This window comes from Sinohyriopsis cumingii, chromosome 8, assembly GCF_028554795.1.
Source record: "Sinohyriopsis cumingii isolate HCF-2022 chromosome 8, ASM2855479v2, whole genome shotgun sequence".
Taxonomy (NCBI): Eukaryota; Metazoa; Mollusca; class Bivalvia; order Unionida; family Unionidae; genus Sinohyriopsis; species Sinohyriopsis cumingii.
In genome coordinates this window covers 49,932,512-50,043,848 of record NC_142968.1, presented here as the reverse complement: position 1 = coordinate 50,043,848, position 111,337 = coordinate 49,932,512, and the positions used below count along the sequence as shown (strand labels likewise).

General features: G+C 34.6%; 5 protein-coding genes across 5 annotated transcripts in view; 4 read left to right on the top strand and 1 right to left on the bottom strand.

The window, feature by feature from the left end:
- Window positions 1-6,967, bottom strand: part of LOC149793484 (uncharacterized) — a 9,117-nt gene extending 2,150 nt beyond the window's left edge. The window contains exons 1-2 of the mRNA XM_089966389.1: window positions 6,827-6,967; window positions 1-94 (exon numbers count right to left, since the gene is read on the bottom strand). The exon at window positions 1-94 is cut by the window's left edge and continues 120 nt beyond it. Coding sequence (XP_089822515.1) covers window positions 1-54 — 54 coding nt within the window. The 5' untranslated portion in view covers window positions 55-94; window positions 6,827-6,967. The remainder of the gene's footprint in view (window positions 95-6,826) is intronic.
- Window positions 6,968-15,474: 8,507 nt separating this feature from the next.
- Window positions 15,475-18,181, top strand: LOC149793483 (cell adhesion molecule CEACAM5-like). The gene is made up of 4 exons (XM_089966387.1): window positions 15,475-15,564; window positions 15,744-16,061; window positions 17,024-17,293; window positions 17,749-18,181. The coding sequence occupies exons 1-4, from the start codon at window positions 15,489-15,491 to the stop codon at window positions 18,030-18,032; spliced, it is 948 nt and encodes a 315-aa protein (XP_089822513.1). The 5' UTR covers window positions 15,475-15,488; the 3' UTR covers window positions 18,033-18,181.
- Window positions 18,182-18,281: 100 nt separating this feature from the next.
- Window positions 18,282-23,121, top strand: LOC149793482 (uncharacterized). Its single transcript, XM_089966388.1, has 4 exons — window positions 18,282-18,429; window positions 19,115-19,228; window positions 20,405-20,628; window positions 22,344-23,121. The coding sequence occupies exons 1-4, from the start codon at window positions 18,369-18,371 to the stop codon at window positions 22,686-22,688; spliced, it is 744 nt and encodes a 247-aa protein (XP_089822514.1). The 5' UTR covers window positions 18,282-18,368; the 3' UTR covers window positions 22,689-23,121.
- Window positions 23,122-43,262: 20,141 nt separating this feature from the next.
- LOC149793481 (uncharacterized) lies at window positions 43,263-66,379 on the top strand. Its single transcript, XM_089967471.1, has 7 exons — window positions 43,263-43,415; window positions 49,287-49,373; window positions 51,729-51,796; window positions 59,824-60,144; window positions 60,692-60,789; window positions 63,058-63,220; window positions 65,400-66,379. The coding sequence occupies exons 1-7, from the start codon at window positions 43,315-43,317 to the stop codon at window positions 65,531-65,533; spliced, it is 972 nt and encodes a 323-aa protein (XP_089823597.1). The 5' UTR covers window positions 43,263-43,314; the 3' UTR covers window positions 65,534-66,379.
- A 15,120-nt stretch (window positions 66,380-81,499) lies between these two features.
- Window positions 81,500-103,431, top strand: LOC149793480 (uncharacterized). Its single transcript, XM_089967470.1, has 8 exons — window positions 81,500-81,626; window positions 82,974-83,282; window positions 89,189-89,485; window positions 94,043-94,303; window positions 98,370-98,396; window positions 99,013-99,126; window positions 101,178-101,698; window positions 102,674-103,431. Exons 1-8 carry the CDS (start codon window positions 81,551-81,553, stop codon window positions 103,034-103,036), a joined length of 1,968 nt encoding a protein of 655 aa, XP_089823596.1. The 5' UTR covers window positions 81,500-81,550; the 3' UTR covers window positions 103,037-103,431.
- Window positions 103,432-111,337: the final 7,906 nt, after the last annotated feature.

The window sequence follows — 111,337 nt, the reverse complement described above, 5'->3', positions numbered from 1 at the left end:
GTCAACGTTTGGAGACTGTCTTACAAAAGTGACCTTTCTTGCAGACGCTCCCATCTTACCACCCTAACACATGATCTTCTGTAATTTTCTGAATCTGCAACAAAGTGAGACACAAGAGGCAAAAAGACTACAATGATATCTTTTTTTTCCTTGATGTATATAAGGGGAATTATTCTTACGTTCAAATATATCACTATTTGTCTTAGTAGTGCTATGTGATTATTGGGTTCAAGATGTCGAAATTATTTTAAACACCTGTAGCAACTTAAATTCATTTTACATGCACATGATCATTTAAAATAATATTTTCATAATTTAAAATATACATTGAAAAGACATAAACACGCCATTAATAGTGCGATGTGAGCCAAATTGCTTTTCAGGTCATAAGGGTAATTAAATCAGAGCAAATAAAAATAGCGATGCAAGTAAAAACGCAAAACTAGGTAATAAGTAACTCTCTCTCTCTCTCTCTCTCTCTCTCTCTCAGGAATTCGAGGACCAAATATAAATGTAACTACCACCTGTCATTTCAGTTATCATAGTGAAATAAAATGTTTGTCATCAGTTCACATTCCGTATAATTATCTGGTGACTGTACTTTTTGTACCATTATATAGATACAAACTTAACAATCGAGTACATTTATGGTAAACTACCTTATACGCGTTAGAAAGTTTAATATTGTTACACAATTTATGTTGCTTTTTTTGTCAGTTTACTCAAAACATATATCACTATTGACATGTTACGTTTTCTGTGTCTAAATGTTGTACATCAGTAAAACAATGATGTATTGTTACTTTCAAAGTTTTAACTAGAAGCTTCACTTTTAGCAGCATATCGAGTTTATAATTATATACTGACGTTCTGTTCTCAATCCAACCAGTACTTGATCATGGAAGGTTAGGAATGGAAGGTATATATTTGTTCGTGTTCAATATTTATGCTTACAGCAAACTAATGTAAGTCTTATTCATAGTGTGTAATACTACGTATCAATAGAACGTGCAGTACTAACCAGTATTGTGTACAACATATAATGCTACTGAGGAAAATATTAAGCAATATGCTATAAACTGTACAATAATATTGTGAAACAAGCCTAGTAAAAGTGTGTAAATTGAAAAACAAACATATATTTCCTTGTTAATCTTTCAGAAAGAATGCTTGTGTGTTCGAAGTCGTGAAAATACTGTTCCTTTGTTAGTCAGATGTATTAAAAAATGTTAATTTCCTATAGAGAGTTCAAAGTCACTGTTAGTATCGGCTAATATATATTTTCTCAGACTATACCCATTTAGTATGAAATAGTTATTGTTTAACAAAAGAATTTGACTTTTACAAAATGTCTTTGAAAATTGTTAAATGTCCTACATCTGAATATTGGAGGATGTTGTAAATTAATTATATGGTTTGGAACGGTTATTCTTAATGGAAAGTGAATACATCTAATTTGTGATGAATACATTAATTTCTCTGGGTTTATGAAAACTTGGGAATACGTTTCCCAATAAGTATGGCAAAAATAATAACGATTTCTCTAGATGCACTTTTACGCCAAAGTGTGATAAATGCAACAAATCCAACAATGAAGAGGAAGACAGAAACAATGATTGGCCCCGTCCAATAGTGTTCTGGTCGGAGAACTTAAAAGAAGAAAAATGTTCTGTTTTAATGTTTTGTTAGGAAATTATATGAAAAGGTTGAAACAATAGTGCATTATTAGTCAGACAATATTTGTGGCATTGAAACCAAAAGAAGAGTTAGATAAAAGCGAACGATAAAACAAAAACAAGATAGCGATATAGCATATTATTTCAGCTCCATGTTATTTGTAATGTAATGAACCAATAATAATAATAATAATAATAATAATAACAATAATAATAACAATAATGAGGACTTTGTATAGCTCCTAATCTTTAGAAGCTCTAAGCGCTTTACAACATTAGACAACACCTATAAGATAAAAAATATAATTATATGATTACAAAAACAAACATCATGAAATTAGAAAACATTAAAAAACATGCTGAGAATAAAGGTAGGAATCATTATTAGGTCTTTAACTTTGTTCTTGCAGTCGAAATAAGTGAGTTTTGAGAGCCCTCTTGAATGTGATCACTGTGTCTTTGTGTCTAAGTTTAGTGGGCAATTCATTCCACGTTGCTGGGCCCTGGTATGCAAAAGAACGCTGTCCATATAATCTTGTTTTCATACTTGGAATGATGAGTATACGATTGTCAGAAGAGGAGCGTAAGTATCGTGCTGGTGTGTACACATGGGTGAGGCCGGATAGGTATGTTGACTAGAGCCCGACAGTTAAAAGTAGCACAGAGAAAAAAAATTGTGTGTTTGATTCTGGATCGAATGGATAGCCAGTGTAGGGTACAGAGCAGCGGCGAGGTGTGCTCTGATTGTGGTACTCTAAGTGTGATCCGAGCAGCTGTGTTTTGAACTTTTTTTAAGTTTCTCGAGCAGATATTGAGATGAACCAGACATAATTGAGTTACAATAGTCCAGTCTTGAAAGTACTAATGATCACACAAGTGTTATAGTGGTATCATCTGAAAGATATTTGCGAATTTCACTGAAACGTCTCAGCTCAAGATATCCAGCCTTGCATATGTTCATAACATTTTGGTGCAATGTGAGAGAAGTGTCCAGAGTAGCACCTATGTTTCGTACTGATTGTGTGAATTTAATGTTGGTGTTGCTGATTTTTATTGTTTGAGGTAAAGGATGTGAATGAGAAAGTCTTTGTATTGTGATCAAAATGGCTTCAGTTTTATCATCATTCATCTGCAGCTTGTTACATATCATTAATGGTTTCAATTAATGCACCTCTCTACACCTTGGATGGTAGCATCAACTTCAGTTGGGTGGCTAGATTTGTATATTTGGGTGTCATCAGCATACAATTGGCGAAACACTGGATGATGATTCATGACACTTGAGAGCGACGGAGTGTATAGAATGAAGAGAACACGTCCAGGAATAGACCCCTGTGGAACACCACAACATAGATCAACTGAGCTGGACCGTAATCCATTTGCAGAAACAGTTTGTGTCCTGTTGACCAATTAGGACTTGAACCACAGTAAGGCTGTATCATGAATGCCAAATACATGCTGGAGACGGTGAAGTAATATATCATGGTCTATTGTGTCACATGCTGCAGACAAATCAAGGAGGGTGAGAACTGTAATCTTTCCGCTATCCAACGCAAAGAGAATGTCATTAACTACTTTAAGAAGAGTAGTTTAAGTACTGAGGCAAGGGCGATATGCAAATTGTACATTGCTAAAAAAAGACTGTTTGAATTTAGTTGAGATACAAGCTGGGATAGAACAAACGTTTCTAAGAATTTTTATTTGAATGGGAGATTAGAAACTGGGCGGTAGTTCTTTAAATCGTTATGGTCTAGTGTTGGTTTCTTCAGCAGAGGCTTTACAATGGCAGTTTTGAAAAATGATGGGAATTCCCCAGATGAGAGAGAGGTATTAATAACATAAGTTAGTGAAGGCAATACTGGATCTAAGCACTCAAGCAGCAGTGATGTTGGAATTTGATCAAGTTCACATGACTTTGGTGCACTCTTCATCAGGATTGTACGTACAAAATCCATAGAGATTGGTTCACATGCTGCTAATGGTTGCCGCTGAAATTCTGTATCCCAACTGTATGGTGACGACAAGTCAATTGAAATTGTGGTGTCAAGCTTAACTCTAATGGTTTGTACTTTGTCACGGAAGAAATTTGCAAACGTGTCTGGAAGGTCGACTGGAGAGAATGTAGTTGGAAGTGGTGCAGATTTGTTCCTTGACATTAGCTTGTTAGTAATCTCGAAGAGCTCTTTTCAGCTGGAACTTTCTATGATCATCGTAGTATAGTGGGATGATTTTGCTGCATGGGCTATATTTTTGACTTTCTTCTTAGGGACTTCATATATTTGCTGATGAATATTGAGTCTGCTGGAAAGCCAAAACCTCTCAGCTTTACGGCGATCTCTTTTAGCCGTCGTAAGCTGGTCCCTAATACTGCTATACCATGGAGAACACTTTTGAATTCATACTCTGCACTTTCTAGCTGGGGCATGTTTGTCAAGCAATTAACGCAGACAGTTATCAAGTTGTTCTCCGGTAGGAGGTAAGATTTCTCTTAGTATCAGATAAAGTGGATGGTTAAGGGCTGATACATCAAGATGGCATATAATGCAGAATTCATCTGATGCAAGGTCAAGGGATACCAGGGAGGACCGTAGAATATTATCATCAGGTCTATGAAGAATCCAGTCTAAAATGTGACCATGTTTATACGTGGGTTGGTTAACTGATTGTTTGAGGTTGAACAAATTAATGGAATCTTTGAGTTTTGATGTATTTAAGTTTCCGGGACAGTCAAAGTGAAAGTTGAAATCTCCAAGAATAATCAGGTTGCCACCTATCGAATTTCCGTAGCCCAGGAGATTCGGAAACTGATCCAAAAAGAGAGAGTCAGCCAGCTTATTTTTTCTACTAGGAGGAGGGCAGAAAAAATGGACTGAACTTTGCTCCAGTGTGAGTGTGGTTCGGACTAGTTCAAACGATGTGTTGTGGAAATTGAATGTTGAGGTGTGCATAATACATTTTATCATGGAGTTCTTTGTAATGACAGCAATTCCACCTCCGCGAGAATTACGGGGGAACGACTTTATGGAGTAATCAGTGGGTGTTAGATCCAATCACTTGGGCTCATCGCCTGATGTTTGTAACCATGTTTCTGTTTCTGTTTTTAGCCATATATATATTGCAGAGCAACGGTCAAACAACAGTGCAAAAACTGGTGTGAAATCAGCCATTGGGCTTTCGAAATCTACCAATTGCACAAAGTCGCCAATAATATTTACACAAACGATAACATAGCAAAACACAAACAAAAAATAACGATTATAATGCAAAGTCTACACTGTGTTCGCGGTAGATATTAAAATTAAATACGCAATAAAGTGGAACGATTTTGAGTGTTTTTACGCATTAGTGCAAGAAAGGCAGGAATGGATAACAACTGACCCCAATCGTCTACTTTACTATTTCAGCTATGAAATGTTTGCGCCGTCAAAACTTTTTCTATCTTGTTTATAATATCCTGATCAGCTGGTTGTGTGTTAAAATGTGCATGATGTTATGTTCAGAAGCTATTCCAATAAATGTATAGGTGCATTTTTTCACATCATCAGTGAAACTGACCCACTGGTATGGTTATGGCTAACAGAGTCAAGAAATTGGCTTTATAATCTGCCCATAATGGATATTTGCATGGGGGTGGGGATGGCATTCGTAGTTCCCAAGACTGTTCCGTTTATCTGGATGTAATTCTTGCCATTAAACTCAGAATTGTTCAATTTAAGAACTCCGTGGGTCTTCACAGGTCTTGTTTCCCAGGCTTCTTTTACATTATGCGGACTGTTGGTGTAGCGAGATTTTACGTCTAGTGATACTAGAATTGTGTCAGGTGGTAATGGTTCACTGACTTTACTTTTCACGAGATAGTCCGTTGCATCTTAAATGTAAGAGAGTAGTGTATGGACACCGGGCGTTATAAAATAGTATAAATGTTCTGAGATTGTTTTGCTTGGGTGACCGTTACCAGAAATAATAGTAATACCTGGATTTCTTGGTTTGTGATAATATTTGCTGCCACACCAGTCTCTGGGTTTCTTGCAGAACAGGTGTATGTTCCAGACAGTCTTTCATTGAAGCTGTTAATTACGAGTTCCTCATAACTGATATTGATATAATAACTCTCCCATCGAAAAGTGCAAGCTGGATAGCAAATGGCCGAGTACTTCACTTTAAATGTCGCATTTTCTTGAAGATAAATATCACTTTTGTTAAGAGACACAGACACCTGCATTGATAATACATGGAACTGAAAGTAATATCAATTGTGTAATATCATTTCAGAATTGAGAGATTTTGGAAAGAATTTACATTTTCAAGAATATTTTATGTATCTCTCAAAGGAGGATTAAATCAGGTAAGGATTCGTACAGAACTGGCTTACAAACATTCCATTATTTGTGTTTTATCTGGAAAGGGCAACATATTGTGCTGAAATATGGCGTTTCGCACTTTGAAACAATTTGATTGTTTCCTTCCGTTTCATTACTCGTCTGTCATTTTTATTATCATAACATTTACATAATCATTTTAAAGACCTGAAACAAAACTTCAGTCAATACTCTTGAAGTGTTTATATATGAACCCTTTATGTTATGTATGGTCTCGGCTTTTAACGCAATATCACATGAAACATGTAAAAATATATGTCGGCAGCCATTATTGTTTCTTTACTATGGTTTGGATCACTATTATATTCCTACGTATCTGCGCATTAATGTTATCATTATGGCTAGCGTTAGTATCATGAAATTAAGCATGTTGGTACGCATCGTGATTCCTTTAAATTTTAGTTTTCAAACGAGCACGGTCGATTGCTTATTTTTTTTTTTTTTTTTTTTTTGGGTATTAAAATGGCTTTATTCAAACACGCTGCCAGTTAATTCCATTGTCATTTTCGTGCCTGGTAAAACAACGGAAATTAAGAATCAAACCTATATTTCAATTGATAAGGATGTCCTTTATTAGTTTTATCTTTTCTAGTTGTTACATAACAAAATGTATTAAATTTTCATGGGACACTTTCCACATTTCCATAATATAAACATTCGATGTATTTTTCTAGCATTATATATTACATTTGCGATATATTTTATTACTTGCAGAAATATCTGACCTCCACATAATTCCTGACACGAATCATTCGTTATTTTTAAACCTACCTATTACAATCAATGGCTAGTCTTATTTTCAATATGTAGTTCTTCTTTGATCCATGCCGTATAATTTCCAGTATGCTTTGTCGTGATGTTCATTAAGGCTAACACAATGATCCAGTCTTCATGTTTTTGAGATATCACACAACTCACGGACAAATTGTTTAGAATTATACACTGGTTATTTTCTTTTGAAGCAAGTACATCTCCAGCGTTATCAATGATACGAAAGTCAGTTCTTTCTTGCCTGTTGCTGCTATTGCCTAAATTCCACTCCAAAGTAGCAATGCGTCCTTTAAATGCAAAGAGTGCATCCTCTGTAGAAAAATACATTATAAATTAGAGTTTAATTAAGGTATTTTAATAATGGATAAAATAAAAATGATGTCAGAGATACAATCTGAGAGTCTAGATATTTTAACTTTTAATTGATAATGATAGATCTCATGTCATCTACTCTATGGCTTCGTTATGTATTCCTCTGGTAATAAGTATTCATTGTTTCCGTACCAAACAGTATGTATGTATGTATGTATGTATGTATGTATGTGTATATGTGTGTGTGTTTTATTGTGTGTATACGTATACTTACTATTGTAAACAATGAAGAAGATCAATAAATTAATGTAAATGAAAATTGTAACAATGCTGAAGTTAGTCATCCTTACAACATAGAGAATGAAAAGAAATTTCCGGTTGCATGGCCTTATGTATACATAAACCCTTTAGATCCTACAGACATTGCTTGCTCATTACATGTGCTCATTAATCAAGGATATTGTAGGCAAGTATATACACTAAGTCTCTCCGTCCTATGTGTACTCCGATTGATAAATTGTAAGTGGTCATAATAACAGCTTTTTATTCAACATAGATAATGAAAATCATTGAAAGAGAACAAGGGATTTCATCCTCAATATGTACGTATGTGTTAATACAATTTTTATTCCGACATACCAACGTCATAGATAAAAAGCAAGGAAATACAACTGTTTTCCGGCATAACATGTATTGTGCTTCTTTCAAATAACTTATCATATATCGACACAATTATTGTTTCTTTATACTCGCTACAGCTAATTTCTTAGTAGTGAACTTTTCACTGTATCCAAATCCTAATACTCTAAGCTACCATTAAAGACGAACTCACGATGAAGTTCGTATCACAGGTTTTTCGGCATGGGACTGTAATCAAATCACCGTGCAATAGGTCACATATATCATTTTCCACTCTTCAATAATGCTGCATTACTCACTACGCACTGTCGCCGAAAAACACACAGACAACCACACCATAATGTTCATACTATAAAGAATAATTAATTACCTTTAAAGCAATACTAAGAATTCCTAAATTTAACGCTTGTCACCCTATCAATGGGAGAGGAAAAAATGATATAAAAATAGACTGGGACAACATTCATGGGTACTAAACTGACTGTAATATTTGCGATCCGAGTCCATATGACATTGATGATTTACTTCTTTTTAACTACCCTTGTTTACTGTAGTTATTTGCAACTGCTCGATAATTTCAACAAAACCCGCATACACTGATGAGCACGACATTCCTGTTCTATATTTATGTTGGTCTGAATATGTGGTTCTTCTTTGGTCCACTCAGTATAATTTCCGCCATGACTTGTTGTGATGTTCATTAAGGCATGAACACTGGTTAAATGTTCTGATAAAATGGTAACCAATGAAAACGAACGAAGTCATTGACAAAATATATGAACTGCTCAAGATCCAGTTCGTAGACCTTCGGCAAACTCTATATGGGACAGGCATCTCGATTATCAATATGACATTCTCACGATTTAAAATAATTAACCTAGCATGGAATTAAAAATATCAGAAAGACAGGAACCAGCTATTTGTATGTCTTTTTGTAAAATAAAAGACAGTTCTGTCGATAATTTATTGAATACACACATTTCAAAATAATTATAAATTTAAAGGGGACAAAAACCCCGACCTGCAGAATTTTATTGTTAATATAAAGATATTTAGTAGCTTGTGTATATAATCTATCCCGACTACTTTTTTCTTTGCATCTATTTTATTTGCACAAACATTTCATACACAATATTGTCGTGCATTCCGAGATCAAACGGAAAGAACCTTCCCGGAATTTGTTAACTCTCTTACATACAAACAGGATCTCACTTCATTTGAGACGATTAACGTATAAGAGTTGTATTCAATGTATGCAGCGAAGTGTCAAGTAGAAACAAGATGATTCAATGCGCAGCTCTAAATTGCGTGAAAAATGGCAGTTCTGGAACAATCCTCAATTATTTTACTCTTTTTTTTTTCTTTCTCTCTTTGAAAAGTAAGAAATTATCTACCAACTGAAATAGCATTACAGAAATGTTTACGCTATTTCATGAATGTTTCCAACATCAACTTACTATGGACGTTTGATTTTGTATGTAACTGCATCGGACGAATATGCATTTTTCTTGCAAACTAACCTTCAAGACTGTTTTCCACTCGTTGTATAATAAACCCCTCCTTCCCATTCTGCATTCATCTTGTTTGTGTAATGTCGATAATAGAAAAATAAATCACTTATAATTGGAAATCTGTGGGTTCATATAAACTCGTAAGATTTCTTATAATTACACACACCGAAACACCACGATACTATTTCTTAAACAAATGTTACTGTTAACTTTCTATCTTTGATACATCTATTATAGTAACGTTATTCATTAATGTGGTAATTACTCTCAAACTCGGACCAGGTTGATTCGGTACAAATTGCTGACTGATTCGGCCCATATATCTGGCTGATTCTCCAAACTTCCAAGCTGATTCGGACCATGTAAAATGTTATTCAGTTTTGTCCAGGATTTAAATGTGACATTAAAATTTGTTTTAAAGATGATCTTCTCTTTATGTCCCAAGTACGTTGAGCAGTTCAAATATGCATTTAAAGTAACAAAATCCCGTTAGTATGCGTGATCATGGTATTGTTATATATAATCAAATAACGAAATTGTGTTTATTGTTCATCGGCAATTTAAGAGTGAAATATTTTTTAAACTTATCGTTCAAATTTAAATAGTTTATTTTATTGAAAAGATGGGCGTAGTACAAGATAACTTTCAGAAACCGTCCGAATTCTGTGCATTAGCCATGATGTTGAACTCAATAGCGACCGGATTTAATAAGTAGGCGTCAATGATGCTTTTTATCGAGTTCAAATATCATTCGTCAATGTTAGTAAATCTCAATGAAAAATCAGATTAAATTGTTCAGCTAGAGAGATGATACTTTAACCTTTTGGATTATTGACGGCAATAATTCAGTCGATTTTGGGTTATAGAGGTCCATGCCATAAAGTCGTCTCATGATGACTTTAGTTATTAGTTTGGAGCCCTTGCATGTATAAAACTGCAGATGTCACATCATGCTTACACCCGCTCTATTTTTCCAATTAAAATGCATTTAATGATTTGAAGAGCATAGCAAAAGGGATAGATACCACTTCTTAAGTACAGAAGCGGAGTTGATCAAGTGGAAAAGTTGAAAAGTTGCAAATTGTATAGATTTAATAAGTTATTAAGTTAAAGAAAAAAGAAAACCCTTCAATATATACAGATGTTTCTTGTATTTCGCTATCAATCTAAGAAACGAGCTGTTAAAATACTTATTACCAACTGTATGTGTCTCCGGGCTTGGAGGTGCCAGAGTGGATGGCATAGAAAATATGGATGCCTCGAACATTCTTGAATTCTCCTCGGATATGGTAGTTGTTCAGATTGGTATAAATGACCTGTGTAATACTTTTCTCGTACTACGCGATGGGCAGCGGAAACGTTTGGAGTTAATCTTGTGATTTCGTTACAGTTTCAATATTTTTAGAGTTGCAGTGCTACAAAATTTGCACAGACGCCAGCATCTCGACGAATACTTCATGCTGTCGACACGGATTGGTTCAGCATCTGCATGTATAGGCTAAATTGTCTCATTAAAGAGTATTGCCCGCATATATACGATGTGGTTTATTTATAGGCATAGGGGATATTCGTCACAAGCAAGTCAGGGGTCGTTTTCTTAGCCGATGGAAAGCATTAAAATATAAGTTAAATACTTTAATAGCGTGCGGCGTATTCGTGTGATGCTAAAGAAATGTTTTACCACGGCTAGTACGAACTCACTACAGTGATGACTGCCTTTGCACAGACCTGCCTTGAAAGTCACACATACGTGACAATAAGCTACTAATATTTTTTCAGTTTATCAAACTGGAGGAAATTGTGCGTGATTGAGGGTCGGGTATGAGTTGGTACCTATATGACCTGCAGGTGCGACGTGACATGGAAGCCACATACATTCTTTGGAAATAGTTGCAGCATGAATATTGGGTTCTGGCTTTGCTCAGAGCCACTCCTTTCGTGGATTTTCGGTCTCGGGACGCTCAGACTGGAAAGGTAGAAAACTGGGAAGACATGTTCCAGCGAGGTTTATGGTATGGTTTCAACCGCTCTGGAAATTCTTCAACCCAAAGATGTCCCCACAAACATGAATGTGTCACGTGTGGTGGTCAGCATCCAAGCATTACTTACCCTAGCTACCCTGACGCTGACACCAGACCAAACAACGGAGATAAAGTTTTAAAAATGATGTTATATCCATCCGTTTGCCTATTAACACTAAAGCCCCCATTTACTACATGAAGGATACTCTGAGCCTCGTAACTCATTCTTACTCGCGGGTTTCGAATATGGTCTTAGACTTGGCTCTTTTGGAACGTGGGCGCTTCTACGCTTCATCAAATTTGATTTCCGCCTATAATGCACAAACGGTTCAGTATAATCTTAGGTCAAATAGCTGATCCTTTTCCCATTATCGCTTTCCAAAATTTTCAACTGTCACGCATGTTCCTATGAAAGAACCAAATGTATACAGACTTATTCAACGCCTATCTTTTCCACACAATTCGACCAATGTGTACGCTGCAGATTCACTCTCCTCTGTTTCTTGTATTATGCTTGACGTAGCTATACAACCGATACTGAATTAGGTAGATGCTCATTGATGACAAACACGGATATTGGTAGTGCTTTTCGGTTAATTTATGTTCACCCGTTGGATCGAGAGTTGCTTTGTTTCTCCTGGAAAGGCCATTATTACTTTAATAAATGTTTGCCAATGGACTGACCGAGCCTGTGTGCATGCAGATTTGAGGCATTTAGTGCCGCGTCACATTGGACAATATAGTCAATGCTTGACATTCCTCACATGGTCCACATTATGGATGACCGCCTTGTTGTACACCATCCCACTTCCTTTGTTTGGAAAAGAGCTTTGAACCAATTTCTTCATTTGTGCTGACTTCTGAGGGTTCCAATTAAGCGGAGAACACTGTACTTCCCAAGACAAATAAAGTTTTTCTTGCCATTGAATTGGATTCAATGACATTCGAACTGGTCTCCAACTGGAAAATCCTACAAAATGTCCAATGTGCGTCAACTGTAAATACACAAAAAAATAAATTGGTGGAATTAGAGTCAATAATTTGTCTCCTTGATATTTGATTGAATTACATCCATTTAAGGATGCTTCCGGTTCTCTTGGATTTGTGTAGCTTTTTGGTGGCACGTGGTGTGTTTGGAGCATAACTCGTACTACCTTATCTAACAAACATTATCTTTTAGTTTCTTTGGTATCAACCCATAGCATTGTAAGATGAATTGTATGGGATATAATGTAGAGGATTTCAAAAATAATGAGATGAAGTTAAATGTCTGTGTTTAGTAAATTCAAAGTTTGATATAGTGTTGCGCCTGTTGGTTTGTAAATATCATCAGCTTATTTAAACTACAAGTACCTTTTAGGGTTGTACGGTAATATGCATTAAACCTTGATATAACCAACACCCCGGGTGGTCTACAGCGAGCACTGATGTGTAAACGGAATACTTCTTTATAGTGAATGCCTCTTTTACAAAACCTACGATTAGAAAGGTGAATGAAAATAAATATGTATTGCAAACATGTCATTTCAAATGAGGATACAAAGGAAATAAAAAAATAAAAACGTGACAATTGAAAAAAAAATCAGTTATAAACCAAATATCTGCAAGAAACTATAACTAACCCTTTTTGTCTTGTCCATGGAGAACTTATACTTACTCAACTGCGACCACAGCTTATGACGATACTGCATAAAACAAAGGAAAGTCTTCTATTCAAGGGTTTGTATAAACTGAGTTTTTTTAATTTTATACATGTCTGGCATCACCACCAAAGAGAAGCGACGTAGTCACATTGTATAAACATACTCATGTAAGACATGTTAAAGACAGCACTACAGTACGATGGAAAATACAGCAATAATGAAGGATTAATTAAAATAGAATCATGCAGTTAAACATTCCAAGTTATTATCTCTGTATTATTGATCTCAGAATAGTCAGTGTCCTTAATTCATCAAATTCTTGATATTCACTAGCCAATACATATGTAGTCAGTTTGCATGCATTACACAGATAGATTAGGTCAAGGACAAATTTAAATGATTTCAAAAAAGTAACATGGAGCAAACGGTATACAAATGTAACATAAATTAGATTATAAGAACACACGTTTTTACTGGCCTTGATAACATTAGGTCATAAAATAAACTGGATACAAGATTTGTTATTTTAGGTGAATTACAATAAAATAATTATATAGTCCTGGTCTTCCATGCGGATGTAGGTAATTTGTTCAACCTTGCAAAGTACTTTTCTTCATTATTGTGTTATGTATGCGCCTGGGATTTAGGAAGAGACAAATGTAGTAAGAACAATTTCTTTAATAAATGTGATCACGATTATCTTTGGCGATCGAGAAGGTAAATTAAATAAAGTAATGCTGGCAGTCAGCGCTGTTATTTCAATGCTAATTAATTTCTATATAAAACGCCAGACCTTATTTAAATCAATCGTCTAATAACATTTTACTTTTTTCTGATCTTATTAACTTTGCTTTTTCAGATAATTCATTTCTTCATTCATTTTAGTGTATTTTGTTTAGGATCTGAATAAAATCAATTTACAAGTCTCGTTTACCGATGTATGACTGCACACAAAGTCAATTTGTATCACTGATATGAAATGCCTATCTCATCATGCAATCGGAACAATTAGTCTTTGATGTAAAAACAAGAACACAAAACGATCATATCAATTAAAAACGCCCTGCAGTAGCAGTATTAAAGGAATAATAGCAGCAATAGCAGTTGGAGAGCTGGGTGGCACTATTGCATCATAACTAGTGTAAACATTCTAAGTTTTTACTTATTTAACAAAAGGACGTATATGAGCAGGCAAACTGTATCATGCAGCTCATTCCTGACTAGGTTAGCTTTCAAACCTAAACCATTTGTGAGCTTTTAACACCAGTGAAGAGAAACGTTAATTACTTTTGCGCTGCACCAATACAAATCACATAGCTTCTTATATCAACACCGAGGAATAAGCTGATGGTGCATCGATCAGCATGAAAGATGTTGCTGCCACTACAATGCCGACTTTTTATTTAAACTCATTCTAGGCAGTGGGTTCTGCAAAAGACAAAAAGATAAACATAAAAAATCCCCTAATAAGCGATTATTTAACAAATGATTTTGATTTGTTTTGGTTTGTTTGTTTTGTATAGTTTTGATTTGTATTTCGATGACTGCTTTCACAGTGTTTGGTGGCTCAAGACACTGAACATGATTTGACCTTCTCGCCGTGTAATCTCAGTTTGGGTACACACACTTTGTGTGGATGGTTTCCTTTACGCTAAGGGGTGCGTTGGATTTCCGTTATGTTTTTGCCGGAATGCTTAGCCCTTTCTAATCCATTCCCGCGTTGGTTCTCCTTACTGAGCGTCCATTAAGGACATCATTTCGAACGGAATATATTTTGTCTCGTACAATTCACGCAAGGTTCTTTAATGTGCAGAAAGATCCATCGTGACACCATTGCTCTTGTATGGACAGACTGGTTTTGCGGCGCGATTGTTCTTACATGACCGCCCATCCTGATCCCTCACCACTCTTCCCAATTACTTTGCCAATGCCTGCAATTATCGCACCAATATTTCTCTACCACTACCTCCAACATGGCGTTCGTGTGTTTGTAAATACCTTTTACGAACTCAGTCTCAAACAAATTGAATAATTGAAAAAGTATATACTACGTTCAGAACGTGGATGAGAAAGAAAAGTCGACATTCGCTTCGACACATTTGCGTATCTTTGGTACAAGCTAAACCCGCGAACATGTCGAAGTGAGTAGTAGCAAACTGGTGTGGGTAATGGTAATCAGCATGACGTAAAGAGATGTCAGCTGCACTGGCATCGTAGGCTTTACATTATTCTCCCTGTCAAACTTCGTCAAACCTCCTGTTGTCGTGGGATTTTATCTTTCCAGGCCGGATTTCAGACAATAACTATCGTATATTTTATGTACTAACTGTATTCTGTATAAATCTTGTGTAAAATATAATATAATAATGACACATCGGAAGAAGAAAAAACAATCTTGTATCTGATTCAGTTATAATAATGGTCGGAAGTGTAACGTTTTGTCTCGATATCAAGTCATGGACAACTATTCTCACACCACCAACATTTCACGCTACAAAAGACATCAATGACAACATAAAATTCCTTTCATTTATCTATGAAAATGGGTCGCATGTGGGTAGTGATCGTATGGTTAAGCATGGACCTCATACTGGGCAAAGCTAAAGCTAGAGGTATGTATTATGAATAATTTATATTTATTGTAGAACATATTTAAATTTTAAAGATATTAAGAACTTGTTATTTCGTAATTCTAAATTCGGATTCAGCCAATTTAAATCTTACATGTCGAAGCTTTACATCCCTCTTCAAGGTATTTGTGATATTATACTGCATATCATGTTTTCTGCAGAAAATGAAGTTGTAGCCATCTCTGGATGTAATGCAACATTAGAATGGATATTAGGAGTAACATATTTGGAATCATTCGCTCATTCGGTTAATGTTATCAACGCAAATGGACTTAAAATTGCGGAGAAGACTGCCATGAGATGCAAAGATGGGACAGACTCTTCAATATATTGTGAAGTACGGAAAACCAGTAACAAGGAATGGCGATTCGTTGTGATTTTGTTCAACGTAACCCAATCCAGCAGTGGGAAATACACGGGTCAACTAAAGTATGGGTTAAGTAAGGAAATAAATATTACGACAGAGCTAACAGTTATAGGTAGGTTATTACAAACTGTAAGTATATTTTCTTTATTAGTAACATCCTTTCAAACGTGCATTCACATACTAATAGGCCCATTTAACTTCAAGTGCAATAGCACGCGTGACAGTCTCACGTCTTGTAGTCAATTTGAAAAACATGTTAATAGGAGATGTTTTTTTTATGTCTCACAATTCTCAGTCCATTTTGTCATATGCAACGAAAAAAATCATAATTTAGATTTTAAAAATTTAAGATAGCTTAGATGCATATATGCCATAAATAGAAATTTAGAGAAGTAAATTATTTGTATCACTTTTATATAATTTTTATATTTATTTAATGCTAAAAATCCAAGATGCCATACTACATTTTATAATCCAAAAATATTTGGATATTTTAAAAAAGCACCAGGTCTTCTGTCTTTAAAAAATGCGTTGGAAATGGGTATTTACCCCTGCTAAAACCTTATGTCAGTGAAATCGGATTTTCTTAAGTTTCCTACTTTAAATTGTAGCGTACGGTCATGCATTATGTAAATATATTACATACAGAGAGGATCAAAACATTTCAGTTGTGGAACAGAATCCTCATAAGAAGAAAATATTTATAAACGAAAACCGAAAAGTTCGATTTTGCTATCATCGTCAAAAGCTGCATGTGTATAAATATTTTGGTACAAAGACTTTGAAAAAAACATTTAGTAAATATTTAAATTTTAGACCCAGCTTTAGCTACATGCTGTTTATGTCGAATGTAAGTATCGAACATCTGTGTTATATTTGAGAATTTTGCCATTAGATATTTTCACAGAAACATTTACACAAAAATGTAAAATGTAAGGTTTATCTGGTCATGAACTTATAGTTATGAATGTTTAATTATAAATTTAAATTATCCCAATATGGAAATTATTTGTGCCCTCCAGGTAAAGGAATTAAATGTTTCGATGACGATGTTATTCTATTTAAATTTAACAGGTAAGCCGCAAATTAAGGAAGCCCGAACGTCCATCCTTCATAAACCGTTACAGATAACATGCAGTGTTGACGGCGAATTGGAGGATCCGATCTACTATTGGAAATTAAACGGGACATATTTAAATTCTACAGAACGCATCTGGACAGAATCATTTCAATTGACATATGAAAATGTAACACTGGTAGACACATTTACCCTTTTTTCGTGCATTGTATGCTCCGGTATAAACTGTTGTATAGAAAGTGATACTTATGTACCGGACCCATATTGTAAGTAGACTTAACGCTTTTCAATTATATTTGTTACACCATCCATATGTACATCCTATATACAGGTACCGTTTTAAAAACATAGATGAATGGAAGGGCAAAGTAATCAACCATACATTAAAACCAACAGATATACAGACATAGAGATCTACAGACAGGCACATATAAAACTAAAGCCAAGCAATATCTCTCTCTCTCTCTCTCTCTCTCTCTCTCTCTCTTTCTTTGTGCGGTGATCTAGCTTAACGTCTTCTGGTACATTTTGGAGATTCCAATCATTACTCTCTATTCCTTTATTCCTCTATCTACCTCACTTGGGGCTGGATCGTTCATATCTTGCAACCAATAAGCTTTCCAAGCTCATCAAACACTATTATCCTTCCGTTATGCTACACATGTTAAGGATTTTATTTCCTACTATAAACGTTACGATTATGTTCTCTTTTAACATTTAGATGGACCCGATAAAGTGACTTTGAACCTCAACCGCACTGATATTTACTTAAGGGTATATGAAACTTTTATGGTTATGTGCTCGGCCAAATGCAACCCAATTTGTGTTTTTCGGTGGGATGGTTATATCAGCAGTAAGAATGAGGAACTCTTAATCAAAAGCTTCGATTCAAGAATGGCTGGAGTTTACACCTGCATTGCAACGAATAACGCAACGAGCGTAACGATAAAATCTGATTCAATTGTCTTGCATCTTGTGCAAGGTAATAGTGCCAGCTTTACATGAATATAAAGAGATACACATACAATGTCGGTTCTTCATGTAATGCCTTCCTTAATTCAAAACTATACATAACGTTACATGTTGAAATTGTGTCAAACGAATAAGATATCTAACCTCAACGTATACAACTATGACAAACAAAGATACGTGAGCCTGGACATTTAAGACAGTAAATCTGCTTCTTCATCATTGACTTTTAATCATTGAAGTGTATGCAAGAGATAACTTCACAGCAATATATATTTTCAAACAATTGATTACATATATGTGTTTTGTCTTGTTCGACCGTACTTTCAAAACAGCTTGATAGGAAAATGACCAATTCGATATAATCTTAACATGCCGCTTCATTTTAATTCAGATATTTGTAAATATGCATCCAGTCCAGAAAGCAACGGAGGTAGAATATTTTTATTAATTAGCAAGCTTTATGGTTTCTTACCTTCTTTTAAATTATATTAATAAAGGTGTAACTGCATAATTTATATTTCAAGTAATATGTGGTAATCATGGTAGGAAAAATGAAATAGTCATAAATGTTTCTCCCCACCATATAGAAACTAAATATAGATGTGTTCAACTATTAATTAAGACACGTTTTACTTGAAACATCCGTTCTTGCAGCGTTAGATTAATAGCACTAAACGTATCGAAATTGCAGAATTACTACAAGAAAGTTTAACTTTATCCTCATTAGTGTGCTCCAAAAAGTGCAAAAGATTGAGAGACATTAAAGAAGCACGTAAAAGAAGCAAGGTAAAAAGAAGATAAAACCAAACATGCTTTGATTGTGTGATTGTGTGAATGTCTTCCATAATACATCGCTACTAACGCATAACACTATAGGTATTTTTTTATATTTCATCCTAGATGCTGAATTATTAGTGGGTGATAAATTGTGTATTAGATTACCAAAAAATATCGAGAGAAAACAACATACATAATAATATTATAATTTATTTTAACATTTAACATATTTGGTTTATATAATGATCGATATATTGTTTCACAATGCACCATTGTTTTAACCGTTTGGATAATTATTTACCTAAAAATCAAACAGCGGCTTTTATTTCCTCTTTCAGATCTCCGATTCACACAATACTGGATTGGAATAGTCATCGTTTCCGTCTTCCTCCTCATTGTTGGATCTCTAATATTTGTCACGCACTGGCGTAAAGGTTTAGCAAGAGAACTTGGTATTATATGTTTGCTGTATTAAACAAAATAGTATATTTGTTTAGAATGGTCAACGTTTCGTTCAGAAGTGTTGATACTTAAACATCTTTTAGTTTACTTGCGGATAAGAATAATATTTCCAGATAGCAAAACGTATTCCTTATCATAAATGACCTGAAAATGTTACCCTGTAAATAGTTTCAAATAAATACATTTCTTAAGCATGAATAATCACTCATGAAATGTATAATTCTGACCATAAAAAACAAAAACAAACTGATTTCAACATTATCCTAAATTATTGCATGCGCTTGAAAGTTTCGATCCATCCGAATCCAAAATGCTTATTAGTTTATATAACTTTAAACGACAAAGCATGCATAACCACAAATAAAAAACCAAATGCATATTCTGATATTGAATTTTTATACACTATTGCTCGGTAGCAGATTAAGACAAAGTATGTTTACAAAAGACTATTATGTAAATTTAGTATACACTGGGATTTCAATCAAAACCTCAAATGATCAAGTTTTGCTTGGCGTTAAAAATGGAAAGTTATGAGGGAATGCTGCGTAAAAATGAAGGTATGGATTTAAAATCGCCAACTATAATATATCACTGTTTTGCTTATATTATGTTCATTTTTTTGCTTACATTTATCTTTATTACATTTGAGTTTGGTTTAGGTACCCGTAGGTTGTGAATCATGTCAGGCTAACTTCAAACTATGGACAATGATTGCTATTTGCTTTGTACAACATTTAAATATATAATATTAACTATTGTAAATCCATGTTTGGATCCTGTGAATAAAATTCAGCTGCTGTTGTTCTTGTAACTTTGTGCTTGTGTGGATTTAGTACTATTTCGCAGCATATCATAGGCTATAAACAGCAGTCAGCAGTCAGATCAAACCGACCAACGGGAAGCTAATGGCAAACTTTCTCATAAATCGGCATTGGCCTAGCCCCAGGCTCTAGCCCACACGGGCAAAAGTGAGATGGCACTTACTGGTAAAGGCGAAAGCTTTATACCATTCGGCCAACCGGGGCCCATCAAATGCTAATGGAGTTTAAATATCATGTAATAATTATTCACATTTTATTTTGAAAACGAATAAATACATAAGAAACAAAGAACAATATAATCTAAATGCATAAACTTTAATATGACGTTTCTTAAAATTGCTACAGACTCTAACATATTACGTGACGCTGAAAACTACAGAAGGTCATGCAGTATGGAGGTGTCTGCGAAGAGAAACAGGCTAATGAAACTGTTGACAACAGTAAACAAGGGAAACAAAATTGATAATGAAGATTGTAATACATGCACACAGCCACAAGACCTAAACAACTCAAGAAAAGAAAATGCTGAACCAAAACTAAAAGAAGATATGTACAGAATTATTGATCAGGTAATATTTAACGAATGATGATCGTTCTCTTCCTTCCATTCCAGCCATTACGGGTGTACAATATTATTCAAATATTTGTTAATTAATTTATGTGATCTACTTCTTTTGGGTATTAGTATGTATTTCTTGACATGCTCGACTATACCACTCGTGCAACCAATTGCACACACACACACACACACACACACACACACACACACATATATATATATATATATATATATATATATATATATATATATATATATATATATATATATATATATATATGACTCTTTAACACAAAAAAACAACAGAAAACGGTTATGTTTGCTAAACTTTACATGGCTTTTTCAACAGGAATTCAACATTTTAACTTTGTTATATTTCAACTAGTTTATTTCAGCTTGTTGTTGATACTAGAAAATATTTGTATTGACCTAGAAATTGATAAGCCATAACGAGATCTGTTACTTTATGTAAAATTATGTAAATGCAAATTATATCCTGGATATTTCATTGTTATAGTAGTCATAGGCTATTAAGCAAATTTCGAGAATTATTTAAAAGAAAATGTGTCGGCTGCAAAAGATAATTTTATTTCTGTATGGTCGTCTATATATATATATATATATATATATATATATATATATATATATATATATATATATATATATATATGGTTAAATGAAATTTCAAATCAGGAGTATAAAGCCGCATATAGCTTTTAAGCTGAGTCAAAAATTATTATTGGCTCTCTCAACGGCTCCTTCAGACTAGATCTATTGAAGTCTTTTTTCGTTTTTACTTTGATTATTATATTGATTGAATTTAATAAGGCACTGGAACTTACTCAAATATTTCTCAGGTGTATGAAGTATAATTGCATAATAATTGATGTCGAGTAATCTAGTAAATCCGAGTAAAATCGTACAATATTGATAGAAGAAGCCATTGTATGGGGACAATAACACGATTTATATCGTGAAACATAAGGACGAAACGGTGGCAGTGATTGTAATACAACACTGCATGTTTCACCACAACAAGATGTCACACCTTCCAATAACGTTCGTGTTACTTGACTTAAGCTAACTCGTTTGAAGATTCACTTGCAATCTATTTTGTGTAATTTTCCTAGCATTCTAATATTTTTCCACCGGCTTTTTCAGGTCATTTGAATGGTCTAGACATGTGATTATATATGTTAAAGAAAAGATGCTTATTCATTCATTTGCCCTTTACCACCTTTGAGAAACAAAAATTCATTCTTTGGCTATCTTAACACGAAGAAGTAAAAGACAATTTTGAACATTGGTAAATAATGGATATAATGTTGCTCCAAAAAACAGCGGGTAAGCGATGACTTAATCTGTCTCAAACCAAAATCATGCCTTAGGAGACCGGCTGAGAATAATGATCATTTATTGTACATTATAGTTACTATGTTTGAAATTTAATATTGAAGTGTAATATGCACATTATTGTTCTTATATTAGTCTATTAATTTCCTGACTCTCCGTCACTTATAATCAGTCTATTTTAGTTCATGTACCACCCAACACTCAGTACACAAATATTGATTAATAATCTCTACCGTGTTTGGTAACATCTATTTCATTTTTCATGTAAACACAGAAGCAAAGAAAGTTTTTTTTTCTAGTCCCTATTGTTTTCATTTGTTGTTCAAAGTGCTACAATTATTTAGAAACATTCGTATTTATTCTATTTTTCAGGCTGTTTCCTCATTTTACGATTATGCCACAAGCACTGTAATGGAGGGAAACACCCATGCAACAGAGAGCAGTACTAAGCATGGACACTACGATTATGTCGCTTCTGCAGCAATGTGTCATGTTGAGACAGCCGACGTGCACGTAACATATGAGGACTATATAACCCCAATCAATGATCCTGACTGTCATTTTGAACTTTGCGAGAATGGGGCAACAGACGTACTTGGAAGAGATCACGATTATATAACCCCAATATGTGATACAGCCTGTCCCATTAAAATGTGTCATGATGTGGAAACCGACGTGCTTCAAACCAATGGTACCTACACAACTCCAATTACTTAATGATCATCGGCTCCATCTCTAGAAATTATAAGATGAGTTCAAAGACACATATGAATTGATTAATGCTGAAATATGAATATTCCTATTCGTTTTGAATGGGAGATCACGTCATATTCTTCAAAAGACAAACTTAAATCCAAAGTTTAAAATACTGGGGTTGAGACTGATTACAACCGTATAAAGTATAATACAACGAATGACTAATAGCATGTAAAAAAAAACAACTTCCATCACAAATTTAATTCAGTTTCTAAATTTTACTTATTTACTTATTTTATGGTGTCATATACTCACACTTTTAGCTAACTTCCTAGGTTTTGAATTTTGTACTGTGACCGTACATCTTATGACCTGAACAAAGAATCAATAAAGTATAATTTATCATACTCTATCTACACAATATTTACTAAATAAATATCTATTAACAAAAATACATCTATGTGTATGTTTTAGAACCAATCACTTTGACCTCCAACATCTGAAGGAACATTCTGCTGTCAAAAACCTAATTGACAATGAGCTTCTGGATGGTGTGAATCAATCCGGAAATGTAATTTTCCAAGACATGTCTTATGAACAAATTCTTTTCTAAGATATGTTCTTAATATAAACCATGTCTGGATATAATATTATTATTTGAATCAGATGTCATAGGCACATAAAGTTCACGTATGCAAAAGCTATATTTTAATAATATTAATACAATTATTACTATTATATGGGTTAGATGATTATTTTAATTCGTAACCTGCAGAGTAGGCACACATTTCCAAAACATTACACCACAAGTCGCTGATATATTGGATAGTGCGATGGGTGCAGTTTAACCGCTGACCAGGGTTCGAATCTCCATTTTACTAGGTTTCCACGTGAATATGCCTTCTACGTACGAGTTCATACAACACCGACTTTGAACGGTGATGTGTGCTTAGTCGTGATTGCATGTGGTGGACAGACGTATATACAGACAGACAGACAGACATACATGCATGCACGCACACACACACACACACACACGCGCGCATATATATATATATATATATATATATATATATATATATATATATATATAGAGAGAGAGAGAGAGAGAGAGAGAGAGAGAGATTTAAAGATGATTTTCGTTACGAACTATGAATATCTTGGAGTGAAATTTACTGTTTAGAACGTATTGAGTACAAACAATACCTTCCCTCTATCCAAGTAATACAAGGGACTGCGTTATCTATTTCGTCTGTCTGTGCATAAGTGTTATTCAAAGTGCAGATGTTATGCTGAGTGTGCAACCACTCATACAATATTTTGAAAGGAGAGTTCAAGCCTTAAGATGTGATTTGAGGTGAACTTACCAATAAGGCCCCAGAAAATTGTATCAACAGCTAGTAGTTGAAGCTATTATAACGTGAATGAGTGCTGAAAATGTCGAAATGAGTAACTAAGAAGCGATTAGAGATATTATCCAGGAAATTGTGTAAAATCAGAATTTCCTTTAGGAAATGGTGATATATCCATCAGAGTATGTGATTAAAAATTGAACCGAAGATGCAAATAATTTTGATGAATGTGAATCCAATGCAAGGGTCTTTGGTTGCTATATTTGGTAACTAGTGGTATACATCATCTGATACGTCCAATAACGGCATAACATGTGAGAATGAGTGGTTCTCATTTTAACGGCCTCTGCTGAACCAGCCTTCATTCCATTAGTCTTCCTTTATTCTACTTACCTAATATACGCAACACCAACAAAATGAACCATCAAGAATCAATAAATAGTCTTCATTTGTGGAGCACAAAACGAGTAACCCAGTGCCCGTCAAAAATTACACATTTTTAATACATAGATAGGAACTGCAATATCATGACCCAAGGTGTTCCACAGTTATGATATAAATATATACTATATTGCGGAAACACTATTCACATAATATTAAGAAGCTCACTTTAACCGCAACAATGCTATTTAAAGTAGTAGCATTAATAGTTCTAGCAATAATAATAATAATAATAAGATCATGATTAGAATCGTATGATGCTGAGCTATGTATAGCATGTATCATGGTCACGAAAAGACAAAGAAAATAATATTATAATAAACAGGTGGTTAATTGAGTATATAAAGAGGGAAAAAACCTCTTTTTAATATTTTAATTCCTCAGATACGTACTTAATTTTACAGCAGTAAAGATGAATTCAGCATATCCAATTTGTATAAAAAAAAAGATGCCTACCAGCTTTTCGACCGAAATGGTTATATTATCTCATCGAGTTTTATTTCCTAGATTTTAGAGCTTTCTATAAGAATACGTATATAAGGAATGTATTTTACAGCAAAAGACTGAGTGTTTAAAATGCATAATCTGTCTTCTCAATATGAGGAGAGTATATTTAGGAGCTCTGTCATCCATCTTCACTAAGTTAAATAGCTGTTGCTGCATCGATACACTGGCTCAGAAGAATCAGACTTGCTGATCAAACTTAGACGACAGCATGGGGAGATAATTCGTGTTGTACTGTGCTACGGACCTTTGACTAAGCGTGTATACATAAAGAAAACTTAGGAACACTTGTTGTTGACTGTAATGACTATACACCGTTTAATAATCTTTGTTGCAGTAGTGATATCTAAAGTATTTCCTATATATGCCTTACAAACACTAGAGAAAATCTGGTTACCACTGGCGCCAGGAGAAATAAAATTATAGCATAGACAGATACTACTATTTGTATGTCGGTCTGACCGACATTTTGTGTTAAAAGCGGGGTTGTGTGTTTGGGGACTCTTTAAAATGCTGGGCTTTTACTGCTTCGTTTTTCTTTCCTATTTTTTTTTTCTTTCTTCTGGTGAAAGCAGTGAATGTTCATCAGACTATGGCAGGTTTCAGATGAATGTGAATAATTCTGCTTTACAGATACAAATATTATCAGCTGAGAACTTTTTCTGGAAAGCTTGCTGGTAATATTGGGGTTAATTCAAAATACAGTTGATGATATGTACAGTGACTGGCATTACCTTCAACCATTTTTGTGCATTGTTTACTTCCTGGAATTGATAGCGCTATATTTCACTGTGACAAGGCACTTGATCTTTTCTTCTACTGTAACTGTGAGATAGAGCAATGTAGCAAACTAGTCCATTTTCAGTCCTTGCTCGGAGAAAAAATACCAAATTAGAGATGTAGTCTCTATTTGAATGTATAAGCACATGGTTTGTATTTATTCTACTCTTGCCATCTACCTTGAAAATTATCCGCTGACAAAATATGCAACCATCTAGCACCAGATTACGGAACAATTTTGAATGTTCAAACTAGCATGCTTTCTTGATTTGATGATAAGTTTCACCCAACAACTTTATACTTTTGAAGCTATGGTAAGGCTTAGCAACAATCGATGATTTAATAGTAATTTTCAAATGAGCCACTCAGATATGGTTAAAATAGTTATAGCATTGTCGACTTAGCACATGTTCAGATCTGCAAATTTTATATTTCTCTTTTAACTCTCCTGACCCCCACCACCACCACCACCATACACCATTTTTCAAATCATTCCAGTTATTATTTTTTTGTATTTTATTTTTGTTTGTATAATTTCTTTTGATTATTTTTGGGGAGGGAAGAGATTTCTTTGCTTTGTCCAAAGCATGCTTGTAAGGTTTTAAGTAATTTCAAGTAAAACTGAAACACATAAGCTGGCTGACATAGGCTGTGAGTGATGAAGTCATTGTCTGACAATAGCAGAGATCGACCGACACTGTTAATTGCTAAAAATAGCACGCCTATTTATAGCTCGCACACTCAGCTGCATCTTGTAGGAAAAATAAACCGGCTTTTCTACTACATTGGCTGAACACACTGAAGAGGTTACATCTATCCGCGAAAAGCGAAAAAATCGCGGTGCTTCAAGACATTGTTGCTTTGGACTTTGTACCAGCGATAGTAGATATTCAGATCGTGAACATATGCCATTCCCTTCCCCAGGAACAACTAACAGGTTGCGGTGCAGTCAGAAAAAAGTGGCACATGCACAAGTGTGCGCACGGAACTATAATTAAACTCAACAACAACAAAATATGACGTGTGTATATTAAATTCTATTTCAAAAGCCGATTTTCATGGGTGTGAATAGACCGAAAAAAGAACATCCCGATCCTATACCAGCAACACTTACACCAAATCAGGTTCGTCATTTACATCTATTTGGAAACTAGAACATGTTCCATTAACATCGGGGTGGGGGATGTTTTTAATCAATATGCCTCCTCACTCATTTGTATACTTAAGAATTATATATAGGCCTGCTCATTGCAAGAGATCGGGGGGGGGGGCGCAATCAACTCAGATATCAGAACAAGAAAACTATTTTAACAATAAATTTTCAAATGTTTTCCTTGCAGGTGTCTAAATAATGGTATATTACTACACGCTTGATATACAAAAGTGTACAAAGATGTTTATATACAAAACAATTAGTAGTGAGACCCATGGGGCATAATTTATGTATTACCAAAATTTGCAGTTTATATATTACATAGTAAGACAATGTTACTGTTCAAATGGCAGCTTATTTAATATATAGGAACCTTTATTCGGATATTTCTTTTTAAGTGTAAAAATAAAAACAGGAGTAAACAAACTTACATTCAAAATTCAACTGTGATATATAACATAATTAATTATGTCTTCTGATTCGTTTTGTAGATACCAGAAGAGGCCATCATGTATAAAACAACCTGTCTGTCATACTGGGACACAAACTACATGCTATAGCAGTGTTGTGGTTGCCAATAAAAATAAGAGGAAACAATGATTCCAAAAAGGTGGAAACTTCCTTTTAAAAAGACAAAAGTTGCATCGCCAATAGATTTTATTTTTATAATATTTCTAAAAGTAAAATGATTCATGAATATGTATGGCATGTTATTTACTAAATGATAAACATTTCTACATTGTCATCAGTTTTAAAACTTATTGTGTGTACAAGTGTATTATCACTAAAAGAACATAGAACTTTATTATTTTGAAATCATACATGTAGATTAACTCTTCAAAATGTTCTAAAAATATGAAATAAAACGATCTTCAATATAGACTAAATCAAAACAGACAATCGTGTCAATTACTTCATTATATTTATATCTTTCTATCATATATATATATATATATATGCTGTGGATATGAATGTTCCATTGTTGAAGGCTATAAGATAAAAGCAACAATAAAACTGCAGTTCCATACGATTGTTTTGTATTTCATTATACATTCTATATTATCATCCGCTGTCATTGTTTGTCCTACACTGTAACGTTTGTGTATCACGTGATACGCAAAACAAATTTACATGACGCGTGGACGATCTCGACTACAGAAAATGTGCATGCCGTATTGTTGTGGCAAGAAACATATTACACTCCCGATAACGGAAATTGTCAGTTCATTGATAGTTAGAATGAACACTTCCGTAGCCTGTATACACAATTTGTTTAAATGTAAATCTTTATACTGCATTGTGCCTCATTAGATCCCCAAGGTATATGATTGGAAGCAATACATTTGATTATTTTATTGATGGTTACATCCTTCAGACCCAAAGATTAAATATATCCTGGTATGGACAGAGTAGACAATATATGAACTACTGACACAACGGTTAGAGTCACTGGATATTGAACAGTTAACAATACGCATAATGATATGCATATTATAGTACACTGGTGGAAGTAGAGAATATAGACAAGGACCATGTTTTTGCCGCAATCTATAATAATCTTTTCTTGATGTAATCGTAGTCAATAAATATGTTGTGTTCTTTTAAATGTCCTCGAACCCAGTTTAGCAGCTGGTTATTTAACAAAAGACAACAAGCTGGTTATTTGATATTCACCATTGTAAACGCCCTACTGTACGAATACTCCATTCAGTCACGGGAAAATGGCTGAATATATACATAATATAATCTTCTATTTCCTGCTATTGTATTCAATGTACCTATATAGTGTGACTCACTCATGTAGATACAAAACAAAAATTGTACTGTGAGATTAAACTGCATTTAAATAAATTCAACTAAATATATATTTAAATATATGTTGTTGTTGTTGTTGTGGGGTTTAACGCCATGTTGCAGCACATGACAGGCTATGCATGGTGGCCAGTATTAATGTTGGAGGAATAACCCGTGAAAACCCCGGGAAGAACCACCGACCCACGAGAAGCTACTGACGAGCTTTCTCACGTATCCACATTGGCCAAATCCTAGGCTCGAACCCACGCAGACAGAGGTGAGATGGCAGTGATCCGTAACGGAGAGCGTTTTAAACCACTCGGCCACTCGGGGCCCCTATTTAAATATATAATGTAATCATAACCAAAGCACGAGAATAATGTATGGCTACCTAATGTTGTGCACCTCGTATGATAACGGCACAAAAGTGTAACAACTTATCGTTAGCAAATATTACAAACTTTAATTTATTCAGATACTACCAAGATCAACAAGAGAGGGGTGGGGGACCGGGATATAAACCCGGGGACCGGGCCATTAAGGTGCCCCGGGCCGAACAACACTTGTTAATTTTATAAAAAGAAAATTTTGTTGTTTGAACAGGAACTAGGAGAGGCCCAGGTGTTTTTTACCCCAAGGCCCATGATCGCTCTCTACGGCCTTGGATACTACTAATGTATATTTAGACCAGCGTAACATTATAGATAGATTTCGCTCCTAAATTCTCTGTCCTTATTTATTAAATTTCTCGTTCAAAAATATGTATTTCATTTTATCACCCTAAGCCAATTTACCACTAAAATAACGTATTCAGTGACTGCGATGTGATTATGACCTTTGTACATGTTTTTTTACCAATAAATGCTGGAGACTGTATATTTTTTATATACAGTGACTTACACGAACGTTCTCGGAATTTTTGCACCCATCCAAAAAGATATCAATTTTTTATAGAACATTTGCTTGGCAATTTTTTATGGTTCATAACACGCTCTTTGTGAAGTGAAAAAGTGTGTTCAATTATATAAGTTTTACTCCAGCAAATGACCTTGGTCTAGTTCGAATGTGTAATACCGCACGCGTACCTGAATTCAACGAGAACTGGTCGCTACTGATCGTAATAGTTGAGTCATATCTTGCTGAATTTACTGTGAAACCTGATAACTGGGGCTTCCAAAGGGAATTAAAATTATCATTTGTAAGCAAACTGCGTATTACGTGACTGAAAATAAAACATTACCATCAAGTAGAATGCTTTTATTGCAAATATTCTGAAACATAATAATATGATATCTTGCAAACCTTTATTACTTGTTTTACTTACATTCAGGGTTGAAAAAAAATATATTTCATATCCAACAAATCAATTATAACAGTTGTTATATTTTTTTCTGGTTTAGATATTAGCATAAATCGTGTATAAAGCAAAAACACTGGTATCACGCGTCTGTTGCAGCTCGTTCAGTCTTCTTATTGTACTTGTGAAGCTAAATTATTGTCTTAGGCATCTTTCTAACTCTGCAAAGGTCAAAGGTAACTTTTACTTTCATTCGAATTTAAAGAAGTCGGCGCATATCCTTTATTATTTGCATGAGGTCATATGAATATCGATTTCATAGTGTTTTTGCAGGATTCATATGCTTTTGAGGATGGCGCGTATTCATTTTGGATTCTCTAAAATTTAAAAATATTAGTTTTGCAATGATAAATTTATGTTTCATTCCTGTTATGAATCTGTAGGAATCATATTAAAAGGCAATACTAATAATTTGTCTTATCATAATGAACTGGCGTTTATGAGAGGTAATTAAATAAAATGAATAAATGTTTGAAAATATACTTGATTTTTAAAATAACCATAGCTGGAACACAAGCGATATTTAAACAATTGTGAATGCGAATGTAAGCATCGTATTCACTCTTGAGTCAATGAGTTTTCAATAATAGTGCTGTTTAACTCATGCAAGTCATAATGAGTGATTTTGGTATTCAAGTAAGGCAAAAACAAATCACATTTATATTTAATCGTTCGTGCCCGAGTTAATTTACAAACTATACTATATACCGTCTCCCCGTGAGACGTAAGACCAGGCAATTTGTAACTAACTACACAGTCGGTTACTAATTTTAGACCGATCCTTGATTTATTCTACCAGTTATGGAAGTTCCTCTCAACGGAATGTGCATTTTTAATGGAAAATCATTGTTTCTATCTATATTATTCAGTTTAATGGATTTTTGGAACAACGTCAGATGAATGAAGTGCACGATGTACAGGTCCGTATATTGTGAGTAAAAACGCAAAAGTACATTCCACTATCCCATTCGCCATTGAAGATGTACCTGAATGAACCACAATGTTCAAATAATAATAATTTACTACACCGGCTTAGGAATGCACTTATATTGATACATGTACAATTTATGTTCAATGGCTACCCGCTGGTCTTTTTGCGGACTGAAGCATATAAATCTTAGAGAGGAAACAACGTTGGATATTATATCATTGCAATTAGTGATAATTCCTTATTATATTAGCACTTTTTAGACTGAATACGTGTACCAAACATTACAGCCTCACATAACTAGAGATACATCTAAGTCTGTATTGGGTTATGTATATTAAACCACGCCCCGGATATTTTAGGGTATTTAATGGAAATGATAATAATAATAATAATAATAATAATAATAATTTTCATTATTATTATTATTATTATTATTATTATTATTATAACAATGAACCAATATGTAGATTATTGTAACCAGTCTAAATTTGATTATGCATTATTGACATGGATTTGAGCTGGGTTTTTTTTCCTTGTTTATCGTTGTACAGACGAAATTCTCTGTAGAAAGAGACTGTGTCTATAAGACTAACACACATGTTGTATTGGGTTTAACGCCATTTGTCAGTGCATGATAGGCTATACATGGCGGCCAGTTTAACTGATGGAGAAAGAACCCAGGAAGACCCAGGTGAGAACCACAGACTTCTCTAAGTTTTTCTTTTGTTTCCATTTGATCGATGAATTTACTAGTTTGCGAAAACGAACCAGCAGAATGGGAAATGTTTTTATTAGGGTTAGAAAATCATTGCTGGAGAAGTTTGACTTGTTTCAATTAGCTGAACCTTCCTTTGTAAAACTTAGTTAAAGATTTCGTCAGACATGTTTCTTGGTAGTTCTAAAGCCATTATTTTATGAAGATAATCAGTATCAAAGAGTCCCTTCAGCTGAAACATAAATTATTATTCAATCTATATCCATGAGTATAGTTTACTCAGATTTTATTGTCCTAGGTCAGTTTTCAGAAAAATTGAATCTCCGACATAGCACTATTTTATTCTAACCCGCTCTTAAAATTAGTATTTATAATCACCGTCGGGGGTCGACTGAGGTTTATCTTCCCCTATATTCTACATGTAATTAGTCGATTTAAGGATCTCAGGTGTGTCGACGGAATAATAAATATTGACATAGTACGAATTGTGAATTAGTCATTTTAGCTGGCTGAAGTGAAATGTAATTTGGCACTGATTGGTTTTCCATTACAACAAACAACTACATTTGAAAGTCACATGTGAAGTAAACTGTTTGTTGATTCATAGGTCATACAAACTGCATTCTTAATATGGATATATTATAACAGAGAAGGAGACAAACACATATGTGCCGTGTAGCTGATACCTTTGTGAATTTCAGCGATAAGGAAATGACAGATAATGATTGGGATCGCTCATATCACCAAAGGCGATATAATTATTAAACCCTATTTTCCTACTGAAAATAAAATAAAGCTTAGGATGTAACATTTCCAGTATTCTCCCTCTGTCAAACATAAAATAGTTCAGTCATGCAACGCCCCTGCCGATAGCTAGTGTAACGTATTCTCGATGTCGTATCGAATCTGTAAGGGACTAAATGTTTTGAGAAAACACCTTGCACATATCCACAAATTGCCATTAAACTAAAAACATTTTACGCGCAGCATGAAACGATATGTGAAAGGGAGGATGATTGGAATTATGAAAAGCAAAAATAGATCATCGTGGATTTTTGGCACAGTATTTCAAGTGAATGGAATTAAATTAGTAAGATTGCACAATATTTCATCAATTTGATTTCAATGTCGCTGATACCTGAATAATATATTACATTATTCAACATATTTTGACTACAACTTATTTAGATGTCAGTAAAAAAAAAAATATGTCTATCTGCTTTAAAAAAATATGTTTATTTGTTTTGAAACAACATGGATGGTCGAGAATATCAAGAAATTTTAATTGTCTTAATTGTTTGCAAAAGATCATCCTGGTAACAGAGGTGGTAGGCCTTGCTGAATTTTTGTTTCCCTTCAGTCGGACACATAAGAGAATCACAACAATCAGTTGGCACCTGAGATACTAGGGTGAACGACTCTAGAGGCGGACTCATCCGTGACATTCTCAATACCCGGTGACCATGGCGGTTATATCCACAATGGTGAATCCAAGACAAAAAATCCAGAATAACGTTGTTCTTTTTTTAAATTATTTAGCAACAGTTTATCCTGATAGATTTGTTGTTGTTATAGGGTTTAACTCCATTTTTCAGCACAAGATAGGCTATATATGGCGGCCAGTATAAATGGTGGAGGAAAAACCCGGGAAAACACCTGAAAGAACCACCTACCCACGAGAAGCTATTGGCAAGCTTTCTTACATAACCACATTGGTCCGAGACTCGAACCCACGCATACATAGATAGATAGTTAGATAGATAGTACATGTTATAAATTAAAGTTGTAATTACATACATACATACAGTTACGGAATATTTGACTGTTAAAGTATGTTGAAACTTACGGAAAAGTACTGTACTATTATTATACAGTACATTTTCGTGACTGGGTCAACTAGCACTAGATGAAAATGCAATACGAATAGCAATGGATAATATGACTATATGCGTTTATCAGATACTTAAATACATATTTAAATCAAAATTGTACAAATGTTGCATGAATAAGAGATTTGAATTTATTTCATTTTTTAACCATTAACTATTCTTGGAGACAGGACAGAGAGTATATTTGTTTTAAAACAACATGGATGGTCGAGAATATCAAGAAATTTCTCGAGGTATTTTAAGTTTAAGTGCTTGCTTTCGACCACGATGAAAAGATCGTACTATCATTTTAGTAATTATCATTCATATATTTGCTTTATATTCATCAATATGATCATGATTTAGAAAGTATGGAAAACGTATAGATTTTTATGAATCATAAATTGATGTCAAGTATGAATATGTTTTATCTCCATTTCTTATGCATGTATGTTTACCAGATAAGAAATAAAGCTGCTTATTTTGTTCTATGTAGATGTTGTACTATAGGGGGAGAGAGGAAGGCGGATGGAAATTAAGGTGTCATATAGCTTGGAAATATTTGCACCAAATGACCGTATATGTGTGTGTGTGTGTGTGTGTGTGTGTGTGTGTGTGTGTGTGTGTGTGTGCGTGCATGTGTGTGTGTGTGCGTGCATGTGTGTGTGCGTGTGTGTGTGTACATACATACATATACACATAACGTATGAAAAGAAAAATTCTCCAAGCACGTGACATTGTATCACTCCCATCAAGTCCATCCTTATTCGCAAGGATAGATTGTTCATAACCTTCAGTTACTGAGGTTCGCAACCAGTAAATACCCTGTGTTACATTCTTTAACATATTTATCATTTTCTCTTCCCTTTCTTATATTGTTTGTGATACATTTTATTTATTCTAGCCCCTACAGATGTTGCCGTTGTTTTTAACTTGCCTTACATTTTTCTCTATATGCTAGTTTATCTTGTTTAAATAAGAGACTGATCGCGTGCGACATTGAGTTAGGTTATATTCTGGATGTGTTCATACCATTGTTTTAGAAAGTTGTGATGCATTATTCACCTGTCTTTAAATTCTAACTATGAATTTTATATCAAACTAGATAGGCCTAAACTGCTTTGTTCCCATTATTTTCTTTCTAAGTACAGTCCAGTTGTAAACTGTAAGAGCACAATAGAAATCTTTCCTGGACTGAACTGACAAATTACCACTTGCATAATGAAACTAACTTCAGTATTGCACACAAATAGAGTTATATTATACAATCTGCAGGAAACTTAAAATAATTCAAGTCCACATTTTCATCGGATAATAGTTGGTGGGTGGGTGTTGATAAATGATAACACAAAATCTACATCATAAGTAAGTGTCCATTCATAAAATGTGTACCTGAATCAAAAGATGTGTTGTACGTTTTCCTAGCTGAGAAACACTCTGCATGCAAGTTCTAGATTCTGAAAAAATACATATACTTTAGCGGTGTCATAACACAATCAATCTGCAACATTATGATTCCCTCTTTCTTATGAAAGAATCTTTGGATTAGAAGTGTAATTTCTGATATCAGCATCTGTCCTGCGTAGGAGAGCCATCCTCTCCGGTGGCCTAGTGGTTAGAGCGTCCGTCTTGAATGCGGGAGGTCGTGGGTTCGATCACCGGCTGAGTCATTCCAAAGACTTACAAAAATGATACTTAACAGCTGCCTCGCTTGGTGCTCATCATTAAGAGGTTAGTGATAGGACTGGTCGGCCTGGTTTCAGGATAATGTGACTGGGTGGGACATCATGATACATGTCTGCGGCATGATGCCCCTGTGCTAGACTATAAACTGTCACACTGCAGATATCGTAGCGATATGACTGAACAATTGTTAAAAATCCACATCACACACACACACACACACACACAACCGCTATGAAATTATAAATTACCAGCTGCACCTTCCTTTACAGTCACAAGATTATAATTTCTGACGAGTTATTAGTTTCCGTATTTCCGTTTGTATGCAACTCATCCGCCAGGGAATTGAAAGTTCCTCCTCCATGTCAAAGCAGTTTAGCATCAGCTCTAAGTTTCCTAAAGTAATGTGGAGCAGGTTTTGTTGACATACTATCCATCCCTGAAGATGAAGCTTCTGCAAATGAAATATGACACTTGTCAGTATGCGATATATAATATATAGCATTTGAGGCTTTGTATGAGGTTTGTCTGCAGCACCTCATACTCATCATATTGCAAACAAGAAAGACAGTCTTCAAAAAGAAGTGTTGAAATCGTTGGCAGTAAACTTTGTTCTATCCCCATGTGACCAAATTAAGTGGTTGAGTTCGAATCTCCGTAGAGTAAGGTTAAACATTTTCTAATGTGCATGATAATATTACTTATTCATATATGTAACTATTATGTTTGTATTATCAAGCATTCTGCTGTAATGATGTATACATTGTCTCCCTTTTTGTAAATATTGATGGAGTGACTGGTGCATTCACTTGTTCAGAGTAACATCTAAATTCACTGATATTGGTCTACGAATTTGAAAGTAAGTTGTACCATGTCCATCTCCATATATAACAGGTCATCATTACCGCTATTGTCATTGTCATCATCATGAAAACCATCATCTACATTCACTTTGTCAGACATGGTTCGATGTTACTAGTAATGTTTGTTATTTGTTTTAGACATACAATAGATTATTTCATGTGGAACATTTCAAAATACGGATGTTCAAGAAAACTGATCAGCAGCACTGAGATGTCCGTAGTGCAAAGATTTAAATTCTTTCACCATTATGCCATCTACAGATGTCAGACAATCTCGTATAACACCAAACTGCACAGGAAAGGTTGTATTTGTTTAAATCGAATGCATCAGGACTGATTTTTGTGAATTGTACGTGCAAACGCCAACTTCACTCTTTTGTCTACTGTGCACTTCATATGAGGGTCAAATGTAGAAATAGTAAATACTTAACATTTTAGTGTTTTGTTCTTCATCCACACAGTAAATAATCCAGAGGTACTGTTAATTTTGTAAACAGTACCAATTTTATCATTGACTAGTTCATTGCGTATTGATGTTAACAACAATTCATGAGATCTAGTTTTGGTCCATTTAGTTTATTTTTCAGGAAAGGGAGAGGACGGAGGAGGAGGGGGCGGGGTGAGTAAACATTAATCAAGGTAAACTATGTTATCCTCATCTTAAGATGTAATAACAATTTACCTGCAAAAAGCAGAAGCTGCATTGTAATTATTTATTTCTGTGCTGCGAGCGAAAAGGTCAAATCATTGTGCATCCATTCAGATGCAAATAATAGTCATAAAGGCTATTGGAGACGGAGATTGGTTACCATGTGGAAGTGCATTTAATGTCATTGATAGGCAATATGTATGTTTGTGAATGGTACTAAGATTCATTTCATAAGCAGTCTTTATTAAAAACATTAATATCCATGATTGCCATCTAACTCATTCCAAATAGTCGTGGATGAAAGACGTCATCTGCCAGTGCTGCTTGTGTAACTTAAAAATAATGATGGTTCCCTCTACGTTGTCGACAAATGACTCGACATGTTTCAGAATCTAGCATTTATCGTATATACCTCATCCCTATTCAATCAGCCAGTATTATGTTGTGCTACACTTACTGAACCTCTCATCCATCATTACAGTAACTCGCCATTTGTGTCCATTCCATCTTCCTTTTCTGCCCAGTTATGTATCGTACCAAAATATCGTATACAGAATCCAGCTTAGCAAGTCAGGTATGCTCGACTAGATGCATTAAAACGTTTGCATGATTTGTGTTAATCAGCCGTCAAATACAAAAGGAAAATACAATGATGGAAATTTATACATATAAGCTTTGGAATGGAAGAGACCAAATTCAACCGAAGATATTGGACATATATGGAAAAGCCATTTTTATAACACACTTTAATGATTCAGATGAAATGCAAATTAAAATGGATGTTAATTTATTTGTAATTATGATTTATTTTTAAGTGAAAAGTTGTGTATGTTTCTATTGTGCATTACATTAGTTCGAAATTGCTGCGAAGCAGAGATATTCTGACCTTTTATATTTACACTGTTGCTGGGAATAGTCGAACCCCCCGGCCGAGTCATACTTACAAAAAGCTTATAAAATGGTGCTATCAGCTGCCTCGCTTGGCACTCAGCATTAAGAGGTTAATATTAGGACTGGTTGGCCTGGTGACAGGATAATGTGACTAGGTGGGACATGATGCTACGTGTCTGCGACATGATGCCCGAGTACTAGACATCACTATAAACTGTCACACTGCCGACATCAAAGCGATATGACTGAAAAAGTTTTAAAGCTACGTTAAAAATTCAACACGCACACACACACACACACACACACACACAGAGGAATCAACATTATGTGCAACTCTTATGCATATTTATTTTGTGTTGTTTGTTGTCTATTCTCCATACTTATGTATATCTGCATTTTGTGATTAACCTTTGTCCAAAAATTTAGACTAATGGAGTTCAGGATCTACCTGACATCTGTCCTGTAAACAACATAATAACATCTAGTATTTCTTTATGATTATAAATTAAATATTCAGATCACTATTAATTGAGGAAACCAAGTGCACTTATATCTGAGTTGGGACATTGGTTTATCACTTGGAAGTTCCTGATATTGTTGAAAATTGTGAATGTTTTCGAAATTTAACCAATGCAGTCCTCTCATTTTTGGAATGGATAGGGATCCAAATCTTCAGATAAGGCAGTAATTAACAGAGCAAATTATTTACACTTTATGGATACTAATCAAAGCTATTAGTCATCATATTTTTTCTGTCCTCCATTATTTTTATTTGTTTCATATTTGAAAATGTTTGTCCGAAAATAGAAGTCGTCGTATTACTGATATAGACAACACTGAATTTTGTACTGCTTTAGACTGAAAGCTTGTATCCTCGTGTATTTTCTTTACAAAAGTAAATCATCATCATCATCATCTTTATTTCCTTCCATGGAAGATTACATGATATAAGAATAAATCATCTGAATACAATCAATAAATATTTTATAAAAAAAATAAAAAATAAAAATAATAAAAAAATTAATAAATAAATAAACAATTACATATTAGAATACAAATTCTCACACAATATCAATCAACAAAGTGTTCGTCAACTCATAAGTTGCAAGTTTCAGTACCTTATTTACAGAAGATAGCTGCACACTGCATGACAAAGTATGCTGCATACAGGACGAATAGCTTGGAGTTTTCTTTGTCGATTACTCCTGATGGTAACCTTTTACCTAAAAGATATTGTAGTTGCAGCTCATCTTCTGCATTAAATAACGTAATGTGCAGGCTCAGGGGAAATTTATCAGTAACGAAATCCCAGAAAGAATTTCTAAAGTTCGACATATAAGGACAACTAACACAACAATGAAGTATCAAGTCTGAATAAACATTCCCACATCTAATACACATATCAAGCGGAAATCATTTTGTTTCTTTGCGTGTATTTCAGGTAAATCATAAAGGGCAGATGCAACACGAGAGCCTAGTCGCAAGAAAGAGTAACAATAATTAACGATTGCAGGTCTTCTGAAAAGTAACAAAAGACGATGATAGGCCTGAAGTTTACTATTTAGAGAGAATTAGCATAGAATGAAAGCAGTGTTGGAAAGTTACCAGCCTTCTCTTGGACCCAGAATACATAGTGCTGAAATAACGAATATTATTGCAAAAATAAATGTATCTACGATCTAGAGCCAGTGAATAATAATGTTACTACAGACTGGTGTCTGCAACTTACTGGTAGAAACGCATGCGTTTATTGTATATTTGTTCTTGAGAGACGCTAAATATAATGAAACATTCAAACTGTAAGCTGTGAGTTAGCCGTTCTAGCGCTCTTGTTCTTAATGTTTCATCTTTTTCGCCAACATTTAATGCAAGAAATGCCTAATAACAATCCAGAAGGAGGCTGACATGGGAATTATATGGATTCTGTCGACATTGGCGTTATTTTTCTACGTCATTGGACATCAGCTGGACTTACTGTCTCAATTTTTTTAACGGAAAAGATCGAGGACGCTCCGATTGTTTATCGCCTGGGTGATTTAGGTGTATTAACCATGTCCCGCAATATGTAACATGGTCACATGCTTGTCATTCAGAACTGACATTAGGTATTGACTCAATCTAGACAAAAGTTTGTATTGCTAAAATTGATCACAATCTATGAAATTTTGTTTTGCAGAGAACTTAAATAACGCTTGGACATTCTTATATTACAGAATAATATTCGATGCGTGAAAATGTGTTGAGTTTGTGAATTTCTGAGCTCTAATCATCACTGTTTTTTGCACTTCCTATATCTGTTTTTGTCCGCTGGGGTAGCTCTGTTACGTCATTTAGGTAATTTATTCCGCAATGTAATGTATCACTTTACCAAACAGCGCCGATGTAAGGCAAACGTTAATATCAATAGGACGTGAAAGAGAATTCATGATGAAAGACTGACATACACTTGAGTGACTTTTGATAATGAACATCTCTATCCAAATAAAACAAGAAACTGGCTAAAGTAACCTATATCCACTGTAATGGTGTTTTGCGTGATAATAAAGCAGCCACTCTCATCCATTCTGAATAAAGCTGCTCGGGTCTCTACATTCCCGTCCATTATTAAATTTGATTTGTCATTGCAAAATGCGTTGTATCTCTAAAAACCGACAATATATAAAACATAAAGCAATATCGCACTGCAAACAAATCTACTTCTGGACCCTTAGTGTTGCATTTACAATTATATCTGAAAGTAAACTGGATGTTATTTGTAGTCACTGTTATATTTCTAACTGGTACAAAATTAAATATCCGTTGCATGCCCCGTGGATTTCTAACAAGGTATTCAATGATACATAGCTGTCCAACATCAGCACTCAGGTGGCAGGGTCCAGTTTCGTAAATTGGCCCCTGGCAAATTTCTTAACTTAAGGCTATGGTGTGACTTTTTTTTCAGCTATTATTGTTTAGTATTTATAGATATGGATATATTTGTGAACTAGGTGTTTTGGGCTTGTGTTGTTCTTGAAATTGATGTCAGGCACGTACACCTTCCATAGTTGCTCTGCAGTATGTTGATAGTGAAATACCAATAGTTGGCTAGGAAGAAGAGCTAGCCTCCCATAGCAGCAGACGCGTGGGTTCAAGGCAACTAGAGTATCTCAAAAACGGCTTGGATGACAACTATTCTGAACTGCATCAAACTATTTAGTAGACAATGTTTTTCAAAATTTTCATCCAGGGAAAGGGCTTGCGTTTGCACTGTGAGCACCACATGTTGTCAAAAATGGCATGTGAATGTGAAAAATGCAGGTATTAAATAGAGGTTGGGGTGCATAAACCTCTTCTGCTGTGAACTGCCATTGGCTTCTCTGGTAAAGTGAATACTATTCTTATGCTTTGTTTTAATATAGGTATCAAAAAATATGGACCTTTTTGACCTCACTTGTGTATTTGATTTTTTATGATTTTTTATACTAGGTCGCTGATTGCGGCATTAAATTTGTACATAAAACTGGACCCTGCCCCCTCAGGGTTATCATAAATACGGTACTACATAGTAAACCCAATGTGGCGCAGAACTGTCATTGGTTTTTTAATTATCGTGGCAGTGTGCGCACTGGCTATATTGCTGAAATATTTACACAGTTCGAAAGTTTTAACATTTATATAAGCAAACCATTGCATAAAACTATCAGACAGGTTAAAATATAATTTATAAACCCATATAAATGTTCCAAAGATCACTCCCGCTTTTCTCGACAACTTACAACCACTTTATGCTTAGATACTTTTTCTGCCCCAACAAAAATCACATAAATAATCTCAGCATTATAGTCGTTAATGGTATTCACCATTATAAAGAAGTATCCACTTGACACCTAATTAATACCAGAAATGAGATGTCCGATTGACGGTGTGGGTCATATGGCTTATACATGGTTATTCTGTGTATGCTTGAGACAACCTATCATAATGAGCCTTCTTTTCTTTTTAATTTGATTACCTATCGGAAAGTTAGTTTACACCACAAAAATAAGAATATTGAGACAATGAAGCACACTTGTCAACCCATTTTTCAGTCCTTCTGTACTAATGTTGGATGTACAAGGTCGAGTTACAATTCACGGCAAATACGTGAACAAAATACACCAGACTTCCTTAATCTAGATAACATATATTTTATTTGAGATAATTATGCTTTATAACTCATGAATAAGCCAAGCACTTTATTAGCACCTGCGCAAGAAAGATTCATTAATTGGTTTCCGTTTTGAACGATCCAGATGACTGAGTCAGAATCTTGTGACAAATTATACTTTCATCATTTGTTTGTCTTACTGTTACTCTTTGTATCTTTATGTCAATTTTTGTGTGATGGATAGAAAAGACCATACTTAATCAGCACTTATCACTAGCCAGACCACATTGTAAATTAAAGAAAAATAAAATCACATTAAATATTTTGCATGAATTTAATTTTCAAAGCCCTAAATATTTTAAATATACTACAAAGATAGTTGAGATGGAGGCCTTAATTTGAGCTCAGATAAAGCATAAATTAAGTCACTTTGTTGAAATTTCAAATAATGTGTTTACCAGAATCAGGAGTGGTATTTGACATTCAACGTAATGTTTGCACGTACAGACACTTTCGCTGCTAAGACTCTTATAATAAAACATTTTATTTTTTCTATAAATCCTGGAGTAATTCAGTTGTATTCTTCTCGAAAAGTTACTATTTAAACAAAAGCAAAATGTACTTTGGTGAAAGCTTAATTTTTAAGCAATATTCCTATTTGACAATACATTTAACTTTGCAATTACATACACAAAAAACAGAGAACGCTAACCTGAAGCTTTCGTCCTTGCGCTTAGGTCTTCATCACCATATCTGGGACAATCTGCTAACATGGCTCACCGTTTGATCCAGCGATGTTGACAGTCAGTAGAGATCACATCAGTCTGCTGATGAAGTCCTTAACGTAAGGATGAAAGCTTCAGTTTAGATTTCTCTATGTTTTTGTGTATGAAATGGAAACGTTAAATACATAGTCCAAAAAGCAAACTGTGATTGGAAACTTTGGCGAATTATTAACATTCATTCACTCCCCCACGTTTTCAGATTAGCACATTGGATATCATTAACACAATGGACAACATGTCAGACATGAAGTTTAAATCCAAGTGAAATGTAGCTTTTCTAATTTATGTTTAACTTGCCACAATAAACTTTTTTTTTATAAAAAAAAATAAAAGCATACGGTACTATTCTGGTAATTTGATTTTACGATTTTAACCAAACTATACAGATGACGCCGCACATGGTCTAGTGGTCATTTTATCTTACTGTCTGAAAATGCAGTATATGTGCGACTTTATTACATACTTTCAAGTAATAACAAACTCGTGTCAACATGACTTCATATCCACAAGATAGTTCATGTATTGAGTTAGCTCATGCGACCAATCGTGTGAAGGCCTGCAACATAACGAATGCTCTATCAACTTTAAAATTAACACTGTGAAAAACTCGCACAGTTCACAAGACGAATTTTTTGGGATCCCTGGTCCTTTTAAACGTATGCATAACACCACTCCTTTAAATCACGCCAGTGTATACTGCAGCCCTACGCCTCATTACAAACTGTGACCGCTCCCATATAAAAATCACACGAACTATGGGACACTATGAAATGGCTAGCATACACAAAAGGCTTGTTTCAATACGTCCAAAACGAATATCTTGGATGCACGCGCTCGTTTCGTCTCATCCGTCGATGTAAGTATTACTAATTTTTTTTTACATGTTTATTAAATGCTAATACAATTATATTTATACCAGCAGCGCAGTAAACACAATATCCATCAGCTGCTTCAATGTTTCGTCCCATTGGAAATATCCAAATCAATACATTGGTAGCAATTTGAGCCCACGTCGAATCTGGTGGGTATTGTGTCAGTATAGCAAGTGTGTTCAGAATTTCGAAGTTTACATAACCAAATATATTTGTGAAAGAGATACACGACATAACAATAGAAAATATCGAAACTGGCATATACTGATATTTCATTTACTAGTCCATATTCAGTTACATACCTTGATATATCATGGAATGACCTATCTTTTGAGAATTTGAAAGTCGTTATTATTTATACCTGAGGGAAAAGGTTCTGTTCCGTTACACTTAAAGGTGTGTATGTATTCCGATATTTAGCATGCATACATACATACATACATACATACATACGTGTGTACGTACATAATCACGCATGCGCGCGCACACACACAACACAAACGCATACATACATACATACATACGGATTTTCTGACCAGCGACAGCTTTTTATTCATCTATTTTTATTTGGAAAGTCCCTCTATTTTTAACTCATGTAAAAGTCAGTGGGTTTCATTGGTATTGTTAAAGAGGTTTCACTGCACACATTTGCAAATATTTTACTTTGCATTCATTTGCCGTTTTATCAAAAATCTTGAAAACAAATTAAATTAAGTTATTTTTAATATAATAAGGCTGCAAATCACATTTAAAGACTACAACACGTTGCCAGGCGGGGGATTTCCTCGTCTAAAAATAGATCACGTGACAATTCAAAATAGCAATGTAAGGCGCCAATGGCGCGAGAGTGGCTGTTGATTTCACACACCTTTATTTGATTATTAAAGAATATGTACTGTTGTCACCGATGGAATGACATAATTTTAATACATAATAATGTACTCTCCTTGCAGTAAAGCAGTCTTAATACACGGTTTGAGAGCATAAACCGTGGATAAAGCAATTAATTTACTTTGTAATGGGGTCCTCTCAAAGGGTAATCGATTGGAAGTTCACGTTATAATCTCTCTCACCCTCACTCTTAAAATAATATATTAAAATAATGAGACCTCAATCTGTTATTTATATCACACACACACGCACACACACATGCACACACACACACACACACACACACACATATATATAGTATAGTTTTGTTATGAATAAATAAGACGGATCCATAGACAGAAATGAACAAAGTATATCATATATACCCACCAACTTATTCCCATAATTTTATAAACGGAACTATTTTGAACTGGTTCTAACTCTTGACAAGATTTTGAAAATAAAGTGAATAATCCAGGGGTAAACGAGCATACTGTAAAATAACCAGGATAGCCCAATAGTCTTAAACTGAATTAAATGTAAAGAGAAATAGTAATGTGCATGTTAAACTTGTTTCAGAGATTGTTCTCCTGATTGCATTGCACTGGAGAACTGCTCATATAAATTTCGGAGGGGGGTGGGGCTGAAGTATTTAAACACCAAAAACTATACATTTTCAGTCTTCATTGAGCGTTTAATACACTCTCGCTCTAATTTGTTGAATTTAAAAATGTTATATCCAGTTATATTAGTTGTAAAGAATTATATATCTTGAGGTAATAAAGAAAACATGGATGGTTTGAAAATAAATCTAAGGTCTTCCTCCCCCACTGAAAAAAAGAATTGGCTGGTTCCTTAGCAGACAGTTGCTTGCTCTGGATACATACAGGAATTGTAGAAACTGTAAAATATTTCTCTTTGTTTTTTAAAGTTTGACTTTAATTACTATTATAGATTTTAAAAATATTAAAAGCAAGTTTCTATCTGGCTGATGTTAAATATGCTTGATTCTTGGATGTTTGACGGCCTTAAATGAAGTGGTTTTGAAGACGGTGTGAAAATTACGTTTTTCAGATAGTTGTCGTGAGGGCCAAGGATACAGATACTTGTTATAAATTATGACACGCGTTTCATCCAATAATCTGATAAACACGTTACCAGTTTATTTTTGGTGCAGATATGAAAACCCAAAACCGGTATTTTCTACATGGTTGCTATGGAGTTTTGATGGTTGCTATGGATGCTGTTAATTGTCAACAAATACTAGTATGTAAAACAAATAGGTCTTTTCGTTCGATATTAATGTGCATTTTTGATTCGATTGTTAAGGGAACTCTAACTTCATAAGTTCATGCAGGACAGATGATAAACGAAGTTCATGATAGTGTATGTAATGCCTCACTCTGACTCCAGTACCTGGAACACTCATATTCAAAGCCTATTTCATAAAAATGTGCTTGTGAGGAGTTCATTGGTACCAGCATTTGTGTCATAATGGAATGAATGGAGAGTATTTTTAGGAAAGAAATCTTCAGAAAAGCAGCATATCTTTATAATATTCCATTAATGCATTATTAACACTACTAGGTTTATTGCCCGTCCTAGAATGGAAATAACAAAGGTAAAAAAAAAGAAATTAAAATTGGGATGAGCTAGTTTTAAAAAGTTAGATTGGGATACCACCGCGGAAACTAGAAACCTCTTCTTTGGCCACCGGGACACACAGACAAACGTAGGTATATTTATACAAGATATTGATATAGCTGCACGCACAGAAAGTTGATAATTCCATGTCAAAAATGGTTAAGTTTTACATACTCAAAACACCCATGATCTCACAATAGCATAATATGGGTCGATGATAAAAGCATGTAGAGAAACCCTCTCAACGTTTAAAACTTGAAACAACTATGTGTAACACAACCCCCAAGGGTACAAGTAACAAAAGTATCGTACAGAACATTGTAATGCCATCTCGTGAACCTTTCCTTACACATCGCATTGACCATAGAACTTCGAATATGTCAGCTGTATCATAAAGTGTACTGGTTCAAGTTTCATTCAAGTATCTTAAGTAGTTTAAAAGCTATCTTCTAGAAAATGCATACAAATCACATAATTACAATTTATCCTGCCTTGCTGCGAACATGACGCTGTGGCAAACGTGGGAGTATATGGTATGTGACACACTGTCTAATAATGGTTTCGTGAAATCTTTCCAGTTATCACAGAGTTATGGGCTAAACAAGCAGATGTAAAGAGAATGATTCAGTGACAATGTGTTTATATAATATGCCTAATTTAAGATGATTGGAAGCATATGTGTTTATATAATATGCCTAATTAAAGATGATTGGAAGCATATGTGTTAATATTATATGCCTAATTTAAGATGTTTGGAAGCATATGTTTTAACGTAATATGCCTAATTTAAGATGATTGGAAGCATATGTGTTAACATAATATGCCTAATTTAAGATGATTGGAAACATATGTGTTTACATGCTATGCCTAATTTAAGATGATCGGAAGCAAAATCATCAATTGTCGTATAGTAATTTAACATGACACCACAAGTGTTATGGGTTTAACCGTGACCTTGAGAAATAACAGGACGTGTTATGCAACACAATCTCTCTATTAGATGCACAACTCCTTCATAATATCTTAAACCCCTTCTGAGAAAAATCCTGTATAAAAAAGTAAACGTGTTTACATTTAAGATAGAACCATGAAAATGGCATATGAAACAGTCAGATTATCCTGGATATAAACATATTTCAGTTTCATCTCTCTAAATATGGGTTATAGTTCAAGACTTGACAAGTAATCTATGCATATTAGCATGTAACGATGTTTTGGCTAAGAGTCTTAAAATCTTATAAAGTCAGTATGTAAAACTGTAGAGTGTTGGATAATGTTACTTTTAATGGCTTCAAATTACAGCTAAGACATCACAAGAAAGTAACTTTGAGATGACTGTTACCATAACTTTCCAAATGGCATCTTGATAGTGGCAAAAGATACACCGAGCAAAACATTTTCCGTTACTTTAAAAGTTTACGATCTACAGCCCATATATGAGAAATAACATTGATCTTTTAAATCGGTAAATCGGACCACATAAGTGTTATATAACATGATCTCAGGCCATGATGGATGAATACTATTTAGTAAATGAAAATAAAGTATAGATTCAGAAATTAGGATTAAAACATTCATTTAATTAAGCTACCTCCAATGACTTTAACGTTACAGTCAACGGTACAAATAGTGAGAAAACTTCACACAGAACTTTGATATTGCTGATATGTCACTTCTGTTAATACATATGATGGGTACATGATGCACCCTAAAGTTATGAATGTTGCTAGAGAAAACATATAATAACACTCAAAATTGATATTGACCTGAGAACTGAGTCCTGACCTTACAGATCATTCCACGAAAATGCAGATGTACAGAAATACCAATATTTATGTATATAGCTTTATTTAAACGTTTTCAAGTTGCAGTTAAAACTAAGTCCACCTTTGACATTCAAACTGGAGCAAGGAAAGTAACATTTATACTCTTGTCGTTCATATATGTAAAATCAATTTTCAAGTATAGAAAATAAAAGCAAAGTTACATTTTGCAAATGTATTCAGTAGAGTGTCTTTAAATAACCGTACGTTGCATGTGCAGTTTGCGTTAGTTAACTGGGATGGCATGGTGACCCTTATTACTTAAACAAATTAATTTATGCGCGTGAATATACCCCGGCTCCTAAACCGCTCCGGTGGCCTAGTGGTTAGAGCGTCCGCCTTGGATGCGGGAGGTGGTGGGTTCGATCCCCGGCCGAGTCATACCAGAGACTTAAAAAATGGTACTAACAGCTGCCTCGCTTGGCGCTCAGCATTAAGAGGTCAGTGTTGGGACTGGTCGGCCCGGTGTCAGGATAATGTGACTGGGTGGGACATCATGCTAGATGTATGCGACATGATGCCCCAGTGCTAGACATCACTATAAACTGCCACATTGCAGACATCGTAGCGTTATGACTGAAAAATTGTTAAAGCTACGTTAAAAATCAAAATCACACATCACATCCCGGCCCGTAATAGCACAAGCGTCTCACTCCATCAAGTATTGCGGTGATACGTGCATTGCATGGAAATGCTGACGGCGCACTTATTATTTTGGCCAGTTTTTATATGTGTGAATTGTGGGTTAAATTATGAAAGGTCAAAATCATTATGACTCAAAGAAAAATTGGTGTTGCTGAATCACGTTTCTTCTTAAACAAGCCCTTTAACAGAAGTTTGTGCTGACTGGCACTTAACCTAGATGATGTGGACAAATGGTCGGACGTTAGGTCATGTGTAAGTCTTGCAAGAAAGATAATAGTATCTGTAAATAAGTTATGTTCAAGACCGATAACCTGACAATTAAAATGTTCCTGCAGCGTTATGAGATGTATAGTGCCAGCTGAGACTGCAATACAAAGGTAAACCCTTCTTCAAACCTCTCTTCCGCCATCAAATTTAGCGAAATCGTAACCTCAGGTACGAATGAGGCCACCTTTAGTGTATTCTGGAGCATGCACTCAATTTCATTCAGCCTGTTACTGTGCAGCGATCTAGTTCTTAACCATGAATTTAGAGCGTTTAGAGTCAGTCATGCTCTGGTAGAACCTACAAAGAGGAATTATAAATACAAGTAGACGTACACTATATGCCGTTGACGGTATTTTCTTGAAACAAATTTAACCACTTTTTTACAGTCGTTGTGTCCAAATAACCACTTCTGAAATTGTGGTGAACAATGGGTTTTTTATGAAGCTGTATCGTACGATATTAATATGCACGATATTTCAAAGTAGACACTAAAATAAATCAACTCCTTCGAAACAAGCTATATTTATGCTAAAGTTTATTTCTCTGAAGTGAATGTAAACCTCAGGCTGAAGAATATCTTTAACATTGTAGCAACTTTGATTTCAGAATAAACCCTTGGATGCTAAATACCAAAAACATACAGAAACATCATTTTTTGGATTACGGTGACAACATTGTTGCACAGACATACAGGTTTGTAATTTTTAATTGTATTGGTCATAAACCAGAATGGTTTTTGCAAAGGCCTTTCATCTGTCATTCGTCCGATGTCCGTCGTCCGCTAGAACATGATTGTTTTCATTACTCCTCCTAAACTACTGGGAATCTTGCTACAAAACATTTCGAAAACATTAATTCAAAGGCCTAGTTTGTCCTAAATGAAAATGTTCCTATCGGACATCTAACATGGCTGCCACTGTAGCCAGATTGAAACGCTTGTTATTGCTCGTACTTCTAAATTCTAGCATGTATGTTTCACTAAAAGACTTAATATTATGTGTAGTTGCTACTAAATGAAAATTGTGCCCTTCAGACATCAGTTAGAGCTGCCACAGAGACTGTGTATCTTGAAAACTATTCTGTCATTGCTCCTCCATAAGGAAAAAATCATGGCTACCCGCGGTTTTCAATGAAAACCCTTGTTTGACGTTTATATGTTACCAAAGGAAAATGGCGCTGATCTGGCCTTCAATATAGCTTTCATATATTATCATCACTATTTCTCATAATCGGATGGCCATCGTCGCGTGTACTTTTGGTTCTAAATGGAAATGATACTAAATTGATCTTCAATATGGTCGGCATGGCGGCCATGGTTAAAATATCCTTATGGCTGTTTCTCACCAACAGTCTAACACAGCGACGTTGGGTTTAAATTGAAAGGATTCTTGATATTCTAGATGGTCCTAAATTAAAACGATGCTGACCTGACATCCAGATATAGCCCTTTTGATGTCCAGGTAAACCATTTGTTATAGCAACTTCTACTGAATGAAAAGTCATATTGATATGAGGTTTACACAGAAATATTTCATATTTTATCTACTTGGTCCTAAATAAAAATGGTGCCATTCAGACATCAATATGACTGCTACTCCAGCCATCTTGATAATCTTTTTAAGCTATTAACTCATAGCAGATGCTCTTATTGACATTAGATTTTCACTAAAGACTTTGTATGGTACCTGATTCGGTCATATAAGAAAACCTTGAGACAGCCTATTTGATGACCATGATGGAAATCTTTAAAAATTAGTTATAGCTTTTTCCACTCTTCCACACATTACGACACGTGTTTCTCCATACAAGGCACAAAAATGGCCCGATATGTAAAACGGAGCCAGTCTGACCTCTACAATGGCTTGAGCGATAACAATCTTGAAAATCTTGTAAAAACTGCTTATTATAAATAAATAGTCATTTAATCATTGGGGATTTCCTTTAGAGCTTATAAGGTTTACTACTTGGTCCTTTATATATATTGCTGATCAGACCACCACCATTAGGGCTATAGTGGCGATCCACTAGTTGTCTCTGCGAGATGGTGATATTGGAATATGGTTTTCGCTAATACACTTCTAGCCATATGTAGTTGGTCGTATACGAAGCTAATGCCAGTTTAACCTCCCAGTCTTGTAACAGCCACTTCTCCTGGAAGGATGGCTTCCGACATTTTCTGCGAAATCAGCGCAGCATGTTGTTCTTTTCTGAGGCAGTCTGAGAGAAGCTCTACGATATTCTATCCATAATATCGGGTTCAAGGTCAAAGTCCAAATATTTCATCTGTACTTATGTTATTTTGTGAACATTTTCACTCAAAAATGGCAAATAGTTATCTCGCAAAATCTGGAATGTTAGAGTTTCTCAATAAAATCCAAGATGGTTTCGATACACAGTAGTTTAAAATAAGAAAAGGGCTTATATTAGATTCCTAGAGTTTGTTTCGGACATTAGAGCCTTGGCCGATAATTTATTTAGGACAGTAGAGCCTTGGCCTCATTGATGAATTATTGTTAAAAAATGAATTTGCTGTAATGTTAAATTACAACGTGCATTTTCAATGTTGTCCACTTCCAATCTGAATTGTATCAAGGTAGGTCATGGAAAATTGTTTTTGAAACCTGTAGGCCATATTTTACAAAATATTATATCTTGGTAACAATTTACAAAATATCATTTGTTCATATCCTATCTGAATGTAAATATAGAAAGGATTGAATTTATTCAATAATTAATTGTGTCTTTGTTTCATATACCCTTTCGATATTGCTATTACTACATTATTTGGAAACAGGGACTAAGCCAGTTAGATAACATTCTTAAATTTGTATATGCATCTCTTTTATTTTTTTGTCTATCATTTCAAAGTATATCTTTGAAGAACAGAAAGTTGCCCTGCACTCTTTCGATTAACAAAATGCATCAAAATAAAAAGCAACATTAAATAAATATAATTGTTCTTTTATGTGGATTAGACTGTTTCAAAAAATGATTGTAACTAGGAATATTAAGTGCCAGGTACAAATAGAAGCTCATTTTTCTTTTCAGAATTACGCGATATCATTTATATTTTCTTCTGATTCTAATCCTGACTCGTTGCATCGATTATACTGAAGGTAAGTCTGTTGATTTCTCTTTCTTGACTTATAAATGGACCGAACTTATACAACGATGCGATAAGGCTGATGAAGAGAATGTAATAACTTTATTTGAAAAACTTTAATTGAAAAGAAATGATTGTGGTGCAACATTTTAAGGACAGTTGCCTGAAATATAAAAGCAGGTGAATTTTTAAAAATTAATTTTAATCATTTTTTTTTTTGTTTGAATGAAAATATGTTCCTCAGATATGGATATGGATAATGTATTTGTTTACGAACTATTGCATATTAAACCACACATTCATTATATGTAAACCATGCATACCTTCAGTAGATTTTTGTAAGTATCTAAAATAATCTGTCTGAAGTACAAATAGTGAATATAAGAACTAAAGTTTCTGTTTAATCTTTACAAGAGTCGCGACCAGAATGGTGCGGGTTCAAGCAATACATTGGGCGACTGAACGTTTTCGCAGTGGGAAAGAAGAAGAATTACCCTACAAATTTATTTTTAGAAAATGAATTTTACCTCGCATCGCGTCAAAAATATGCGTGCAAAACGAGGAAAGTTAGTATTACAAAATATCTATGAAATAGCAATTTGTTTTAATTCTGTGCTTATTGCGAACTTTTTGTCAGAATTGTTTCATGTTTTTCATCATAGATTGTTACCACCGACCTTTTTTTGCATACTGCATATTTAACGTTAACGCCTATTCCGCATCTTCAACAGGTAATTGGGCCACCACCGCGACGAATACGATCTGCTTTCACCCAGCAGTATTCATTTATACATCGTCCATCAGACTGAGAAATCTTCCCCATGAAAAGCCGCTTCAATTTATTTTGATCGATTATTATATAACTTGCAAATATATAATTGTTTACTTTTTTACATTAGAAATATCTAACACCTATGTATATATCACAGTGGTAAAGTTTCTTGATAAGGGTAGACGACTACGTAAACAATACTTTTTACTTAATGAAATAAATTCACCTCATCGACGATCACATATTATGATAAGTGAACTTCTTTCCGAGGTTGTTACAATTCTGTACACAGAGAGTTGCATAGTCATGCCGAGATTGGAGTTCCAATACCGTATAATCCTTCCACGAAATATTTCACACAAATTACGAGAATATTCATGGATGCTTGATACTGATTTCTTGCCGACAACGCTGTTCATTTTTTTCCGCGTGGCAAATCAAACAAGAAGATTTTAACAATGCGGTTCGTGCATATGCATTAGTAGCGATACGAAAATATAAAATGTTTCGGTGGAAGGTTAGTGTTCCACAGAGTGTTGTAACTCTCGCAGACGTACCTGCCATTAAACGGCCAATTATTATCAACACTATCAATGGAACATCTTATACAATTCTAATAAATATTGATACGACTCTGTATTACACTAAATATAAGAACGAATCGAAACAAACTAGTTTAGTAAAATCAACAAATAAATTTATTTCTCTTAGTTAAAAAAAATTGTTCTAAGAGGAGCTTAGAACATTGTGAATTAAATCCCAAATAATCCTAAAAGGCCTAGTATAAATCCAAGATTATCGAGTGTTCTCAATTGGTCCCAGTATTGAAATACATGTGTTGATATGCAAGTAAACTTGTATGATCTGACATACCAAAATTCTTGATGTATCCCAATGATATACTCCAGAATATCTTTGAATGTATTCATAATAATCCAACACTAGTGATATAGTCCAAAATGTCAATGAACACTTTCTAATTCCAATTAATAATTTTAAATCAAAGATTCCTCTCAAATTATCTCTGAACAGAAAGTAAATAGATCCAGTGACTGAACTTAGAGAAGGAATGAGATAATTCTATCAAAACTTTCTAAGGTCAAAAGGCCATGTCGGCATGTTTATAAATATTATCTTAAAGTGCAATCCACAATCATGGACACAAGATTGATATCCCAACATTTGTTTGCAAATTACCATTAGCTTAAACTAAAACCTACAATGATAGACAAAACGTAAGCACGCAGTGTAGATACACATTAAAATATCACGATTCTAGACGAATGAATGCTATTGAACATAACGGGCATGCTTGGTCACTTGATCTATAATGTTCAGTAAAACGCACAATAAGATTTTACAGCGATGATGCTGTTCGCGCAATAGCAGAAGTTATTAAAACCGTTATGCGTCTTTGTCGTTATTCTGCAGTGATGTTCTTCTGATAAATTTGATCAGCTTGTATTACCTTTTGGTGCTCTATGTCGCAACCAATATTTACACAATCGATTACTAAAGGAAGTACAAAGAAATTATCAGAATTACGACATTTATAAAATTGTAAGCAAATGTTTTACAGTTACGTTTGATACGGCATATTTACACGACAAATATATAATTGGAAGCCAGTTCCAAACTGTTTTGTTGTCGACATTCAACGATCTTTTGTTGATTATGAGTATGCAGTCTTTGGATACTAATTATAACACCGATAGTTTATCATAGTCGATATGGTCGTGTGTTATTCTGCACGTTAATGAAAATGTCAACCCTATATTGCACGATTTGGTCATTCTACCCTCAAGTTAATACCTCTCAAGGGTCATTTTCCCAACGTTGTTCTTACTAGATTTGCGGAGACAGTAGGGTTTGAGGTTTGTGGTGTTATGTTTAACACCATTTTCAGCACAAGATAGGCAATACATAGCCGCCATTAGATCTGGTGGAGAAAGAACTCAGGAAAAATCCCGAGAAGAACCACCAGCACACGGGGAGCTGCTGGCATGTTTTATTACATACACACGTTGGTCGAGCCCAAGGCTCGAACCCACTCAGACAGACGTGAGATGTCAGTGCGGTGTAAAGACTAGCGCCTTAAACCACTCGACTCTCCGGGGACCCCCGAGATAATGTCGTTTACATTTTCTCGAGACGTTCAGCCGGTTATTCCTGCGTTGCTTTAAGGCATTTTAATCCGCCACGTGTAAAATAAGATGGTACGGTTCTATTGCCCAGTAATGTTCATGCATGGGCTCCAGTTGTACTGTGCGTTTTATGCTAATAAAAAAACATTTTAACAGATTAAACTGTCGCTGAGCTATTATAACTTATGAACTTCAGAAGAAACAAATGTGCTTCCTAAACCACATCTGGATGTAAATGCATATGCAGTTTGACAAGTAATGAATATTAACTGAGAGGTAATCTTTAGATTTATTGCAGAAGCGCCTAATGATTGAACTCGTTTATGTCAACGTCTAGTTATTGATCTGGCCGATTGGATTTTCTCGCCTAGAATTATGTACGCATGGGCACATTTATTTCTAAAAAATTTGTAAATATATCAAAAACTAGTAAATCTTTCGGACATATCATTAATTATTACGACGGATAATCGCAGAAATACACTCATCTAGCTCCTGTCTTAGCCGATATCAGTACCAATTTAACTGATTTTCCACCGAAGCACCAAGATTAGCAATTATTAGTTTTGCATTACCGCGCAGCAACTTCATAGACTGGTAAGCATTCATTTGTTTATAGAGACGACTAAACGGTGTTGTTATGCGTGTTACACTGTGGAAGCCACAATGTCGTCATTAGTTAGTAAAACAAGAAAATCTCCATGCCAGACCTAAATCCGCAGATTATACCACGCCTCAAGCATGTCACAAAATATAATTCTCGCAAAATTATAAAATGCGCCGTCGGTGAACGACCCACTTGTACTACATAAACTCTGTTATGTTAACGGTAGAAAAGATCTGGTAAAACCACAAGGACAATTAATTTCTTTCGTACACACGTACACGACTGTGACGTAATAGTGTTAACACTAACTCATAGACTTGTCGCGGAAATGAAAACCAGACATGTTAAAGCAGATTATATCATAGAGTCTTCATTTTGGAAAGTTGACACATGGACAACTAAACGTATGGGACAAAATATATATTCTACTTGTAATAATCTGCGGTGAAATTTGTACTGTACCAAAATATACAATGGAAACGTTTCTTACATGTCTGTTATAAAACTACGTTGAACTTATCACCTGTGTTGATCAAGGACAGTCTACGACAATGGCATGTGATTCCCTTCATGATTCATTACGTGTTGCTTATTACGAACAATACCACGACGACTACTGTACCAAAGACGAGATAATAAATGCATAAACGGTCAAATCAAGTTCATTGTACGGTGATGAGTAAATATATCAAAGAAACGTTCATGAAAACTTCTTATCAACATGGACTCCACGTGATTTTATCGTCGCATCACGAGATACTCATCAACAAGAATTATTCAAAATGCATCATAGATAATTCCCAACATGTCGTATCCGGTTGTTGTATCACTCTGAAGATAGTCGCTGACGAAATATATCTATGGCAATGCCAGGTTTTAATCAGGTGCACATTATTGTGCTAAACACTTGTACAAGTTGACGTTACAGCTGTTAAATTCGCGTTTACATATTGTGTCTCGGTTATGCAATTACGTTATATATCGCACAAAGATTAACTATCCCTTGTCAGAAGCGTATTTGGATCGTTGATGATCTCAACGAGTATACACCTGTAACATAGCTCGCTGTTTCCAGGGTCGAATATATGTCACAGTTGTCCAGAATATTAAGCTGTGTGAAAATAAATTATCACACAACAAATTTGTACATTAAACGCCAAAAATAGCCTGGTATAAATGCAGTGACTAGCAACATAAACGCAAATGTGATCCTACCGTCAATGATGTTCTTGCGTTAATGGTTGCAAGCTGTTGACGTTAAAGATGTTCTCTTTCTTTTACAAGTTAGCATTCATAAATGTTATTAACGCGATGTGAGGTAAAAATGATCTGAACATTATTTGATTTCTTTTTCGCGTTGCGGAAAGGTCCATTTGCGCAATGTGCCACTGTTTGAATCATGCCATCGGATGAGTCCGATGAGTCCAGGCGAAGGTACGTTACAATTGCCTTGGTACGATATAAAAAATTTATTTTACTGTACAATAAAATACCGAAGCCATAAATATACATGATCGTCTGGAGACTTCTTTTTAATCAAATGTTTCAAAAGCGATAATGAAACTACAAATGAATATTAATATTTCTTTATCTGTAGATATATCTGACTTGGATTATGGATTAAATTAACTTGCAAGATGTCTCTGCTTTTCGACATTTATCAACCTTTAGGTCTTATGTTACGTGTTTAGGCTCTAATAAAGAGCAACTAAAGAAACAGTGAAACCATCAAGCTTTGAAAAATATAACAAATAATTTTTTTCACTGGAAAAACACAGTGAAAGTGAAAATATAAGAACTTACGGTTTTAAGAATCAATTCCAAAAATAATCTAAGACTAATCCACGAATTAAATTTTGAAAGTCCTAGTAATGACTTGTTCTAATGAATTCAAGTATATGTCTCGATGAAAAATCCAAGATGGGAGGCGATGACATATACTGTAGATTTTATTGTACAGATGTGCAGTTTTGGTTATTATTATTTTATTTTTTTGTTATTCCACAGACAATAATATTCCGTTGTTTGAATTTCCGAATAAATTCAAATAAAAGTCTTTGTCCAAGAATTCTGTATGAGTACTCAAATAAATCCAGGAAAAAGAATTAATCTTTTGGAATCCAAATAATTTGAATAAAAATTAAAATATAACTCCAAATGTCTATAGACATCGGTATAAAACCCGAATACTGCGCAATTTCGGAAAACCCAGAATTGTGAAATAGAGGCTTTTTACATATAAAATTGCGTACTCCCAGTATGATCTTGATAAAAACCAATCATTTTACTTCAAGAATAGAATAAAAATAAAATGTTGTTTACTTGTCTCAGTGATTTCTGAATCAAGGTCGGGAACTAAGTCAAAAATAGAAACAGTGTTTCTATTATTTGGTGTTTAGTTAAAGAATCTGGTCAAACTGAATTTTCGCGAAAATATCAAATTCGTAATAAACAAATTACATTACTTTGACATGTAATGAAATCAAAATAAGAAGATTTTTACAAATTACAAACAATTAAATTAAATCAAATATAAATTAAATCAAATATACATAACATAGGACATTCATTAAACACAGGAAAACCTTATTGTGAGAATTAATCACAAACACTTGAAAGAAATTTAAAAAAAGGAAAACAAATGCTATACACTGATTTAAAATGTCTTACGTCATATTTCTGATTTGGCCGAGTTTAGCCATTAGTCTGGATGCCCATCATGTATAGAATGTACAAAATACACCTAGTAAAATATATTTTTATATTAAATGAATTTGTGCTCTTGTACAAAACGTCGTCATGGATGTGTTAATGTATGTGTGTGGTTAAAGCATTAATGAGAGCGAGAGGTTATACGACTAGGTTTAAAAATATACCTTATGTCAGATAGGAATCCCCTATATCAATGTGAGTAATATTTTTAATTTACCTCACATTAGATAAATCTACAAGTCCTTATCATAAGTATATTTAGGGAGTATGTTCATTGCAATCCTGATATAGAGAGATACTTTATACTCGAGCATAGTTGTGACTGAAACAGGTTTTAGGTGTATTAAATCTTATGTTTATAATAATTCAAAATGTATTGTTTATTTAATTTTGTAACTTGAAATCAAATAATGGAAACTACTGTCTGTCAAAAGCGAAGTATATATATTATTTTTATCACAATGATATTAATATAAATACTTGGCATGTTTATATAATCTATCCATTTTTAGAACCTATGGGTAATAAATTAGGCACATTGGTCAGTTAAGAGCATATTTCAATGAACGTTGCTTATATTTCTTATTATAAGTTGTATAGTCAAAACGTTTAATTGTCGTAGACTCTACACCTCTGTTTTAAGCACTACTCTACCATGCATACTCTTGTCGGTATTGATCTAAAACCCATTAATATTGCTTAGACTGATTCAACAATGAGTCTTACTGAATTGTTTTCTCCACCGCCATGGATTATAATATGATATAATATGCGATGTATTTATGTAAATATTATTGTGGTAACAATATATTATTATTATTATTATTATTATTATTATTATTATTATTAATTTTAAATGAGAGCAATTTGTAATATTTTATTTAAGTGTCACCGATCGCTTCTTTATCGCAAATGTAAAGGTCTTAGCAAATATGCGAAATCCTTTATGTTTTTAAAAAAATAACTAACACGTTCCCTGTTTACATGTAAGATGCACAAAGCCCCATTTGTTGTTTTTATAATGCAGATTTATATCACAAATATATGCCTCAGAAAGACGATTGTGAAAATAAATGTTTCAGGCACAAATGAAAACGTTATTTAGCACACAATAACTATCTGTAGGTACCAGATTGCTAGGATAATTTGCACTTGGAGAAAAGGACGAAACACGTACATTATAGGGTAAACGGGTCTAATTTCAAGGCGAAAAAATAATGTGTTCAACTGCCAAAAATCGTCACCTTCTACAGTTACTAGAGAGTTTCCGAACAAGACCTTTTGTTTTAAATCACATACATAAGCCAATCCTTACCAACGAGTTGTTTTTTTATCTTCGCGTCAAAAGGTCAAAGGTCAAAAGAATAAAATAGCTTTTAAGCAAAAATAGTTTTGGCCATGTGTCAGAATTTGTTGATGAGTTACTAGTTGAGTTAAAGATTTGAGAGTCAAAGGGTCAATGATCAAGGTCAATAGGATTAAAATAAGAACAACTTTATTTACATAATGACCTCACTTCCACCACACATACCTAAAGCATTCTGAAGTAATGGTGGCTTGCACTCTACGTAATTGACCTAACGGAACATGGAATGGGTCTATATTGTGCTATTTATGGTAATCAAGGTGGAATTTAGGGTGAATTCGAGTTTAATTGCTTTTCTTCATCCAAATTTAATTGACTGGGATATGTGTGACAACAGTGGGTCATTAGATCTGTGTATATGTATAATCGTTCCTTATTGTTGTTGTAACAATGGCAAAATAAAACTATTATTATCAAAGCATAAAACTATTTTCTGCAGGAATAAAATGGACCGCTATGCCGTCACAAATTAATAAGTGCACAGGCCAGACAGCAATTTTGCATTGGGATTTTAGGACCGATCCGGATGAAGAAATAAAGCAGCTCCAGTGGCTCATTAACAGCACAATAGCGATTGCCTATAGCTCTGTTAAACAGGGCTTCCACGTATCTCCTCAATACAAGGGGAGAGTGGAACCAAATGGTACCACTGGCATCTTGATCCATAATGTGTCTATTAAAGATATAGGAAACTATACATTGTATCCAAAGATTGCGTGGAAAACTCCAAACATACAATCAGTTTGGCTGAATGTCATAGGTATGTATACTATATTTCCTTATTATGCTTAATATGCTTTATTTCTCTCATTCTGAGTATTCTCTTGCTAAAAGTCGTCATTTATTCAAAAGGAAAATATATTTCAGCGATATGTTTACTTTTTAACATTTCCTGGCTTAAGAATAGGAGCTATCACGTTCATAATAACAAAACTAATAACGAACTAGCTGCATTGTAATATGGCTCTCACTATTTTTAAGATCATCAAAGTAAGTGAGTGACTACTATTTACAGATGTGCGTAAACCAATCTTACATTTATCATATTTATCTTGCATAATAGCCGTGTTACACGCATAACACCATGTGGAAAAATACGCAAATATTTCTATGATATTTAACAGCAAATTTATATTCAAATCTCATAAGGATTCAAACACTTTGAATGTTTTTGTGGGTTGTATACTGTTTAATGTTATGGTCTCGCCACAGCACAGTCAACATACTATGCATGCTATTACAGCCTATAACATTCGATTAGTACTTATGATTATAGTTGTATTCTCTTCAAATTTTCGTTTCTCAAGAACCAATGACGGAGAATTTCTGTACGTGTGAACGATTTCAAGCATCACTACTGTCCTTTACACAAGACTTGGCAAGTGGGAAATCGGTTAGCATACAGGTATAATGAAAAGGAATGTTGTTTATAACAGATTTGTGTTGCTCAGGCATCCAATACGGATGTTTAGTCAACTACGTCTTATCGCACACAATAACTGGAACTTTAACAACACACACACACACACACACACACACACACACACACACACATATATATATATATATATATATATATATATATATATATATATATATATATATATATATATATATAGCGAGAGAGAGAGAGAAAGAGAGAGAGAGAGAGAATTTATGATTCTTTGCAACACCTATCAAAAATGTCACCTGCGTGCATGGTGCATCGTGCGCCATTTACAATTTCTATTCTAAACTTCTTCAAAAATTAAGGGGTCCAATATTTTATAATATAAAAATTAAAAATGAGCATAATGATCTTTCCAATTTATGCAGATAACACATTGATCCCTAGGTCATGTCAGTTCTTAATATAAATAGAAAGAATTTTTTTTAAGCCACTTGATTTAAATTTGGCAAGGAGCACTCTGGTATGAAAACCTTTCAAATTTATACAAGCGATGATGATCGAATTTTAAATACGGTAGCCATTCCTGAGCATGAATAAATCTATCCCTCGTCCATCATTAGATGCTAGTGTCATCAGTTCCAAAACCCGCAAAACCAATTTCAACTAAACTTGCCACAAAGCATTCTGGCTCAAAAGCATATTACGTTTACACAAATAATGAAGATACGCTATCAAATATGACTGTCATTGACAGCACTGATATAGTCTTTAAACGACTTCTCTCGACATGCCTAAATAATTTGGCTTTTGAAGGAAAGTATGCCGTCAGATGTGGCCGCACATTCTAAAGTACAAGAACTTTAAATGACTTATTCTCCATAATTTCTAAAAAGAATTTGACTGAACATGACATAAGTCATCTTGGCATAACAACCTTTAACTTTTATATAAACGATGCTGAATCGCCATCAAATATGATTGATGTTACTAAAATTAGAAACATATTTAAACTTCATTTCTTCAAAGCCCCTGAATATAATTTGAAAGAACTTGATAGATGAAAATCCTGGCATGAATACCTTTCTAATTCAAATGATTAAAAATGGTACCATAAATGTCAGACATTGGTTGCAGTTAATAATATAGATAAATATGCAAATGATCTCTGCTTAAACCCTCTCAATAGAACATCATCCAAGCTATGGGGACTTTAAACTCTACACAAATGCTACTGATCTGCTCTCAAATATATTCGCAGTCGCTGCAACAGAGTCATAATTAAGCGAATTATATTTCTAAACACTGATCAGTAGAAATGAATCAAAGTTCACATAATGATCGTGTCGTAATGGGCTTTTATTTGTAGAAGTGATGTAAATCCACCAACAGATAGAGCTGTGTTCTTGCAATATTAGAAGTAAATATTACACGACTGTTTTTTAACCTGCTCAGAAGAAACTGACCATATTTTGTAAAAAGCATTCTGTTTTTTAGGGTGCTAACATACTCGGTAACAACAATATCAATTAACAGTCAAACATGGTTATATTTATTAAAATGATCAATAACCTATGATGAAAGTTTACAGCACAGATTGTTCCATGAACGGATTTTATGTTTTGTTACATGTTGCTATCAAATATAAAAAGGGAAAATGAAACCTTTGATTAGCTTGGAGGTAGTTTCCTCCATCGATTATGGATGCCGTTACTAATAGACTAAATAATTTACACATTTTAACCTAACATACAATGCTAAAGAGAACTTGGCCAACATTGACACAAATTATCCTGTCATATGGACCTTTATCAATGGATCAAATTATGCTGTACTAGCAAATGTGGATGAGGATACAAAATCCAGAGATACCTTGGAACGGTGAGGGGTGTTTGTCTTATAACAGATGTTCTTGTTGTTGTGGGGTTTTCTCAGCACACGATAGGCTATGCGTGGCGGCTAGTATTAATGGTGGAGGAAGAACCCGGGAAAACCTCGGGAAGAACCTCCGACCCACGATAAGCTACTGGCAAGCTTTCTCACATGCCCACATTGGCCGAATCCTGGACTCGAACCCACACAGACAGAGGTAAGATGGCAGTGATCCGTAACGGAGAGCGCATTAGAGCACTCTACCACTCGAGGCCCCTATATAAATATATATATATATATATATATATATATATATATATATATATATATATATATATATATGTGTGTGTGTGTGTGTGTGTGTGTGATGCAGTAGTACTCTGTGGTGAGTCTAACTGTATTCCTATGTTTCAGGTCGGTGGTTGTAGTATACAAATAAACTCGTCATTTTGCTGTGTGGTATGGCCGACGATACAATATTGTGAAGACAATCCTAAGATGGTCTGTGTCCCCACCGGCATCCAGTTCTTTATGCCAACAAGCACTTCTCGAACCAGAATTGTGATTCAACATACAGGTATATAATTTAATAGACACAAAGCAGTATAGTATATACTCTGAAATCGTCTTGCTTTCCAGCATCATTACAGGTTAACGTAGCATGGTTGTAAATTCACTAAACTTTCCGTTATATTGCAAAATGGTGTCCTACACCCGTTACCAGATAGTTCTGAGATATCACGTGGACTTCAATTGGATGCATAGGTTGACAACCTTGTAAAAATCCACTCGCCCATCCAGGCAAGTACGAAACAAATTTACGCGGAATAAACACTTACTCAACCAGCTATTATTGAAATATTAAAGCTGTAGATGTAGACAACATAAATTCGACTGGACGAAATGTTGTTTTCCACAACATATTCTTTGGTCCTTTTGACATCTTTTCGAAGTAAGATAATATCAATGCATGTCTGATAATCCTCTGATGAGCGTTTGTTAGTGCTGGATAGCCACAGTCTTGCGCTTGTATGAGCTAGATCGAATCAGATAGAAAACATACTTTTAGTAGAATATTGAACTTTTGCTAAAACAATCGATAATATTCTGAACGGAACATCCATGTCATTAAAAAGAAATAATGTTCAGGCCTAAATCAGAATTGACTTGAATGCCTGAGATTTTCACTCTCTATTTCGAGGTGGGCGAAATGCGTTTCAATTTTTGCAGAGGCTGAATGATTGGAATGTAAGACTTGCATCTAGAAGGGCATTAGTTTGAATGATTCCTTGACCAGACCAGGTATGCCGTTGTGCTGTTTCGTTTGAAAAGGCGCGTCCCTGCAATTACTTACGCACTACATACCTGTGCAATCATAGTTTTAGAGCATTTAAATGACTCCTCATATATTTGACCATGGGCGTTAAAACAAACTTAAGCAAACTAGGTTAGCGAAGATCTAGTTACTTGGAATATCTTTCTTAACAATCATGACGATCACTCTGTTTTGTCAAACTATCGGTTCCTTCTGGTAACATCAGTATTACAGAGATCCGGCCAAAAGTCTAGGTTATGCTGCAGTGATAAGTCACTAGGGTGTGTAATTCAGATATAAAGACTACAGTATATATATATATATATATATATATATATATATATATATATATATATATATATATATATATATATATAATTACACCCAACAGTCTTCATTATTGTACCCATTATTGGCTGTATCTTTAGCGCTTCGATCCTCTTGCCCCTTATGACAGTCTTGAACCAAGGCCAATATAACCTTAGCCCTGGTTACCAGAAATCATCAAATGATAGTTTCGTTATTTGAAAATCCATTAACGTTATGTGAGTGATTACAATTGTAGCTTGACCCATCACGCACTTGTGCTGCAGAAATGAATATAAATATGTAACTGCCTGTAATCAACATGCATTTCGCCCCATTGTTGGCACATCTGATATATATATATATATATATATATATATATATATATATATATATATATATATATATATATATATATATATATATATAAAGTCTTATTACGATCTTGAGTTTCCTTACATTTGTTTTGCATCGGGTCATCTTCACAACCTAATTTGCAGATCCCACTCCATCCTTCATAAAACCAACCTAATAGAAGATATTGATTGCCTTTAGATAAGTGCTTCTTGTCCAATTTAGCATCGATATTGCCAAAAAAGATGCTTTGCTCCTTTCAGGTCCCTCTTTAAAGCTGTGTTTTGTCTTGCCTTTCCATGCAATTCTGCTAATGTTTGAAATAACGGTTTAAGGGCGACATTTTAAATCCTCCGCTATTACAGCTACGTCATATCCACTTGATCAGTACCTCCTTCATCACAGTAGCTTATATGACTAAAATCAAATTCAGGTATAACTTTTTAGTCTGACTCAAGATGCGTGTCAATCATGTCTTACATACCTACCATTATATAATCTAAGTCATCTATTCATTTGTTCTATCCTGGTACCCTTTATAAGGTCTGAAAAAATATGCTATGATCAACACCACCCTGATATTTCTTGTCTCTCTATCCCAATTATTATACGTTCCAGTTTCTGAAATCAAAGTCTACCTGGCCACACAATTCAATACCCTAGTCGCTGGAAATTAGATGTTTTTAAAAGTAGGTTAGGTTAGCATAGCGAAATTCGTATCTCTTGCCATCTTTTATGGTCATTTGATATAAGTTGTTGTACTCCCTCTTTTTCCTTATAGGTCCAGATGTCGTGAGCTCACAAATCACAAAAGAAGACCAGAATAAGGTTTCCTGCTCCCTGGCTAGTGGACTCAGATCCTGGATGCAATTGAACTTTAGCGTGGCGGTCGCTGTGATTCTTATGAAAGTTTGACATGGATTCTGACTAGATTCTGACATGTTTATTCATCTCATTCATGTTTTATTTCCTCTTTTTCTATTCTGCACATAAAGCTGGATTAGATACTGCAGTGCTCCACTTTGACGGTTGCGCCACCTTTCTCATTGTACGTTATGCATATTTCATCGGCCTGTCCAAAATCGTATTTTTCAGCACTGAATTAAGCTTCTACACACTTACATTTTGTATAAATGACAGCTTGGTAAGTAAGAAATATCAAACGCTATTACTTGCTTTGCCAATTTATAACTTTAGAGAAACCACATGACAACAATTTACCGATCATAACCAGACTTCCATGCACAAATGAAGTACAAATAAACCGCAGTTGTGGTGGCCACAAAATGTTATGCTGGACACAGCATTTTTGTAGGTAATGAATATCGAATTAAAGAATGGTTTTCTGTCATAAATTTTGTACCTTTAGTTCTATATAAGGTTTTCGTTTCACCAAAACAAGCTGGTGTATCTTTACAGTTTTTGTGAAAAATGTAATTAAGATTTAGAAATGTATCTAGTTTCTTCTGTGAAGGTGACACAGTATATCTGATGCTAACTGATAAGCTTTGTCTTAGTCATATAAGTATTATGGTATCTTTAAATTTAACTTCGAGGATAAAGCCTGTAAACTCTTTACCAGACCGCTTTTGCAAAGTTTTGTTTCTATCACTTTCTTAATTTTTCCATATTGGCGCAGAATCCCCCCATGCAAATTAGAGCTGCAACAATGAATACCAAACTTTCATACAAAAATTTCGTTGAATATACCCTGACATAATTCAGATCTACTTTGACTTTAATAAACCTTTTAAAACTTCATTTTTGTCTAGTTTGTTATACAATGACATTCATTCCGACCCATCCCCTGCCCACACTATTAAACACAAAACTGAACTGAAAACACTAAACTAAGACATCTCAGTCTAATTATATGACAATGTTAGAGGTCATAGGTAAACTGTTTGGATTAAGGCAAATGATAAAATGAATATAAATGTCATTATGCCTATTTACATTCAAATTCAGTAAACCAGAACAACAATTTTCAAATGTTCAGTTGAATGCTCGGTTTATCCAGATAATTACAACGAACTTAACATATTCACAATAAAATGCACACAAATATAAATTTGTTATAACATGACCAGAGTGCCAAAATTTGAAAACAATTTATTCACACAATTGAAGACTAAATAAATCTTTTAAGTTAATAATTACGTGGTTTTATTTTTATGTAATAGTAAATCCAGTGCATAAAACAGCGGGATTATATTTGGAAACGTTCTTTGATATAAAAAGACTTAGTTGAATTTGATGTTGACCATACGCTATACCATTCTATTTACCAACTTGTTGTACAACAAGTTAACTTTTCAGACGTACCTAAATCAACATGAATATTAATAACACTATTGTGAGCAATGTGACTATTCTGAACTGAAACATTAGCATTACTGTTTTGGATGTCGCTGGATTTACCAGGTTTGAAGTTTGTTCATTTTTACGTTAATTCATTATTGTAATGTTTACCTTTAGCCCTGTTTGTTTCCTTACAAACTGGAACGGCGGTCTATTGTCAGAGCTATAGTCTTCCGAGTCTGATTTAAGTCTTCGTAAGTGTTTGTACTCGAGCAAAATGATTCTGATTCTAATTTTAGATCATTCCTTTCAGCTGAAATTAACCTTATGTAGGAATACAATAAATGAACTTGACCTTATCATGCTCAAAAACATTTCTAACTATGCTTGTCAGAGATATTTGTGATTTGTTTTATCATATCATTCTACATCTCCTCTGTACTCCAGATGAAATCATTTAGAAACATATCGTATTCTGTCATCAATTATAATTCCACGTTGCCCATCTTTAAACTTGCATAAGAAGTCAAGCCTAGGGAGCAGAAAGCCAAGCTGGATCTGATGCCGTTTGGCATTTATAAGGTACTATGTCTATGAGGTCTAACGTTTTAATGTATACTAGGAGGTTGTGTTTCTGATGTCATAAATTAAACATAGTATGTCAATATATATATATATATATATATATATATATATATATATATATATATATATATATATATATATATATATATATATATATATATATATATATAGTCATGTGACGTATTTCTGTGACCAATCATTGCTTCTCCGAGAACAGGTGAATCTGAGCATTGCAGTGTGATTATAGATATATAGATTATGACTGATACTGAAAACAGTATGAAATCATTCATATGAGATTGCCGGTCATTTGGTAACCACAGTACTGTCATCAAGTTCAATTTTGCGTATCGTTAAACACTCAAAAATTCATTTAGAATCGTACTTTATCTGAATTCATCAAACCCCAAAAATATTTTTATCACACTTAAATTCCCCTCCAAATCATCATTTGAATAGTACTAAGCTCAATGACTTCATCAGCTGACATACGAAAATCCGTCTGCAGCCAAGATGGCCGGCAGTTAATTTGACAAGTTTCAGATTTTTATAAATTTTCACATGTTCTTTATAAATTCTGGCCTTCGTTCATACAGGTATAAGAAAGAATGTTTTGAATATGTAACACTGTATTCTTCATGTGTATTCTCTTCAACGGATCTTCAATGTTGTCAGCATTCATTGGTACCTCGTTACTCCTCATCCGTGTCTAGCAGTCTTATTTATGACTTACAAGGCTTTGACGTTTGACGTACTGGATATAATACATAATACTAACACTAGTATCAAAAATGTTATCTTCTAATCTTTTTCTACTGATTATTTTTTCAATGAAATTGAGATGCACCGTGAATTCTTCAATATTATATTCATCTACTTACAAGAGCCACACATCAGGATTAGGGACTGCAGTGGAAGGAGCACTGTGCTCAAAGTCTAAAATTTGTCAAAATATATCACACCGATGAACCCGCTGCTACCCCGAACGTCTGTTGATAACATTCTTCCTGATGAACAAAATAAACAGTGTTTAAAACCAATTTCAGACGAGTAATTGTCTGCTCTACAAAGTAATGCGTTTGCTTCATTCTACATCTTTCGAGATTATATTTTAGATGACTAGCAAGACCTTGTCAAAGATATGCTGTTACAAAATGGCACTCAAATCATATGGTATTACTTTTTTTCCATGTATGACTTCCAGATCTTTCATTTTCTTGACAAAATATGCACAGTTTTTATATCCGATATACCCTGACCAAATAATGGTCCCAACACTTCTTATAGTTATTTCGATGCTGAATAGATAAAATAACTAACATTCGAGCAAAAGGACGCAAGGGTATGTTTATATTATGTACCTTGGGAAGTCCATACAACCTTGGTACCTCCTCACTAGTGGGATAAATATGGCTGTGCACGTCTTTTTCCGATGTATTTAGAGTGTCAATGAAATTACTTTTGTATTTGCTAGTGGGACCTTTTTAATTTTACATATGTCTTTCCATTCATGAAAAGCGTCAACAGTTTTAGTCATGGTCTCCCCTATTCATACTGACAGTTGCTTAACCTTTGTCCGCAGGGAGAATCAGACACGAACCGTCGCTTTTGAGTTTGATGAGTGGTTTACTTTCTCGGTTTCTGACACTCAGCTCCAATTTGTTTAGCTCGCCAGGGCATAAAGTTTAACTGTACTAGTTGCGTAAGAGCAGAGGGTGGAACAGATATGATGGAAGGATTGAATTCGGAAATAAACATGGGTCAGATGTGTTTTGCTCATTATGCAACAATTGCAGTTTACATATGACTCCGAAAGGTTTCTTTGATACACGTGAGATTAAATTATTTTCTATCTAGAACAAAATTTGTCTGTTTTGATTTTTTTTTAATGTAGCATATATCAATCAGATCGATCTCTTGTGTCACGAAATATATTATACGTAGCAACTTGACTGTTTGATTATCTCTGATAGAAAATGTAAGTCATAATTGTCTATGTTGTGTATAAAATCCTGAAACATAGATTCTCATTATATCAGTGATTATTTTGTTTATTTGTTTTGCCGTTCTTTTTCATTCCAAACGCATGGGGGCTATTTATTTTTAAATGCGCTGATCCAGTTTTTCATTAACCAATCTTTGTTGCATAGAAAAGCTGTCAAAGAAACCAAATAATACACCTCTAGTTATTTTACTGAGAAAACTCAATAACATTATGACACGATATTTCAAGAATTTAAAACAAATAGTTTCAGTGTTATTTATTTTGTCATGTTTTATAGAGATTAACCTATGTAGCGAAACCAGGTATAATGCAAGTAGCATTCAATTTTCCAACATGTGAATTTATTTCCCTATACTATAAAATCAAAGAATGTGAAAAAATTACTAATAACGTACAGTATGTGTAAATCATATTTCCTAAATGTACTATCGCTTTCAACGTAATTTCGTACCGATCCAAACGTATTCCGAATGAAGTTTCTAATGTGCTTACATGTTAGCACCACACAGAATAATTATTATAAATCCAAAAGTTTTGCTTCAAGGTTAATCTAATCAAAGTTGGATGTAACATATCGTAGAATGTTTCACGTCATCCAAATAAATGACGAAATACTTTCACAATAATCCAGCAAGTTATTGTCTGTTTGGAAAAAATGGTTTTGCACTCTGCAATTTCAATTTTATCAATACAAATAAATCACAATGTCATCTTCTACCCTTACAATGGTGAATATGGCTAAAAATGAGATATGTTATTGATATGACCTCTATACATTTATTTCGTCTAATTACCTTGACCTAATTAGCTGCTGACATGAACATAGCAACAGCCATGATTTATGAATCGAAATTTCACAATGCATTGTACATGTATTCTACACACACTACGTGGCCTTGCCTCTAACGTGGATTCTATTGCGTCATACTACCAATCGTAATACCATTGTCAGATCGAACTGGTTAATAGTTTATCACAGAAAAGGTTAAGTATTTAAACAAATAAGACAGATTTTCCCCAACGTAAGGTGATTGTGCTTAATGCCATGTGCGGGACCAATATAAATTACACGCATGTTTTTGATTTAAATTGTTTACCCAAATGCAAATAGTTGCAGAGGATATAGTTTTGCAGGTACTGCTTATGATTCTACTTGAACTGATGAGACGCTGCCTTCGCGTATTTATCTAATATACAAACTGTAAACATTTTTTTCTGAATTATTTTATTTTATTGCTGGTGCCTCAATTTAATTCATTATAATAAGATGCATATTTCTTCTGGAAGAACGTTTTGAACTCCCTTTGCAGTGTTCTATTTGTTTACCTTTACTTTGATTCTACATTTCTTTCCAAACACATTCACCCAGCTCCAAAGTAAAAGATTAAATCTACCGGATTCATTGACAAAGTGATTTACTTTTATTCACTGCTACATATACAAGGACAATGCGTTTCGTTCATGTTACAGTGAGCGTGGGGACAAGGAGGACGACTATCCTCTATGTGAGGACTTAAAGTAAAGACCTTATGCATCAGGTTGAGGAATGTACACCTGTTCCAGTTGTTAATTCATGTTTTTACTAAACAAGTATCAAACTGTTTCTACAAGATGACATCTCGTTTTAGAAGTAGAAGAGGTGCAAAGTTAATAACCGTATCACCTCTTGACTTGGTTATTAGATAATATGGCATCAATTAATTTATCACGTGTCACTATAATGAAGTAATATTGATCTTTACAAGTGAGACTAATATATATGTGTGTGTGTGTGTGTGTGTGTGTGTGTGTGTGTGTCCATCCACTATATTTTCATGACGTAACTGATCCTCAACACTAAAATAAAATTTATTCGAACGCATCCTTGTGATCCAGATATCTGGATAAGTAAACTGAAGAACAGTATAAAAAACAAATGTGACAAATAACCATCTAGGCTGATGTGAAGTTTATAATTTAATTACATTTATAAGAATAGCGTATCGAATAAAACTGTGTTAGATGGAGGGACACTAACTTTGGTTAGTATAATAGAGTGACTCGGCTGCCGCATTGTGGCCTTAAGCAAGGCTCTCCTTGCTCAAAATAAAATAAGAACACCAGACAATAGACACTAAAGACGAACCCATTCTAACCTTACTGGAAACAATGATGTGCGTATTGGATACAAACAAATACTTGCTTTACCAGGGACCTAAGACCGTTTATGATTCAGACCAATGAATATATCTAAGTTTCAGAATCTTTCAACTTAATTACCTGAAGTGCAAGAAGAGCATTTTGCTTTCAAAGGAGATTGTTCCTATTTGGCTTTAAAAATATTACATTTTATAAACTTGTTTGCATTGTTAGCTCTGGTATTGTTCATTACTGTAAGGCATGTCTTATATTCTGCGCCATTAGTCACAATCTTTTTTAAACGTGATTTTGTATTATCAGAGCTCTTAATAAAAGAATATAATAACTCGATGTTTTCCACCTGAATCACATCCAAACTGAATTCCTAGTTGCAAAGAATCACGTGACCATAAAATACTTTATACGTTAAATACGCGACACAGGCTAATCAGAATTTGGGATTCGAACGTCAATTATCTGGTCATATTTCAAATTCCTGAAAATGTGAGCCATCACATCACCTTGCTTGCAGATGTCAGTGGTTGACAAGTCAACACTCCATTGGCAGACCAGATCCAGGTATCCATTCAGACTGCATAATTTAGTTTTCCTTGTAATGCCAAAATAACTGTATAATTTAAGACTTGGACTATGAAATGTTCCTATGTTATGAATATAGTTATGTCCTTGGATCTTAGAGTGATCAAGGGGAAATTATTTGCTGTATATATTACTTGTCCTTATTTATTATAGTATGTGTTCTTATATACATAGTCTAGGAAAGGAGATAAATAACACCAACAATAATATTTGATATAGCCATTATCAGCTACAAACTTTACTTTTCCTCTATGCATTTTCGATACGTGTGTTTATTTGCATCCACAAATTCATGTATGTCACCTATCCAGGAGGACGATATCATAACCATATGGTCCTCTTATAGATGGATACCAAGAAACCAGGTGTATTATGGTCATAAAATGAAGATGCGCAGATCACAAAGTCGAATAATTCCACCATTTTGTATCATGTTTATTAATCGAATGTATGAAACAATTGTTATATTAATGGAATGTGTGAAACAATCTCTTGAAATTTGTTTTCCTTTCTTCATATCGATCTTTTTGAAATTTGGTAAATATTATGGTCATCATCTAAGAATACACATATTGAAAAATATATCTGGCCCGATGCCGTTTGTAGGAGTTATTTCTTTCTGATAGATAAAGCAATGCCTGAGACAATTTTTATACATGTATCCACTATTGCGATATTTAGTGAATTGTTGTGGAATTATACGCGGATAATGATCATCAGTGTAGACACTATTTTAAGAAGAGTTTGAGTGTTTTTATTCATCTTCATTTGTCCATCATGTGGTAAGGTTGGAAAGCTTGAAAGTTCGGACAAATGTTCATTGACAAATTGCTGCCTGTTATTCTAGTTTTGTATTCTTTTCTGAAATTAAATTTTTTTTCTTAATGTAGATGCACTGAAACTTCTTTATCATATTTCCATAGTCAGATGTAAATAATTGACTTTTTAACTTAATTAACACGCAGCTTTGATTATATTTACAAACAGTTTACCTTTTGGATATGCTGTCTTTCTTTATTGTACCATTTTATCTAATGTCATTTGGATTCGCATTTCCATTATTGATCATACCATTGCTGTACTCCACGAGGAATATTTCCATTTATTATAAATGGCATCATTTTATTTAACTTGTTTTTCGCACAATGATTAATGTGTAATATCCATCTAAGACTATCCTGCGGTTTCTTTTTGTTTTCTTAAATTTTGTGTTTGTTTTCTCACTTGCCAATGATGTGTTATTCTTCATGTTTGTAGATTTATTAACAACCTACTTGTTACGATATCGAACTACATTTTATCAGTTACACTAATAATATATTGAATAAAGACAATTGTTAATTGTTAACAATGATCTAAGCAAAGGTAACACTTGTTTCGTTGACAAGGTAATACAATGAAGACATTTTGTCAATGCCAACAAACATTTTCTAATTTTTGTTCGATACCAAAATTGTTTCATCCCATAAAACTTCAAAATTTTGTGTATGCTTCTAAGTGATTTTTTTTTCTTTCTGATCTATCGCGTTGCTGTGTGTTAAATGAGCTGTCTGTAATATTAAGTTTATTCTCATACACATCACTAGTTCCATTCAGTTATGAAGGAAAAATTTAAATTCATGACATCAATCATTTACTTGAGGTGTAATCATTATTCCCATAAAAAATTCGTTCTGATTTGGTTTTTGCTGATTCCTTGTATCGCTGGGTTTAATGAAAACACTGTCTCAAAACGATTCATATTTTATTTTGTAGATTTAAGATATGCTATAAATTAAGTTAGCAACCAACTTGACTATACTCAAACTGATAATTTTTGTGATTATGTTTAATTCTACCGGAATTCTAATAATTAAAGTAGTAATATTTCATGTTAATTTCATTTTCGAAGCAATGTAGTCACCATTAATATCTGATTATTTAGCGTTTGCTCTCTTCGTGGCTTTTGTGATGTCTCAATTGTTATATCCGGAAGCTAAGTAGAAAAGGTTTCGCTTTCATATCTTTAGGATGAATGATTTTGTTATTGAAGTGGAAATTTATATACCAATCTGGTATCTCCATTTTCTAGTCAGGTTAGTAGCCAAAGCCAACTACAAAATAATTAGATATGTTGTATCTCCTTCTTGATCTACAGTGCCATCACATTCACTAAAATTGCATACCTCTAGCAATCATCATCGACGTAGTTTCCATATTCCCAATCACTTTGTTTTCTAAAAGTCCCACCAGTGAAAATAATTACCTTATTGTATTTTATTTCTTTCATTTCGTCGTACATTGATTCTTCTCGTTCATTTTCTTAGCTTTTGGCATTTTCCTTTCTTTGCACAAGTCGTCTTGTTTTTCAAACAGTTACACCATTTGTCTTCATTTTTCATATTTTACAATTTGCAAACCAGCGTATTACCTAAGATAACAATTTTTGATTCAAACAGATCTTCTCAGTAAATTTTGAAAGTCACGCTTACTAATACATTTGTGCTTTATATTTCTGAGATGCATTAGTTTCTAAGTTCATAAACTATGCATTGATTTTTGGCAAGGTACTATCCACTTGTGAATTGTACAGTGATTAATTGATATATGACTAAAATAATCAGCTGCAACTTATCCCGACCAACCTTTAGGAGACGAATTTTTTATTGAAATAATTGAAATTGATTATAATCTTTATCATGAAATAGAAGAAGAAACTGATGTCATTTAGGAAACCGATCGTAGTATAACACATATTTCATATACTGACAGAAGTTAAATTAGTACAATTACAATACACGTCATCAAATAATTCCATTAAAAATTCTGAGGAAAATGTGTAGAGTTTGCTTGAAACACTTTCATAAACATAAGGCATAGATAATGTAATCAAAACAATATTGTATACTTCAATCCGATCTTTGTAAAAAGATCGTCATACATCTGTAAAATGAGTTGTTAATGTCGCTGATGAAGCAAGTTTAGCGTTTTACTCAGTAATTTATCTGATGGGTTGAACAAGTGAACATAATTCGATACATTCAGGAGCAAACTTAGCAAGCTTTTGTTACATGGCACTTTGCTTTAAGATAGTGATAAGCTCTAGCTTTCTATAAATTAAATACAATTGATATTCTCTAAATTAGACCCAATAATGAATCAAAAGATAAATATTGCACAACGAAATGCCGATAGTGTCAAGATTGTGGTAAGAAGATGCTCTCTCTCTTTAGTAGTTTCATGGGAAATTATAAATATTAGTGCATATAACTACATAGGTTGATATATGAATGCGGAAAGAAAATTCGCAAAAGACTCTATGCGAAACAAACCTAAATCACAAACCGTAAAAATGCATTTATTAATGTAAACTGCACTATAAAATGCAAAACTATAATGGACGTTCTAATATAGCGAAACTAAATTAGATTTAGGGGGTGTGCGAGGCCTGGGCCTGACGTCCCGCTTGCCAAAGGAAAGTGAAGCGTCTCTCATAGCATCTCCTTCCCAGGTGTAGTGAACGTCGCAGGACCACTGGCTATAACTGCGGGGCAGGAGGTTACTTGTATATGGCTTCTCCTACATTATTGTGTCCACAGCAGTACCTTCACGCGGGGCCCCCTGTTTTAACAGAGCCTGCTGTGTGGCGCGACCGAGTGCCCGGCCGTATAACTGGATGGGCAGACTGGGTTCGTTAGCCAAGGCTTGTTCGCCTTGTCAGGCAGTTCATCAAAAGAAGGTAAATCTGATTCAAAACCCACCAAGTCCCATCCATTGGATGATGGCTCCACTGCCTTGTGGATATCTTTGGGGGAAGGAAAGGCTACGGGAGTAATCCCAGGCAGAAAATCCGGAGTGGAGCCTCCAAGGCGACTGGGTGTTGACTGCGACGTCCTTCCGTCAGCTCCTGCATCCAAACTGGTACCGAATGTCATGCTCAGCATTCCTTTGCACCCCTCCAACAAATACGAGAGGGGGATCCTAACGTCTGGGCAGCCCAGGATCTCCATACTCCACGCCCAGGCTTCCGCCATGGAGAGGACACTCCAGTCTCGCAACTGAGTGAGGAAACGACACGGAAGCTGACAGTTATGGGTTGTAAGTCCCACCCGATTTGCGTAGGGAAGGGGCGCCACGGGTCAGTTTTGACGGTAGGAGGGATCATCGTGTCCCACTGGCCAACTATCGCCCGCCTCAAGCCGGGCAGCCCCCGGTCAATAAGGTGTTGACCCGCCATCGTCTGTATGCTCCAGTGGGTGTCTGGAGCTCAGTGTGTTGTTCAGCATGACAAGCAGACGGTAATTCCACACACGACAAAAGAAACAAGAAACCAATAAAGAAGACTCCTGCTCTTCGATTTGCAAGCTGGAATGTGCGCACCATGTGTACAGGCATCTCCGACGACTTCAGAGAAGTGGATGACACCAAAAAGACGGCTATCATCGATAGAGAACTCGCCAGACTAAATAGCAGCATAGCTGCCCTCCAGGAAACCAGGCTCTCCTCTAGTGCATGGACGCTTGCTGCTCTCAGAAGTGCCCGAAGTAACACCCAACGCATCGCTAGACAGTGTGCGAACGAGTACTGGCAACAACTGTGTGAAGGGATCCAGCGCAGTGCCGAGACCGGACACACCCAAGGTATGTACAGTGGCATCAAGAAGGCTCTAGGTCCTACAGTGAAAGGGTTAGCTCCCCTGAAATCTCTGATGGGAGAGAAGATCACAGACCGTGGGTAACTGATGGCCAGATGGGTGAAGCACTACTCAGAGCTATACTCCCGAGAAACATCAGTCACCGATGCAGCCATTAGCAGCATAACGAATCTGCCCACCACAGAAGAGCTCGACAAAGTGCCAACGTTGGAGGAGCTCAGCAAAGCAATCGACTCCGTCCCAAACGAAAAAGCACCAGGTAGTGACGGCATCCCGCCCGAAGCTATCAAACGTGGAAAACCAACATTGATTAAAACACTGCATTAGCTACTTTGTCTCTGCTGGGAGGAAGGAGTAGTCCCCCAAGACATGCGCGATGCCACAATTGTGATTCTTTACAAAAAGCAAGGGCAACCACAATGACTGTAATAATTACAGAGGGATCTCGCTCTTGAGTATCATTGGTAAAGTGTACGCCGCATCATACTCAACAGGAAGCAGTTGCTTGCGGACCGTGTGTACCCGGAATCCCAGAGCGGCTTCAGAGCAGGCAGGTCGACGACAGATATGATCTTGTCCCTACGACAACTCCAAGAAAAGAGCAGAGAGCAAAGTCAACCACTTTACATGATGTTCATCGACCTCACCAAGGCCTTTGACTTGGTCTACAGGAAGGGCCTTTTTGAACATCTGAATATGATCGGTTGCCCCCCAAAACCCCATCAGCATGATAATCTCTTTCCATGCGGATATGAAGGGAACAGTCTTGTATGATCGATCCTCCTCAACCTCCTTCCTAATTAACAGCGGCGTAAAACAGGGCTACGTGCTGGCACCAACACTATTTGGGATCTTCTTCTCCATGCTCCTGTCCTACGCCTTCGACTCGCCCATGGATGGCATATATCTACACACCAGGTCCGACGGGAGGCTGTTCAAATTGGCACGACTGCGCTCAAAGACCAAAGTGAGAGCTGTGCTCATCAGGGAGATGCTTTATGCAGATGACGCAGCTCTTATGACCCACACTGAGGAAGCCCTCTAGAGACTGGGAGACCGTTTTGCTGATGCCTGCGTGCAGTTTGGTCTCACCATCAGCTTGGAAAAAACAAATGTGAGCGTGCAAGATACCACCATTGCCCCTTCCATCAAAATCAACGGTGTCACCCTGGAAGCAGTCAACAACTTTACCTACCTGGGGTCAACCATCAGCAACACTCTCTCACTTGATATGGATCTGGACAGAAGGCTTGGAAAGGCAAACACCATCATGGCTCTATTAACGAAGAGGGTGTGGGAAAACAATCTTTTGTGAAAAAACTCATGCTGCCTATCACTTTCACATATATTTTGTGAATACAAACAGCCTATATCTAACCTGTTTCCTAAAGATATTTGACGGTGCCGGATATATAGATTACTTCTCTCATTTTTATGCTTGCAATGCAAATTATCACAAGTATGGAATGAAGATTTGTTAATATTCTCACAATTAGATAAATGCAATGGAAGGAAACACATCTGTACAAATGATTAAATTAATTTAATAATACTAAACTTTCATTAAATCAAAAGAATGGAATTTTGTATACTATTTGATATACATAACGACAATAAATGATTCCGTTTTTGAATACAATAATTATCAACATCAGTTTAACGAATTTTACTTAGTATATTTGAATTTGAAATGTTACATTAGCAAATGTACTCATGTCAACAACACGATACGATACATGAAATATGTAAACAGATTCAAATGAGCAATATGAATTTTAAGATGTATGCAAAACAAGTTATATTTTACTGAGGAAAATGAAATATATCTCAAATGAACAAATATTTGTCACGGCTGAGAAAACAAATGAGGATATGACGTATATTTGCTTCTAGTCTGATAAAGCAGACCCCCAAATCTGTGCCAATACTGATGGATGATTTATTGGTCTGATCTAAGCTGTTTATTAAAATGTGCAATTTGGATGCAGACAGATTTTTTTCTGGAACACTCCCACGTAAAGTTTAGGCATTTACCGGCAGTTGGTAACAGCTATATCTATCACAAAATTAAAATTGGCTGCATGACATACAGTTGTGTTATTTAACGTGAATTGCAAGTCGCCAAACCTTATAAGTGATCCAAAAGTTTCCTGAAACTAAGATAGTCCCTGGGACGCGTAAATGTTCGATAAATGTTTGAAATGTACTCCAGTATTTTGCGACAGGTTTGTCTGCAAGCTTTTCCTCATTTTTATGAATTGGTTATATCAGACTATACTATAAACTGTCATACTGCATACATCGTAGCGATATGACTGAAAAATTGTTAAAGCTACGTTAGAAAATCTAAATCACATACACACATTAACATTAGCATATGTTACATGAACTGCAGTGTAAATGTAGCTTGAAGACTATATTATTTTATTATGCACCTAAATTAATTCAATAACAAACTATCATTTATCAACTCTTTCACACTTAGACTGATTGTTTTGCGTCTGATCTGTATTGCATTTTTTCTGTCGGTAAGTCGCACTGATCTTTTAAGGTTCTAGACTCTTGATTGCATATTCCGGTACATATAGCCGTAACGAAACGTATTATTTTTATATACAATGTATTAAATTAAACGAAATGCACAACAGTAATTGCAATGAGCTACTTATTCAAGTGGAATATTGCATTATTCAAGATATTACAAAAATTACAGGTGAAAGGAACACAGTTTTAAAACTTTATTTTTTACATGACCTCTAAAGCTTTTTAATGGAACTTGGTCAATGTAATTAATAGGTATTGCTCGATAGCGTTGATAGCGATTTTACGATTTGTCGTCACCACTTTAATAAAGGCAAGAGTTCATTCATTGGTCATATAGATATATAGATTAACTGCAAAGATGTGAACCAGTACTTAATATCGTGAGACATACCGTTTCTCTGCCATAACGACTTAATTCATTCATCTCCACCCATTATCTGTAATTGTATCACACGACAAAAACCAGAACTGCCAAAACATATGCTCTGAACAATATTAAACTGGGCAACACTAAAGGCTATAATAATCTGAGACCAAATATGCATTTTTAATGATATATCATTTAAAAAATAAGAAAGATAGTCTTTAATTTCTGTGAAATGCCTCTAACAGAAGGAGACCTTCACATTTTAGAAGTCCTTTCATTGAACACTGCAACAAATAAATGGATTGTCATAGCACTATAATCATGAACAGTATATTTTGTTTTCGTGTATTCAATATAGATGTCAAATTAACAGAATCTTCTCTTAGGACGAATCCACTACTGGGTCAGTCGTTTGTTTCAGATACCATGCTGTATTGCGACCGACGTAAATGTATGATCCCAACGGTAAGAACCGATGCATACTGAGGGGTTATTATTTTCACATAATATGGTCCAAGACCTGAATTATCAACAAGATGGTGTGCGATAGACGTCGATATAGCAACGAAAGGAAACCGTATCCAATGTATCTTCTTTGGACATTATTACAGAGCCAGGAAAATCTGTCTTACACTAAAGAAAATTCGTCAATTCGATTAAACCATAACTATAGAATGATTCTTAAATTAAACTAAACAAATAAAAGACGGTTGTGATGAGTAGGGTGTGATGTCGTCACACAAACGAGTCAGAGAACGGATGCGTTAATGAAAACGCTATTATGGCGTGTGTTGTATGATCATAACAGTCACGTGAGGTAGAATGCCGCTTGTACATTGGTGTAGCAAGAATGCTTCACCACTGTGTAAAACGTTTACGTCAGACAGGATGCTAAATTCTGATCCTAAGGTTATGATTTTTCTTTCAAACTCTGGTGTATTCATGACAAAAGTACATTTCCATTATTTAATCAGAAAAATTGAGGATTGGAGTCAAATACGTTATTGTAAATAATGGTGGAATTTTCAACCCATGAAAATTGCAACACCATAAATAGACAAATGTAAGCTTTGCCCTTAAAATTACAGTGACAGCAAGGATATACATCAGTAGTTTTGTTTTAGGAGGCAGTCAAGCCATACGTTTATCTTAAAGACAAGCTGTGGATATTAACATCCGTTTAATTGATATTAATAATGTATTGTAAAGTTATGCAGTCGTGAACTAATCTTTTTGGACTATTATCGATAACTATACAATGTGCCAACGATTGTTGTTAAGCTTCGGTTCCATTCAGAACGATATCGGTTCGATTACATGGCTGATAACATGAAACATCTAAAGTGTTATGAGACAGCATGCAAATTTCATGTCATAAACAATATTTATAGTTCTAAGATTCAGTTATCCTGGCGTTTTATCCAATACTTAAGGGAATCTTTTAACTATGGTTGTACCATCTAATGTAAAGGTATGGACCCTGAAATCGGACATTGTGAAATATTTCATTGCAACGGCTGAACATTATATAAAATATCTTTAGTGGGATGTTTTTCTTCTGATCATATTCCTGTCCTTATCATGAACCGAACATGGCACGAGTGTGAACGGAAGCTCGTTCGCCATATTAGAACGGATACATGTGACCCTTTAGACGTAAAGATGACATAGATTTCCCCAACTGGATTTGAAGTCGGATATATGGACGAGAAAGCCATGATTCATTCATAAGATATGAGCACACAAACAATGTGAATCTGGAGTTTCTAGCCGATAAAGATGGATTTCATTGGTGTTGCAATGTTACTGCCTGTTGTGCTGTGTGTGGATAAAGGTCTTGATCGTGAATGCAATAGTAAGTAAAAAGTATATGTTTTGTTTATTTTTCCTGCGACTCAGTCAATATCTTGTTACAAATACTTCATACTCATTTGTTTCGTGCAACAACGGCAGCATATAAATCTTTCCACTGACTGGTCATTGGTTGTTGATAGGCTATACATTTTGGCCAGTATCATCGGTGGAGGAAGAACCCGGGAAAACTCCCGAAAGAATCACCGACCCACGAGAAGATACTGGCAAGCTTTCCCACGACCCACATTGGCCGATCCCGAGACTCGAATACATGCAGACAGAGGTGAGATGGCAGTGACGGTGAGCGCTTTAGACCACTCGGCCACTCGGGCCTCCTGGTCATTGGTAAATTGCATTTAAACATTGAAAGTATTTAACATGCTCTGTGTATGAAAAAGATCTGTTGGCGAAGAAGAAAAAAAGAAGATATCGCGAAATTTGCATTTACATTCACAACTACCCTTTCTAATTTGCATGGTCAGTATGTTGTACGATATATTGATTCAGCCACATAGAACTTTAAGACGTTCCCTACGTTGCCTTTTCTTACAATAAACGTTGCCAAACAGACGTATTCGGAATAATATATAATTAAGAAGAAAAAACGAGCAATTATATGTAATTACAGTAAGTATTTATAGTTTATTTAATAAACAATATAGCCATGAATCTTACGAAGAGTACTAACCACTATTCCTATCTAAGCTTGGCTCCAGACAGTTTAATATTTTCCTGTGATAGTTACAGCCAATTTGTTGTGAATGGAAAGCATTATCCTGATAGTATGTTGCGTCCATATCGGAAGAAAAGAAAAAAACATCACTCATAAATAAAAATAGGGAAGCTTATTCTGTGATATAATCTTGTAAGAGTGTCACATAAGGAAATAAATGGCCTGTCTGAATTCTTTCCTGTTGCAACTATACATAGCAAGGGAGAAAATATAAAATTATATTCTGACATGTATAAACTGTTTTATTACATATTCTAGATAACGGCATACTCAGCTTCATAACAGATTACAAATGAGTGTTATGGTTTAATTAGAAGGAAAAGTCAATGTAACCTAGCAATTGATTACATGCACAAGGACGGATGCATTATGCCTATTAGCGTTGATAAATATTTTTATGAACAAGAAATTGGATTCTCGATGAAGCCTATGGATACAAAATCAAAGGATAATCATTAACATGGTACTGTCCATTATTTAATTTTAGTACTGTAGTTTTATTTTAAGAAACCACTATTCTACTTCATTTCCCAATCATTGTTGTTTCCTTGACAGCGAATACAAATAACATTTTCTTGGTTTATGTTTTGCTTTGCTTTGTTTATTTATTTTCAGATGACGATATATTTGCTCTGTGCGAAAGCAATGTTTCACTTGAATGGACGGTAAGGAATTTAACAATGGAAGTCGTTTCAGCCACAATTTTAAATTCGTCTGGAAACATAACTGCAGAACTCGTGGCTCTCGATTGCAATGTTTTGGACGATTCATCAAGGTATTGCAGCTTATATCCCCGTAATGAGGAATGGATCTTATCCCTGACTTTATTCAATGTAACCGAAAGAGAAAGTGGCAACTATACACTTCGACTGTTTCAAGGTTTGGAAGAAAAGGATGTTAGTTCTAAATCGCTGATAGTTATAGGTGAGACTAGATCAAATGATAACCTTTACTAATTTCTAGTATTAGCAACTTCCAAAAGATTTTGCCCAGTATGGTCATTAGCACGATACGATTAATGGTACCGTCAAAATTTCTTAAATTAGCAAATGCTTTACATTTACGATATATATATATATATATATATATATATATATATATATATATATATATATATATATATATATACACACACACACACACACAAAAGTGATCCATCTCCGGTGTGAACTTACATACCTTGGATGGAATCATTAACCAAAACGGGAATGAGGAATTATCGACCTATGAAATAAATGGTTTTTTTTAATGACGCCACGTGACCTGTAATTATATAAAATTAAACTAAAGGTTGGTACGTGTTAATGGTGTCTCAAACAAGCTAAGTAGCAAGGTACACCATTCATATCATTGTTTTCTAGGAAATTCTAAAACAAAAATAGAAAAATGTCATGATAAACTTTGGATTTCAAATATGTTGTTGGTTTAATTTTTATTATTTTATTATGTATTTTGTGTGTGGGTGTCCTTTGTTTGGGGGATCTTTTATTTTCTGTTTTATTTATTTCTTTCGTTCTTGCTCTTCTCCTTATTTTCTACTATGACAAATATTTAGTAAACATTTTTATGGACGTTACCGAAATAAACACTAATATTTTTATGTTTTTTGAAACTTCTGTGTCACTCAGACACTGAATATTGAGCTTAATGGGTCTGAATAAGAACACTGGGCTTAAAATAAACATTACTGAAAACCAATGTACGAACATAAAACCTATACTCTGTAAGGCTGAATCGCTATAGGAATAATGAATCAAGCAATCAATCCAATCGATCAATATGTTCCATTCTAACTTATCTTGTAAATTTAACTCTCCTTTTTGAGGATTACGTATGTCATAATGAGTGCAAAATATGATTTCCAAAATATGCATTCATAATCCGATAATAATTTTTTTATATATTTGTCTTTGAATAGAATGAGTCTTGTTCTCGTGCACACTGGCAAGTAAATATTTTTATAATAATGAAAATAAGTGTTGTTTTTTTAATTCAGGGAAGCCAGTATTAATAGGAGGCAAACCTGTTCCGCATCAACCTTTTCAACGGACCTGCAACACTCTCCGTCCGCTCTAATTTTAATATTTATGTGGAAAATAAATGGTACATGGATAGCACCCTCCAGTCACATAAACAATGTCTAGGATTAACATCTTTCAAGATTGAGCATTTTTCAGGTCTTTATCCTTGGCTTTTACGGATTATTCATTTATGTCGGGGCAGAAAATGACATAGTTAGTAAAACGATATCAGTTTAAGTTCAATATACTATAACGGGAGAAACATGAGCAGGGAAGAAGATTCGTTCAGGTAGCGAGCTCTGTAGATAACGGGTACATGTAAAACATATACCGGTCAGATATAGGGTTAACAATATTAACGTTGATATGATGACCAACAACCAGGGTTCAGAAAGAAAAGATCCTTTGATACCCAGTTAATTAGCACTATTCACGACATTTCAGTCGGATTGTACAATAAATCACAGATAGATGCCATCTTGCTTGACTTCAGCAAAGCGTTCGATAAAGCGCAGCATCAATATCTTGCAATCTACCATAACACAATGGTGTCAGAGATCGGACGCTAGCATAGATACAGAGCCTCCCTGCAGTCCCTCGTGGAACAGTGCAAGGACCTTCCTGTTCCTTGTATACTTCAACGATCTGCAATTATGTGTCCCCTTTACAGTTAGACTCTTCGCTGATGATTGTATACTTGATAGAGCGATGAATTCCCAGCAACATGCAGCTAATACAAACAGAGCTCAACACGTTACAGGAGTGGGACAGAAAATGGCCAATCAACAATTGATTTCAACCAGTCCACGTGCGAACAAATACACATAACCAGCAAGCGTAAGATCATTAACACCTTCTATTGTATCCACGAGCCAATCGTAAGCAAAAGCAATAAAGCCAAGTAATATGGTGTTATCTTGAAGGCGAAAATAATCTTGGAACTCCCCCACGGACTCGGTAACCAAAGACGGCAATCAAACGGTATCTTTTCTACAAAGAAACCGGTAGTTTTGATCAAAACACTTCAAGGCTTCTGAAACAAGGCGCTAGTACGCCAAAAGCTCGAATATGCTTCTACAGTATGGAACCCACACTTCAAACTCAATGCAGCCAAACTAGAAAGAGTCAAGAAGCGCACAGCAAGATTTTGTCACTGTGACTATCGATGAACCAATAGCGTCACAACCATGCTGAAGGATCTTCAGTGGGAATACTTGCAAAACCGAAGTAAACAGAACAAGGCCATTTTGATGTAATGGATCACTAATAAACTGGTTGAAATATCAACAGTAAGGCAAGTGAACTCTGCAGAATCATCAATCAGAGGCCATGTCAACGTACGTAAGGTAACCATACGGTTCCGTGGATTTTTTCCCCACAGGCTTCCATCCTTGGAACTGAATGTCAGCGACAACTATTACAGCGCCTTCCATTGAAACCTTTAAGGTCTACATATCTTAGCATGTACACCGTGTGTTTATTTTTAACCTGTACGTGGTACAGTAGTACATAGAGTCTCCGCTATTTTAATATTTGGGTTTGTCTGGTCCATTGAAGAAAAGAACGAAACTAGGCCACAGTTTATCACATATTTTCTTCACCATGGAAATGAGTCACCGCTACAAATCTCAGTCAATGTTGTGTGATTTTATTTTAAATTCATTTACAATCAGAATTGCCTCCAGCTCAAGAACATTACAATATATATAGGTAGAACATGCGCAAGAATGATGATGCATCTCCATGACGTCAATAGTTGTCAGTCTGAATACACAGTCCATCAAGCTTCGCTTACTGATAGGTTTAACATATTACATGTTGTTTATATTGTAATTTCATTGATATCAGGCTGAAATTAGGTTATAGTTTTTCAAATATTCTATTTGCAACGAATGAGCATCGATCGAATCGTGCGACATTGTGAAGTATCTTTATAATTGCCTATGTATCTCTCTAAAAAGGTTGAATATATTCAACTCGTTTCGGGAAGAGACGAAGATAATCGACTTTTCCAACTTTGCTCGCCAAGAAGAGCAAAAGCTAGAAATCATTAAAATAATTGAACAATTTAATGTTCAATGAGCCTTCGTGTATACATTTCAACCACGCTTTTATTGAGTCCTTAGTAGTATGGGGGGTTGGGCTGATGGTATACAGTTTGCATAGGGGTGCAACCCCTAGCCTTCCGAATAAAGGTGCCAATCATATACTAATGTCATTGTACATTACCACATTATTTATGTACAGTAGTTTTTATATGCACTAATCAAAACTAGCTGGGCATATAGCATTCACTTTATTGCAAAACATAAATCCGTGTCAAGGAAATGCTCATTTGTCTTTTCCTGACCTGAGGTTTATTGTGATCCCAAATTAGATAGCGGAAATCCTGTGTAGTCAAATATTGATGTATTCATGATATTTAAAAACAGAATAAATAAATGAATGAAGAGTGTCGAAACGTGTTTTAAATTTTTTTATGTCCGTAAATGATGGATCAGGCGACACAAATCATATGTATCCATAATGTTGCAACTCTAGGTGTTAAAACATGGAACAGAAAGAAACTGAAACCAACAATATAAGTTCAATCAACAAACAATTATTTTTCCTACAACGCAAAGTGACAATTCAAGAGGCACTTGCCATATTGTGAGTTAAGTACCAAATAATCCAATATATCCTTTCACAAGTGCAAACGCTATGAAATAAATGTTTCTATAAACGACGCCTCGTGACCTGTGATGATTTAAAATTAAATCAAAGCTTATTAGGTTTGAATGCTGCCTCAAACAAGTTAATTAGCACAATACAACATTTATATTATAGTGTTCCGGGACATTCTATAACATAAACAAAAAAAAATTGTCATCACGAACTCTGCATTTCGAATATGCTGTTTGGTTTAATTTTTATTATTTTATTTCTTTGTGTGGGGGTCTTTTGCTTGGGGGATCTTTGTCGTTTTTAATTAATTCTTTGATTTCCTATGTTAATGAATTTTTCCTTGCTTTTCCATTTACACTTTAACAAATATAATGTACCCTTGAAGTCCAAAGAGACGGAACAAGGTCTATTAGAAATTAAGCTGCGGATAATGTTAATCGCTATTTAAGTTTGATCCGAATAATTCTGAAAGCGGATATGTTTTAGAGCTGGTCTAGTTTCGAGTAATAATATATACAGACGAAGTAAAATGGTTTCTTTTAATGGAACATTACTTATAGCGAGATAAAGATATGTTGTTACGTTTGACTATGCATTGAGTGTAGATTCGTTAGTTCTATTTTAATTTAAACGGGATTTTAAAAATACCTGTATCGCACGTGGTTTGGAATGTTATTGTGTTTTTTTATTAAAACTGTTGGCTGAATTGACATTTTTTCTTGCATTCCTTTCACACTGGAAATAAACAGTCATAACAATTAACGAAAGATTAAACAATTCAACGATTTATCTTTAGAATACTATTAACAGTCTCCATCAAATTTGTAGAGTAGCATATCAGCAGATTTTCAAATACACAACTACTACAGACTACTGCTAACATTTATAGGCCTATCGGAAACGAACAGTTATTTATGGGTGTGTGTGTGATATGGATTTTTAACGTAACTATAACACTTTTGCAGTCGTATTGCTAATATGTCTGCATTTTTGCAGTTTATAGTTTCTATAGTATTGGGGCATCAGGCCGCAGACATGTAGCATGATGTCCCACCCAGTCACGTTATCCTGACACCAGGTCGACCAGTCCTAACACTAACTTCTTAATGCCAAGCGCATAGCAAGGCAGCTGTTACTACCATTCTATAAGTCTTTGGTATGACTCGGCTGGGGTTGGTAACCATAACACTCCGCATCCGAGGCGGACTCTCTTACCACTAGGCCAACGAAACGGTTCAAACACTTATTTCAACTTTCCAGGGCTATAAATAGCCAATAATATCATTATAGTATTGTTATGTCAGCTACATTTAACAGCAAATGCTTAATAAGTCCTAAAAAGCTGAGGGGATTCAAAACAAATGGCAAAGTATCAGTGACGTGTCAGCTTACATTTTATTCTCCTTATTTTTTTATATGAAAAATATGTGGTAAATATATTTTGTATGTTATTGAACTAAGGATTAATATTTGTTATCCTTTCATCAGGGAACTTTTGTGTCGCTCAGACACTAAGTTTGAGCAGAGTGTGTCTGAATAACAATAATGAGCTTAAGATAAACAAAACTTAAAAACAATGCACAAAAGTATAAACCTACACTCTGTAAGGCTAAATAGCGTATCGGATTAATGAATAAAGGAATCAATCAATCCAGTTAATCAATATGTTATATTCTAACTTATATTGTAACTGAAATCTCCTTATTGTGGATTGCCTATGTCATAATGAGCAGAAAATATGATCTTCTAAAGTATAGCCCGAGTTGCCAAGTGATCTAAAGAGCTCTCCGTTTCAGATCACTGCAATTTTACCTATATCTACGTGGGTTCGAGTCTCAGGCTCGGCTAACGGTGGTACGTGAGAAAGCTTGCCAGTAGCTTCTCGACGGTCGGTAGTTTTTCACAGGGTTTTCCCGGGTTCTTCCTCCACCAGTTATACTGACCGCCATGTATAGCCTATCTTGTACTGAAAAATAGCGTTGAACATAGAGCAACAACAAAAACAACAACAACTAAAATATAGACTTGGAATCCAGTAATGCATTTTTCATATATTTGTCTTTGAACAGAATGAGTCTTCATTTCATGTACGGTGGCAAATAACTGTATCTATTATAATGAAGTGTTTTTGTTTTAATTCAGGGAAGCCAATAATAATGGAAGTAGGTAAACCTGTTCTCCATCAGCCGTTTCAACTGACATGCAACACACCCCATCGACTCAAATGTTTTATATTTAGTTGGAAAATAAATGGTACATGGATAGCACCCTCCAGCAGCTTAAATGAATATCATGTCTCCAGTTTGCGCATAACTGACAACTTCAGCCACGTTTCATGTCATGTATGTTTGAATGAAAGAAGAATCAACTTCTCAAGTGAAATATTGGAGCGTGATTCCTGTTCAATAGAGAGTGATATTTACATAATCGAAGTAACCTGTAAGTAATTTCAGTATATATATATATATATATATATATATATATATATATATATATATATATATATATATATATAGATAGATAGATAGATAGATAGATAGATAGATAGATGGATGGATGGATGGATGGATGGATGATGGATGGATGGATGGATATGCAAGCTATTATACGTTTCATCATATTAAAGAGCTGATACCCAATAAAAAAGGAGATGAAAACCCATTTCTTAAATCTTAATGTAGCTGTTATCGATTCGAGTTTTTCTTGATCGAGATGTATTTGGCACATATAACTACTTCAGACAGTGATTGACATGTGAAGCTTAATACATGGAAGATCATATACAGCCTCTATGCCGCTGTTTTACACACATTTCACCATTCTCCCAATCTAGCTAAATTTTAGAAGGAATAAAATGATTTGATGAAAAACTAATATGCGATATAAACCGTTCTTGAAACAATTAAGTTGTAAGGTTTAACGACGCTCATTTATTCAGTTTAGAATTGAGGTGCCACTCCTAATTTAGTCGGCGAAATCGCTCGTTTACCTGTTATTTTAGATGAGTGTTCCAAAAGTAGTGACGGCATACATTCGACAAATTACGCGAGTAATCAAAGTAATAGCATCAACATTCGCACATGGCGGACAAATTGATTCGTGAGAAGAACGAGAGGTATCCGTGCGATTTGTAAGCGGATCAGAGAAGTTTGAAATTAATAAAGTTTGTACACAGAAAAAAAACAATATGCCTGACCGTTTTCTTTCATTTTGTATACGATTTATTTATATTTGGAAGAAAGTAGTTGAGCATAATATCACAAAAACCACCTATCGTATCCAACAGAGCGCAGTGTTGGCTTCTTTTGTTTGTAACGGTGACGTTACTAACTCTAGTGTTCCACCTTTCGGCTGAAATCGGTTTGCCCACAGATGTCGCTGATCAATTAATTTGTATGGATGTGAAACTTGGCCACATTTACCAGTTCAAGGAGAAAATTATCTGGCTCATAATGTTATGAATCGTTGATATTACATAGCTTTAAAGGCATTCAACGATGTTTAGAATTAATATATTTCAAGATTCAGCATTATTCAAGCGATTTGACACGTATAATTTGACACGTATAACTTTTTTCACCTAACGGCAGCATTGAGGCCTTACTTAATTGTATATTTATGTTAATTAACATTCTTTTCACTTATGCAAATGACTGACCAATAAATATTATGTTATTCACGCCTTGGTTGAAACAGGTAAATTATTTTAAATTTCTGTAAAGACAGCGTGCTAGTAATTTACGGCATCTACTCTTTTCTAGCCACCGAACTGTCTTTATCCTCGGCGCCTACGGATTATAAATTAATGTCGGGGAAAAAAGGGAATAGTCAGTAAGACGATGACAGCTATAGCAGTTTGAAAGTCAACTTATTATAGTGGGCGCTACATGAGCAGGGAAGAAGACTCTCTTGCTCTGAAGATAACTAGTATATGTAAAACATGTACTGGTTATCTGTAGGATTAACAACATTAACGGTAATAGGATGACCAGCAACATGGCTTCAGAAAGAAGAGATCTTGTGAGAACCAGCTAATTACTACAGTTCACGCCCTTAGAAAGAAGAGATCTTGTGAGAACCAGCTAATTACTACAGTTCACGCCCTTATAGTCGAATTGAATAATAAACCGGAGATAGATACCATCTTGATGGACTTTAGAAAAGCGTTCGATAAAGCGCAGCATCAACGTCTCGCAATCAAGCCCCAACTCTGGCTTCAGAGACGGAACGCTAGCATAGATAAAAATATCTTCTTAGCAGATAGAAACTAACAGGTCGTGCTTAACGGGTTAGTATCATCACCCTTCCCAGTCACGCCAGATGTTCCACAGGGAACAGTGCTAACACCTCCTACTTTATCCACGAGCAAATGTTGGACACGAGTAAAAATGCCCAGTACCTTGGTGTCATCTTGGACAACTAACTATCTTGGAACTCTCACATAGACTCGGTAACCAAATAGGCCAATCAGGCGACATCTTTTCTGAAACGAAACCTTTCATCCTGCCCAAAACACACCAATAATTTGCTGCTACAAGACAATTGCAAGCCCACAGCTTAAATACGCTTCTACAGTATGGAACCCACACTCTAAACCCAATGCAGCCAAACCAGAAATAGCCCAGATACGGCTGCAAGATTCTGTCACGGTGACTGTTGACGAACCAGTAGCATCACATACATGTTAAATAAACGTTGTGGTGAAGATTTGCGAAGCCAAAATCAACAGACCAAGGTCATCATGATGTATGGGATAATTATCCAACTGACTGAAATACCAGCAACCGGGTACTTGATCCCCGCAAAAGCATCAGCCAGGTGCCATGCAAACATATATAAGGTGTTATACTGTTCCGTATACGCATATAGGTGTTCCTTCTTTCCCACAGGTATCAGTCTTTGGAACTGCTTGCCAGCGACAGATATTACAGCACCTTCAATTGAAACCTTTAAAGTGCTACAATGGAGCGGTGATCCCTTGTCTTAGTATGTACACCGTGTGTTATTTGAGCCTGTTTTTAATTTATAACAATAGCCTTGCTTCACTCATATGTGTAGTTCTCCATGGTTCGACTATGCTTGTATATGGGTCAAGTTCTTTTTTGCAAGATAAAGATGAGTTGAGAACAAGGTACCTACAAATATGTACCTACCAGGTTGTAAACAATGCTACTCGTAGTGCTTAGAGACTCATGGGTTTTAATCAGGTCCATTGCGGAAAAGAGCAAAACTATGTCACAGTATATCACATTTGTAACATACATCACATATCTTCTTCATCATGGGAATGATTCACGGTTAACAATCTGATCAATGATTTGTGCTCTTATTCTAAATTCAAATATAATCAATGTTGCCTCCAGCTCAAGAACATAACAATATATAGGCAGAAAATGAGCAAGAGTGACAATGCATCGCATCTCCATTACGTTAGTCGTTGTTAATCTGGATACGCACAGTCCATCGGGTTGGCTTCCTGGTACGTTGCATGCTGTTTACATTGTAATGTCATTGATATCAGGTTGATTTTAGGTTAATTTTATTCAGATATTTTATTTTGAAACGTATGAGCATCAATCGAAACATGTTACTTTGGGAAGTATCTCTTTAATCGACAATGTTTCTCTTTAAAAACGTCGAATATATTCAACTCTCATCGGGAAGAGACCAAGACAATCCAGTGTTCCAAGTCTGCTCGCCAAGAGAAGCACAACAAAATAAGAAATCATTAATATAGTTGAAAATTTTTCTCTTCAATGAGCCTTCCCTTAACAGCATCGACATCCATATTTCCACCACGTTTTAACTGAATCCTCTAGTGGTGTAAGGGGTATGGTGCTGACGTTATACATTTTGTATAGGGGTGCATCACCCAGCGTCATCGTTCAAAGTGACAATCATTTTCTAAAGTCGTTGTACATTACTGTAGTAATTAAAGTACAGTGGCTGTCATATGCACTCATCCAAACGATTTCAGCATAAGGTATTTAATTTAATGCAAAACAAATTCAAGGAAAATGCCCATTTGTCTTTTCGAGACCTGGTGTTTATTGTGATCACAAATGGTAGAGCGGAAATCCTGCGTAGTCACATATTCATATATTCATCACTTTTACAAACTGACTAAATGAATGAATGAAGAGCGTCGCAATTTAATGTATTATGTCTGTAAATGATGGATCATACGTCACTAATCCAATGTAAACATAGTGTTGTAGCCCTAGGTCTTAAAACACAGAAAGAAAGTGAAACCATCAATTTAAGTAAAATCAACGAGCAGTTCGTTTTCCTACAATGCAAAATGAAAATTCAAGAGGCCATTGCAATATTTTGAATCAAATAAAAAAATGAACCCTTAATGTCCTGTCACAAGTAAAAACACAGAGAATTTTCCGAATGAACTCTAATAGTCTTTAAAGTCATGACATAACATAATGATATAATCCAGAAAGTCTTGGAATGTGTTCACTAACAACAAGGAAATGTATTACTCAAAAACGTCAATGAGCACTTTAGGAATCACAATGCATATTCGATAGAAACACACTCTCTCTCTAATTATCTAAGATCTAAAAATACAAAGATGTAAATTCTTGTCACAAATTAATTTCCACAGATTGATCTAAAGCAGGAATTAGTTATTTGATTATCAAGTCCCCATTTATATACATTTGCACGTTACCTATATCATAACAGAATGCGAAGCTATCCAACAGAAAAACCCTTAAACCCAAATACCAAGTGAACTTTCTATTTACAAGTGACCATAACATTAAACATTAAGTACGACAATCATGGACAAACGTTAAGCACACAATATGCATTTATTATTATTATTATTATATAAAGAGAGAGAGAGAGGAAGATAGATTGATAGATGGTTAAATAGCAACAATAGACTTTAAATAATATAACAGAATGAACAATATCTCTCCGTGATATGAATCGCTCTTATATATTATATATTACGTTTCTTTCCTGCTAACTTACTTTCAGATGGACCAGACAATGTATCCCTGAGTGTCAAGGAAAGCCATTTTTATCTCAAGGAGCACGAGCTTTTTACAATAGAGTGCTTCGCCTATTGCAGTCCAAAGTGCAGATTTTGGTGGAAGGGTTATGACGTTATTGAAGGCGAGAAACTAGTCATCGTCAGCTTTGAGCCAAAAATGGCCGGACAGTATACATGTTATGTTACAAATCAACAAACAAATATTACTATAAAGTCTGACTCCATTATGTTGCATCACGTAAAGGGTAAGTTGGATTACTTTAAGACCGAAATTGTATCCACTCTAACGCAAACATTTACCGTATAATAACTAGGAAGTGTTATTTACTGATACGAAAATCAATATCGATTTAGTCGCCACAAATACGACCTTATTTTTTTAAAAACAATCACATATTCAATGTTAGATAAAAAAGACTATACCGTTGCAAAACTGATTATTCCGTCAAGCACTGTCCCACTCAATGGACAGACATCCTTATAAAATTGAAAACAAGACAAGCTGCACTACATTTGATCTTAAATTATGCACTTTGATGTGAGTCATTTTAACCAATAATAGCAAAGCACCTGGAGCAGGACAAGGTCCCCGATACTGAGGTTATCACACGTGCAGACGTTTCAAGTATCCGCACTTTGCTAATTAAATAGCAGATGAGATGAGACCATGTCGCCTGGACGTTAGACGAACGATTGCCAAAGGTTGACTTTCTATGACGAGTTGAAGATGGCAAGCACTATCAGGTATGTTGGAACAAGGTTTCAAAACATCTCTCAAGTCATCCTTAAAACACTTCAACACTGATTGAGACTTGGGAAGGAAGGTCTCATATTTTGGGAAGATTTATGACCGTTCCACCTGGTGCAATCTCATCCAAACTGGAGCCACAAACTATGCGCTGAGGAGAGTTACAGAAGCAGTGAAGAAGATCGAGCGGCTTAAATCTCTAAACCGCAGCACGTCCTTTTCTGATCACTCAACCCCAAGCAGCTTGTCCTGTCAAGCGTGCGACACAGGGTTCAGCTCAAAAATGTACCTGATTAGCCACCCACGTGGTCACTGAAAGACGAAGAACAATAGAAGTAATACGGAGAATAGCAGCTACGTGAGCATTGCGCTGTCAGCTATGTAAAGTTTGTGGTATAGGGAGTGTGAAAGAATACTGGATCCAGCTATATATATATATGTGTGTGTATGTGTGTGTGAGAGAGAGTATTTTACGCTTTATTGTGTATTTAATCTGCTTCAGAGTTTATCCATTTTGAGAAATTATAAAGAGATACAAAAAATGAAGAAAAAAATCAACATAACCACCGGCTATACATAATTTTAGAATTTATTATATCGATTGTTTGATGACTGCACTTGCCTGTTTATTCCTTGATTAACTGCATTGCTTGACGTTACGTCATTGTTTTCATGACGATTCTGCAAATAAAATACTGGAAAAATATCCATAAGTGCAGTGCAAGTAGAAATCTTTATTTTGTGCTTAAGTTCCGTTATTACTATGTAAACGTGCGTAAGGCGTTTCCCGTAGAGGTTTAATTTCGTGTGACAATTTCGAGGTAAATAGGACGGGAGTCAAAATGGATCCCAGCCGTCATTGCAGTCCCTGTCTTATTATTATTATTACTATTATTATTATTATTGTTGTTGTTGTTGTTGTTGCTCTTATTATTTTATTATTAGTATTAATATAAGTATTATTATTATTATTATTATTATTGTTATTATTATTCAATAGGTTTTCAGGAATATATTGGGATAGTTGGTCCTTCATGGAGCATACTATATATAGAACGTCAGATTCATATGGGATGCCATGTCAAATATGCATGGGTGCACAAATAATCGAAGTTTCGTTTTTACGACTAAATCTGGGCCTTGGGTGAATCGTACGAAGTCAGCCAAGTGCACTTAGTGCTCTGAAGTATTTCAATATTACTGCGCCTATAAAAAGATAATTTAAGTTGAATGTTTGTATGCCGTGTTTATGGGATTTTTTAAAATTACTGTTGTTTTTCGTTTTCGACCGGGTTTGGGGGTGATATTAATGATGGAAGGTTCATGCAAACGTTGAAGAATTAGTTACGCTGTGTAAATCATCATGCTGACTTTGAAAACAGATCTGAGATTCATTATCGTTCATTCAGTTTTCTCATCAATTTTCCAGAGCAGTTAAAAAAAAGTAAAAGCATAGTCTGTTCTATCGTATGCTACCATTCATTATTCAAAGCTAAATTGTTTATTTAAGAATTCAATATAATTTCACATACGTATATAATAAACAAGTATTTATTTCTTCGTTTCCAACTAGAAATCTCAACGTGGCTCTGACTTTCATTCAGGAATAGTGATCATCGTATGGCTTGCAAATTTCTCTGCTGCTAAAATTAGCTGATTCAAAAATAAAAATGAGAAAATATTTATTCGCAACATGATTTTGAAGGCAGAGATCTGACGACAGATAGAAATATGATAAAAGAAACAAAATGAAGGACGAAAGTAAATGTGTTCAGAATATTTAAGCCGCCATCGTGGAAAATCTTAGTTATTGAATCATACATCGATAACGCACTTACGTTTAACGATGTTTATCTGCTTTTATCGTGATATTAACTCTCCGTTGTCGTATCATACAGCCTGCATACCACGATACATGCATAAACAACAGCAATTAAACTCTTAATTTATCTGTATACATCACAAAACGCACACACATAGTTTGGTTTGGTTGCGCAAAACATTTGTAAACATAATTTTCTGGTGTTGTATTTTATTTTAATGATGAAGATGCTGTGTCCCAAGAATTTATACTTTGCATAAGATTCCTGCGCAATATACATTTAGGCTGTGTCCCCTGCATTTATACTTCGTATAAGATTCCTGTGCAATACACATTTAGGATGTGTCCCATGCATTTATACTTTGTATAAGTTTCCTGTGCAATACACATTTAGGCTTTGTCTCATGCATTTATACTTTGTATAAGATTCCTGTGCAATACACATTTGGGTTGTGTTCCCATGCATTTATAATTTGTATAAGATTCCTGTGCAATACACATTTAGGCTGTGTCCGAAGCATTGAAATTTTGCAAAATCCAGTATGGTGCTGGTAGATTGTTGAATGTGACTAAAATATATATATTTTGTACAGGTGTCACGCTTACACTCATCTTACATTCACACACACACACTTATGTACGTACGTACGAACATGTACATACATTCTCAAACGTTCCATCGCATGATAAAATATACTTACTTTTGGTGAAACTTATGGCAGTGTTTGATTTTAGAGATTTTATTGGCTGATTGTGTTAAATATATTTAATCTACATTGTCTGTTAGTTACTTTTTAAGGTTTTATTTAAAAAAATATTTCATGATATGCTATTGTAATGTAACACGGTACGATATAATTAACCTTGTCCATAATCAAGTTTATTTTTTCCTTGACCTGATTTTACTTTGTGATTTTTTAAAATTTTGTACACAATTAATACATAGCTAAATATTCTCTGTGTATATGACTGTAATATTTTTATAATTATTAATAGAAGTAAACACGTTTATTGGGTCTGGAACTCGGTTATTGGGATTCCCCTGGCGTACCTGATATAATCCAGGGTATATATTGTAACTTTAGTAACATACAATCTAATTATTTTGTAAACATTAAGAAAGTCTCTAGCAGGTTATTTACCATTAGGTAATTGTTTTAGAAATTATGACCTGAGGTGAAGTAGAGGACTATATAATTGTATCAATGGAAAAATTATTTATTCTTGCTTTATGATCTAGGAGAATCAACTTGTATTTCCGTTGTGCCCAGTAGATCATATGGGCTGGAGTTTGTTTCTTCAAATTCATTATGTTCAAGTGATTTGTATCTAGATATACAGTGTGCTTATAAAAATAATATTCTTGGACAGAGACATTAACAAGGATCTATAGTGGATTCAAACATGGAATTATCTTACAGTTTCAAAAAAAAATACTGTTGGTACAGCAACACAATACTATCATAGGGAATTCAACAATTTCAGCGTTCGTTTTAATTTGTATTTTTATTAAAGTGTACTCAGAACTGTTATAATTAGGACTTGTGTCTGTAATGCTAGGATTATTTGGGGATTTTATTTGCAATACCGTAAGTTCTTTTTATTTTTATTTTCGCACTGTATTTTAGGAAAATACATTATTTGTTGAAGTTTACAAAGCTTGATGCTTTTCACTCTTTTATTTTAATTTAATTTAAGAGTATATACGCATAACAAATGTTTTTCTTTTTATCTTCCATAGTCCCTCTGCTCACAAAAGAAAATGAAGGTAATTATGTTAAAGTGTTACGTACAACTTTTTTGTCGGATTATGTTCGTCCTTGCAGGAAAGTTTTAATATTATGTAACATGCCTAAAGAGCAGAATTATCCTAACAAATGTTAACATTATCCCCATGGTGAAGCCAGTAGATAAAGATACAATTGTCAGACCGTCTACAGAAGAATATTCAACGCAAATGTTATTATCAGCAATATCACACAAAAGGGAACTATGCTTGATTGAAATAATGGCATGTGTTGTAGGAATTAGGTGATGTGATATTTTCCTTTTACTCTTGCAAGTGTTATATATATATATATATATATATATATATATATATATATATATATATATATATATATATATATATATATATATATATATATATATATATTCAGATGCATTAGACAACAGCAAATTCAATCAATAACAGGATACATATTTATTTTATAAGATTTCAGATTATATCGACTGCAAATATTATGTACTATTCCTATTGTTTTATTTTAATTTCAATATCTTGCCCATATAATATTCAATGTTTCGATTCAGAAAGAATCATAGTTTCGACGTTTTTTAATACACAAAACTCACGTGTAATAATGCACAGTTTCCTCTTTCAGGTCCACAATCAGCTCAGTATTGGATTTGGCCGGTCACCGCTTCCGTCTTCCTTCTGGTTGTTGGATTGTTAATATTCGTCACGTGTTGGCGCAAAACCATAATTAAGCAAATTAGTATGATTTACCATTGCTCCTATTTCAATCTTATTCTAGTCTTTCCAAAACTCAGAATAAATATAGATTATTAAGGTGGCTATCCTGTTGCCAAATGGTAAAGTAAGGCACTTGAAATTATAAAATTTCCGTCTAACTAGCAAACCTAAATCCAATTGTTCTAAAGCATATAAACAATGAATTCAATTACAAATTACAAAAATGAGCTCAAATTGAGAATCACCGTTGTTAACAACAATAATATTGCAATGAAGATATCACTCTAAACGTTCATTTTTGTCAAGGACATCCGACATGATAAGCGCTTGATAAATATGATCCTGACGATGAGAATAAAAGAATGCCCGCTTACTCCGCTGATTTGAAGCAATCCGTCATGTAAGGAAACATACAAATCGACATAATCAGTGATTCTAAAACTGATGACGTCTCTTGCAACCTCGCAGAAAATGGCTGATACTTAATATATAATCCACTTTAAGGGATTTAAGGTCGGGGTTACGTGCTATGGAATTTTTGTTGTTCACCCTCAACTTTGTTGGTTCCTAGGAATGCAAGTGGGACAATTACATGTATTGCCCGGATAACAAATAGGAACGAAGTTCAGAGTTGGTATAACAATCTGCAACATAAAGATAAAATGTATTGTTGGATTAAACATGTTTTCTGACAAATTGTTTCAACAAAAAAAGCTGTTCTTACTTTCATAGCAAGTAAATTTCAAATTGAAATAACAGTGAACTGCAAACATTCTAAACGTTGGCACTAGTCACAGGGTTATATTGTCACTACACAACTACTTATAGTCCATTTGAAACTTCCTACTGAATTGTATGATTGCATAAGAGGCTGCTACTTGTGTCTTAATTTATAGTTTTATCACTATCTAAAACTATCTAAAATTATTTTAAGAGTAAACTTTATCAGTTTGCAGAAGTCTACTCTGCATGGCTAGTTATCTTAACCATGTCGTATATACTATGCATTCTTTTAACTGATCAAGTGACTCGTTATGTTAACCATGCGTATATGCTATACCGTATTTTAACTGATCAAGTGACTCGTTACGTTAACCATGCCGTATATACTCTACCTTCTTTAACTGATCAAGTGACTCGTTACGTTAACCATGCCGTATATACTATGCATTCTTTAAACTGATCAAGTGACTCGTTATGTTAACCATGCGTATATACTATACCGTATTTTAACTGATCAAGTGACTCGTTACGTTAACCATGCCGTATATACTCTACCTTCTATAACTGATCAAGTGACTCGTTATCTTAACCTTGCCGTAAATAATATAGCTTCTTTTAACCGATACAGTGACTAGTGTCCTACCTATTTGCTGTTTATGACGATATTTTCATAAACATGATCCTATGTGTTGATATTTAGAAGCTAGGGTAGCTTAAACCAGTTTTGAAGAGAATAAAAAGGAAAAGTGTCTACCCTAACAATATGGTTTTATGGTGCAAACTTTCATACAAATGTTGCAATTCAAATACTAACGGGTCAAGTGCACACATTGTTTCAAAATATCATTTCTAATACCTTCCAAAAATTTCGACGAGGGTGAATAGTGAAAGTCAAAAATGTACCCCGAGTCGAAATCCCTGAAGGGATTAGTTTCCATCAATCAGATGAGTAATGCTAGCACTACGCAAACATGGCGACGAAATCTTTAATACTTTTTTATTAAAGAGACATAAAACTCTTCAATTTTATTTCTTACCTGAACTTTCTTCATGTAAACCGTAGGGATTCGCTTCAAATGTTACTACCTTCATGAATTATCACATTCGTTATGCAGTATTTATTTGATTACACTAGCAGAAGTTCATATGTTGATGTAGTATATCGTCCCAAAAAATATCCCAATCCCCATGTATATGGACGAATCTTTACATCTTTATTATTTAGTCGACTCCTTCTAATGTAGAGTCGGATTGCAAGTTTACGAAAGTGTGAACAATACACTTTAAATACGTTAGATACAAAAACTTGACTAAATATCATCTTAACTGCTCTTCTTTAAATCGTTACAGATTCTAGAGAACTGTATCAGCCATGTGTAGGAGAGGCACACAATGCAGTTTCTCGCGAGAAACGAGTGCGGTTTAAACGGCCTCTGCCCATTTCAACAGAACAAGAAAATGTATACAGGAGGAATAGGAGATTGTTGTATCGTAATGTACAAAGAAGCCCAGTAAGTCTTGAATACATTGCCGACCAAACAATTAGCTTTAGAAACCAAAGGAGAGAAAACGTACCTTTACAGTCTTTATTTAGGTCTCCAAATACAATAGAAAGAACAATAAACAAACGTGTCAACACGGATGACTCTGTAAACACAAAGCGTGGCTCAGCGCATTACAGCTTGTTATGTTGTATGGAAGAATCTGCTAACGGGAACAGAGCTTTGGAACTGTTTGCAAAACCGAAAAGAGACAACAATGTTGCTAGTGATGACCAACTTACTACTCAAGAATATGAGACTCAAATGAACCCTCTACAAGAAGATTTTACACAAACATTCCAGGAAAACCCGTACAGTACTATCGATGATGTAACATTTGGCTCTGATTTACTCTCTCTCTCTCTCTCTCTCTCTCTCTCTCTCTCTCTCTCTCTCTCTCAATTTTATAGTGAAGCAAAACATTTTATGTAAAAACAAAATGCACAAAATGTATATAGAATCTATACCGAGTTCAAAGCTAATGTAACGTTATACAAGCGTGAGAACTTCGTGAAACTATTTTCTTTTAGCCTTATTCATATTTTTATATGTGAAAATTATAGGCGCCGACTGTACCTTACATAATTTTGATACCATTCTTCGTGGTAATATATAGATGATATAAAATTCAACGATTATGGTGGTGTCCATATTTTACGTGTATCCCCAAACATGGGTTTCATGTAAGATAAAGATCCATTATTTCAATCTTTATAAACTACCTTTACAAAAGTTCATATACAAACCATTTCTTTCTATTTTCCTCAACAATGCCATTGATATAATTATTGCAATGTCCTGGACAGGAATTTGCTCTAAAAGTCATAGTCACGATATTTGTTTATAAGCCCTTCAGTCATAACTCGCGAGTCCAAAATATATCTTCTGATTTTATTTAAATATATGACAAATGTATCCTTTCAAAACATGATTAAGAAAAGGAAGGAAACCTTCTTCCAAGCGGAAAGACATTTGCCTCAACCAATGCAAACATTATGACACTTTACAGAAGGAGACGGGTCTATTGGCTTATTAAGCATACATAATATAGGCTACTTAATTTAACTAGAGCAATACTTTTACCGACTAAATGCAATTGACTCAAGGTCATGTTTTAATTGATTAGCTAAATATCCATATATTACAAGTCATCCAACAAAATGCATAATCTGTATTGTTTGGCAATATTTACTCGATCTGACCAGTGCAATCACTGAGCAACGCGACGTATGTATTAGTCTGAACGTGCACGGTGTATTAAAAGCAATAAAATATATTCAAATACGTTCTTTTTGTTTTTTTTAGGATACTCTGTCGATCTGCAATCACGTGGGGATAGACAATGTAACAGAGCGAAATTCACAAGAAACTGGTATGAGATCTAAACACGTATTTTACGATCATGCCCGTTCTACAGAAATGTGTAAAGATGAGACAGTGGACGTACATGTCGATGTACATATAACAGATGAAACCTATATAACCCCAGTTAGTGATATTGCACATCCGTTTACAATCTGTCATGATGAAGAAGACGTCGTGATTAAAACAGATCATACATACCTAGCTCTCATCGATGATCTTGAAAACCCAATTGAAATATGTCGTGTTGAAGAAACTGACATGAACAAAACAAATCAAACGTATATAACGTCGATGAGTGAGTGATATACATGTATTGTTGCACAAAAAAGGAGTCCATGGTCTCAGATATTTCTATGGATGTTTCTAATCCTGACGTATCAATAACTCATTTGTTTACCTTATAAGTTGTGAAAATAAAATGGTCAAACAAAAAGGTGTACTTGGGAGAACTCAATATTGTATACTAGAAGTTAAGCAGTCGCATACAATGCGGCAAATCTACGATCGATAGCACCCAAGAAAACTTTCAAAAGCTTAAATAATTTTTTAAATTTCCATTAAACCATTATTGTCATACCATCTTTACAACAGCCACCCTTACACCGTTATTAGTTGAAATTCATGCATTTAAATTTCGTGTGTGGATGTTTCTTTTATAAAATGTATATAAAAACTGGAATAAAGTGTATTTTGTCATATTCGAGATTTCGAATTTTTAATATACATGTAACTGAAAGTTAGCTTGGAATTGTATTTTCTTAACCATATAAATATCTACGATATATCTCACTGCATTGTTTCTATGGAAACCTCAGTTAATTTAAAAGGCCAGAGCATGGGCCGCAAAACATGCCATATTCTAGTATTTCAATGTGGGCTTTGGGAAAGTTTTAATCAGAGTCCAGTCTTCACATCATTTCTTAGATAGATCCAATGAACTCCATAGGATAAGATGTAAGTATTTTGTAAACATATCTTAAGAATATCTTGACAAAATTCTAGCAAAGGAACAATATATTTTAGTAGCAATTTCATTGATTTTATCGTCGGTTTGAGATACAACACGCCTGTCTCCTTGAGTACCTTTGGGTGTTTCTATGATTATTCTTTGAAATTTGAAAAGTGATTTCTAATATCAATTTCTCCGTACAAATTGCAATTGCTGTTATCATCGAAACGTGCATAGCCTTTTGGTTAAGTGCTGAATTATTAATAGACCGGGTGTCCGTTGCCATGGAAATCATTTTCTTTTTCATTTATCTATTATTATCCATTTCTAAAAATATAGTGTGATACGCAGGGATTGAGAGTGATAACAAATTGTTCCAGTGACATTTTTTAAGGCAGGTGTTTTATGAAAACATTATTAAATATAAATCTAGCCCAGTCATCTATTTTCCCCTCCAGATATATATCTTTCCTTCAAGGACTAAATATTTCGTCTAATCGTCTTTTTAGTGTAATATCCAAGCCTTATCCTGTGTTTACATCCATTTTTAAATCCCGCAGCTTCCATCCATCTAGACATGACCCCAAATGCTGTCTGAAGGCGAATTAGGATTATTAGGCTAATGACATACTTATTATTTTGCTTTCTAAATAGAGCTAACCCCATTAAATCACTTACAATAAAACATGCTGCCAAATTTAGTTTTGCCCCGCTCCTGATATATTTTTTCTACGATTTGTCTTGGAAATGAAAAGGTACAAAAAATAATAAAACGATTTCTAAGACAGAGTAAATTTGGGATAAGCTATTAAATATAATATTTTCAATAAACAACAATTTTAATATCAAGGGATTATCAGCATAAAGCTGAATATATTTTTCATTCCCAAAAGTAAAATGTAAATTGCGTATTTTCTAACATTTTCAGATAACAAAGTATATAATGCAAGGAGGAGACTGAATACTATAGAGTCACTTTCTTGTATGTTTAACGAGAGCATCGACTATTTTCTCTATCCATCTTTTTCCTTTTCAATCAATGAAGAGCTGCCTGTCTCACTCTCTCTCTCTCTCTCTCTCTCTCTTTCCATCCCTCCATAGATTCAGAGTTGAATCTCTAGACTAGGTCCTTGAAGATATACAGACACCCAATAAGCTTGCTCAATATAGCTCACTATGGTCATTATTTTTATGTGGCTATGTGTGTGAACGGAGAACGTGAAGCTTCGTCCATTTAAAAGGGCGGTCACATTCCTTATGCAAGTCTTTCCTGAACTTTAAAGTTCTTTGTCATGCTAGCGTGGCTATGAGTTTGCATCAGCAACAGCACGACAAGAAATTATAGAATAGCTAATGAAAGAGTAGATTTTTTTTAGAAAGAATTGTGTTGGTTATAATGGTAGTTTAGCAGATTATTATTTATATTATGCCGAGGACACAGGATTTTTAAACCTGTCCCTATGACACACAGTCAGCCGACCTGAGCTAGTCAGGATGGGCATCAAAACCGCGACCCTTGGATAACACATCGCACGAACTACCAACTGAGTTAATGTTTCACTCTAATGGAACACAACACAACTAGAATGGACAAATATCTTTCTGAGGAAGCAAGGCATGGTTAAAAAAAAATGTTAATGCTCTTCTAGCATTCAATACAGTTTGACTTTTTGTCTCATTTTTTGGCCAGATAAAGGACTTCCGGATTGAATAAGATATATCCCTATTGTTCTTGCTGTAATGAAAAGAAATTGTACAGTTATGTTGCTGTCCTGTTATACTAGACTCGTCTCTTCGGTTTTCGTCCAAAATCAAGGTACAACACCAAAACCGTAAGATATCATTGGGTACATTATCTTGCTGACTGATTCACATAGAGAATTTCGTACAAGTATTATATATTACCGAATACAAGTATTTACGGATTTTAAATCAAGATATTCACGTGCTTATTAAATATTACTTTTTCCAAACATTTCACAGTGTGTTAAGGTTATGTTTCCTCATACTGTCAGCGAATGATCATTCAGGCCACATTTCCAAAAGTGATTCCTACTTTTTCAAAGCTAATAAATATTTTAAGACAATGTTTCCCAAACGTGTGGTACGCGTACCAACGATGGTACATGAAAGGGTTTCAAGCGGTACGTGGCAAAAATTACATCACTAAAATTCGCACTAAAAATGGAACACTACAAAGGGGTACGCCGGTAAGACAGATGTCCGAAAAGAAGTACGCATATCTTATAAGTTTGGGAGATACTGTATTAAGGTATTAGATTTAGTTGATTTAAAATAACAATATACCCGTTTTTATTACTTTTCCCTCCGATAAGATTAGATGCCAAAACAGAACAGCTTTTCGATACGGAGTAGAAGAAACCAACCTATACTGTTTTCTGTCAAAGTTTGGTTTTATAAAAAAATATTTAAAGTGAACAAACTTAACAAATCGTGCATAAGAACATTAAAAGGTCTAACAGAAGCGTATACAACTATATCTATCTATCTATCGCTCTCGCTCTCGCTCTCTCTCTCTCTATCTATATATATATATATATATATATATATATATATATATATATATATATATATATATATATATATATATATATATTGTAATGCTCAGAGATGTGACTGTTTTCACGATTGATTTGATCACTAAATATATAAAAAGAACTAGCTACAAATATTTTTTAAAAAATGCCAAGTCTCAGTGAATATGAATACTTTTATCTACTTTAATTTTAGCAGGCACAATAAAACAATTAATGTGGATGTAAGCATCAGAATCAGATGTGAATATATTCAACTGATAATTTATTTGCAATGGTTGGGGATGAGTGCACTTTTTTTGTTAATCATATCTCTTTGCTAGATCTTGCCGACCATTAGTATGTTGTCTGCACATCTGTGATCGGCGCATATCACGCGAGCTTGTTCAATGTTGTTTTGAAGAGTGTCCAAATTGTTACAACTTCATTTGGAATGCTGTACCATGCATAACTAATGCAAGTATAGGATATGTAGCCACGACATTTATCATAAATGTACGAGACATAGGGCTTAACTACATGCATGTACCTGGCACTTTTATAATAGAAACATACATTTTGAAGATGTAGATTACATACATAAGGAGCACAGACCCTTTAGCCGCTTGCAGACATCGACAAGTTTTGTCTTGGTTGGATGACCCACATTTATACAAGTAAGATAATTGCAAAATCATCAATGAGATAATAAAGAATAAATAATTGAACAATTATATATAAAACGTGGCCGTTCTTGAATAACGAAATCATAAAAAGCGAGGTAAATACAACACAAAACTTCGACAAACATTTCAACTCATCGGTAAATTTTGTGGAGTCCCTTGAGAAACCGAATATTGAGTCAAATTATATATGAACTGAGTGAGACCACTAAAAGAAACACTGGATACTGCTGATGCAAACGTATGACTAACATGGATTCAACGAAGAACCCGAGTCCAAATGTAATCTTTTAAACTCAAAACGCGTTAGTTTATTTGCTGTCCGCTTGCTCAGCCTCACTTGCTCCTAGTGACATAAATATGTTGTTGATATTATCTTTGTTTTTGCTGTGATAATGGTGGTTAGATCTTTCCACCACCTTCCTGTATAATGCAAATGCTTTCATACCTTTATGTCTTGCTGTGACGGTTATAACTGGGATTTAAAGCTTGAGGCGAAGATAAATGTATCGATAATTGACGATGGTGATGATAATTTTGGTCCCATCCAGTATTTTTTCTTATCAACCCAATTGATATTATTTAGTCTGGTGGTGGTGGACAAGGATTGTAATTCTACACAAATGGAAACGACTTATTCCAGCCAAAGGTGTCCATATTAATGTACAAGATCGATGAATCCATACATACAAGTTTAACCCATTGCTAGAGGCTAAAGACAAATTGCAAAGATCAAACGCCAGGTAAATCTGTACATAAATATACACCGTGCAGAAAGTATCTAGTTCATTTCCTAGGCCACACATATTTAAGGAGGTTAATATTTGCTACGTCTTTTCCTAAAAAAACATGCACAAACTAATGAATCGTATATGTCCTTTCCTGGAAACTAGAATATTCATACTCAAAGAGACGAAAACAACAAAAACATTCCTTAACACTATACACAGTACGCATAAGAGTACAGAAAAAATCTCTTCCAACATTATTTAAAAAGTTATATACTTTCATCTATGGCCTATATTAACAAAATTTAAAATTAGAAGTTCTGTTCATAAACGATAAAAGTCGAAACTGAGGCTTCCTCTGCAATACTATTTCCTATAATTCGTCTCTGCTTAGGTTAAAAGTGGACCTTGATTTTTACTCCACTGTAATACAACACATACTGTAGATGTTACATTAGCTTAATGACATCGGCAAGATTGTCGAAACCCGAGAATTGTATTATTTGGATAGGAACTTTAGAATAGAAGTTGTTATGGGACACAATTTTTGGATGCAGTGAGGGCCAAAATCACAACATAAGGTTTACGATAGATTCAGTTTTACCATTGATATCTAACACCAACGAGCCTCAATTCTTTGAGGCGCTTCACCCATAAAAGATTATAGATGAAAGAGATGACACTATTTGGAAACATTATTAGTCAACAGGAATTAATGAGCATGACATTTCTATCACTCGTCTTTTCTAACAGAAAATAGTAGCAGTAGCTGCTTTAATTCAGAAACACAATTAAAATATTCCTTCAGATCGGCTAGAAAGATAGCGAAGCAGTTAAATACGACCCCAAAAATATTCAAATCATCAATTGCATATCTCTACATTCACGATGATTCACTGATGCAGGAATACGCATGGTATAAAAATCAAGCATTATGGAATCATGCACCTAAAAAAAATAGATATGTGGTGTCAATCAACAGAAAATATCTAAAACTGCAAACGCGTAAAATTGCATGAAACCCAATGAAAATATGAAGAAAAACCTTCTGAATACACTTAAGTATGAACAGGGAAATGGGTTTGCATATTCCTCAATTAAAACTGCCTGATCTAAGAGTTCTAACATGGCGAATCATACAAGTTTCACACACATGTATATATAAATATGGCCATGGCAATGACAGCTATACGAAAATCTATACTTGAGAAATTAAGGAGAGAGAACAAAAAAGTATCATATATATATATATATATATATATATATATATATATATATATATATATATATATATATATATATGGATCAATTGAGAGACAGTGTGTTCAAACCTAGACAAATATAGGCAAAAATGAAGTTAATCTTTGTTTCTTTAACGTTGATGAAGTTTGCTTTTCTTTCTTTGCGCTCATATGACTTAATTTACTTAAATGATTCTGCTCTGAATCATTTATTTCTATTATTGCTTCCTCCATCCGGATAGACAGACAGATAGATAGATAGATAGATAGATAGATAGATAGATAGATAGATAGATAGATAGATAGAACATGGATGCAAACTGAGACAAATAAAGAGAAACTGGAGCTTAACATCGTTTTTGAGGTATGTTAGATTTTCTTTCTTTGCTCTCATAAGATTTAATTGCTTTTCATAAACTTTTAGATTTCGGGATCTCTTTTCTTTCTCTCGTCCATCCACCTTATCTATTGCGATAAGTCACTGATATTTTTGCAAATCACATGCTCGTTCCTAACTCTCAGTGATATATGGGATTGTTATATTGGCAGAAAGAATGAGGAACTCGTAATCAACAGCTTCTATAAACTGTGATTGGAATTTAGATCTGCCATGCAACGAAATACGAAACAAATGTAAATTTGAAATCACATCAAGAATTTTTTGCATTATGTGCAATATAATGGCATCAACTTTCTACAGACATTCAGGGATATACATAGTATGTATGTTCCCTAATAATATGCCTTCCTTAATTTAAAACGATATATATTTTCAGAGCTTTAAATTGTGTCAAGCGCGTACGATATATAATTTCCACATGAAATAAAATAACTAATCAAAATACATGAAACTGGTAATGCTGTATTCAGCATAAAACAGTTACATGTGCCTCTTGATTTTCGTTCCTTCCTGAGCAGATTGTTCAGAAGAGATAACTTCATAACCAAATGTATATGGATATCTCTCCAAACATTACACTGATTACAGATGTGTTATGTCTTTTCGGAAGTGCTTTTAAAACTACTTGATAGGAAAGGGAATTTTTATTTGTTTCTTCATTTTGATTCAGATTTGTCTGCTACTGCATCCTGACCCGGAGACAATGATTTGAATAACAACACAGTATAATTTATATTTCAAGTAATACGCAGTAGTCATGCGTAGGAAAGATTAAATTCTCATAACCATTTCTCCCCTCCATTTAGAAAATAATGTAAATATGTTCAGCTTGTTTTCATTACATGTACTTAAAACATCAATTCTGCATAGAATCAAGTTTGCAGCATAATCTTCATTGTACTTAATATGTCGAAAGTACAGAATTGGCACCAAACGTCTTGACAATATTATCCTAGTTGTCTTTCTTATATATATATATATATATATATATATATATATATATATATATATATATATATATATATATATATATATATATATATTGTCAGACCTAGTGCAAAAAGCAAGTGGACAAAATATCAACAGCAGCACCAACATAAGTACCCAAGCGCTTTTCTAATGTGTGAATATCTTGCAGAAGTGATCAATAAAAATGCAAAGATATACGTGGTTTCGATCTGAGATGCTACTTATTGAAGGATGCGAATATTTTCTTACGGGTGAAATGATTCATCGATATATCGATGCCTCGATACCTTTCCTGACACGATACACACACATATCGATACAAGAGACGAATTATCGATATGCATGCATGGTATTTTAGTCTTCAGCAGTGACGAATAATTATTATTAGTTACTTTGTTAATCTGTGAAATTATAATCCATCTGAAACAGCATTAACTGTCATAGGCATTCATTAGATATATCAAGTACTTAAGCGGATGTGTATGCAGTATAGAAGTGTTAGCAAGGATATGCTGAACTAAACCTACAAGAAGATTTGCACAAGATGCAATATCTGACGAGTGATTTTCACTCTATCTCTTCCACTCCACCCTATCTCACCCTATACATTACTAGTGTACAATATTACTTTAACCTTTGCATGCTTATTGATGTAATAACATCAATAACAAAACAAGAAGATATGTACAATATTATTGACGAGGTAATGTCTGACGAATGATTTTCGCTTTCTCCCTTCCATCTCACCCCATCCCACCCTATTCATTACGAGTGTACAATATTACTTTAACCTTTGCATGCTTATTGATGCACGAACACTACGGGAATGTCCCATCTACAGCAATGTGTCATGTTAGGACAGCCGACGTGCACGTAACATATGAGGACTATATAACCCCAATCAATGATCCTGACCGTCCTGTTGAAGTTTGTGAGAATGGGGCAGCAGATGTACTTGGACGGGACCAAACTTATATAACCCCAGTATGTGATCTTGCCTGTCAAATTGAAATATGTCAAGATGTGGATGGAAATCGATGATCTTAAATTAGATAAAACCTACATAACTCCAATTAGTGAATAATCATCAGCCCCATCAC

Excerpts from the sequence above, each read along its gene's own strand:
- LOC149793481 (XM_089967471.1), top strand. The coding sequence starts at position 43,315 with ATGGGACACTATGAAATGGCTAGCATACACAAAAGGCTTGTTTCAATA. Across the intron at positions 49,374-51,728 it reads ATTGTTGCACAGACATACAG|AATTACGCGATATCATTTAT; the intron begins GTTTGTAATTTT and ends TTTTCTTTTCAG. Across the intron at positions 51,797-59,823 it reads TTGCATCGATTATACTGAAG|GAATAAAATGGACCGCTATG; the intron begins GTAAGTCTGTTG and ends TATTTTCTGCAG.
- LOC149793483 (XM_089966387.1), top strand. The coding sequence starts at position 15,489 with ATGAAAATGGGTCGCATGTGGGTAGTGATCGTATGGTTAAGCATGGAC. Across the intron at positions 15,565-15,743 it reads GGGCAAAGCTAAAGCTAGAG|AAAATGAAGTTGTAGCCATC; the intron begins GTATGTATTATG and ends TGTTTTCTGCAG. Across the intron at positions 17,294-17,748 it reads TTATGTACCGGACCCATATT|ATGGACCCGATAAAGTGACT; the intron begins GTAAGTAGACTT and ends TTTAACATTTAG.
- LOC149793480 (XM_089967470.1), top strand. The coding sequence starts at position 81,551 with ATGGATTTCATTGGTGTTGCAATGTTACTGCCTGTTGTGCTGTGTGTG. Across the intron at positions 81,627-82,973 it reads TCTTGATCGTGAATGCAATA|ATGACGATATATTTGCTCTG; the intron begins GTAAGTAAAAAG and ends ATTTATTTTCAG. Across the intron at positions 94,304-98,369 it reads TATGTTGCATCACGTAAAGG|TCCCTCTGCTCACAAAAGAA; the intron begins GTAAGTTGGATT and ends TATCTTCCATAG.
- LOC149793482 (XM_089966388.1), top strand. The coding sequence starts at position 18,369 with ATGCCGCTTCATTTTAATTCAGATATTTGTAAATATGCATCCAGTCCA. Across the intron at positions 18,430-19,114 it reads CAGTCCAGAAAGCAACGGAG|ATCTCCGATTCACACAATAC; the intron begins GTAGAATATTTT and ends TTCCTCTTTCAG. Across the intron at positions 20,629-22,343 it reads TGTACAGAATTATTGATCAG|GCTGTTTCCTCATTTTACGA; the intron begins GTAATATTTAAC and ends TCTATTTTTCAG.